This window comes from Episyrphus balteatus, chromosome 1 (assembly GCF_945859705.1).
Source record: "Episyrphus balteatus chromosome 1, idEpiBalt1.1, whole genome shotgun sequence".
NCBI lineage: Eukaryota > Metazoa > Arthropoda > Insecta > Diptera > Syrphidae > Episyrphus > Episyrphus balteatus.
The window spans coordinates 47807156-47929051 of record NC_079134.1 but is presented as its reverse complement, the minus strand read 5'-3'; the positions used below and the strand labels follow the sequence as shown (position 1 = coordinate 47929051).

The 121896-nt window shown below is 31.9% G+C and overlaps 1 protein-coding gene across 1 annotated transcript; it reads right to left on the bottom strand.

Moving 5' to 3' along the window:
• Nucleotides 1–1181: 1181 nt before the first annotated feature.
• Nucleotides 1182–70317, bottom strand: LOC129906758 (protein Wnt-10a). The gene is made up of 6 exons (XM_055982659.1): nucleotides 70240–70317; nucleotides 35264–35411; nucleotides 35057–35135; nucleotides 2001–2383; nucleotides 1573–1942; nucleotides 1182–1512 (listed from the first exon to the last, which is right to left on the bottom strand). The coding sequence occupies exons 1-6, from the start codon at nucleotides 70254–70256 to the stop codon at nucleotides 1325–1327; spliced, it is 1185 nt and encodes a 394-aa protein (XP_055838634.1). The 5' UTR covers nucleotides 70257–70317; the 3' UTR covers nucleotides 1182–1324.
• Nucleotides 70318–121896: the final 51579 nt, after the last annotated feature.

Genomic DNA, 121896 nt, shown 5'->3' with positions numbered 1-121896 from the left:
CGACTCTAACGATTTTGATTTAACTTTGCAGACGTAATATTCAAAGCAATTGCAATAAAACTGCATTTTAATTTTTTTCAAAAAAAGTCAAATAAAAAAATATTTTTTTTTCATTTACCTAACAAAATTTTTCCCCAACATCAACAAAAGTTTTTAAAAAAATTGTTTTGAACAATTATTTATTACCGGTGCCTATCATAGAACTGTTTTATTTTATTTCCAACTTTTTCTGAAATGACTTCATTCATTTTAATAAAAACAGATGCATTTGAGCAGTCAGTCACAATATTAAAATTTTTAAAAATGTTCAAAAACTCATTTTTGAATTTTTAAAAAAATATTTCCTTTTTTTTTGACAATCAATTTTCTGTGGGGTTCTAGGTCAATGATAAGAAAATAATAAAAAAAAAATATTTGTTTCATAAAAAATGTTACCCATACGCCACAGTGTCCGTTTAAAGGCTTCGCCATATATTACCGGAATGAGGTTTCGGTACCATTATTTTAACAAAACATATTAATCGCCACCTTGGAGAGCTGCAACATGTAGTTCTTAGAAATGATTAACGAAAAGTATGATAAATTCAATACGGTGTTAAAAAAGCTTGATGTTTTATTTTAAGTTGATTTTCCAGTAAAAACAAAATTTTTAAACTATAAAATATCCAATGTGCTATTTGGGAAAAGGTCAAATAATCTTCAACATTGAAAAAGAAATACAGTCCACGGTTACTAATTCTTTTATTTACATTTTATATTGTTATAAATAAATAAAGTAGATTTTCTTAAATTAATCTATACAAATATAATATTTTATTTTTTTTTTTTTATTTGATTAGTTTAATTTTTTATTCTTATTAAAGTTTTTTTTTTGTTGTTTTCATTTAATAAAAATATTAACCTATTTGCGACTAATCTGGTGGTATTTATTTTTATTGTGGAGTTATTAGGTATAAAAGAAATAAATTACAATAACCATTTTAAAAGGTTATAAAGTTAAAATACCTTTTAAATTTTAATTATTATCGAAAGATAAATCTTAATATTCTTACCAAAAATTTAACATTCTTGAATAAACCTATACATAACAAAGTATTATTATTTTTTTTAAATTTAATTTTAACTTTTGGTTCTATTTATTAATATAAAATATTTATTTTTTTTTAAATTTCGTTTTTAATTTAATTTAATTTTTTTGGAAAGTTTCTAAAAAATATTTCGGAAGGATAAATTTATTTTTTTTTATTTTGCTTGTGTGAGTTTCAACTTTATTTTTATTTACGTATAAAATTCGATGTTTCTATTGCAACGACATGTTTTTCTATTAATTGCAAACACTTATCCATTCTTCAATTTGACATTCTTCACATTCGACATTGCAGCACCAGTTGAATTTACAATGGCAGCGTTCCAAACGTTTTTCCTTAACTAAACTGTAACCTCGCCCGCAACAGAGTGACGTACAGCCATCATTGGTTGTACTATTGCGATTGCACTTACGCCCGACCGTTCCTGAAAAAAATTGAAAATTATATTTTTAGGTTTTGTTAAAAACGCCAGTATTCGACATACCTTGAATATCAGCACTAAGGTCACGTTCACAAAAATTCGGCGAACGCTGATAGTAAAACAGCGCAGTTTCTAATTTACGAAGGGACCTTACAGTGCTTTTGTCTTGTTGTAATTTCCTCTGCGATGGACGTTCACTGCGCTCATTCGATGTTCCCATATTGGATTTTTTATTACGTGATCGCTTGAGTACGACTATTGGTTCACCATTACCTAAATTCGATTGATCTACTAAAATGGCACGACGGAATTGATGTTTGAGGACTCTTCCAACAACATGGAAATCAGGTGCTGACTTCCAGCACGTCTTCAACTGGCAGCTGCCAGACATACCATGGCACTTGCAACGGAATTCCATATTATTTGAAACGGCCTTTAAAAAAAAAAATAATGATTGTTTCAGTTATCATATAAAAACGGTTCATTTTTACCATTCTTCCAGCATGATTATTATGTAAATTAATTTTCGATTGAATATCACCGGCTTTTTCTCGACAATCGAGAAATAATTTCGAAAATTCAACGCCAAAATCCATATTGTGCGAACAACCGCCCCATTTCCATCGACTGGCTATTTTCGAACGTTCGTATTTTTTCTCCTCTTCAGGTGTGAGAATTTGATTGGTCTCGAGATATTGAAGAAACATTTTCTTCTCTTTGTCCAGACTCTGACGGAGATTTTTGTTGAGGGTTTTCCTATTGACTGATGGATCACAGCCACAGGACATGAGACGTCCTTGACTGCAAGCTCTGGCAACGCTGTGTGCCACACCGGCAGCTGATATGGCAAATGCAAATGCACTTTCCCGATAACCTGCAATAAAATAATAGAAAAACTTATTATGAAAGATCCTCAGGAAATAAATTTCATTGATATTGTAAGATTGTAACACATTGAGCTATATCTACAAATATATCGGAATAATTTTCTAGTGCAAAATAATGTTTTACAATTGAGTTGAGGTAAGAATCTAAAAACCGGAAATCTAAAATTCAGAAAATCTAATATCCCTAGGGTCCAAAATACCGAAAACTCAGAACTCCTAATTTGCCGAAAACTAGAACCTCAATAACTTGGTTAACTGAAAACCGAAAATCTTAAATCCGGAAAAATGAAAACTGGAAATCGAAAATTAAAATCTTACGAGTATACAAAAAAATTGCTGTAAAATAAAACATTTACATATGGCAAAATCAAGTGTAGTTGTAGGTGGATTTTTCATTTTCCGACTGAGTTTCTAGATTGCATCCCGGCGGGATTCTTGTTGCCCTCATGAAGAACCAAGGATAAAAAGAGTCTATAAAAAAAAAATGGGTTGAAGGGTGTTCTTCGCGTTAAAGAGAGGGGGTGAAGAGTGTGTGTACACATGTACAAGCGACTGAAGTTATACTTCTCACTCAGTATATGCTACACGCAACTTACCACATTCAATTTGTCACATACAACTTGTCACATACAACTTTACGCATGCAACTTGCCACATTTTTTTTTTTTTTTTTTTTTTTTGACGGGAGGAAATCTTCAAAAGACACTTGGCAGTATTCGACACCAAGTAGTGTGGGACTCTTAACCACTAAAACCACCTCTTTATCAGGACCAATCTTGAGAGATCGACATCAGATTTTTCTTTCTTAACTTTGTAAAATCACTTTGGGGGAAGTTTAAACTTTTAATACTTTCCCATGTTTTTTTAGACCATAAGCTCATGAGGCTTGGTTCTTCTTAATCTCCGAACATGGTTTCTTGTATTCAAGACGGACACCATTTCAGAACTGGTATGACTTTGCAGTCTCTGATTATGCGATACAGCGTATTTTATAACAACTTCTGTAACCGTTTCTATTTGTAGGTCACGATGTAGATCGCTATTTCTTATGTACCAAGGTGCATTAACTATTCCACGAAGGACTTTGTTTTGGAATTTTTGGATGATTTCGGTAGGGTAAAAGCGGGTGATATGGCGCGGCGGGTGAGATGGCGCACTTTAAATATCTTTTACATTTATTGCTCTAAAAATGTACGAAAAATATTTTTAGGTTTCTTTAAATATTTTAAATCGAAGTAGCCAGTAATCGTCTCTTTACCTGTGATACAAAAAATAAAAAAAAATTTCAAAGCAAATCATGTGATGATTTTTTTCGAATTTTTTTTTCTCCCTTTTTTTTTGTTCCGATATTTTGTGAGTTGTTGGGATCTTAGATGCCCTTGATACACCAATACATACAAGAAAGTATAAGTTATGCATTGCGTGTGAAATCTGAGCTCTAGTTCTATCTGCTTTTTATGGGTGCTTACGAATATAAGTTATGCACAAAAAGGTGAGATGGCGCAGTTTTTTGAGGGTGAAATGGCGCATTCCCTACTAGAATTTTTTAATTGAGTATAGTTTTAGCATGTGCCATATCACCCTCAAAATATTTTTTTAAGTAATTAAGCCAAGTTCAAATTTTATAAAAAAGACGACTAGTTGCTATCTATTATACAGCATGCATTGGTGCTTGACTCCTTCACATCGTTCAACCATTTTTGCAATGAATTTGGCTATAGAAACCTAAAACAAACTCATGCGCCATCTCACCCACCCTATAGGGGGAGATGGTTTTTTTTAAACTTTTTTTCTATATTAATTTAAAAATATAAATTTAAAATATAAAATTCTGTAAAACAAACGATACGTTGGATATTGAATATAGAACATTTTTGCATTGTTAGAAATATGAAATGTGGTTTACTTTGAAAAATATGACAAAAACAAAAAAGGTATGCCATCTCACCCGCTTTTACCCTATTTGTTTTCTTTGTACAGCCCCATAATTGGATACCATAGGTCCAAACAGGCTTTAGTACTTGATTATACAGCATTATTTTGTTTTGGGTTGATAAATCAGAGTTGTTACCAAGTAACCAGTACATTTTTCTATATTTCAAGTTTAGTTCTTCTCTTTTCTTTTTGATGTGCTCTTTCCACTTTAGCTTTGCATCCAAAGTCATTCCAAGGTATTTGGCCGTATTGGGGTAAGGTACAGCTTGATTATTAATGAATATTGGAATATTGTTTATCTTTTTATTTGTAAAGTTTATATGTGAAGATTTTGTTTCATTGAGTTTGATACGCCATTTTTCGGTCCAATCTCTGACTGTGTCGACGGCATATTGCAGCTTTACTGCTCCCCTAGAGACACATTTGGCGGGTACCAAAATTGCGGTATCATCTGCAAAAGTAGCCATTATGGTGTGATTCCCAACTGGGATATCCCTTGTGTATAGTAAATACAGGGTAGGACCTACGACACTTCCTTGTGGTACACCGGCTTCTATTTTCTTCAATTCCGAATATTCTTGATCGTACCTTACTCTAAACAATCGGTCTGAGATGTACGATTTTAATATTTCATAGTACTGTCTGGGAAGATCCCTTTGCAGTTTGTACTCAAGTCCCTCATGCCAAACCTTGTCAAAGGCTTGAGCAACATCTAAGAAAATAGCTGAACATACTTGTTTTTCTTCTAATGCTTTTTCTATTACATCCGTTATTCTATGAACTTGGTCTATCGTGGAATGTTTATTTCTAAAGCCAAACTGATGATTTGGGATTAACCTTCTTTCTTCTATAATTTTGCTAAGTCTCTTCAGAAGCAGTTTTTCAAAAACTTTTGCCATAATTGGTATAAGCGATATTGGTCTGTAAGACGTCACTTCTGTAGGTGGCTTACCTTGCTTGGGTATGACAATAACTTCAGCAATTTTCCAATGGTGTGGGACATACCGTTGCTTAAGGCATGCATTTATTATATATTGGAGTTTTATGAAGGCTTTCAAAGGCATTTCTTTCATAACCTGAGCAGTAATTAGATCGTAACCTGGTGATTTTTTATTTGATAGTTGACGTTCAACTTGCCACATGCAACTTGCCACATGCAGCTTACCACATGCAACTTGCCACATACAACTTGCTACAACCAACTTACCGCATTCAATTTGTCACATACAACTTGTCACATGCAACTTGCCACATGCAACTTGCCACATGCCACCTGCAACATGCCACATACACTTCCACATGTTTCATACTGAATGGCACATGCCTTATGCTACTTGCCACATGCAAGATGCAACATGCACTTGCATCATGTGTCATGCCAAATGGTACTTGCCACATGCCACTCACACTTGCAACATAAAACATGCAACTTGCCACGTGATGTGTGTGTTTTTTTTTTTGCCGTACTGCGGAGTACTGCATTTTTAAATACTAAAGTACTGCCAACCCTAAAGGTGAAATGACAGCCCTGCTGCCCAGTTGCAGATAGCGTCATAATCCCTTTGACATTCTTGTCAAAAAAACAAATTTTCATACCCACCGTCCCATAAGAAGTATAACTTCAAAAATAGTTTGTGGAACATAATAATATTACACATGTTTTGAGGTTATTTTTTAATGCTGAATCTAATAACATAAAAATGAAGTCAATACGATTGCTCTAAGAAAAAATATTACCGATTAAACGTAAGGGCGCTTGTTTGTTTGACTTCAACATGTAAAATATATCCGAAACTCATTTGAAAAACATGATACACTGATGAAATTCGAGATGGACGTTTAAGATAAGGCAGGGACAAAAAATCTAAAAAGTTATTAAAAATATTTTTGGTGAAAGGGTGTTTTTTGATGGGTTGAGTTATGTGTGAGAAAGGTATCAAAACAGCTGACATACATTTTGTTAATTTTTTAATCTTGGTGAAAATATTTCTTTTTTTTTATAAGAACTAAGAATCCACAGAATCTACAAAATGTTCTTCAGTGAAAGAGTGTTTTTTTTTTAAGAAATAATGAAATTCAGAATAAGTACCATACAAACTGGGACAAAAAGTGTATCGCAATGAAAATTGAAATCCCTTAAAATTACTTTTCTAGTTACCATTTATGTTTCTTTCTTAGTTCAATTGTAGCATTTTTGCTTTTTCATTACTACAACTACTCTATAATACAATGTATTCTACCTCGTTTTTTTTAATTCAATTGTTATATGACGATAATTGAATGATATGACCATAAACAAACATATATAAAAAAACGTCATTCATAAAACTCAAATTGTGACATTATATCCAAATCAATCCAAAATCCCGTGTAGGTCAAGATTATTATCCAGCATTCAAATATCATCAACATCATCATTTAACATATCATCAAATAATGTTCATCGCGAAATGTCATCTTTGACATGGTTCGTTCGTCCGCGTCCACATCCATGGCCAAGGGAACTGGCTGACACATGGCTACACATTCGAAGACATCAGTCAATTGTCAACAGTTCGCAGTCAATCCATGATCAGTGCATTCAATCAAGTCGTAATCAAATCACCCCAAAGATCAATCGAAGGTGCAGCATGCTGCTTGCATATGTCTCTTATATAGCTAGCAAGTTGACAACTGACATGCAGACGATGACGCTATAACAAATAATGTTGTATGCAAACCTGATGGAGTGGATTTGAATTAAGCCACAACGTCTATCACTCACATTGATGTGACAGATTGCTCCAACCTCTTTCCGATTGCCAATGACGACTTGACGACGGACGACCGAAGACGATGGTTGATGGCACCGATGCGATGACGAGTGAGGGAAATGGCACAGCACATTGCTCAGGCTCACGGAACAAGAATTGTCGTCCCCCATATCAATGATATGGTGCAGCTAATGCTGGTGATGGTGGTTTGTTGGTGGCAAACCACTGAATGCTTGTTGCCATTTCGGTGATCATTGATTACGACAATGACAATTGATCACTAAACATATTGTTAAATCGCCATCAATCAAATCGATCCTCCACTCTCAAACTCCAACTCAAATCCAATTGACTATAAGTTTCGTCGACTTCAAGTCAAGTCGATTCGGAATGCCCATCGTCGTCATCATTGTCTGTCGTTTGTTTCTTCGTCTTTAAAAAAGAAGAGCAACTGCGCGCAAGCGCAACAGAAAAGTAGGTACATATTATATGCGAGATGTATGCATGTGGAACGTGGAAGGAGATGATCGTCTGCATAAATTTATGCAGCGGCAACAACACCGCTGAACATAAATTACGATCTGTGGTTCCTTTGGGACCGACATAAAAGATTCATTGCGATCGTTGTTGATCCGTGAAACTTGCATGCTGTACACATTTCGATCGAACTTGAAGTCGCCGGTCATCAATATACCGCACAGCAGTTCAGCAGCAGTCCTTCACCAACGAAGAAGAAGAAGAAGTTCTCTGGACAGTTGATATAGGTCGTGTTTTTTTTTTTATTTTTTTCCTCCCTTTGACTTTTTGACTAGCCAATCACTTACACAGACAACCTAAATCGAAAATCAAATAAAAATAATGTGCGTATTCAAGTGGAAAAAGCGTCATCAAAATTGAATGATATTTCGTTTTCGAACTTAAGGATTTCAAATACAAATCAGGGAATAAAATGATGGGATTTACTATGGTTTCTATGTGGAACTCTTAACGAAATTGTCCTGGTGTTATATAATTTCATTGATCAGGAAGCTGTGGGACCTGGGACACAAAAAACGAACGCAGTAAAGTAAAGATTGATCGACAAAACAAATTCTTTTTCGGAATCAGCATTCTTTGTATAAACTATAAACTTTTTAAGCATTTTTTAGAAGATCAATTTGGAGTTGAAAGTTTGAAATAGCTCTGCTTGCCGTAAACGAATGTAAAAATTTACCTACTTGATCAAAGAAAAGGGTTTAAAAATAGGTACAAAGTGTGAAAAGTTGGTTTATATTGATTGCGAGCGTAACTGAGATTTAATAAAAAAAAAAAATTGATCCATTCCATTAATTTTTGTTTGAGTAATGAAAGTTCTATTATTCGGGATTTTCAATTATCCGTAATGGGCTCGGTCCCGACCATCCCGGTTAATCGAGTTTCAACTTTTAACTTGAAAGTTAAACAATAGACTTTATTTTATTACTTTTCTATTTTAACTTTTTATTTTAAAACATTTTGGATGCAATTTTGATGATATAAAGCTTTAAAAAATGCCTTTTCAGTTTAGTTTGCAGTTTTGATGAAATCTTAATAATATATTCAACTCGACCTAACATACGTGAAGTCACTAGAAATAAAATGCACGACTTGGGTCGCACGTACTTGCAAAGTCCAAAGCACTTTTATGTTAGTTTACTTGTACATTTTAAGAACTGGCTCTATATAAACTAAAAAAAAATTGATAATAATTGATATTGGGGAAGAGCCGACATTTAGGCGCAAATTTTGTTATATGAAAAAAAAAAAGAAAATTTATGTGACTTTTTTGGAAAAAAATAAAAATGCAGTCTTATTGCAATGGCTTTGAATATTACGTTTGCAAATTTTAATCAAAATCGTTAGAGCCGTTTTTGAGATATTTGGTTTGAAATGGAAAATTTGTATGGGAGGTACACTTTCTAAACGAGATATAAAAAAACAAAAAAAAAACAACTTTTAGAATTCCATAAAAATCATCTGTTAAAAAATTTTAAGAAAATCCCTCCACTCGTTTAGGCTGTGGAAATGTGTACAGATGGACGTACAGACGCACAGACGCACAGACGCACGGACGGAATTGCGAGACCCACTTTTTCGGAGTTCGCCATCATCGTAAATATAGAAGCATGTGTACAAGAAAGTAGCATAAAATATAGCTCCGCAAAAAGTGATTTAATTTCTTGTTATACAGTCTTAATAAACATTTAAAGTATTACCAAAGTTTAATTAAATCAAAAATCTACTTACTTTTCATAACTTTACATTGAACATTTAATTTAAAGCATTAAAACAAGTTTGGTTAATATTTTATATTTTAATTTCTGTGAAATAAAAATACAAAACAACTTGAAATGTCAGGTGAGCAACAACGAAAGCTCAGGTCGATGGAGAAGAGTTCTTCCAGTCCAAGCTCTCATATCAGTTCCCCTGTGACAAACTCTGCTACATCAAAATTGTGGAACAAAATTGAACTTCGACTTAACAAAATTGAGACTCGACTTGAATCGATCTCTAAAACTATTGTATCACAACTAAAATCTGAAATTAACACAATGAATAAAACTCTTTCTTCGCGCATTAACAATTTAGAACGTGATGTTGATGAAAAAACGAAAACGCTTACAAAGTCATTCAATGAACAACACAACGCTTTAACTTTGAGGATTAATAATTCTGAACTTGATTTTGATGACAAAATTAAAAAACTAGAAAACACATTCAATCAGAGACTCGGATCATTTAATCACTCATTGTTTACATTGGGTAACCGACTTGACACATTGGAGCAACAGGGAAGTAGAATGGACACGCACGAAGAAGAGCTTTCTCTAGTTAAGGCACAAATGTTAGAAAAAGATAACACTATGTTGAAAATGGAAATTGATGCACTTGCACGCAATAATATTTCCGGAGATCTGGTACTACATGGAATACCAATACGAAACAATGAAAATCTTAGGAATATTTTTGATCGTTTCTGTAGTTTAATAAATTATGTACCGTCGTCACCGATTCACATTCTTCGCACTAAACCGAAAAACTCCTCAACAACAACTAGTGCAATTATTGTTAAACTTCTGCACGCACAAGATAAAGTTAACGTTTTGAAAAGTGCAACTGCTTACTATAAGCTAAACTCTAAAGCTGTAACCTTGACTGATCTTGGGTTTGAGGGAAATAAGTTTGTGCGAGTGTATGAGAGCTTAACTAGACACAACCATTCAATTTATAGAAAAGCTATTGAATTTCGAAAGAAAGGTATCTTGCATGCTGTGTTTACTAGACAAGGCAGAGTTTATATTAGACAAACTAATGATGAACAAAGACAACCTCTATGTATAACAAGTGTAAACTCTCTTGAAGTGCTTTGCTCATATAGTACTTCTACAAATACCACCGTTGATATTAACTCTGTTGATCAGATAATTGATAAGGAATCAGAGGAAATATTTTCACACGCTAATGCTACTAGTATGGTTGTTGTTGCTTCTGATGCTGCTGAAAATGAGGAAGAGTTTGTTGCTGTTGCTGTTGGCCCATCTGGACATGAAGGTGTTGTTGGGTGTTTTGATGCTGCTGTTGATTTTGGTGATGATGTTGTTTGATGATGCTGTTGTTGTTACTACGACGTTGACGTATGAGTCTATACCATATTATTTCTACTTTAACCTTTGTTTACTCTATTTCATTAATTTTGGTTATTGGTCTCATTTTAAAATTAAATTTCTTGAGCAGAGTTAATTTTTATTTTTTGCAATATGATTGTCAGAATTTTTTATTATAAGGGTTTCTTATTTGAATCATACTTTAATTTTTTTAAAATATTTACTTTTTCTAGTTGTATTTATAAATTAATGGAATTTTCTTTTTCTTATATTATTAACGAATGTCTTTTTAATTATTTTATATTAGTGCAAATTGGGTCCTCTTTAAAGTTGGTGATGGTTTTTTATAAAAATTTCTTTGTTAAAAATGGTTTTTGGTACAGATCCTGATAATGTAAGGAGTGTTTTAAATGTGATGTGTCGTGCTTTTGATGGCCTTAATATTTGCTGTTTGAATGCTGAGAGTATAAAATCTAAATATTCAGTATTTTATCAAATGTTTAGCACCTCTATGGTGGATGTCATTATGGTATCGGAATCGTGGCTGAGTGCTCATAATTCGAATGCTCTTGTGGCCTTACCTGGTTTTAAATTGTTCAGAAATGATCGTAAGGACAGGGTTGGAGGTGGTGTGTGTTTATTTGTGCGTGAGCATATTTCTGCATCTGTAGTCTACAGGTCAACTGCTGCTAATATTGAATTTATTTGTGTTGAAATCAAAAATGCAGTTGAGAAATGCTTACTTGTCTCTTTATACAGCCCTCCAAACATGTTTAGAGAAGAAAATTTATATGAACTAAAAGATACGCTGTTAAAGCTAGGTCCTAGGTACAGTGGCATTTTGATCGGGGGTGATTTTAACGTAAATATTTTACTTAACAATAGTGTAACGAGATTATTAAACCATTTTTGTGATGTTATTGGATTGTCAGTTGTAAATTCCCTTTGGCCAACTTGTTTTAAGTCTGATTCAAATCCATCCTTACTGGACATGTTTTTGACAAGTTCGAAGAAAAAAATCTTAGGAAATGATCAAATTAGGCCTACATCTGATTTCATTCATGATTTTATTTTCTGCTCTTATCAGTTTGAAGTAAGTACAACGAATTTGAGTCGCATAATTAGTTATAGGTCGTATAATGGCTTTGACCATGAAAATATACAAACGAGTTTTCTGAATTCAGAATTGAATGAGATTTATTTTTCGTCAGATGTTAATACTAAAGTTTCAATTTTTAATAATGTTGTTACCAGGCTATATGATGAATATGTTCCAATTGTTACAAAAGAATTTAAGATCAAAAAATGTCCTTGGTTTAATGAAAACATAAAGGCTATGATTCGAGAAAGAGAGCGTTTTTTCCGGAGATTTAAAGTTAACAGAACAGAATTTAATAGAAGACAATATACAGTAGCTCGTAATAAAGTTATTTCTCTTATTCGCAACTCCAAGCGAGAATTTATTTCAGCGAAACTTGACCCGTCTCTAGCTTCTAAAGACTTATGGAATAATTTAAAAAAACTTGGTCTTAAAGAAGACAAAAATGAAAACAAATGCCCTTTTAGTGCCCAATCTATGTCTCATGTCTTGATCCCGCCTTTTTCCGGTTCAAGTATTTCTCATGATTTGTTTAACATTGCTGATGATGAAAATACCTTCTCATTTGTTTGTATTAGTCATTACGAGTTATTTTGTTCCATAAAGTCAGTTAAATCAAATTCTATTGGTCCTGACGGTATATCGCCAAAGTTCTTAAAGCTTATTCTCCCTATTGTATCTAGCCATCTTCTTCATGTAATTAATTTCTCAATTTATAGTGCTCAATTCCCAGATGCGTGGAAAAATGCTAATATAATACCAGTCCCTAAAAAACCTAATCCTTCTCTTCCTTCTGATTTCAGGCCTATAAGTATATTATGTTTCTTATGTAAAGTATTTGAAAAAATTATTCACGACCAAATCCAAACCCATATAACTGAAAGTAACTTGCTCTCACAGTGGCAATCTGGGTTTCGCAGCAAACACAGCTGTGAGTCTGCTGTAGTTAAAGTTACTTCGGATTTTAGATATGCGATCGATTGTGATAAATTTGGTGTCATTGTGTTACTGGATTTTTCTAAAGCCTTCGACTGTATTGATCATTCCACCCTCCTATCTAAACTTAAGGTGAAATTTAATTTTTCTAGCACCTCTCTTAAGCTTATGAGCAACTATTTATTGAATAGAATTCAACGGATAAAAACGGATGTGGATACTTGTGATCCTATTTTGATCAACGCGGGTATACCGCAGGGCTCAGTATTGGGTCCACTTTTATTTTCATTATTCATTAATGACCTACCGTCAGTAATTAAAAATAGCCAAATTCATTTATATGCTGATGATGTTGTACTTTACATCTTTCGTTCAATTGGTTTGATGGAGGATGGTATAGAAAGGTTAAATGAAGATCTTAGTAATGTTCTCACTTGGTCGAACAACAATTCTATGAAACTTAATCCAGCAAAATCTGTCGCTATGCTATGTTCTAGGGACCAGTTAAGTTTTGAAGAATTTCCGCCGGTAATTCTTGACAATGAAAGAATAGTGTATGTAAATGATGTTAAATATCTTGGCTATAAAATAAATTGTAATTTAAGCTGTTGTGGTGCAATCTCAGATACTATCAGGAAAATTTATTTTGGTCTGCGATCTTTGAGATCTTCCTCTGAGTTACTGTCCCCTGATATGAAAAAGTACCTCATTAAATCGTTGATTTTGCCATACTTTACTTTCAATTGTACAGTATATCCGATTCTTGATTGCATATGTAAGCGTAAACTTTATGTTGCTTTTAATGATTGCGTTCGTTTTATATATGGTATTCAGAGACATAACAGTGTATCCCATTTACATCGTTTCCTGGTTGGTATGAGTTTTGAGAATTTTTTGAGATACAGACTTATTCTAAGGTTTCATAATGTCGTCCACAATAGATGTCCTTCATATTTAAGTGAATCGATTCAGTTCGCCAATTCTCCACGAGGATTGAAACTAATTTTACCGCGTTTTTCACACATCATCGCTGAACGCTCCTTCTATGTATCTGCAATTCGTTTGTGGAACTTACTTCCAAACGAATTGCAGAATATAGCCTCACCTGTCGCTTTTAAGAGGAAACTATATTTGCACTTCTCAAATCCTTAGGAACATTTGTTTATTTATAAATTTTCATGATTTTGATAACTAAATATATTAATTAAATTAATTTATTTAAATATATTAATTAATCATCTTGCTTAAAAATATTTTTTTTTTTGTATTATTACTTTTTAACTTAAACTTACTATTGTAAAATTGTAATTTGTATATATTCTAGATACTCTAAAAGATTTATATCTTAATGTGTCTTTGTTAACTCTAAATTATACTGAAATAAATTGAAATTAAATTGAAATTAAATCGTAATGTTGGTTTTGATTAAAACCTCAATTTTTTTTTCGACACGAAACCAATACTTGCCCTATTGATCAAGTAAAAATTTACACTATAAGTAAAAAACAAGATACCTTTTAAATTAAAAAAATAATGTTGAATATTAAAACAACATTTATAAATATTCTAAAAGTTCACCTAGAAATACATAATTAGTACAATGTACATGTATTTGAAGGCACAATTAACAAGTTTGTAAAATTAAAAAAAAATGTTACATCGACTGCGTTTCCTTCTACTTTATTGATCTCAGTATCGGAAGCATCATTAACATTGTTTTTAAAAGACCATTTTAAGGGTTTACATAGTCATGACAACTTCTTTCTCTATTTTTAATTGATTTTTGATGATTGTCACTCGTATAGTTAAAAGTTTTTGTTAAGTTCAGTTTTCGTCTTAGCCCTTTTGAACCCAGCGTTACTTTCATGTAGCATAATATTTAATAGTTCGTAAAAAATATTCCATTAAATAATTTTTTAGGTTTCGATGGCTTAATTGAAAGATAATAATGTCTAGTTACTGGAATAGTACAAAAATTTACTCAAATATCATATTTTAATTTTTTGTATCGAAAATGGAAATGACCATTTTTTTTTTTTTGCTAACATTTTTTTTATATGGTCGTAATTTTGAAAAAAAAAAGATATAAAAAATGTAAATCGAGAAAGTGTCATGTTTTTTAGCTTAGAAAAAGTAGTAGGTATACATTATTATTATATAAAAAATTATTTTCTCAGTTGTCCGGCTTTTTTTGGTGGTCACAGACAGTGTATGTAACTTACATGTAACATGAGAGTAACACATTAGTTTTTAAATTAACTTTTTGATATCCATATTTCTTAGTTTTAATGTTCTTGACACAATAATACTGACAAATTTTTTAAAAAAATTGATATTCATAGTTTGGGTTCCATAACCAGTGGCAACACTGCCAAAAAGCCATTAGAGATGCCGCCTCTGAAGTGCTGGGTTTCACAAGGCCACCACAATGAAACCATTGGTTTGATGATGAATGGCGGCAAGCACATGCAGCTAAACAAAAAGCATACAAAGCGGCGCTGCACAGAAGGACCAGAGCTGCCAATGAGCTCTACAAGCGGAAAAGAACAGGGGAACATCGGCTTCTCAGGAGAAAAAAGAGGCAAAACGAGAAAGAAGCGATCGTGGAAATAGAGGGATGCTATAACAGGAATGAAGTTCGTAAGTTTTACCAGAAGGTAAAAAGAACATCTCAGTAGTATAAACCTAGAACTGAAGCCTGTAAAGACCAACAGGGAAACATCGTAGTAGAGACGCAAGCGATGCTGAGAATATGAAAAGATCACTTCTGCAATCTCTACAATGGCGATGACGAAGCCAACCCCGCCCAAAGACAGATTGCACCATTCAATATCGACGATGAAGGTCAACATTTAAGTCCTCCCGACCTGGAAGAAGTCAAGGCAGTCATATCCAAGCTTAAGTCAAACAAAGCCGCTGGAGCTGACGGCCTTGCTGCCAAACTATTTAAAGCAGCAGGAGATGACCTGGTTAGGAGTATGCACCAGCTCATCTGCCGAATATGGTCGGAGTAAAGCATCCCCACAGAATGGAATCTCAGCATCGTGTCCTTAAGAAAGGAGACCCTCTAACCTGCGCCAACTACAGAGGAATCAGCCTCCTTAGCATCTCATATAACATCCTCTCTGCCGTACTATGTAAACGTCTGAAGCCGTTCGTCAACAACCTGATAGGTCCTTATCAGTGTGGCTTTAGACCAGGAAAGTCCACCATCGATCAAATATTCACATTACGGCAGATCTTGGAAAAAACCCAGGAACAACAAATCGCTACCCACCACCTGTTCATCGATTTTAAAGCCGCGTATGACAGTATATACAGAGATGAATTGTATAGAGCTATGTCTAGTTTTGGCATCCCTGCAAAGCTCGTCCGGCTGTGTAGGATGACGATGGAGAGGATGATGATGTCGAAAAAGGTTTTAGACAAGGCGACGCACTGTCATGCGATTTTTTTAACATGGTTCTTGAAAGAATTATACAGAAATAGTCCATTCAGCTGCTTGCTTATGCCGACAATATTGACATAATTGGAAGAACTCAGCGTGATGTCAATGGCGCTTTTGTAAGCATTGAAACGGAAGCGGCAAAAATGGGTTTAAGGGTCAATGAAGGCAAAACCAAAAAAGGACACTCAACACCGACGCATTGGACAAAACGTCACCATCGACAGCCATAACTTCAAGGTAGTAAAGAACTTCATCTACCTAGGCTCCGCTATAAACACGGACAACAACATCAGCGGTGAAATCAAACGGAGAATTACTCTTGCCAACCGCTGCTACTTTGGTTTGAGAAGGCAATTGACCAGCAAAGCCCTCTCTCGAGCAACTAAGGTGTCTCTATACAAGACCCTTATCATCCCAGTCCTGCTATATGGTGCAGAAGCATGAACTTAACGAAGGCGGATGAAAACATCTTGGATTGTTTTGAGAGAAAAGTTCTTCGTGCGATTTTTGGTCCCGTGTGTATTGATGTTGATTGGAGAAAAAGATGCAACAACCAGCTTTACGGGTTGTACAAGGACGCTAACCTAGCCAAGAGAGTGAAGGTGCAGCGCCTGAGATGGCTAGGTCACGTGGAGCGCATGGACAACAATGCTCCGGCCCGGAAAGTTTTCGACTCCAACCCAGAGGGACGGAGCAGTAGAGGAAGACCTCGTCTGAGGTGGCGCAACCAAGTGGAAGGGGACCTCAATCAACTTGGCCTGCGAAACTGTAAGGTAAGTTTGGGTTCCAAAGGGTTAAGAACTGTATGTGTTAAGAATGTGATGTGTGCAAAAAATTGTCAATAAAATTTTCAAAATTTCACTAAATATACATAGGTAGAAACAAAGTCACTAGAACATCAACATCTAGATTGGATGGTGCTAGCTTAAGAAAATTATAAAAAACGTCAAAATGCGTTTAAGTAGGTAGACTTTATGTAGTATCGCTATAAAAAAAAACTACATAGATGGTAGTTTATCAGCAAGTTTGTAATAAATTTTGAAGTAAACTCTCGATATTGTAAAGCTGGATATAAAGTAGATAAGCTGACACATAGATATCTACCAAACTTAAGACTAGATAACAACATGTTTAACTTACAAGTAGTAATTAGGTATTATCAGAGCCTCAACTCTCCATCAATATGCACAATCGAATCAAATCATCAAAAGAATCCCTTTGCCTTTTTCGATGAGAAAACAAAAAAATAGTTAAACTAACATGTAAGTTAGTTACATCAAAAGACACACATCAAGATCGAATGTAACTGATTTAAAAGTCTACTTTTAAATCAGTGTACAACTCTAGTTGATTCAAACCTATATAACCGTGAAGAATACTTGTATATGGACTTCTGACCTTCAGGGAATCACTCTCGACCAAAATCCAATGCATTTCGATTTCGATATCACATCCCCAAGAGATATGTCACCTTTTCTGGTTGCTTGTTTAGACGACAGATTTACGTATCGAGCAAGCGAGAGATGCTCCTCTCTAGTTGCGATGCCTCTGTAAACACTATACCGATCAAAAAAGTTTCTTCTTGAAAATATCAGATCAAAGTAAAAAAAAACAGAAAAAATACAAAAAAAAAATATAAGGACAAACCATGACGGCTTGCTGATCAAGACAGAAGTTGGTTGCGAAAAATGTTTGCATGCTGCTATGGAATTCTGGCTGATTTCGAACTCCAAGCTCAATTTAACAATACCTGGCAAGTCAGAAAAAGGACATCAACAAGTCGGTGACGACGGTGTAGTGGTGGTGGTGGCTGGAAGGGTAGGTGAGAGTCGTCGGGGGTGGACGACACACAGGAAGGTCGACAGGGCGATGGACAACTTAAAACAATGCCAATGTCACATTGAAGTAACGCAGAAGCCCTTTCGAAAATTGGAATACTGATGTTTGACTTTTGTTGTTGTTGTCTTGTCCGATCGCATTCGTTCGTTCGTTCGATGGTTCGTTCATACGTCTGTCCGTCGTCGTCATGGTTGATGCAAGGATATGTGTAAGGAGGGGGCACAGCAATTGTGCACTACATATGCACCCACCTTAAAGTTGGAAGTGATTTCATTGTTGCTACCGCTTTTTGCTTGTTGCACTGCCGATCAATTTCACATTCCACAGGGGCAATTCGGAATATGGGTAGAAAGGGCACACACAAACGGTACCAGAACAACAACGATACGTAATTTATTTGCATTCATATTATAAATTATATTGTAACCGAATCTCTTCTTTCAATTTCAATTTAAATTGTTATCTTGACAGAGTAAGGACGGGATTTGAATAAATCGTTCACTCTTCTTCTTGAGAGATCTTGGAACTGGGATCGAATCGAAGGAATGGTATTTTGCTGCTGCTTCTTACTGCTTCCATACAATGGCTGGAAAAGTATGGGAAGAAGATGGGGAGTTCAGTTGAAGAAGAGTTGTCGTCGACATGTCTTCAAAGATTTAAACGACAGACGGACAATCGAGACAGCTATCGTCGGACATCGTCTCTATTGAAGATAGAAGTCAGTATATAGCTGCAATAGCAATGACTTTTGTAGCACGAATAAAAACAAAAATAAGAAGGGAATTCAAAAAACAACGACATCTTAGCAGAAGCATCCAACAACTTCAGTAACTCGCGGCTCTTTATAAAACGTAGGCATTTTATCGATGGCAGCAATAGATTCAATTTAAATTTTCGAAAAAGAAACAAGAAGAAAATGGTGGTTTTTATATACGTATGTTCCCATAATGGTGTGTTCGTTGTGATTAACTATCAAACACATTGTTGTTTAGAATTTAAAGTTAGGTAGCTACTCGATCATTTGGTTTTATAGGGTGTCAACGTGTCAATATGATGATGGCAATTTTCGAGCAAATTTTATCTTTTGACAGCACTGAGAATTGAACATTGGTATACTACAGTCTTTCAACCTAGAATCAAAGAGTCTTTCAAAACAGTCTGCATTTACATTGTTGTTTGCAATTAAACTCATTATGTTCATTAGAGGTCGCTTACCGGTATTAATCCGGGAGAGAAGGACTTGAACGAAAAGAACTAAGAACATTGGCTTTTTAAGAGGAAACGGAGGCAATACAAGAAAGGAACAATCGAGGAAATAGATTAATGTTATATAGTATAAGAGCCAATAGCAAATTTTGGGAGTGAAGGTATAACCGAAATGTGAGTATGCAGTATGCAGAAAAGTCTCCAAAACATAGCCCCTTAAATGCTCATATCTTGAGTTCTATTGATCGCATCGTTAAGATGGAACTCCTCAAGGAACTAATTAGCCTTCTCATATTAATTGGAAAACTCAAGTTTTTTAACCTCCTAAATACAATATACAGCTGCGATTTGAAGCTGAAGACTTCTGAATTGTTCATCAATTTATGTGTGGTAATTCTATGCTCAAGCTTAAAAATCGAAAAGCTGATCGTAGATCGGATATAAATGACGGACATTCACAAAAATCTGCTCTAGCTTCACATTGTATAGATGACTAAAATGGGTTTAGAAACATTGTTTTGGACCAGTCGTGATTGTTATTCAATGTTTTAATTTTTTGGACTATATTTGTAAATTTGTTCTTTATATTTTGTTTTAAGTTGTATTATTTTGTTTACTAACAATTAACATATGCGGACATACTATGAGCGGGAGCGGTTCATAATTCTGCTTGTCAAAATTCTGTATCACAGAATTCTGTGTGGTCAAAATAATGTACATAAGATCATAATTCTGTATGTCATTATACTGTAAATACAAAATTCTGTATGTCAAAATACTGTATGAACAAAATACTGACTTGCAAAATTCTGTTTTGTAAAATTCTGTAGGTACGGCAAAATACTGTATAGCTATTATCAATACAGTATTTTTCAAGAAATTGCCTCTGATAAAAAACAAATAATACTAGCTTAAAATATAATTATTGACAATAAAGTTAACACAAACATAATTTTTTAAGTAAAAAGGTAAATCAATTCTAGGAACACATATCAAACTTTTCTTAAAAATACAAAATACATTTTACAAAAAAATGTCAAAATCAATAAAAAATTTAATTTTTTTGCAATCCGTTTTAGGTATGCAAGATGCAACGTGGTTTAATTTAGATTGTTTTTACTTGCGATATAGGTACTATATATCAAGTTATGCATTCGTACAAAAAAAAAAGTTGAGATAACATTTTTCCATGACATTACTATGATAGACAATGCCAAAAAAGTGGGTCCCGGAAGTCCGTCTGTCCGTCTGTCTGTCAGTCTGCCAGTCTGCCAGTCTGTCAGTCTGTCAGTCTGTCAGTCTGTCAGTCTGTCAGTCTGTCAGTCTGTCAGTCTGTCAGTCTGTCAGTCTGTCAGTCTGTCAGTCTGTCAGTCTGTCAGTCTGTCAGTCTGTCAGTCTGTCAGTCTGTCAGTCTGTCAGTCTGTCAGTCTGTCAGTCTGTCAGTCTGTCAGTCTGTCAGTCTGTCAGTCTGTCAGTCTGTCAGTCTGTCAGTCTGTCAGTCTGTCAGTCTGTCAGTCTGTCAGTCTGTCAGTCTGTCAGTCTGTCAGTCTGTCAGTCTGTCAGTCTGTCAGTCTGTGAGCCTGTCAGTCTGTCAGTCTGTCAGTCTGTGAGCCTGTCAGTCTGTCAGTCTGTCAGTCTGTGAGCCTGTCAGTCTGTCAGTCTGTCAGTCTGTCAGTCTGTCAGTCTGTCAGTCTGTCAGTCTGTCAGTCTGTCAGTCTGTCAGTCTGTCAGTCTGTCAGTCTGTCAGTCTGTCAGTCTGTCAGTCTGTCAGTCTGTCAGTCTGTCAGTCTATCAGTCTGTCAGTCTGTCAGTCTGTCAGTCTGTCAGTCTGTCAGTCTGTCAGTCTGTCAGTCTGTCAGTCTGTCAGTCTGTCAGTCTGTCAGTCTGTCAGTCTGTCAGTCTGTCAGTCTGTCAGTCTGTCAGTCTGTCAGTCTGTCAGTCTGTCAGTCTGTCAGTCTGTCTGTATAAGGAGCTAGAGCCTAAACGGATGGACCGATTGCCTTCAAACTTGCTATGTAGCAGTTTTTGGTGACTCTCCAGAGGGGTTTTGGAATTAATTTTTTTGGACCAAAAATAACGGTACCTGCCATATAAAAATTTCGGAAAAGTTTAATTTCTCGAAAACGGCTCCAACGATTTTGTTAAAAAAATTCAAATGTTAGTTTTTAAATAAGGTCTATCTTTTGATGAAGAAATTTTTTTTGGAAAATCATTATTAACGGTACCTGCCATAGGACCGCTTTTTTCAAATCTGATTTTCTGCCAAACTGCTTATTGTATTTCAACGAAATTTTTTATACAAAAGCATTTATATAATTTAAATATAAGCCAAAAATAAAATTTTGAAAAAAATAATTTTTGGATTTTAAAAAAAATTTTGAAAATTTTTTTTTGAAAAATCAAATTTTCGAAAACGGGACATCGAATTTTTTTGAAATTTTGTTTTTAGATGTTGATTAGTTATTTCTAAAAAATGGCATACCAATTTTATTTTTAAACTTTTTTTTCAAAAAATTATTTAAGAAAAATTAGTTTTTTAAAAAACGGCTCTAACGATTTTGAAAATTTTTTTTCTAAAAATGCACCTTAATATATCAAATAAAACTGCATACCTGTTTTGTGGGGCGATTTGATTTCAGATATTGTTTTATTTTTTTGAAAAATTAATTTTTTTTTTTTTTATATACCTACATTTCCCAAGTTTCTATATAAAAAGTCTTAAAAATTTAAGCAACTTGAACTCTAAGAGCAAGTTCGTGCGACCCAGTCGTGCATTTTATTTTTTTTTAAATTAGTGTTTTGTTTTTTCTCTCCTTATTAAGTAGCTCCTAATAAGGTACCTAGATTAATCAGCTTTAAAAGCTTGTCTCTTTATTAAGTTGATCTTTTAGAATTTAGAAATTCATAATAAAACCTCTTTTAAAAAAATCTGTATTTCAACGTTCTGTAAAAATGATGTAGAAAATATCGTTTTGATAATGTATTTATTTTTTACATCATTCTTACAGAATTTTGATTTACAGAATTTTGATGTACAGAATTTTGAAACACAGTATTTTGACCAACCAGAATTTTGACTTTCAGAATTTTGTTTGTACAGCATTTTGCACATACAGAATTTTGACATTCAGTATTTTGGCATACAATATGTATTTTGAATGCAGAATTTTGCAACAAACAGCATTTCGACTCCAACCCAGGTATGAGCCTCTGATTGTAGTTAACAACTTGTTCTAAGCTTATTAGGGTTGGGGTCGAAATTCTGTATGTTGCAAAATTCAGTATTCAAAATACTGTATGCCAAAATACTGTATGTCGAAATTCTGTATGTGCAAAATTGTACGAACAAAATTCTGTTTAGCAAAATTCTGGTTGGTCAAAATACTGTATTTCAAAATACTGTATTTCAAAATACTGTATTTCAAAATTCTGTACATCAAAATTCTGTAAATCAAAATTCTGTAAAAATGCTGCAAAAAATATGGTTTTTTTTTTGGTATTGAAAAAAAAGTATTTTGCGGTACAGAATTTTACAAAACAGAATTTAGCAAGTCAGTATTTTGTTCATACAGTATTTTGACGTACAGCATTTTGTATTTACAGTATAATGACGTACAGAATTATGGTCTTACAGTATTTTGACAACACAGAATTTTGTCGTACAGATTTTTGACAAGCTGAATTATGACCCGCTCCCAGCTTACTACAGCAAAGTATGAGTATCTTAAGTAGAAACAAATGAGGTACATACCTACATACAATTGAAAAAAAAAATATTATCAGATATACATACATACAGTGAATGGGATCATCAGTTTGTGAAGTGTTTAGCAGTATTTAGAAACATTTTGTTAAAAGGAATTTTCAAATTGAATTTCGTAATCAATTTCATAAGGTTAAATTTAATAAAATTTTTTGAATTTCTTATGAAATAATTAAATAATATTTTATATTTTGAAATTTCGAAAGTTTAAACAAAAATATTTTTTCAAGACTTTACAATTTTAATTTCGAAATATTTAAAATGAAAAAAGACGTCGGATAATAATATTGAGAAATGCGTCAAAAAACGCCTCCAAAACTCATGCGCCTAAAACGCGTCCAAAACGAGTCCGAGACGCGTCCAAGACGCGACCAAGACGCGCCCAAAACGCGTCCAAAACACGTCCAAAAGGCGTCCGAAACGCGTTCAAAAGTCATCCAAAATGCATCCAGAAAGAGTCCAAACGCGTCCAAGGCGCTAAGCGTACGAGATGCGCCCAAAATAAGTCCAAGATGCTACCAGGACCTGGTCGAGACGAGTCTAAAACGCTTTTCATTTGGTGTGATCTAAATATGCAAAAAAACTTGTGCAACACAAAATCACCCAATACATACACAAAAAACATGCATTTTACTTTTTGCATCTTTGAGTCAGGGGTTTAGCTTAGCTACCGCTGGCTGTATCAACATGTTCAGTTATTGAAGATTTAATCAACAAAATTGCTTAAAGACAAGGAAAGTAGGTACCTACATACTACTTCGATAAATTTTGGTGCAATGTTACTTATTGACCAAAGTAGTTTGTTTATTAAAAAAAGCTTTTAAGGGTGTGTCCAATTCCAGGAAGAGCCCGCAACAAAATTTGAATACAGGGAAAATTGAGAAAGTTTCAAGTTTAAACAAATTTATATGTATGCCATTTTAACATTATTTAGGAACAAAACTAGTGGCAAATTTTATATTTTATAAATCAACGAACTCCCTCTTTTTTATATTTGATTCTTAACCTCCAATCATAACACAAATCCATTACTTGCACTTGCTGTCGGTCTCTAGATGAACAAAAGCAATATAAAGACTAGTGGTCATGTAAGTCAGCTTAAAATGAAATAGTAACACAAATTGAAAATATTGAATTACATTCTTTTACAGTCTTAATACCTAACACGCGATAATTATTGCAATGTAGGTACCAACCTACCGACCAACAACAAGAGTCTGAACTTTCTTGTTGTTAGGGTATTCTATGTCAGTTGCACGAACATTAAAAGAGAAACCGTTAAAAAGTAAATTAAAGGTAGATTAAAACGCATTAGCAACAACTGTACCATGACCTAAAGATGTTCTCTAATAAAGACCATTGTCCATTTCAGCATAAAAACCACCAGTCTGAGAAAAGTCCAGATATTGTTTTCATTTAAAGACATCATAGACATTAGACATTGTGGTTAGGAATATTGTTGAATTCAAAGAAGTGTCAAATGGCAACGTGCTTTGGCTTTCAACTACGCATTATTAAATTTAATAATACGTGTATTACAGTTAAGTACACTGTTTTAATATGCTACTACCTTTGTTAGATTGTTTAAGGAAGTTTTTTATTTTGGGTTGGTGCATCGTGCATTTCAAGGCGGTAGGATTTTGTTTCAAAGAAAGATGGACATAATCTTTTAACACCTTTGTTGGTAGAACTTATGTTCGGAAAGATTCATATTTCTTTGTGTTTTATTGCTGGAAAATAATAAAAAGAGTTCATCTGAATGGATAACACAAAGAAAGAAGCAATAATAAGTGTCGCTTTGTGTCGCAATGTGTCGCATTGTGTCGCGTAATGTCGCGTTGTGTCGCGTTGTTTCGCGTTGTATCGCGTCGTTTCGCGTCGTGTCGCGTTGTTTCGCGTTGTATCGCGTCGTGTCGCTTTGTGTCGCGTCGTGTCGCATTGTATCGCGTCGTGTCGCTTTGTGTCGCGTCGTGTCGCGTCGTGTCGCGTCGTGTCGCGTCGTGTCGCATTGTGTCGCGTCGTGTTGCGTTGTGTCGCGTTGTGTCGCGTCGTGTCGCGTCGTGTCGCTTTGTGTCGCAATGTGTCGCATTGTGTCGCATTATGTCGCGTCGTGTCGCTCTGTGTCGCGTTTTTTCACTTTATGATGCGTTTTGTAGCGTTGCGTAGCGTTTGCATGTAACATAACAGTATTCGCGCTTAGTAACTTAAATATTTTTTGTCTCATTTTGTTATACCTATAGTCCAAGCGGCGACCGTCGAGTTACTTAGTTCATAAGGTTAGAGGTTAAAATTGGTGTCAAATGAAATATAAGTTGATACTGAAAATAAAAAAATAGGGTTGCCACTTCTAAAATGGGAACTTCCATGTGGCAACCCTATTTGAAAGGAAAAATTGTCACATAACTAATACATTCATATCTTTGTTATTTGGCCAGATACAAATTTTTTTTTAATGCCAAACGAAAGTCAAAATATTAAAAAAAAATATAAAGAACGTAACCCTGCAAATGTGGCAACCCCATTCAAATGAATACAACACTGACAAAAATCTTCTTTGAACAAAACAGTATAACTTTTTATGCACTAGAAAGCTAAACTATACGCCATATTTTAGATAATACTCCCTTCTATCTAAAAAATGTCGGGTGCCACCTCGCAAATGCAGACAAGTACTCGGCAACCCTACTAAAATGCTAAAAAAAAACGCAAAAATCACTTGTTTTTTGGCATTTGGATAAGGTTGCTGAGTACTTGTCTGCATTTGCGAGGTGGCACCCGACATTTTTTAGATAGAAGGGAGTATTATCTAAAATATGGCGTATAGTTTAGCTTTCTAGTGCATAAAAAGTTATACTGTTTTGTTCAAAGAAGATTTTTGTCAGTGTTGTATTCATTTGAATGGGGTTGCCACTTTTGTAGGGTTACGTTCTTTATATTTTTTGGCATTTAAAAAAAATGTGTATCTGGCCAAATAACAAAGATATGAATGTATTAGTTATGTGACAATTTTTCCTTTCAAATAGGGTTGCCACATGGAAGTTCCCATTTTAGAAGTGGCAACCCTATTTTTTTATTTTCAGTATCAACTTATCTTTCATTTAACACCAATTTTAACCTCTAACCTTATGAGCAAAGTAACTCAACGGTCGCCTCTCCGACTATTATCATGTAGATATGAATTGACTTAAAAGAAAGTAAAAAAAATCATAATTTTGGTAATAAAATAGGGGAGAATAAGGGGGAATCACCAAAAGACGTTCCCTATGGAATTCATATCCGGAATAACGTGACAGTCTTTATTTATGGAAATTAATCCATCTTGCATTAATAAAGAAGCTCTGCTCGGCTGGTCATCTACGGGAAAACACAACGTTCTTTGAGTTGTAGTAGTTTTTTTTTTTTTCGTTGAAAACTAGGTGAACCGAGTACGTTTTGTTTTTTTTTTTTCAATAATCAAATATCCCTCATCATCATGGGCTAATTTACTATCTCAGAGGTAAAGGATTGGGTTCTTTTCAAATTGTTGAAAACACCATAACACAAGACCAACACAAAAATACGTCTTTTAGTGCTTCTCATCTACTCTCCCTTAATTTAATTTTTTTAGATGATTATGATTTTTTTTACTTTTTTTAAGTCAGTACCATATCAACATGGTCAGTATAAGTAAATGAGACAAAAAAATGTGAGGTACTAAGGCAAAAACTAAAAAATTGAGCAACATAAACCAAAAAAACTGTCGACAAAATATATTTTTTATTTTTATTGATTCATTTCTTTGTAAAATGAGCTGAGCAACAAAATTGTCGGACATATTTGAAAAAAAAAAAAAAATCAGTTAAAAAAAACATTTGATATTAAAAAATATAATTTCTTGCAAAAAAAAAAGAAATCATAAACTAAAAATATTTTATAAAAAAATGTTATTGCAAAAGCAAAATTTTCTAAATTAACAAATACAAAAAAAAAATCAATGCAAAATTTATGTCCATTAAATATTCTTTTGTACATTTTTGACTATTGGCTTAACTTAGATTGAATATTATAGTTGAAATAGTGAGTGTGTGATCAATTAGTCAAAATTGTAAAAAAAAATTAACTCGAACTTTTTTCTCTCTTTTCATAAAATTTCTCTCAACTAAATGTTCTGAAAAATGAGAACAGAGTTCAAGTCAGTTGATCAACTGTTAAAAAAGATATTAATACTAAATTTAAGAAACAAAAGAGCTGACGTTGAAACTTTTATGCATTATAATATAAATCTTAATTATACTTAAATAAACTATCTGAGGAGTATTTTGTTTTAGCTAGTCAAATAAGTTTGACACTATTATTTCCTAATTTAACAAACAACAAATGAAATTCTTTCGAAAAATTGATGGAAGTTGCAATATAAATTTTCAAAAAAAAAGGCACACGTTTCATTTCTTTTGAAAATTGCTACATTACTTAAAGTAAATGAAATGAACCAAATTTAAAATTGAATGGCCTTTTTTAATGTTATTTATTTTAAGAAGACAGTTTATAACCTTGAGCTCGATCTCTAACCTAGTAATTAAAAGGAGTTTCTGGACGTTTAGGATGAAGTGTGTATGTAATAAAGTAATAAAACAAAGATACCTCCTTTATTTAATATTACACCTCTTTCAATCATCAATTCATCAAAAAAAGAACAATCAATCTTAATATGACTCATTCAAACACTCTGAGAAGACATATCAAGACAAAAATCAAACAAACACTCATCATAACGAAATGATTCAATTTATTTAATTTTTTTCTTCAAAACACAAAAGATAATATCCCACAAAGATTTGGGATATTAAAATTTCAAAAAGATCAATAAAACTCATCACCTCTTCTTAGTGGCTATCAATTAAAAAAGACTCGCTGATAGATTATACAAACGATTTAGTGTCACACGGTGCTTAAACCTTATAAGCGCCTCTCCATAGTCACATTGTCTGACAGATCGAACCGATCGAACCAATCGATCAATCATAAAACCTCGATCGTTAAAATCGATCCTCTTTGGGTTAGTCTCTTTTTCACTCTTCTAACGACACCCGATAGGCATTTTTAAATTTAAGACTTTTGGCCTGAAGGCTATTTATGCTTAAATTAAAGAGTCACACTTTGCCTAAGATCTACACGCAGAGAGTATGCGCATTGGATTGTGATTATGCAGATAGTTTATCGCCGTATTTTGCTGCCGGCCGGCTGGCGTTGATGGCAACTCGAATGTCATATGTCAATTACAACAGTAAATATTATAGTCAAGTTGGCTGTCGTTCAATATCAGTTAGCCATTATTCAACGCAATGAGGCTTACCCCCTGTGAGGCAATATTCCTAGAGCAGTTTTTGTTGTTGTTTTGGTAGGTTGGTTTTTATTGTTTGTAAGGTTGATGGAGAAGCTAGTGGAACTGTGTGTTGGTAGTAATGGTACACAACCACCGGCGGATCCAGGGGGGGGGCACGGGGGCACGTGCCCCCCCCAGAACTGGTTCATACTCAAAGCAAATCAAATTATACGAGTTGTTAAAATATATGAATAATAACAGGAAGAACTTGAGTGAAACTCTTGTCTATTTCTGGCTGAAAATGCGAATTTTATTGTTTGTTGATCCACCTCACAAATAAATAAATCACTATTTGTTGGGTAAACACGATTTTTTTTTTCGATTTAAAAAAAAAATAAATTTTCTAAGTGTTTTTTGTTTTTAACTTCAAAGTGATTTTGGTGAAAAATTTTGATATGGACACCGACAATTAAGGTATGAATTGTATTCTAAAAAAAATTAATTGTATATGCAACTCTATTTTTTCATACGGAGGGGTTGAAATTGTCTCATAAAATCAAGCACAGAAACGTCAAATATCAACATTTTCGAATAATTCTTGAAATAAAATGTACTTTATTTGTTAATTTTTCGGTATGGTTAAAAAAAAAAGTTAATAATACTTCCCAAAAATATTTTATTTAAGTTTTTGTATAAAAAAAAGTCCGATTCTCCTAAATCCGTCCTTTGTTTCCTATTTTCTGCCATCTAGTATCCCATTTCCGGCCACTGACTTTATTAGGTCAAGCTCAAATAAATTGAATGTTTTTCATTAAAATTTTTGTGTTTTAAGAATTTAGAAACAATTTTGATTGTTAATAAGTTATAACATCGAATGATTCAAAAATGTATATATTTTTGCCCATTTTTTAAACTTTTATCAATAAAAGGGGGCCGAATACAGGAAACTCTTGAATTTCAAAGCTTTTTTTGTGTTCTATCACCGGCCCCCCTTATAATTACCAAAATTCACATTTTTTCCTATTTAAAACCTATTTTATTTAAAGAATAATATATATTTAATAAGAAAAACAATATTTCAAAGCATTAGCTCTGAAATTGTTTCCACAAAACACTAATTACGATAGTAGGTTTCGGCAGTAAAATTACAAAAAAACCATACCCGATTGGATCACTTCACAAAAAGTTATTTTTTCTAAGAAAACTGAATAACAAGAATAATAAGAATAATGTAATTTTAGGAGAGACATTTCAAAGAACAGCATAAGAGCAAAAATTTGGAATAAATCCTACTAAATCACTAGTTATAACGATTTTTCTAAAAGGTGGCCGGAATTAGGCAACTTTACCCTACACACTTAAAAATTTTTTTTTACATTAGTGTTTTTAAAATAGCGCAACCCGCCACAACATTGCATAACCTATATATTATTGAACTGCTGGATATGTAAAACAATCTTGCATTTCAAGAGTTTGCCCAAGTTTGCACCCCTGAAAATAAAGACCCCTTGAAAAAAAGCGACCCTTACTTATAGACTTTTATAAATATTATGTAATTGAGAAAATTTCTCCAGGGATACCTTTATCCTTATATGTAAAAAAATAGTGTTCCAAATTTCAAAAGAATCGGTGCAGTAGTTTTGAAGTTATGAGGGGCACCGGCTTGAAAACATTAGTTGTGGGGAGAACGATTTAAAGTTTTGAACCCTGGACTAAAACGTTCGTAAGCGAAGTATTAAAATACTCATAACTTGGTCAATTTGGCTCCAATAGACCTACAATTTGAACACAATATTCTTGAGATATAAAAAAAATTTTTTGCAAATAAAAACAACAAAACTGGGTATCCCAGGAAAAAAGTACCTATGTTTCTTTTTTTTTTTACTCTTAAGAACTTTAATATTTTTTTATTAGAATGAAGTCTTTAGTATTTGACTAAAACTACGAGGTCATTAAAAAATGGTATAAACATGTCCATAATATTGCAAAATTTTATACAAAATCAATTCAAAAACGAAAACATTTTTTTTTCTACATTTCATCTTTAAAACTTAATTTCTCAAAAACTATTTAATGAAACAACTTGACTCAAAAAATAAAATAAATAACTAACTATAAGAAAAGTTAAAGCTTGTACGTGCATTTTATGATTTTTAATATTTTTTTTCTTCCGGTTAATCGGGAGGTAAATGGGTAAGCACTTAAGTGGCTTTTACTGTACCAAGAAAATGAAAATTTTTCCTTCCGAATAACTTTTTTGTCATTTGGTACCTATTTGATGTGGAAAATGTGCCCAAATATTTTTGGCCAGGTTTTAGACTAAAAAACAGCAGTGTGCGTCGTTAAAATTCGTTGCTTGTCAGTCAGTCGTATGATACTTCACTTTATTTCTAACTGTTATCGCTGATTTTTTTGCATATCCGTCCCTTGTGCCCCCCCCAGAAAAAAATCCTGGATCCGCCCTTGTACACAACGGAGCGCATTGTATCTGAATCTGTTTCGGCGTTGCCCACCCATTCGCTTTGCATGCGTTCCACAAATCGCAAATCGAGCAAAATAAATTTATCGACATCACAGATCATGTCACCAGATAAACGATCGATTGTATTCGACGATGACTTTGGTGAGGGTATCCGTAAATCCGGACTTGGTTATGCTTCAGCTTCATCCTCCAAGCCTTTATAGAATCAAGTCTCAGTCTGAGTCTGATTTTCAGTCTCAGCTTCTGTTGCAGTTGAAGAGTTGCTGATGCTAAATCTGAGGTTACATATATTTATAATATGGGAGACGTCCATCCTGTCCGTTGTCGTAGTCGTCGTTGTCTGATGCGATGACTGTGGTTATTCTACACAGTGACGTTTGGGTCGGTGCGATGCGATGATGGTGCGGTGGGGTGGCGATGGTGATGGTGAGGATCAGGCAGCACATTGTTGTGTGGTAGAATCCAAGCACTTGGTTTTGAAATAATTTTAAACACTAATTGGTCACCGTTGACAGCGAATGTCAACAATAAAGAATTGTGTAAGCGACATAAGTCATTGGCTGTCGCAATAATCAGTCCACAGAGTGCCAGGTCAGATTCGTTATAGCTGTTGTATTTCGATAGATTTTCTTCTTCCTTCTTTTTTTTTTTTTTTTTTTTTGGCAATCAAAATGGGTATGTTTTGAGTTGATTGTTTCGAGAAAGATTGAGTTCACAAAAAATCAAGATATGAATGACAGATTTTAACTATTTGTTAGGTTAGAAGTGGTTTTTTTCTGTACATTTGACTTATTTAAAAATCTCAAATAACATCTTGTTCTAAGAAAAATCTGTCACCTCTCAGAAAGGTTAACAGCTTTTCTTTGAGTCTTCATAAAGGGTTTTTTTTTTTGTTTTTTATTAAAACCACATACAATATTTTTTTAATGATAAAAAGTACCTACCTACATGTGCGTTTTTTTGCACGTGCATCAAATAAAATGCTATTGAACTACGTATGTTCTATAATGCTGATTTATTAGCTCTTGTCACTTCATGTTTATTAGATATTTGTGTCATATTTAATTTTATTTTTTACTTGGACACTGCAGAGCTGAGAGAGACTTGCATATGAATTTTATTTTTCATATAATATTCAACTTTGTGTGTGGTTCTTTATAATAATAACGACGACGGACGGACGATGTGGATGTCATGGGTTCTGTTTGTTGGATGGTGTTCAATCGAGTCAGTAAAATCGATTTTGACATATTGTGTAGAATTTTGTGTTTTTTTATTTTTCAATGATGGTATTTTACTGCGATGCGATGATGGTTTGCAGTTTAAGTGAGAATGGATAAGTGAAAGTACCTACGTTTTTTTTATGAATACAAGTTAAGTATGACAATAACAAGAAAAATAAATGTTAATGGTAAAAATGTTAAAAAATAAGTTTAGATAAATTCATAAAAGTAAATCAGTATGCACTTTATTGAAAAGAAGAAGTTGAACGGTTTAACATAATAGTGCTGCTTAGAATATGTTCTTCTCAGCTACAAAATCTAAATATGTTTTTAAAAGCCATAGATGAATTTACCACTTTTTAAACTAAGTTCTGGAAATATCGTTCCACACTCTTGGCGAAGAGGTAGTAGAAACTTTCCTTGAAGACGTCATTTAACTCTTTTGTAGGCAAATCACTCAAAAATACCCCTAAAAAATAGCTACATATTTTTCAAAAATTCATATTTTGAACAATAAAGCCTTAGAAAAAAATCCGCATCAGATGCACAATTTTTTTATTATCTTTAATGTGGTATATGAAACTCAAATTTCTGTAAAAAGTTTCCTGTACCTTTAATAACCACTTTGTAGAAAGTCAACCTTTTGCATTGTTTTCAACAAACCGTTCATTACTCATTATTATAAATTTTTTTCAGAATTTTTTCAATACATCTGCCATTTTTCTAACAAATATATCTATGGATTAAAAAAAGTTCAACTTTCTACGACCTACAGTTCAGAAAATATTTTTTTTTTTACCATGTCATTTAACTCATTTTAATGATTTAATTTTAAGAAATCCTTTCTTTGTGTTCAGATTACGGATATAACCTTTCAAATAATTTTTTAAATCTATAATACAAGTAGCTGTAGGGGAGAGTGGGGCACTTTTGAATACGGGGCACGGGGCACGTTTGAACACTGCATATACAATTTTAGTTTATCAATCTTTTTTAGAAGTTATTCGATATTTGAACCCATCAACATCACCATATCCAAAAACGTCAGTGACTTTCCTTGGTTATATCAGCTGGCTTTCAGATATTTAGGTGGAAGATGACTTTTATAGTGGTTTTGCATTATTTCAGTTGTAAGAGTTTAAACAAAATTTGCTTTGTGATTTCAAAACGCAATACAATTTTTGTTAATGGTTAATAAATTTTAAACTAAATCGCGGTGAATTTTTGAATGGTTAAATATTTATTCAACATTTTATGTTGCTGACACAGTTGGGATAGTTTTGAACAAGTGTGTTGGGGCACTTTTCAACATACCCGAGCAGTTTGTATCAGACACTTTGTGGAAACTTGAATGTGTTCCATTTAATTAATCGTAATTCTTATAAAAAGAATAGTGAAACTAGTATTTGTGGGCAAAATTAAAGAAAAAAATGGAAGTGTATACAACATTATTGAAGATTTAAACAAAAAGCATGAATTCTTCAAGTTCTATTAGCTTAAGCGGTATACAAATTAAAATCAAGCTGCCTATACCAATTAACGTTCCTGGTACATGATGAACACCCGCTTTGTTAACATTTGCATTTAATGTCTAGAAATATAGGTTTATCACAAAATAAATCTATTTTACTCTTAGAAGCATTAATGGAATGGATACAATTTTTCTAAGTTATGTTTTAAATGAATTTTTCTTGTTTTTGACGTGATAACGTCTTATAAATCGATGAACACTACACTCTCGCACTTTCGCAGTGTGGCAAAAAATTTAAATTCAGAATTAAAAATAAACTATTAGAGATACAAAAATCTTCTATAGCTTATTTGAAAGATAATAACCTATAGCTTAATCCAAATGAAGGATTTTTAAAAATTCCGTCATTTAATAGGGTAAACAGGGGTAAAACTGAAAGATGAAATTTGGGCTGAAATGTAAACGCGAAGTCGTAGAGAATTGATTTTTTTTTGCTATCGAATAATCTCATCTATTACATCGAGTTTTTTACAGGATTTTATACATGTAAAATCTCGATGTAAAAATCTTGAAAATTACATGTAAAAAACTTACTGATGTTAAAAATGGTAAAAAATGAATTATTTTATGTTTTTTTTTTAACTTTTTATAGAAAAACGCTGCAATTTTTGCTGGCTCTAATATATGTGAATTAATTTCCTCGACCTTTTAAAAATGTTAATGGACGTGCTCCAAATTTAATGTTTAAATTTAATTTTGGGTCGGTGAAGCGGGCAAATTTAATAACCTTAAAGCTAATTTGGAAAGGTTTTCGAGTTTCATTTCAGCCGTGGTCTAAAAAAAAACATCACCTTTTAAAATTTGTCCTCTCCTGACAAATTTCTTAGAAGAAAGTTAAAGTCATTTGGTAATTTGTCAAAATTTCGCTGTAGAATAATGGTTACAAATATATTGTAACATGGAGAAAGAGCATAATCGGTGTTCTGTAAAATTTGCAATAAATTTTAAATTGGGTGTGACGAGCACAAAATTCAACCCTTCGAAGTTTATTGTTTGTGGAACTGTCATTTTATAGCCTGCTTTCACTAGAGCCCAAATGATATTATTTCACAAATTGCAAATGAAATCTCTTTCAAATTGACATAATTTGCAAAATTATCTAAAATGTAAAAAACAGATTTTTAAACGAAATCGTCCATCAGCGCCTCACTCTCCCCTACAATGTACATGTACATACATCTAGAGCTTGATTACAACTGTCTGGTCTGGAGCTCCCAAAACATCGTAAGTACTTTAAGACAGAATCCAGTGCACTTATTCTATTGTTCTATAACATGGCAATACACATTTTGAAGATAAACGTTATTTCTTTCAAAATAGTAATTTCATAAATTTTTAATTTGTACGAAATTTTTCTGAAGAAAAGGATTTCAGGCTTAAACTAAAGTAAGTTATAGGTCAATTTCGGAAATTTTTTTTGGAAAATCGATGAATTTTCTTAATCCTTAGATATACCTGAAACAATTTTCTCGCAATGATTTTTTAAATTCAAATATGTTATTATCAATATTTAATCTTACCTTTTGTTAACAAACTTGATGAATGTGGATTGCCGCTTTTCGTACTTAAAGATGAGCAATTCCATCGATGCCACTGAAACTATAAAATAAAACATTTCAGAAAATTGAAAAAAGCAAAATAATACTAAACGAATAAGAATATAGGCTTAAAAAACATAAAAAAGATTTACATAATATAGGTACACGAAATTGTTATATTACACTCACTTGAACCTGGCACTCACGTATTGCTAGCTCGAGTCCTTCTAATGCCGTTAATGTAACATCACTTGCTTTATAACAAAGTTCTAATTGATCTTTTGATAGTCCAGGAACGGAACGACAAGTAGCCCTTGCATCTGGCACACAGTTTAACCTTAAAATTAATATATAAAAAAAATATTTTTCAGCAATTTTAGTTTACAAGATGGGAGTAATGATCTGGATTAAAATTTCCAAACAAAATTCTTAAGAAATAAAATCAAGTCCTATCCCGGATACAATCAATATCCGCCACCTGCTAATCTGTCAATAATAATCACCTATCTTTCATCAAATCTATCAAAATTGAAATAAATTATATTTTAATTGACTCTTTAACAACAACAAACAATCCCACCCACTCTCTATCTGTCATGTTTTTATGTAAATCGTTTGTCAAAGCAAACATCAATGCTCTTGCTCATTTCGTTTTCCTTTTCGTTTCCGACAAACAAAATCAGCATCATCAAATTGTCAGAAGCAATTTATTTTAACCAACAAGTAGGTAATCACGTTTATATTGCTCCAGCTTCAGCTCTCTTTCGAACTCAATCTAAGAATTCAGACATCAGCTTAATCAAATTAACACCCGAAGATCTGTGGTGCTGGCTGGCTTCATTTGCAAGGAAAACCAAAGCCGGCTTTATAAACCTAGGATCAGTGAGCCGTTGAAGCGGGGAAATTTCGCTAATGCATGTGCATACATTGGTAATGCAAATTAATAGCAACCACTATGCCGCATGACTCGTGCCAACTAGCTTATATAGACTCCATTATAATCTCTAGAATCCGTCAACTGCGGCGGGACTGGAGGTTTGGTGGTAGAGTGTGATGCTTTGGGTGTAGCAAGGTGTTTTGTGTTGGCGCCAGCCTCGCGAAGGCTGTACCAAACAGAACAGGTGTATTTTTACGCAGCAGCTGGTAAATATTTGTTGCATTAAATTGCATTTAATTAATATCAAAATGAAGGAGTTTCTTGTTTATATCGTAGAGGGGAGGATTTTCATCCCCTCAAGCAACTGGACCATGAAGAAAAAAAAAATTCTATAAAATTAAACTTCAATCAATCAAAGCCAATTTCTTTGCTAAACCGAAAATTCTCAAGCATTTTCCCACCACAAAACCAAAACCAACATCACAATTGAAAAATACCAAACAACCTTAAACCAACCCTTTTTATCCTTAAAAATTCCAAAGATGTTTTAGCCGGGTGGGTCAGTCAGTATTTTGATGGAATGTTTTCAAATTTCCTATACAAAATACTTTACAACGTATTCGTTGGTCGTCCGTCGTCGTCGGGTTGGATATTTTTCCTAGTTGCTTGGAAACTTTTCCTTTAATGTGGCTCTTTGGCGAAGGATGCAATAAGAATTAATTAAATTATTAACTATACGGATGAATGAATATTTAAATGTAAAATTGAACATATTTTTGCTTTCGATCTCAAAACGCAATGTCCTGTCGTCCTGGGGTCTAAAGAATTTATACCAAATGCAAATATTTCTTTCGAGTGCAAAAATATTCTTAGAAAATTTTCTTTTGATGTGTCTTCAGACGTTTGGTACTTGAGATAAAATTAGAAGAAGACGGATGGGTATCAATATAAAGAGTTAAAAAGTCATTATTTGGTTTGTCAGAATAATTTACAAATCAATATAGGTACATAATTTAATTTAAATGGCGACTATTAATGGATTGTGGTTGATCTTGAGGGAAGTGCGCCTAAGTACCCGAAGCTTTTATACTCTAGCAGATAATCTACAAGTCTATCAAAAATTGATGCAATCGTAAGGTAGGGAAAATTGGGTAAATTGGGCAGGTAGGTTAAATTGGGTAAGTTGGGCTAGAAGGGTAAATTGGGTAAGTTGGGCAGGTAGGGTATATTGGGTAAGTGAGGCAGGTAGGGTATATTAGGTAAGTGGGGTAGGTAGGGTAAATTTCTTAAAATGGACAGGTATGGTAAATTAGGTAAGTTGGCCAGGTAGGGTATTTTGAGTAAGTGGGGCAGGTAGGGTATATTAGGCAAGTGGGGGCAGTAGGGTAAATTGGATAATTTGGGCAGGTATGGTATATTGAGTAAGTGAGACAGTTAGACTATATTAGGTAAGTTGGGCCGGTAGGGTAAATTGGATAAGGGGGAGATAGGGTAAATTGGGTAATTTTTGGAGGTTGGGTAAATTAGGTAAATTGGCCAGGTAGTAAAAAAGGTTAGTTGGGCATTAAATTTAAATTTTTAAATCAATATATTATAACTAATTGTTTTTGAAATAATCGATTTCAAAGTTAAGTTAAAAATTTTTAAAAACTCATTTTATACTATTTTTGTCCAGACTGTGAATTTTAGTAAAAAATTTACTGACACAGAAAACTGCCTCAATTGATTCCTTATCGAACATTGAAAACTATATGTTTTTATGTCTTCTATTTTTTGAGAAAATTGAAAAATTATTTTATCAGATTTTTTTTTTTCAAAATATTTTTTGTTTTTATTTTTCAATTTTATCAAAAACTAGAAGACATAGAAACATATAGTTTTCACTGTTTTGAAATGTACAATTTTGCTTTTATAAAATGGTATCATTTATTACTATAAGTGTTGCTGTTGTTTTTTAATAATTTTATTTTATTTTAATAATTTTTTTTTTAGAAAACTGCCCCTCCCACCTAAACGGGGGGAGATAGACCAACCTCCCATAAAAAAAATGTTTGCATTGAACTCCTCTACAAAAACCCGTTATCAAATCCTGGCTCCCAAGTTATCCTACTACGTGCCAAAATAACATTTTTGTTCTATGCCTAAAAGTTCGAATTTTTGTAAATTTTTTTTTCTAAGCCAATTTTGAACTGATTTTCGTTTGATTTGAAAATAAATATTATCTTAGAATATATTTTTAAAACAGCATGTTGTTATGAAAACATATACTTTAAATTGATGTCGAAGTTGGGTAAATAACGAAAAAAATGGCATTTTTGAACTTTGTCAGCTTATAAATTCTAGGTAATTAGTCAAATTACATGTTTTATACATTTTTGAAAAGGGCTAAATGTCTTCTATCTAACAATAAAGAACTCTTAAATGGGTAATTTGACGAAGCTAGAATTTTTTCAATGAGTGAAGGTTAAAAAAAACCGTTTTTTGCCCCTAACTCCAGATTTTGCGGGTGTTATGATGTTTTTAAATAAAGTGCAACTACCTACAAATGGTGATAGGTCTTCGTCCGCGTATATTTTGAGTGTTACACAGTGTAATTTAAGTTTAACTACCTGAGTTTGTTACTTTTGAAAGTTTTATATTTATAAATATTTTTTTTAATTAAATATGGATAATATCCATTGGATATGAGTAACAAGGTAGTTAAAAAAAAAATTGATAGCCAAATAATTTTTATTATGACATTAACCTTGAACTTGTCTAACCATTTCAAAGATTTATAACTCTTGTTTGTAGAAAAGCAATCAACTAGATATTTTTATCTAACAATAGAAGCTCATTCATTCATACCTACATAATTCAGCTCATCAGACAAACACAAACACATTTTTGAGCAAATTAAATTTTTGCGGTTCATTATAACCATCGACCACACAACTTTCTTACATTCGAGCAAATTCGTAGACTAATTGATGGCTAAATTTTTATTGTTTGCGATCTCTATCATTAGTCGGGACACTTGTGTATGCGGATGAAATTAACACAGCTTTTTTTGGGGGCATAAATTACAAAAACGATTTGCCAAAAAAATGTCTGGATTCCGTCTCACAAAAATGATGTGTAACACACCCAAACCACAATAATGCATATTTTTTTAAAGGGGCAACTCGTCGAAGGTCAGTCCTGCTGAATTCCAAGAAAACCGCTAAAAAAGCTCACGTCAGGGAGTTGAAGAAATTATATTGCGCTTGTAAGTGCCAATGTGATCTGATGGAAGTTGGTGTTTATTTTTTTTTTTTTTCTTTGTTGGCAGTAAATGATTTTGTTTTGTATGGGGACTTGAGATTTTACAATCAGCAACGAATCGAAATAAATCATGTTGCAAGCATTAAATCAGATGAACTCTGTCCGTTTTTACATTTTCCATGCTCCGTGTGTGGCTGTATCTTCATCTTAATTCATGAATTTATGTGCCATTCATGGTAAAAACTGAAGCTGGGGGGAACAACGTTATGTCTTCCATTGTATAAAGAATATTTGTATGCATCTTTTTTGTCTTTAGTTGGTTAAGTTGTGTTGTTTCTGTGGAAAGAACAAGTCAAGGAAGGTTGATATAACAATATGCTTCCGGGCTGGAACAAGGAACGTCTTGGTTTGGTCTTCAACTAATTTCTGAGCTGAGCTTCAATTTGATTATTATGGAAGATGGAGGAAATGTTGATACGATTTAATGCTTTCGATTCACTGGTGAAGATAAAGTTGTGATTTGATGTCGGTTATTAGATGCATTTTAGATCCATATTAAAATAGTATCTATTTACTAAATATTATTTTAAATAAAATGCACGACTGGGTCGCACGTACTTGCTCTTGTAGTTCACAGTATCTTTATCTGAAATATCTATTGGAAATTTTAGTTTTTTTTAGAAAAAAAATCAAAAAAAAAAAAAAATCAAAACTTTAAAAATTACCTAAATTAAAAATTTTTTTTTCAAAAATGTTTTTAAAAATATTTTTTTTTAACATTTAATACTTAATGATCTCTGTAAATTTTAAATAAAATAACTAATGCTTTGATGAAATATATGAACATAAAAAATATGTCAATTTTTGAAAAACGGCAACGCCATATTTCCGTTCTCCGCATTTTTTGAGAAAAACTAAAAACGCAGTTTTGTTAGAATCAATAAGAGTATTCCGCACACCATTTTGATTTGATTTGATCGAAATCGTTTGAGCCGTTTTCGAGAAATTTGCAATACCTCGAAAACGTTATATGGGAGGTATGCGTTAAAATGGAGATATTAAAAAAATAAAAAAAACGGGTCTAGGGAATTACGTAGAAATCATCTGTACCAAGTTTCAAGCAAATCCATCCATCCGTTTAGGCCCTAGCTCGATGTACAGATGGACGCACAGACCGACGGACGGCATGACGAAAACCACTTTTCCATCATCGTAATGTTGGTTTTGATTAAAACCTCGATTTTTTTTCTACACGAAACCAATACTTGCCCTATAGAGCAAGTAAAATGAGGTGGAAAGGAGTATATTAACAGATAGGCTAAACTTACGAGGGTGATGGGACATTTCCTCCGCCTTCTCTGCCATTCCGCAAACTTTTTGACCTCCCCTCGTATTATGTACCTATACAAATGTAGGTAAAAATTGTACACGAAAATATAAACTTTGAGAAAACTTGTACCCTAAAGATTGTTCATGCCATTCAGTCTTCCGTTTTAATAATCATGGCTTAGCTCATACTTTTAGTGTCAGACAAAAAATTGGACGTGACAAACTTTGTGTAGCTGTTAACAGGCTCCTCCACACTGCATTAACACAGCACAACAAGAGTATTTCACATCAACAACATTGTCGTACCATCAATCATAGAAGTTGAGACAAAAAAGGCGGCAGATTTTATTACTTGTCAACGCATTGTTGCAATGATGCGACATCAGAGTATAGTAGACTGGGATATTTAAAATTTTAGAAAAAAGTGGTTTACGTGATAACGTCATAAGAAAACAGGTTGTGTGCTTTTGTTAAAAAAAATTATCTAAAAATTATTTATTTGTCAACTTTTTTGTAAAAAAAATGTATAAGATAATAAATCTATAGTAAAGTAAACTTAAGCTAATGAGTAAGACTTTATAGATTAACATTTGTATGTTCTGTAGAAAAACGGAATAACTTTTTGAATCCTATCATAGGTAGTTTACAAGAAAAAGTTAAAAAAAATACCTTTTTTTTTATTTGTCATTATATAAATTTTTTTATGAGAAAAGCTTACGCCATTAAAAAAGCCAAACTTCAACTTTTGCAATGCGTTAAATGTATAAAAATTATAAAAAAAATAATTTTTAATGAAAAAATTTAAATTTTTTTTTCATCTATCACCATTAAATCCATTTTCTTATATAAATTTTATACCATCTGAAAGCCTATTGGCTTTAGCTCAAAATATTTATATCATCCATGTCGGCACGACATCTACAAAAAGATCTAGAATATTTTGAACACAATCAATTTTTATCCAAGAAAATCAATCTTCTTTTTTTTTTTCAATTACATTAAAGTCCATTTTATTTAATCTGAAAGCTTATTATTTCACCTTTTATATGACGCTTAAATCAAATTTATACGATGCCTACAAAAGTAAGAATTTTTTAAAGCCAACCATGTCGAAATTTTGCACAAATATAGTCCCGCCTATTATATCTATCCACAGTATAAATTTCATTAATTTATCTGTTGCAAAAAAGAGATACAAATAAAAAACAGTGAAAAACGGTCAAAAAACTTTGGGCAAAAAACTTGTTTTTCAAATTATTCGGTCAAAAACCATTTAAAATACCAATTTTTTTCAAAAAAAAATTTCCTCTTCGTATAATCACTACTTTTTCAAAGGTCTACCTCATGTTATAGTTTTAGAAAGACTTGGTTTTGAAATTGTTTGGAATTTGTTCAATACCATTTTCAATCATACAATCAATTTATCTCTCGATAAAAAAAAATTCAACTTTTTAAAACGTCGCGTTTAGGAAATAGCCACTTTTTTGCAAATTTGTTTTACCCCTTTTTACCCTATAAAATGATGGAATTCTTACAAAACCTTGATTTGTATTTAACTTTAGGTTATTATTTTTTTCAAAAAAGCTATAGAAAATGTTTGTATCTCCAGTATAATCCAGTCAAATAAGGGTTTAACCTCGGAATGAATGTTAGTAGAAATTTTTTTTGCTCAATATCTTCCTTTTGCCATTCTATAACATATCTCAAAAGTCTAGAAAAATCTCATGTCCGCTTGTCGCGATTTCAAGGTCAAATCGCGAAATGGAGATTTTCAAAATTAGCAACAATAGGCTATGGTATTATATACACATATGATACATGATTTCAAGGTATTTTTTAATGCTGATTCCAAAAAATCTAAAATTAAGACAATCTGACGTCTCTGGAAAAAGTTATACCTGTTTTTCATCTGTCAACTCATATTATTATAACAGTTGCAAACTTACTGCCGAAAAACCCTTAAAAGTTATGGTAGATGAACCAAATTTTGCATGAAGATTTTAGAATCCATCATTATTAAAAATCAAAACAATCCATTACAAAAAATATATATAACTACGAAATAATGGCATTTTTTTGATGGAGGGGCAAATTTTAGGATATGCACTAAAGAAGATTCTTGTTCATCTTAGGAATAAGTGCTAATAGGCTATTTTTTTCATTTCAATCTTTGTTTGGATGTTCTTTAGCTACCCTCAAAAATCTAAAAAAATCTCATGTCCGCAAGTCCTAATTTTCTTGGTTTGAAAATAAGGTGCAGATTTAAAAAAATTGGAAAACTACACTTCAGATTTTTGTGTCAGATCAACATGAATAAGGTGCATTACTTTTCAGGGATGGTCAGGTTGACTTGTTTGTGAGTTTTGTTGGAATTAGTGTTAAAAAATACCTTTAAATCATGTCGCTTATGTTGGTATACATATAAAAATTTAAACTTTTCTTATTAATTTTTTAAAATCTGCACCTTATTTTCAAACCAAGAAAATTAGGTCTTGCGGACATGAGATTTTTTTAGATTTTTGAGGGTAATTAAAGAATATCCAAACAAAGATTAAAATGAAAAAATTAGCCTATTTGCACTTATTCCTAAGATGAACAAGAATCTTTTTAGTGCATATCCTAAAATTTGCCCCTCCATCAAAAAATACCATTATTTCGTAGGTGTATATTTTTTTTGTAAGGGATTGTTTTGATTTTTTAATAATGATGGATTCTAAAATCTTCATGCAAAATTTGGTTCGTCTATCATAACTTTTAAGGGTTTTTCGGCAGTAAGTTTGCAACTGTTATAATAATATGAGTTGACAGATGAAAAACAGGTATAACTTTTTCCAGAGACGTCAGATTGTCTTAATTTTAGATTTTTTGGAATCAGCATTAAAAAATACCTTGAAATCATGTATCATATGTGTATATAATACCATAGCCTATTTTTGCTAATTTTGAAAATCTCCATTTCGCGATTTGACCTTGAAATCGCGACAAGCGGACATGAGATTTTTCTAGACTTTTGAGATATGTTATAGAATGACAAAAGGAAGATATTGAGCAAAAAAAATTTCTACTAACATTCATTCCGAGATTAACCCCTTTTTTCTCCTTATTTGACTGTATTAGTAGTTTATTTCTAATTTTGAATTAAAACTTTTGCCGCACTGCTAAAAATTTCAGGTGGAACGGGAGAAATGGCGTCACTTTTTCGTGGATGCTGCCATGGTTCATCGATTTATAAGACGTTGTGGCGTCAAAATATGATGTTTCCGAATTTTGCCCCTCATTAAAATAAAGTTTTACCAAAAAATTAATTTACTAATAAAGTTTGTTATAAAAATGATTTTGCACTGAAAACTTGATTCTATCCCTCAGAGGACAGGTGCACTTAGTGACACTTCAGTAACCAGGATTTTCACAACAAACTGTGTATCTAATCACTGAACTTCATTTTTAATAAAACAGCATTGCAGCTTTGTATCTTTTGAGAAGAAAGGCAAAATAAAAAAAAATGTAAGAACCTTACCTAAATTAAAAATATAACAATCATTATACCAAATTTACAGTAGCATTGCCCCGCTGTTTTAACAAATATGTGACATGCTCAATGTAATGCACGCAATGTACTCACCACTTAGCCTTAAAGTGAATAATTTGTCCATGATGGTAATATTCAGAAGATAACATTTTTAACATATTCTCATGAGAGATGACAATTATTAAATCGTCGTTTTTGCATAATTTAACGATAAAATGTAAGAAGTGTTCATAAATAAATTTTAATATTTTTTTTTTCAACCCTTTGAACAATTTCGCTTTGTTTGCAATGAAACTCAGAACAAAGGAAAAAGGAAAATAAACATCAGTACCAATTATATTTGAATTGTAAGGATAAAATCATATAAAAACTAGAATGCTATTGAAAAAGTTTTTAATGTATTTCTCCTTCTTTTTGAAGCAAAACATAATTTGTTCAGTGGTCTTTTTCGTTTTAAGATATGTCTCAAGCTTTTAACAAAGTAAGACACGAAGGCCTCAATTTCAAAAAATTTTAAGTCCTGCTTGAAGGATTCTATACTATATTTTTAGAGAATATTTAGAAAAAAGAATTTTCCGAGTTTGCCACGAAAATGATTATTCATACTCTAGGACTAGGCTACCCACAAGGTTGTGCTCTATGTCCAATTTTATACCTTTTGTTTATAAGCGAACAAACAAACATACCGCAACGAATCGAACAGTAACTACTATCCACGGACAAAAAAAAAAACACTGGATGCACAAAATGCTTATAATCAAATAATTCGGTGTCAGAACCTATATTTTATGAAACAAAAAACTATGACAAAGTTTAAAGATCTTTTGAGATTTTTCTTTTAAAATCACAAGATTATCGGGAATATTTTTCGCGCACTTCCATTGAATCAATCCGAATTGAAATTTACCAGCCTTACGCCATTTTACACTTTTTACAGTCGCCTCTCTTTTATATAATTGAGATTCATCTTAAATATTCATGTGCATTGATAAATCAAGTTTGCTGTTCAACTCTTTCGTTTTCAAATTGCCTACTCGTAATTGTTAAAAGTTTTTATATGAAAATTTTATTAAATTTGATTTTTTTAATGAAACTTTAATGCAAATTAAAAGTAGCAGCAGCAAGCATTATCCATGTCATCGGAAAGATTTGAACTGTTTTAAATTTTTAATTTAAAATAAATAAATGTCTTGCCATCGTTTTCGTGCGACAATTAATGAAAGAAATAATAATTGTCATCTTCTTTTCAAATAATGTTTTTAATCTTTAAAAACTTTGACATTTTCTCTTTAATGAACCAGATACCAGAATAAACCAAAAAAAAGTACAAAAAGTTCATGGCTTCTCCAACGCATTCTGTCGAATCAATTTTTCGGATAACTACCTAATGAATTAAATAATAATAAACGATATCCAACGATTGGGGCACACAATCTCCTTACACCACTCTGCCCTCGATGAAGCTGAGCTTTTTTTTTTGTTTGCTTTTTGTCCCAAAAGGAACATCCATTTGTCACAAATCTGACCAAGTTCAGATAATGCCAAGGGGATTAATATCTGAATGGCCATCAGATTTTTATAAGGGTTATTTTTTTTTTATTTTTCTTGTCGAAGAGATTTAATTTTATAATTTTTTTTTTTTCTTATCCTAATTCTAAAGTTAGTCTGTGATGGGAGAGAATATTCTCAAATGGTCCAAGTCCAAAAGTAAAAAAATAATTTATCACAATATTGTCAGAAATCGAAGATACCTTTTTATGGAGATAAATTTCATGTGATGACATTTTGGTCTCTTGTGCGTGTTTGTATTGCTTCTTCATATTTTTTTTTTTGTTTGTTCTGTTTTTCTTATTAAAGAATGTGAATGTGATAAAACTGTCCATTTTATTACTGCTTTTGGACAGAAGAAGATCTAAAAAAGTGAAGAAAATAATAATAAAAAAAAAAGAAAAATATCATCTAAAAAAATATATATAAAACAGAGTGGGGTCTTTATAACAGGCGCCGTTTAAATTATTCTTCTGGACTTCTGAAGAAGCATTCAAGTCACAATGGGAAGCTCTGAACTTCCAGTTTTATAATTTTGTTTGCCTGGGTTTTGGGTATGGCCTGAATTTGCAAGACTGCTAGATGGCTGATGCTGTAGCTCTTTGGGAGGGTCTTAATGACTAATCCAAACGCTTCTAGGTTGATGGTTATAGTTTAAACGTGAATGGTTATGGCAGTGATGATTTTTTTGTTGTGGACTATTTGATGGGTCAGATGGATAATTTTGATATATGGTTTTTTATGTAAAGGTAGTTAAAAATTGACATTGAAATGATATGCGCGGTCAAGAAATTTGAGGCAGGTATATTAATAAGCTTATAATATTGACTTGTTGATTTATGATAAAAGATTACTGTTTGCTTTTGGGTTTTTTTGTTTTGTGTTGAAAACTTTTTCAGTATTTTCGTTTGGTTGGTAACATCGAGATAGAATAAATGTAGACACTATTTAGGTTAAAGAAATTATTAAAGTAATTTTTTAGCTTGTATAAGATCTGTAATTATAGAGCATTTTGCTACATATTCATTTCAGACATACCTATCGCTCATTTACTTGAACACTTTCATAGCTAAAAAAAACTGGTTTTCAGGTAACGAGTTGTAAATTTAGTATCGATCTATTTTTATATGTTAGAAGTTAATTTCTAAAACAAAACAGTGTTCCTTCTCCGTCAGTTTTTAAGGCTTTGACATGACTTTCAGAATTAAAGATTACTTTGTTGCAATAACTTCTGCATTAATAACTCAAAATTTATAATTTTTGAGTTATGACCAGGGCAAGGATTCTTATGTGAATACATATTTTTTTTCCGCATTAATAGAAGCATTCGAATGAGATAGTTTTTCGAATCAAGCAATTTCCTTTAAAATGGCATTTAATTGGTTAGTGCATATTTTTGCCTTTTTTTTTCTTAAAATGCATATAAACGCATATTTCGGTTTTTAATGCATATTTTAAGGATGAACACATATTTTTGTGTCATATTTTTGAAAAAAGGGAAGAATTTTTTTGTTTAAATTAATTTTTAATTTGATTCAAGGGCGTAGGTACGCACCTTATTCGTTTTAATTTCAACATTCATGAAAGAATGCATTTTGCAGCACAATTTCAACCGTCACAGATTATAGTTTTACTGCAGTGAAATACCTCGTGTGCAAATAATTTTGAAAAAGTTTTCAATGCATTGGATGACTCTGATGGAGTTTTTATTTTAAAAATAAACAAACTAAACAAAATGAAAAACAATGCTGAAAATCGTTTTGTCAAAATCTGACAATGAAGAGGTTTTGGTAAACTTTTCGGGTAGAGAGATACTTCATCAGGAAATATTTTATTTTACTTATTTACTTATTTAATGATTTGTTTGTGTTGGAGCTCAAATCATTATAAATTACTTTATTTTTGAATTATATTTTGAATAATTAACTTACTCTTAAATTGAATAAAATCTACTACTTTTAATATATGTATTTTTGAATTTTGCGCTTCATTTATACGATTCGCCATACTAACTTATTGTTGAATTCACCTTAAAAATGTTACTTAAAAATTACGTAATTTCTCTCTCTAAAAAACTGCAATAAAATGTATGTATAAATAGAATCTTTCAACTTTAATAAAATCTCTTTCTTGTTTAAAAACCCTTAGCGGAAAAATCGCTGCACTTTCATTTCGTCGTTTGCTACAAGTTTATAGCTTCGCTTTTATTTATAGTATATCGGCTATAATATAGTAATTTAAAAGTTATACTATCTAAAGTAATTTCGCTTAATTTTATCTCAACCAGGATCTTTCTATCTTTTTAATAGAAAAGACAAAATAGAGTTCCCAGGTTGACGGTCAAGGTATTTGATCTAACAGTTTGCATGTATCTTATTTAAATTTAATGTTTTGTTTGTTTTATTCTAGAAGATTTTGTGTTGCTAATCAAAAATAACTTTGAAGTATCGCTCAATGGCTTTTTAAACGTATTGCAACTTTCTAAATTTGCGAAAAAAAAATAAAAGAATGAAAGCTTTGCTTTTCATCGTCTAAACAAAATGTATAGCTACTACTACTGTTACAATGACTGAGACTATTGGCTGCGAAAACACAAGACAATGACACAGAAGAGAGACAGATAGAAACAAAGAAAGAACATTAAATAACACAAACTACGTGGCACAGAGAATTAGACATCGTTGAAAAATGTCTCAACGCACAGCACAAGCTGGCGGTTTAGAAAAAAACTTTTGAGCAGCCCGTTGGGCTCGAACCCACGATGCCGGCTCTGCATTCATCTACATATTTCTCTGTGCCATTGCCACCCTGCTATATTGAAGATGTTTTTATAGTAAACAAAGCCGAGAAACTTCTATTCTAAAACATTCAATTTTATCTCTAAGCATTTTAAGTAACATCAATGATCTCCACGTCGAAAGTCTCAATTTAAGTTTTTCCTAAAAAGGGATAAAATTCGGGTGTTTTCTACACTTAATGCTATTTAGACAGTGTTCCGTTGCAACACTTGAGTGCGAAAAATGAGGATCATTGAGGCGTAATCATAAACAAATCTACAAGATCTAAAGCACGGTCTGATATTTATGGTTACCTACTGTTTTAATGTCCCTTAAGTATTTTCGCATTTCGTATCGGTGTCGTACCGTAGTCAGAATGCTAACTCCAGATAATTATCTAGAGTCTACTTTTGTCCCGATAAAATTTTCTTGTCTAGCTTTACGACTAGGTATAGTTTATAATTTAAACGTGTTAAGTTAAAATTACCACAAAAAAGGTAAACTTTTCCAAAGCTAGGTACTAATGTTACTCCGCTAGAAACATGGGTCCAGAATTCTGAAGAAATCTGTTACAAATATTAAATAAATGTAATCTTAATTATTTTTTAACCTAAGTAATTATTGAAAACTAAATTACAAAACAAAATAATGTGTGCAATTCACACGCGGTAGAAGTGAAACCTTAAAAAATATTTTTTCTTGAAAACAAAAACCGAAAATATCATTTTTTTGTTTTATCACCATTAAAACAATTTTTTATGACAGATGATATTTTATATCATAAAGCTTATTATTTCACCTTTTATATGACGCTTCAATTATATTTCTACGATACCTACAAAAAAGTAAGAATTTTTTAAAGCCAACCACACCGAAATTTCAAACTCAGATTACGGTACTTCCTCTACTACTGTTGACTGGTCACCGGCAACAGATCTCCACAGGTGTTTTGACGAACTTTTTAAGTTTTTCAGTTTAAGATTGTGTAACTTGTAGAACACGTACCGTTATGTGTGATATATCAAATGAAAGGTAATATTATCAGCATGCGTATTAAAATCAAGTAAATTTTTATTTTTATCTAGATCAAAAGATTTAACGTGTTTAGAAAAAGAACATCTTTTCACCGTTATCTCAGAATTTTGAATATGAAGTTGATTGAAATTTTATCCAATAATAGTTCATTCTATTACCTATCTACAGTGTAAATTTCATTCATCTATCTATTAAAAAAGAGGTTGTCTGTAAAGCCGGTTTACGGACGATGATTTTACGTGATAACGTGAGTCGTAAGAAAACAGGTTGTATGCTTTTAAAATGAGCCATTTGAAGGGTTTATTTATTTCAAACAATCATAATTTACAAGAAAAAGCTAAAAAAAATACCTTTTTTCTTTTCTCATTATATTATTTTTTTTATTTTAAAAGCTCACAAAAAAAATTACACCATTAAAAAGCCAAATATTTCTTCTAAATAATAAAACCATTTTTAAATTTTTACAATGAGCAAAAAGTATTAAAATAATTTATTTAAAACTATCATTTTCATCAAAAAAAGCAAAGAAAACATTTATTTTTATGTTCTCATTAATAAATAAATTTTTTCCTACCATGTGAAAGCTTATTGTTTCACCTTTCAAATGACGTATCAATCTCATTTCAAAGACGCCTACAAGAGAAGTTAGAATTTTTTAAAGTCATTCATGTGGAATTTCCAGACTGAGATTACGGTACTTCCCATACTGGCGGCTGTTCGGGGGACAACAGATCTCCACTGGTGTTTTGAGGTTTTTCGCAAGTTTCTTGATTTAACATATTGTAGCTTGTAGTTAGTCTACCATTATGTGTGATATACCAAATGAAAGGTAATTGTATCAGAATGCTTATAAAAGTTTAATAAAATTTTTGTCTGCTCTTGGTCAAAAGTTATAACCTGTTGAATTCTAAAATTTTATTTTACTGTTATCTCAAAATTGTGTTTACAAAAATGATTGAAATTTCGAACACATATAGTCGTAGTCAGGGTCTATCATTACTCCACATATAATATTCCTCTATCTATTAAAGAAAAAAAGGTAAAAATAAAAAACGATGAAAATCGGTTAAAAACGGCCAAAAAACCTGTTTTTTAAAAACTTATTTTTTTTTACGATTCCAATTTTTTCCACATGTATGCGCATTTATCAGCCCTACATATCCCATATAACTTGAGATTTTTTGAACCCTCCAAAAAAAGCTAATAATTAAAAAATTACCCAAAATAACCCCTAAAAAACAGGTATTTTTTAAAAATTCATATTTCGAAACGCAGAGTGTTGGAAAAAAATCCGTATGAGACGCCTAATTTTTTTTCCAGTGAAAACTATATGTTTCTATGCCTTCTAGTTTTTGAGAAAATTTGAAAAATTGAAAAATTATTTTATCAGATTTTTCTTTTTTCAAAATATTTTTTGTTTTTATTTGTTTTTATTTTTCAATTTTCTCATAAACTAGAAGACATAGAAACATATAGTTTTCACTGTTCGATAAGGAATCAATTGAGGCAGTTTTCTGTGTGAGTAATTTTTTTACTAAAATTCACAGTCTGGACAGAAATAGTATAAAATGAGTTTTAAAAATTTTTTTTTCGCCTATTTTTAATTTTGAAATCGATTATTTCAAAAACTATTGGTTATATTATATTGATTTAAAAATTAGAATCAGATGTACAATTTTTCCTTTCATAAATGGTATCATTTATTACTGTAAGTGTTGCCGTTGTTTTTTAATAATTTTTTTTTATTTTGATAATTTTTTTTTAGAAGACCCCCCTCCCAAAAAAAAAAAAAATGTTTTTATTGAGCTCCTCTACAAAAACCCGTTATCAAATCCTGGCGCCAAAGTTATCCTACTACGTGTCGAAACAACATTTTTGTTCTAGGTATACCTTAAAGTTCGAATTTCTGTATCTGGGTTGAAATCGAAAAATTTTTTTTTCTAAGCCAATTTTGAAGTGATTTTCATAAAAAATACCTCGATTGATTGAAAAATACATATAGTTTTAGAATATATTTTTTAAATAGCATGTTGTTTTGAAAACATATACTTTAAATTGATGCCGAAGTTGGGCAAATGACGAAAAAAATGGAATTTTTGAACTTTGACAGCTTATAAATTCTAAGTGGTTCAACCGAGTTACATGTTTTATACATTGTTGAAAAAGTATATTTATCTCCTATCAGAAACTGTAAAAAAATCGAAAATGGGTAAAAAATTGTCGAAGCTAGAATTTTTTCAATGGGTGAAGGTCCAAAAAACCGTTTTTTGCCCGTAACTCCAGATTTTGGGGGTGTTAGGGGATTTTCAAATACCGTTTCGTATTCAGTGCGACTAGCTCTGCAAAACCTGAGAGGTCTCCGCCCGCGTATATATTGAGTGTTACACCGTGTTATTATCTTTCAAATTAGCTTTAGGAGATTTTTGTATCTTTAATAGTTTATTTTTAATTTTAAATTTAAATTTTTTGCCGCACTGCGAAAGTCCGAGAGTGTAACGCTAGAAAATGGCTTCACTTTTTTGTGGTGGCTGCCATGGTTCATCGATTTATAAGACGTTATCACGTCAAAAACAAAATTATGATCAATTGATTTTTCCTGTCGCTTTTTCGTCGCCCGAGAGTTGTTTTGTCGTAAACGCCAAAATGCACTTTTTTAAACTGGATATGTAGTAATAGGTTTTAGAACGTTCTCTTTTCATTTCTGTTATCAGATTTGTCCTATCGTTTACCGTTACTGAGATAATTAGTGTGCATTTTGTCGTATATCCACAAAATAAGCATCTGATTAGCGTTGGTTTGTCGTAAGCGCCAACTTTTGGCGTTTACTACAAAAATTCTATGTATTTTCCAGCTTTTTTTTCTTCAGTATTGGTTTGTCGTACGTCGTACAAAACAGATAGGGAACATGTTTTGTCTTACATGTATGTAGGTATATGACCCAAATAGAATATAAACAAATATAATAAACCTACTAGAAAAGTATTTATTGAAAATAAGAACTTCATGTGCTATAAGAACAACGAATTTAAAAACTAAGGGCTCCATTAAGCTTTGCGCTACTTGAGGTTTTGCACTATTCCTAGAGGTGCAAGGAAGAAAAAAGTGCATCTGAGAGACATCTCAAATGTTGTATTTAATTTTGTCATGGTTCTTGTCGTTTGTTCCTGCCGCTAGATACTTGACCTCATCCTCGGTCGCAAGTACCGCTTATAAATATGTACACTTGTTGATCTTCTATCGAACACCAGATCAAGAAGTCGACCGTCGGTCGCGGGCGCCGCTTCGTTCAAGCGCGTTGTCTTGAGCGAAGTGAAAAAAGGTCGCAGTTTTATTGTTTTATTGTTGTACAATGTACACTTATTGATCTTGTCACTTCGTTCGCGCGCGCTGTCTTCAACGAAGTAAAGTGAAAAAAAGGTTGCTGTTTTATTGCTGTATACTTATTGATCTTGTATCGAATAGGGCTGTAAAAGTAACGACAAAATGAGTACCCGCATGTATACGTTACTTTTGATACTAGTACCCGCATCAATAATATCGTTACTCGTTACTTTCGTATGTTTCGCATTTTTCGCATATTTCGTATGTTTCGGGTGTTTCGCATGTTTCGTTACTTTCGTTACTTTCGCATGCTTCGTGTGTTTCGTACATTTCGTATATTTCATGTCTTTGATGCGTTTGGTATGTTTGGTATTTTAAGTATGTTTCGTACATTGGTATAAGGGTGTTAATTTTTTTTTTTTTGAAAAAAACCAAAAACAATTTCTATAATCTAAGCTACATTTTAAGGTCATAAACATTAAAATTAGTTGCGGCATTCTCATGTAATAAGAGTTTAAAGGTAGCTATATTGAATTTTTTTCGTTTTTGTTTTTAATCAAACGTGGAAACTTTTTTGATTTTTTTTCAAATTTTTAGACAAAACTTGGGTAATTTTTTGTTTATATTCTTTCAGTAATCTTATCACAATTCTTTAGAGACCTTTATTTCAAAAGTGCAACGCGCAGATCTCGAAATATTAACACTTCAATACAACCATGTCGAACAATTTTTCATTTATTTTTTCTATTGAGAGTGATTTTCAAACCTCGTTTTCTCTGCTTTTTTTTGTGTTGAAAATTTTGCACCGAAAATAAACTAATTTTTTGAAAAACCAAAAAACTTTTGTACATTCTTAAGCTAAATATCAACTATTAACACAAAGACCATAAACAGATTGGTTGCGTCGTGGTGATGAAGTGATGATACCGATATCGAACCGATACGAGATGCGATAAATGCTGTTCAATTCAGAATGTTCTACCGAAGGGAACCGCAAACGAATACGTAAAAAGCGTACTCAGTTTTAGGGAAAATTGCGGAACGCAAATTATCCTCATTCCCGAACACGCCCATGTTTCGTTTCCTCCCGGTCCAAACTTAAAAATTGTCATTGCTGCCAACCTAAAATAAAAAACCATTCAATCATTTCATTCAGTCAAATTCATTCCATATTCTCATTCAAAGTTGTCGTCACTCATGTCAGACACCACCTCACCACACACAAGCAAGAAAGTAGTACCTACTTGAAATCAAAAGAAAAAAAAACAAAATCTTAAAACCACGAATAAGACCAAAATTGTAATTATTTGTTTGAATCAAACTAAAGAATAAAATAAATTAAACAAATCAAACAAAGGAAAAGAAAAATTCTTTTTATTAATTACAAAAGGAGAAAACAGAATACAAGTACGGCTATGCCCCAACAGATGCAGTGTACCATTTTGTTTTTGTTTCACATTTCGTATACCTATCCAAATTGGTATTCTAATTGGAATGTATCTACACTACACTCAAACACACTTTCACATATCTCACTCCCACATGTCCATAAAAAACAGGTACGAAAGAGAAAGAAACTGAATTCTTATTTACCCCTTTTGATATACATACACAAAAACAGAACAACAAAATCGTAAAATACATAAATGATGATACCGAACCGATACGAGATGCGAAATAATGCGCACACGACAAATGCAGTGTACCATTTTGTTTTCGTTTCGCATTTCGTATATCCAATCCAAATTGGTATTGGAATTGGAGTATCGTCGTTACTCGTATGTTCCGTATTTTTCGTATGTTTCGCACGTTTCGCACGTTTCGTATGTTTCGCATGTTTCGTTACTTGTTCAGTACCAGTAACGAAACATACGAGTAACGAAATTATTTGGGCAGTAACGTTTCGTTACTCGTTACTGAAGTGAATACCCGCATTTAAGTAACGAATACATACGGTTTCCTACAGCTCTAGTATCGAACACACAAGATCAACAAGTCGACTGTAGTCGTAGGCGCGGATCCCGTGGCGCCTCTTCGTTCACGCGCGTTGTCGTGAACGAAGCGAAAAAGGGTTGCTGTGAGTTTTGTTATTGCACCCGCTCGCAAAAAACACCTGCTGGTCGAAAATTATTTTTTTAAGGCGCCATTTTTCTTTACTAAATTTGCGTTTTTGTTTAGCAAATTGATGATACTGATGATACTTTTACACTATTTTATAAAGCGAGCGGTAGAAAAGTGGAATATAAAAGCTCATCAATATTTAAAACATACAAAAAGTGTACCATAGCAATTCCTGTAAATTTGTTCAGCCAATGTCTTCAAATTACTAAAAAATCTAACTCGATAACTAAGGATAAGATTATTGATATTAAAAGCCTTTTCATAATTATGCCTAAATCAGGCCAAGAATATTATGAAGCGTTATTCAAATCAAAAAATTAGAATAAATTCTTTAGTTTGATATTTATTTAATTTACTTTTATTTATGACCATATATTAATTTATTAATTTAACCAAACTTGGTTTATTTTTATTTTATTTCTTTCATATTTCATAGCCATAGGATGACTTTTATTTTTTGTTAAGACATTTTAAAATTTTTTTTTTATGTTTATGGTCATATTTTTTGATTTTTCTTTATTTTTAATCTATTTATTTTAATAATTGAGCCTCTAAGTCAAACCAATACTACTTCTATGTAATAAGAAACTATTTTTTAAATGTTTAATTAATAAATAAAAACGAACTGTGAAAATTTTTTTATTTATTTTTTAGTATTGGAATGTCGTACGTGCGCCTACTTTGTCGTACGTGTATGGGATGGAAAAAAAGTTGATTTTGGTGGCGTTTACGACAAACTGATTTTGGATAAAAACCTTGATAATTTGAAAACTAAAATAGATGTGACAATTTTGACAACATAAATATGAAGAAGATATCGCACAAAATATTCAATTAAAAATTGAAAAAAATCTATCGGCCAGTTTTTTTTTTATAAAAGTTCAAACCTTAAAATGCGATTTCCCAAAATTCCAAAATTGGCGTATACGACAAAACAATTCTCAGGCGACGTTTTCTATTCATCTTGTTTCAAATCACTACGATACTAAAGAAGTTTTCACTTCAAAAACTCTTTTTAATGAATTTGAGTTCTGGTTCCTACCTTTTTTCCATGGAAAAAATGTAAAAAAATGTAAATTCCATTTACATTTAATAATAAGATAAGCCTTTATACGATCCTTTGGTTGCTATTCCACTACGAAAAAAACATCCATTAGAAATAGGAATGTTCAATAATTTTATACTGTTTTAAGTTTTTCTGAAACGTTTTCCCCATGTCCAAAACAAGCCTCTTAAAATTTTCTTTGGAAAATAAATCCTAAAAATCTCCTTTTGTTTTTGTTTTCGAAAATTTAACAGTAGCTCTAAGATGTTTTTTCTTTTTTTTTAATATAATCCAGAAGCTGATATAAGTTATGGCAAAACCAAAATACATAGTATCAAATCTGTTCCCATACTCCGATTATGTTAGCCACAAATATTTTGGCTCCTTTTTTCCGTTGAATTCCAACCAAAATCTTGTCATCATACAAAAAGGACAACGAACGAAGGGACAACATCGAACAAATCGTTTTGTCTACTCTGGAATTTGTGACATTGGTTTCAAGAATGCCATTGGGTTGAGGAATTTTGCCAAGAAGTGAAGAATATCCACTTTTGTGCTCCATGGGAACATAGGTAAATTGAATTTCACAAATGTTTATCACAGCATACAAAAAAGTCTTTTGTGAATTTTGGTTTGTGATTCAAATTTGTTAATTTTTTTTTTTACCCATTTTCTTTTCAATGCGGAACTAATTTGGTTGTTTGAAATGAAATTGAAAAATGTGTGAGAAAATTCTAATAATCTCTATGAATACAAAAAAAAAAAAAACAGGACGAATGCAATCAAATCGTATTTATCTATAAAACAAACTCCCCAAACATTCTTCTCCGAGTGTCGCACATTTGGAGTCTTCAATTCAATCCTATCTGAAATAAGAGTCGCAAAAACGCAGAAAAAGACTCTTAGGGCACATTATAAAGGTATGAAGTGGACGCTTTCATACCAGATTCTGTACTTAATTGACACCATTCGAGATAAGATTATCAGCGAAATATTTTCAGAGAAAAACGAGAAATAATCCTGCCTCTTACCACTTACATCCTTGGCAATTAAACATTTTTTATTTTATTTTTTGTATATGTGGTGTTGTTTTGTTATTTTTATTTTTTTGCTCCCCTTGTGTGTTTATTTGTGTGTGTGTGTGTGTGTGTGTTGAAAGGATTCTTGCAAAAGTAAAGTTTTTATCTCTTTAACGCTATTGCACCACCGACATTAACAGATTCCAGTGATTTGCTGCGCTCGGAATGGATGAGAGAATTCTGGAGCGACTACTCCTGCGATAGGGTAGAAGGAAGGAAGGGTAGAAGCTGGTTCAGTAGATCCAATGCATTGGCATTTCTCATCTTAAAAGACAAAGAAGAATTTTCACACGGACTCTGCCAGAAGGAAAGGTATTTTGCATTTAATTGGAATACATTTGCAATGCAACTGTATGGAACAAGATAAGATTATGAGAAAAGGTTATTTTGTTAAAACAAAATCGGATAAAATTGTGCTGGTTTCGATTATATCATTTTTTTGCTTTTCGATATGCTTACATATTATGAGAGCAAATAATAAAGACATATACTTACTGAGAATGCAATAAATGAACGAAAAAAAAACACTGGTGTAGCAATTTTATGAAACGCAATGTTATATGATATTTTGGAATGTAAATCGAAATTCGTAAGGTATATTTGAAGACAATCCACATATGATCTTTGGAACAACTTACAAAAATAAATAAAATTAATAAAAAAAAGTTCTCTAGAGTGCAATCGGAAATAAAACAAAAAAAAATGTAACACGACAAGAAGCTTTGTCAATTCCTCATTAAAGGTACCTACTACCCCTGAAAATGAATGTTTTATTTGGTGGAGTCTAAAACTCGAAAACAGACTTCTGGTGTATTACTTCATCGCACTTTACATTGCTCTATGGGGTATTACAATCTGAAATAATATTTTTTCCTATTGTTGAAAATATTTCGTTTTCTTGAATATTTCAGGTTTTGGTATACAACTCTGCGAAACATCTGCTTTGTCTTCAGTAATAACTAAGTTCCTTTATCAATGGAACACTGAAAACCAAATTCAAATAAATGATAATTAATAAAAAAAAAATTGGCATTTTGAATACAAAGAAAAATTAAAAAATATATCTTATGATAGGGATCAATTAAGAAACGAAAGAGCTGAGAAGGAAACTTGATTTATGTATCAGAAACAATATTAAGTCAAAGTTTTCTACTCATTTATCGGTCATAATGATTGATATGATATGATATGATATTGTACCCGTAATTATGAAAAATATTGTGAGAAAAAAATAAAAAAAAACAATATGGGTAAAATGACATTTTCGGGAACGCACTTGTGCAAAGAATTAATGATTCGGTACTATACATATACTATACATAGTTATGTTTATTTTTAGTAGGTACTATTTGAGAAGATTCGCCTAAAATTGTAAGTCCAATCAAAAAGACCAAGCGTAAACTGAATAATGTGTTTAATATGAAGGTATATTTTGTTTTTTTTTTTTGTAAAAAGACGCTAAGGAATAGGTATTTTGTTAGACATATCAAAAAATATTTTTGTGTTTATTCTTTTTTTTTTGACATGGTAACGTCTTATTAATCGATGAACCTCGGCTGCTTAAACAAAAAAGCGTGACTAATCCTCATGTTCCACCTTCCCGTAAGAATGTATTAAAACCCATTTTTTTCGAAAATAACTTTTTGATTTGTAAATATACTTTGAGTTAACCGCCACGTTTTGCTACCATTTGGTTGATCTATCATACACGGTGTCCCAAAAGTTAACGTCGAAACGAAGACGGTAGATAGGTTAGGTTTTGACTGTTTTCAGAAAAATAATAAAAAAAATCGCAGCCATATATTTTGGGAGTTATGGGCATTCGAAAAAAAAAATCGAAAAAATGGTTACCCTGTGACGGTCTTTCATGTGCCGTGACTACAAATCTTAAGTTTTCTCAATTTTTTTCTTTTGCTATGGAACCGTGAATAACCCTGCTAACAAGTGCGTACAAAAATTTTAACTCAGCTGCATCAGTTTTAGAGCAAAACTAAGAAAACACAAATTTTAAATGACCCTAATTAAATGAACCGTAGTTAAATTTTTTTTTTCGAATGCCCATAACTCCCAAAATGGGTTGGGGTCAAAATTCTGCCGGGGTCAAAATTCTTTTGCCAAAATTCTGCTTTACAAAATTCTGCTTTCAAAATTCTGCTTTTCAAATTCTGTTTTTCAAAATTCTGTTTTTCAAAATTCTCCTTTTCATAATTATGTTTTTCAAAATTCTGCAAAAAATTAAAAAAGGGTTTGGAAAATGTTCAAAAGCGCGCGCTTTTTAACATTTTCCAAACCCTTTTTTAATTTTTTGCAAAATTCTGTAAAATAATCTACTTGAAAAATTATCTGTTTATTTGGTTACTTACCTACATAATTTGCATTCTTTGAACGTATAATAATTTTTGTTTTATGAATGAATAAATTTGAAAATATTCAGAAAAGGTTTTGAATACGAAACATTTCCGAAAATAATTCAAAATTTTTTAATGAAGATGAATATTCAAAAATTTGAATAAGAAAAGGAATATCTTGTATCAAACAACATCGGTTCCAATAAGTTATAGATTTTATTTGAAAGAAAGTCAGTCTATGCATTTTAAAAAATATTTGCTACACTTGAACAAAAAAATTTAGGAAAGTGCCAATGTTGAATAACATTAATGAGGTATATTTTTCTTTAGTCAGCGCATATGCTATAAAAAAAAAAACAGAATTGGCAGAATTTTTTTGTTCAAATATAATGCTGGCAGAATTTTGAAAAGCAGAATTTTAAAAAGCAGAATTTTGAAAAGCAGAATAGAAAAAAAGCAGAATTTTGAAAAACAGAATTTTCTTTAAAAAAGCAGAATTTTGAAAAGCAGAATTTTGAAGCCAGAATTTTGACCCGATCCCTCGCAAAATATATGGCTGCGATTTTTAATAACAGTCAAAACCTAACCTATCTACCGTTTTCGTTTTGACGTTGACTTTTGGGACCTGTACCCTGGACCCTGTATATGCAAATGAAAATAGAGAGAAAATTAAATTGTGCAACCCATACATTTCCTTACTACACAGAGAAAAATGTGCCCACCTAAAAACTAACAGATTGCCATATTATTTTACTACCCATTTGTTTTATAAGAAAATCTTTTTAAAAGCAACCATTAGTAAGGTTTTTTTATAAGGATTTCTTATTATTTTTATAGAGAAAATCTTATTAAAATATGAGTGAAAAGTTAATTTTTTTTGCAACTTGGCACTAGAACAAAAATCGCGATCAATATTTTCATAGCAGGTTGGTTCACGTGGTAAGGTGGGTGACTAATGTTTTGAAGTCTCCAGTTCGATTCCCGGCCGTCGCTATTTTCTTTTTCCAAACCCTACAAGTGCAGATTTTAAAACAATAAGGAAAACCCGATTGTTTTAATAAGATTTCCTTCTTGGATGAAAACCAAAGAGAAATCTTATTGTTTTTGTTCTATTTTATGTGGTCTATTTTTCTCTGTGTACAATAATGTTGTTTTACAATTTTAATAATGTCGCTTAATACATTCTTACGGGAAGGTATCGATATGCTTAAGGTGTATAACTGTTGAGGAATTTGTCTTTTGGACCAGAGGCCCGGGTGTCGAGTCAAACACTTTTTTTTATCCTTACAAATATTTTTATAATATTCTTATGATGTTATAAGGTAAAATTATCGTCCGTAAATCAACTTATCAGACAATCAAATTTTATTTTCGTTTCAAAAAAAAAAGATTTCAAATTTAAATTTGAAGTCTTTCAATTCCCTATTTTTATTTCGCCCCTTTAATTTTGCGCAAATATTTTTGACGTGATAACATCTTATAAATCGATGAACCATGGCAGCCACCACAAAAAAGTGACGCCATTTTCTAACGTTACATTCTCGCACTTTCGCAGTGCGGCAAAAAATTTCAATTAAAAATTAAAAATAAACTATTAGAGATACAAAACTCTTCTATAGCTTATTTGAGAAATAATAACTTAAAGCTTATTCCAAATGAAGGATTTTTAAAAATTCCGTCATTTAATAGGGTAAACAGGGGTAAAACGGAGAGATGAAATTTGGGCTAACATCTAAACGCGAAGATGTAAAGAATTGATTTTTTTGTTTTGTTATAGATAGATGAGACTAATTTAAGAATCTGCATTTACTGAACTGCATTTAAGAAAAAATTCTAAAAAATTCTAAAAAATTTTGAAACTAAGCTATAACGTTTTGTTTGAACGTTGTACCCGTTTTGGGGCTATGACAAAATGATGATTTTGGGTAGGGAAATTTTTTTTTACAATTCTAAAGGTGCCAAGTGAAAGATGGGGGAAAAAAAATTATTCGTCTGATACGGATTTTTTTCCAACACTTTCGAATATGAATTTTTGAAAAACACCTTGTTTTTTTAGGGGTATTTTTGGGTAATCAAAAAATCTCAAACTTATAGGACATGTAGGTTTTAGCCTTATGCATTTATGTGCAAAAACTTGGAATCGTTTAGTGAGTTTTTACTGAATAACGGAAGAAACAAGTTTTTAAAAAACACGTTTTTTGACCGTTTTTAACCGATTTTCATCGTTTTTTATTTTTATCTTTTTTTCTTTAATAGATACAGGAATAAAGTATGTGGAATAATAATAGACCATGACTACGTGCCAAGCTTCAATTATTTTCGTAAACACAACTTTGAGGTAACAGTAAAATAAAATTTTAGAATTCAACAGGTTATAACTTTTGACCAAGAGCAGAAAAAAATTATTAAACTTTTATGAGCATCCTGATACAATTACCTTTCATTTGGTATATCACACATAACGGTAGACTAACTACAAGCTACACAATGTTAAATCAAGAAACTTGCGAAAAACCTCAAAACACCAGTGGAGATCTGTTGCCCAACGAACAGATACCAGTGTTGGAAGTACCGTAATCTCAGTCTGGAAATTTGACATGGGTGACTTTAAAAAATTCTAACTTCTCTTGTAGGCATCTTTGAAATGAGATTGATACGTCATATGAAAGGTGAAATAATAAGCTTTTACATGGTATATATTTTTTATAGGTTGTCAAACAAAAAAAATGATTCCATAGCCTGAGAACGTAAAAATAAATGTTTTTTTTTTGCTTTTTTTAATGAAATTTGATCGGGTTCAAAAAATTCTAGCTCTTTTTGTAGATGTCTCAAAGACCTGATCGATAAATATATTTTGAGGTAAGACAATAAGCTTTCAGACGGTATAAAATCTTGTATGGGTTGTTAGGGGAAAAAATGGAATTAATGACGTGAGAAGATAAAAATTCATGGTTTTTTTTGCTTTTTTTGATGAAAATGATTGTCTTCAATAAATTTTTTTATACATTTTGCGCATTGTAAAAACTTAAAAATGGTTTTATTCATAAGAAGAAATACTTGGCTTTTAAATTTCATACATTTTTTTGTAAGCTTTTAAAATAAAAACATTAATATATTGAGAAAATAAAAAAGGTATTTTTTAGCTTTTTCTTGTAAATTATGTTTGTTTGAAGTAAAAAGTAAACGCTTCAATTGACTCATTTTAAACAAAAGCACACAACCTATTTTCTGACGACGTTATCACCTAAAATCATCGTCCGTAAACCGGCTTTACAGACAACCTTTTATTTTTGTTAAAAATTACGGTTTACGTAATAAAAAACAGTCACATTTTTACATGCGTGTAGGTTTTTTAATTTTAATTGACTTGTAGAGTCTTATTTTCAGGAAATTTGCATGAGATGCGGCAAAAATTGCGAGTTAAACATTTCTAAATAAAAATAATAAAAAGAAAAAATAAATTATTAAAAAGCAACGACTATAATATTATAGTATTTTTCTTTTTAGATCCAAAAATTCATTCTTTAATTTCGTTACTGAATCATGTTTTTATGATGAAAAAAAAAATATTGGGACAATTTAAAAAAATTAAATTTTTTTTAAGATAAGAGGAAATATTTTTGGTGTTTAATATAAAAGTTTTATAAAAAGAATTCACATTAATTTTTTTTTCTTTCTTTTATAGACCGAGAAATTACAGCAAATTTTGGGAGTTGATGTATAACTAAAATGTGAGTATGCAATTTTATAGCCTTATGCGTTGGCGTTCTAATAACGAATTCAAAAGTCTGGCAACTTTAAATCGCGGCTTTATATGGTTTCCGAGGGGTTCGCGAGTTTTCCAATTAATTTGAGTAGGCTAAATTATCACAAAATAACATTCTGAATATAAGGACTGATGCTCTGTCATTTCCCATAACCAATATTGACGATGCAATGAGTATAACTCAAGATATAAGCTGTTTAAACGGCTATGTTTTGCTCAAGGTAATTTCCAGCTACGTCATCTTTGCATATTATTCAGGTAGCCACAGAAAATTTAATTTATAGTAAGGTACCTTAAAAAATTTAATTAGAAATGTTTTTATTAATTCGCAACTTGCTCGATTTCTTTGCAAAAATTCAATTCAAGAAACTAGAACATGTAATGGCTTTAAAAATGTATTCTTGAATTTTGAAACCAGCTTAAAAATATTGATGGAAAATTTAAATTAACTAAAATTAATGGAGTGTGTGTGGGTATAAAAATCAAAGCTAGGAATTTTTTGCTGAGTAAAATTGAAAAAGGGGAACACAAAAATTTCCTTTTTAAAGACACTTTGATCTAGACCACAATCGATTGATCAAAGGCAAATTTATGTAAAAATTACTTTCTATATCATTCTACCCCAGAATATTCACAATACACAAGTAACATTTCGATAGTAAACATAACCTACCCCTACATTGAAAAAAAAAAAAAAACTTTCATTCTCTTGCTATGCGCTTAATTGGAAATGTCTCCATTATACATAAAATTACTTCACGAGTAGGTAGAGTTAATGAACTGAAGTAGCGTTTTCATTCATAAAATGAACGCCAGCCATCATTCTCAAAAAATTCCCTCTCATCATATCAGCAAGCATATATATCAGCCAAGCCAGGCAGGACCGCTTATTACAGCATAATGGTGTAATATGGAAACACTGTTGGAATAAGGACGGAACACTTTGTCTGTACGTTGATTTTTACATTATGGTGACACGGAAATATGTACTAAGCGTCAAACACTCTTCAGTAAAAATGAATTGAGACCACTTTTATGTGGCTAGGTTCGTTTCACTGTGCCTCATTATTATCCTTTTTTTGTGATGGCTAAAAAAATCATCGTGTTGCAGTGCAGCGTTGCATCCATATCGTCGTTATTAACCTCAACATCATCTCGCCATTGCATCCTACGCGCTATAATATGGAAACTGCAGTCAACTGCAACAGCATGTCTTCAGACTTCACATCATTGCACCAACATCCTTACACCAACTGAAAAACTACATGCACTTTCTCAAGCTCATCCAACAGCCAATCCTCGTCCTTTAGATATGGTAAAAAGGGGTTAGGTAGCTACTCGAGAGCGTGAAATGAGGGTGATGCATTTGATTTGGCATGTTTCGTTCATGATGCATTATTTTATCCTTTCCAAGTCATAACACTTATTTGCTTACATGCTTACTTGCAGCACATGTACTTGTATTTGTTAAGATGTCTTCACTCATGTTCTGGGCGCGCAAAAAAATAAAAACCCCAAAGTAAAAAAAAAAGTTGAAATTAAAAAAACATACAACGACTTTGAAGCTGCTGTAGGCTGCCACACAGCGAAAGCCACAGCACATCACACTGCAAAAACACGATAAACATAATTATATTCTCCTTACGGATACATGTCAAATGCATTATGCAGTTTTTGCATTATGTGCCCGTTCTCAAAATGCCATCATTTGCATATCAAACGAAAATTATATTCGCACAAAATTAATCAGGTTTCGATGCACGAAAAACCTTTAAGCTTACTCATAATATAACTTCTGCGAAGCATATCGCCCAAAAGGTTAACACCATATATACGAAATCTTAACTTAATGATTAGAAATCTTAAAATTAGGTTTTTTGTACAAATGAGTTGTGCAATTAAAAATTTTTGAATTTTTATTAATTAGCTTTAAGTCAACAATTTGCTTTGAACTTAAGTTTTTTTCGGATTGTGGCAACGGTTTCTCTTGATGTCATGGTTATTAAACAATTTGAAAATCCGACACTTTGATATGCAAGAATTTCAACGAAAAATGTTAATAATAGAATTAGGTAGGGGAGAGTGGGGCTAAATGTAACAGGGGTAAGAATTAACAGCTAAAAAAAGCTATGTTCTTTTCAATATTAAGAAACGCGTAAAGGAGAAAAATGCTCAATTTTTGCATATCTCCCGGCACATTTTCTTCAGATGAAGATTAGACGACAGGGTGAGAAGTTACACTAGTGGTGCCCAAAAAATGCATGTTTGTAACTTTTTTTTTTAATTTTATTTTTGGTCTACCTCTTTACCCGAAAAAGATAGAGTGCTAAGTTTTTTTTTTTTTATATGCAACTGTGTTTTGGCTCAAATTGCGTGTATATGTTATGTCTATATCAGTTTCGCTTTTGTTTTAAATTGATTTTATCTGCCAAATTTCATGCTGGGGCTAGTTGTAACATTTTTCCGGGGCAAGTTGTACCATGTAAAAACCTACCTATACTGAAAAATTGTTTACCTAATATAGTTAACAACCCTGAATATGAATGCTTGTAATTGAATTTGTATTTATTTTGAAATTGGAAACACATTTTTGAACCACCACTTGAATTCATAAAGCTTATAAAACAATTTATGAATTCGAATAACTTTTATTTAAGACTACTGTCAAATTTTCTCTGGAAATCTTGGATTTGCTCCACTTTTTACAAATTTGCACCAAAATTTCATGACTGAGGTTTGTTTTTATTGTTATTAATTAAAAATAAATAAATATAAACAAATAAAGGTATTTTTCTCTTATTTTTAGTTCTTGGTACAACCTACCCCGGTATGTGTTACACTTTACCCCGTATGTGGGGTAAGTTGAAACAACACGATTTTTTTTTTGGAAGCTTTATTTTTCAACATTACCGTTATGTTTTGCTAAATTTTTATGATGGATCTTGGAGCTAAAACATGGGTCTTTAATTTAAAAAAGGTCTGGTTGACCCACTTTCAAATTTGTAGGAGAACCATCGATTTTAGAAAAAAGTGTTACATTTGGCCCCACTCTCCCCTACTTATAATTAATTGATTTTCATGCGGTGTTTTGCAACTTGAATTTTAGTTTTCTAGTTAAAAAAGCTATATTAAATGCACTATGATGAAATGAAAATTAAAATTGTTTAACCAAAACCAACGCATTTTTAATGCATTCGCTGTACTCTAATAGGATAGAAGCTCAGAAAAAAATATATTAATACTAGCTTGTTTTTTAACCACTTTGAAATGGGGATAGGGTAGAGATGATGCTTTATAGGTACAGTTGATAAATATATTTTGATGAAATACGATCATGAATGTAACATATTTTTTCTCAAGGTATTTTTGAATGCGAAATTTAATAATATCTCAATAACACATCCCTAACAAAAGTTGTAACCATTTCGAAAAATTCACTAACCCATCTTCAAGAAATTGATTTTTCAAAAATTTTATTTTTGGAAACTAAGTAAAATTTTAATGTTGCATTTACTTAAACAATTTCTTATAATAATTTGAATTTGAATGCGCTTAAGTTAAAAACAAATGCCTCAATAGAATTGACTTTATTGTGCCCGAAATAAAAAAAAAAAAATTCACCGAAAGAAAATTATGGAATAGGCAAAATAAAATGATTTATCAATTTTTACTAATAATGCTAAATTTTTCAAATTCCATCAAATTTCTTCAGTGTACACAAATTACTAAACTATTTTCAATGAATTCAGTATATTTAAAGACAAAATGTGTCATCCCTTTGGAATCACGTTTAATAGAATTTTTGCATACATTTTACTCTAAATTATATTCTTTTATGAAGAATATATGTACTTGTTTTCATAGCTAACCAAATTGATAAATTTCCAACGGTTAGCTTATATGTGCTTTAAACAATAAGAGCAAGTTCATGCGTTCCAGTCGTGCATTTTATTTTTTTTATATTTCTACATCATCATAATGTTGATTTTAATAAAAATCTCCATGTTTACATAATTATCTCAGAAAATCCTCCCTCAAATCCATCCAAAATTTTTTTTAAATAGTTTTATTTTGTTATCTTCCCAACGGAAGTTATTGCATTTTGTGTTATTTGTGAATTTGAAAATTTTAATGGGTAGGTACATCGACACGTTTTGAGGTCCATAAAATCCAAATTGGTCGTTTTCAGTACCTATTTGCTTTCGTACACGGAAGATGAATAATATTATTCATCATCAATCATCATCATCCTTTTTATTTGTTTTCGAAGTAAAATCAAATTTTGTAAGTAATTTATAAAATTTACTTCGAAAAAAACACGAAGCGCTTCAAGTAAGTGAAGTTTTAGATTATGTTTTTATTTGAAAAAGGATGACCAAATACCAAATTGGAACAAAATAATTTTATAAGTAACACTTACCCAGAAACCACTGTTTTAAAATGGCTTCCTTTGTCGTTTATAGTTTTTTTTTTTAATTCTTTAATAGTTTGATTTAAATTGAATATTCTTGTGATAAAAAAAGAAGACGAGTATTCAATTTGAATTCTTACCAAGATAATGTTAAAATTAAGGAACCAAGTAACTAGTTTTTAGTTCAAATTTCTTGTTATTTTTGTATACAGGGTCATCCCGGAGGAATGTGTCGAAAAGCTGGAGCGTGTAATTTGGAAAAAAATTATGAAAAATTTACACCTAAAAAAATATTAAAAAGTTACACCTACAATAACGTGCTATGCCTTTTTTTAAAGCCAAAAATCTAGTTTTTTATTAAAATTTAAAAAAAATATAAAATTGAAAAATTAATTCTCAAAATCAAACAAAATTTTAAAATTAAAAAAAAAAATTGGAAAAAAATGTAAATTAATTTTTTTCAAAATTTTATGTAACTAAGTACTAATTTAGTTTTTAAAATTGAATGCTCTTATTTGTTTTTAGACAAAAACAGAACACCGGATCCGAAAATATCTTATCATTTTCGAGAAAGAAAAAGAAAAGAAACCTCTTTATCTATATTTTGTTTTGAAGCGGCCGGACTTGTTGAGACGTTTTTGGCTTTACAAAAATGTATAGCACGTTGTTGTGGATTGATTTTTTTAATTTTATTATTTTTTTAAATACCCCTCCCGGCTAAACGAGGGGGAATAGAGCCCCACCCTCCTATACGATTTTTTCTTGTCTCGACCTAACCTGCACTACACGCTCTAGCTTTTTGGCACATTTCTCCTGAATCACCATGTAAATACCGACTTTTGATTTCATATGAATGTTTTTTTATATTCAAAATATGGTTTTTATACAAAAATATTTTAAATTAATGAAAACTATTAAAATACTTTCAATTAAATTCGAAAAATTAAAAACTAATTTTTTGTATTCAGCAAACCTTATTTTGCCAACATTTTTAACCGTGTATACCTTTGTGAAACCTTTTTCTTGAATAATAGCTCAAAAACGAGTAGACATTTTGACTCCGGATACATTTTATTTACTTCTTATAATATCAAAACATACATTATAACATTTTCTAAATTATTCCATTAAGGTTTTTTTTTACTCCTCCGATTGAAAAAAAAAGTTCTAACATAACTCAAATAATAGAATAAAATGTGTTTGAAGCAAATATCGTTATTTGATCTCAAGATAAATAATAATGATTTTGACTTAAAATACATTTTATTCTACCGTTACTAAAAATTGAAAAGTGAGTTAGAAAAATTTTACCGCCATCGCCATCACATTTTATGGCTCAAAATCCTGGTAAGAACCCACTTATTGGCCATATTGGACATATAATAAATTTAAGATTAAAATAATTGTTTAATTAATCAACGAAATTGAATCAAATAAAATCAGCAAAATATTTCTGAGGCTCAAAAAAACCTTTTAAGAATTCGAAATAAGTGATACGACAATTTTTTGAATTTATTTTTTTATGACGTATGGAATTTTAACGATTGGATCTCATTTCTGACCCTTCTAGCTTTATTTAATTAATTTTGCTTGTAAAGAGAAATGATTCTTAATTTCTTATTTAATACAAAAATAGTTTTGCATCAAAATGTCAGATTTAAATTTTTTCAAGACACGATCTTGTACGGTTTTGAATTATATACAATTTTTTGGCCCCGGTTTTTTTTTAATATGTCAACGTCAACGTAGATATATTCTACCAAGGATACCAATGGCATACGAAGTTGTGGGTTGGACCCATCCGAGTTTCTATAAATGATTATCTACAGAAAGGCCTTGAAAATATTAAATGAAACCATCCCATTTTTTTTCTTTCATTTAAAAAAAAATTGAAAAAAACCGTGATTTTTATTTGAATTTGCCTAGGCTATGGTATCGAAATATTCAAAATTACTTGCATAGCATTTTAAATTACTATAGAAAAGAGTTTTTGAAGTGAAAACTTCTTTAGTATCGTAGTGATTTGAAACAAGATGAAACGAAAACGCGACACGACTTCAACTTGTTATAACTTTTTTGTTTTAATAGATAGATGAATGAAATTTGTACTGTAGATAAGTAATTAAATAAATTATAATTGTACAAAGTTTCAATTAATTTCATATTCAAAATTCTGAGATAACGGTAAAAAGATCTAGTGCACATACAAATTTGATTTAACTTTAATAAGCATGCTGATAACATAACCTTTTATTTGATATGGCGCACATAACGGTACGTGCTCTACAAGTTACACAATCTTAAATTGAAAAAATTGAAAAATACCTCAAAACACCTGTGAAGATCTGTTGCCGATGACCAGCCACCAGTATAGGAAGTACCGTAATCTCAGTTTTAAATTTCGAGATGGTTCTTACTTTTTTGTAGGCATGGTAGAAACATGATTGAAAAGTCAAATAAAAGGTGAAATAATAAGCTTTCAGATGATTTAAAATGTATTATTTTTTAATTTATAAGGTTGTCATATAAAAGATATGGATTCAAAGGTGATAGAATAAAAATAGGTAAATTTTTTCGATTTTTATTTTATGCAAGAAAAATAATTTTTAGGGTTTCACTTCTACCACGTGTGAATTGCACACATGATTTTTTTTATGTTGTAGATATATTTTGAAGTCAAGAATATTTGAAAACAGAATTTTTCTACTATGTATGCAACAAAAACTAATCACTCACCAACTAACATTCAGCATAATAATCACAATAATTGTTTTATGAAAATGCAAAGTGAGAAAATCACATTTCCACCTCAAGAGGGACATTTCGACAATACAACTACAATCACTGAAATAAATTTTTCAAATTTTTGATTTTTTCTTTGAAATTTTATTTTTTGATCCCGAAGATGATTTATTCTAATTATTATTGGTCGCGTAAAATCAAAAAATTGCGTAAACATTTTTGAGTTTGCAATAAAATTACTGACATCGATAATAAATTGCTTTATTTTTTGTATCAATAAAAAATTCAATTCCACTTTTAACATCAAGATAAAATATTTTATTAAAACTTTGTTGTTGAATTTTTTTCTTGCAAAATTTTTGCACTCTTAAGCGATTTTCGGCACAATTAATATTTCCATATAAAATTAACATAACGAAATGCGTTTTTTTTTTTCTTCTTTTTATTTTTAATTAAATTTATATTTATTCATATCTTTTTGTCTCAAAAAAAAAAAAAATTTTAAATAATTTACACCGTCGAACAAGATTAATTCGCCGCGGAAAACATGGTTACTTGTTATTTTTGTTTACCACCTTCAACGTAACGCTTGTAAGTTGTATCTTTTATTTTATTTCGAGTATGAAGAACAAGCAATTCCTACTGACACGATTGGGTGAGGTATCTGTATCCGTTCGCGCACCGTATTCAATTATTGTTTCAATTTATTATAATGTGGGGAGTTGATAAGTATATTGCTCCTGTTGGTTGGATGGTGTAGTGTAGAGTAGAGTTGATTTCTCTTCTGTGTATTGTGATCTTTTTGTGTATCTTTTAGATGCAGAAAAGGTCTCCGGATTGTATCTAAGAAAATAACCAAACATAATCGCAAAATCGCAAAGAACAACACACAGAAAAGACAAAATAAGAAACGAAACGCTGCTGCTTATTATACTGGCCGATGGAATATGGAATGAAACTGAACTGGAAGTAGCACCGCGAAATAAGTCGCTGATGACGACGAGATTAATGATCAATTTCGGTTGATTCTTTAGACAGTAACGGCAATGTGGCGCTCATATTGTTAAATCAAAAATGACAAGGCACTTATTCTTTATAAGAAAAAAAGATTCTTCTAACAAAAATTATTTTTGAAGTAATTTTGATTTACTTTTTGAATTTATTTTAAACTCTTTTAACCGACCAACAGCGATCGCGATGTTTATCCTTACGATAACACTTTCAATATGCAAGGCTATTCGGATTCTCATTCAGGAGCTTTGGTGGGTTCTTTATAACTCTCGTCATTCGAAATGAATAGATGCAGCGAAACAGGAGTCTGCGCTACGAGCGCATCCCTATAAAAAAAAAAAAACAAGAGCATCCATCCATCTATTATATCCTTTTGGAAGCAGCATTGGCTAGGAGTTCGACGAGTTGTTGTAACTCCGAAATTCATTCATCTTTCAGATACAGAATGGAGATGATTATACCTCTATGCGTTGTACTTGTGCAGCACAATGAGATTGTGATGATGTATGCAGATTTATATCGCACAGACTTTTTTTGGGATGAACAATGAGCATGTGCTGCTGCACATAGCGAGGTACTTGAAATTAAAAAAATTTAAATCCTTTCGTGATGGGATAATTCATCCTGATTTTTACATGCAACCCTTGTCTCATTAGCAGATGAATTAGATGAAGGGTTGATAGTGGATATCTTTTTTATTATTTATGCGTATGAAATAGGGCTATTTAACTATTAGATGTCATTTAGGATGGGGTAATTTAGGCGGCATTAGGTTTTGTATTTTTTTGTTTTCGGTCGCTAATCTTTTTTTGTGTGTAAAGGAACACAGGGGATTTTTGACAAGTTCTAATGTAAACAAATGTTTTGATGACAAGATGTCGAGTGTATGCTAATTTAAATGCAGGTAATAGGTAATATCATTAGCATAAACAAGCACCACTACGGCAGTAAAAACATAATTTTCTGACGTGAAACCAAATTCAAAACTAAAGCTATGAGATAAAAAGAAGGTAAATTTCTGAAAATTGACGATGATTTTACGTGATAACGTGCGTCGTAAGAAAACAGGTTGTGTGCTTTTGTTTAAAATGAGTCAATTGAACCGTTTATTTATTTCAAACAAATTATACAAGAAAAAGCTAAAAAAAAAATACTTTTTTCTTTTCTCATTTATATTAATTTTTTTTATTTTAAAAGCTTACAATAAAAATTATATCATTAAAAGCCAAATATTTCACCTAGAGAATAAAAACATTATTAAATTTTTACAAGGCGCAAAAAGTATTAAAATAATTTATTAAAAACAATTATTTCTTATGAAAAAAGTGAAAAAATCACTTCCATCACCTAAAAATCCATTTTTTTTAATACATATATGAATGAATGAATGTGTTGTGGCTTGTGGGGGAAAGTTGCACTGCGACCTTAAAGGTCTATTGTGCCCCCAAATTTGGCTGCAATTAACTACTTACAGTACAGTCTCCAGTTTGATACTTTTTAGGTATTTTATTAACTGGAGTATTTCTATCGACGGTAGATCTTTACTTGTTACCTGGTGCTGGCCCAGGTATCTGTGTCGATTGTGCATTAGTGCTTCACAGTTGCCCAGTATGTGTTCTGGTGTCTCTTCATTATTGTTGCAGAATCTACAGGTGGCACTGTCTGCCAGGCCAATGTTGTTGAGGTGTTTTCTCAGCTTGCAGTGGCCTGTAAGGATCCCTGTTATTATTCTCAGGTTGTTTCTACTCAGGTTAATGCAGGTTTTAAATCTTTTTTGGTTGTAATTCCCAAGTAGTGATTTCGCCTGTCTGAGTTTAGGAGTCTCTTTCCAAATTTTAGTTCGTTTGGCCTCCTCATCGGTTTTTATCATTTGTTTGATCGTGCTGTCTCCAATTCCGCAATATGGTTCTGGGCCCATAAGAGGTGCGGTTGCACCTGCTTTTGCTAAGGAGTCTGCTACTTCGTTCCCTTGTACTCCAACATGTCCGGGAACCCAGTACAGTGTTATTTTATTTGCCTTGCCAAGCTCGTTCAGCTTCTTCACACATTCCCATACGAGTTTGGAGTTGATGGCGTATGAGTTTATAGCTTTAAGTGCGGCTTGGCTATCAGACATGATGGCAATGTTTTGGTTTTTGTATTTTCTTTCGAGATTACGTTCTGCGCATTTATCTATAGCGTTGCTTGAAAAATGCTAGGAAACTGTCCCATTGGAATGGAAATTTTGGTTCTAGGCCCAAATATTCCTGCTCCAGTTCCATCAGCTGTTCTCGATCCATCAGTGTACCACTTGATGGCGTTTGCATTGAAAGTGTAGTTCGTGGATTCACTTACCCACTTTGCCTTGCTACTAAACTGTGTTTGAAAGTTTTTCTCAAAATTGTATTTCTTGATCATGCAATCTCTTGGGATGTCAAGGAGGTTTTTAACTGTGGTGTTCGATATTGAGTCCCTTTCTTTGAGACCAATACTCTTGCCCGTACCAGTTCCCTCTTTTGCAAATCTCAAGATTGTTCCGTTAGCAGTACTACTTATTACTTCATGGAGTGGTGTTAAGTGGAGGATGACTTCCATTGCTGCTGTAGGGCAAGTTCTCATTGAGCCAGTAATGCATAAGCAGGCCAATCTTTGAACTTTGTTTAATGTCTTTTTAGTTGTAACTAGTTCGGTTCTTTTGTGCCAAACAACCGCACCGTAGGTGATAATGGGTCTCACCATCATGGTATACATCCACCTTAGGATATTTGGTTTGCACCCCCATGATTTATTTGCCAGTCTTCGGCATATCATAAGGGCTTTTGTGGCTTTCCCGACTGTTATTTCTAAGTGTTTATTCCAGAGGAGTTTACTGTCTAGTGTGATACCTAGATATTTTACCTCTCTCTTTAGTTCAATGACCTTACCAGCTAGCTGGATAGGTCTGATATGAGGCAAAAGCCGTTTCCTTGTGAATGGTACAATTGTAGTTTTTGCTGGGTTGATATTTAGCCCCACCGTTAAACACCATTTTCTTGTAGCTGAAAGTCCTCTTTGGATGATATCGCAAAGGGTCTCCTCGAACTTCCCGTAGGCGATTATTACAATATCGTCAGCAAAACCAAGACATCGAATACCCAGGGATGTAAGATGTTCCAGTAATTCATCCACTACAAGGCTCCACAGCAAGGGTGATAAAACCCCTCCCTGTGGGCATCCTCTTGTTGTGATGATTTTCTGTGTTGTTACACCTGTAGTTGCCTCTGCCGTTCTTGTGCTCAACATTTTCTCTATCCATTTTGTAATGGTGGCCGGAACACACTTTCTTACAAGAGCCTTAGATACTGATTCATGAGAGGTGTTATCGAAGGCCCCCTCTATATCTAGGAAGGCGCATAGTGCAGTTTCTTTAACATTTAATGCTTTTTGTACGGTGTTCGTTAATTCGTATAGAGCAGTTTCAGTTGACTTACCTGCCCTGTAGGCATGTTGGCGACTATTCAGAGGCATTTTTATGAGTACTTCTGATCTTATGAAGTTGTCAATTAATTTTTCCAATGTCTTCAGTAGGAAAGATGTTAAGCTTATTGGCCTGAATGACTTTGGATGGGTTGTATCCTTCTTCCCTATTTTGGGAATGAAAATTACTTTAGCTCTTCTCCACAGACTTGGTATATACCCAAGTGCTACGCTGCTTCGCAGAATGCTAATTAGCTGTGGCATTAATTCTTCTTTACCTCTTTGTAGAAGTGCGGGAAAGATGCCATCCACTCCGGGTGACTTGAAGGGTTGAAAGGTATTTATTGCCCATTCAATCCTATTTCCTGAACAGATAGTTGAAGCTATCTTCCAGTCTTCACGATTAGGCATAGGAGGTATTCTATCTATTTGGAGGCCTATCAGTGGAGAGCTTCCCGGAAAATGAGTGTTTGGTAACAGTGTTGACTTTTGCTCTTCGTTTTCAGTAAAACTGCCGTCCGGTTTACGCAGAGCTAGCGATTTTATAGTTTTTTCTTTTGCTAGTGCTTTATGCAGTCTTGCTGCAGCAGGAGTAGAGGAGATACTCTCACAGAAGGTCCTAAAACTGTTTCTTTTGACTCTTCTTATTTCTTTGCTGTAGTTAGTCAGTTCTGTCCTGTACTGATTCCACTCTCCGTTTATACATATAACAACCTATAATAAATTTTATACCACATGAAAGCTTATTGCTTCAGCTCAAAATATATGTATATTTCGATCATGTCTATTAGACATCTACAAAAGAGCTAGAATTTTTTAAACTCGATCAATTTTCATCAAAAAAAGCAAAAAAAACATATAATTTTATCTTCTCACGCTATTGATTCAATTTTTTTCAATGACAACCTATAAAAAAATTCATATCATGTGAAAGCTCATTATTTTACCTTTCAAATGACGTTTCAGTCTTATTTCTGCAATGCCTAGAAAAAAAGTTAGAATTTTTTAAAGCCAACCATGTTGAAGGACCAAACTGAGATTACGGTACTTCCCACACTGGTTGGGGTTGCTGGTCATGGGCATCAGATCTCCACAGGTGTTTTGAGGTATTTCTGAAGTTTTTTAATTTAACATTGTGTACCTTGTAGTGAATGTTTAGTTATGTATGATATATCAAATGAAAGACAATATCATCAGGATGCTCAATAAAGTTTAATCAAATTTGTATGTGCTCTAGATCAAAAGATATTATCTATTAAAAAATAGAACGTTATCTCAAAATTGTGACTACAAAATTTATTGAAATTTTGCACAGATATAGTCCTGTCTATTATCTATCTACAATATACAATTCAATATACATTAATTTATCTGTTGAAGAAAAAAAGATAAAAATAAAAAAAATGGTAAAAAACGGTGAAAAAACTTGGGACAACAAAACTTGTCTTTCCCGTTATTCGGTCAAAAATCATTTTAAAATAACAATTTTTTGCACATACGAAAAATTTTAAAAAATAAAACTCATCCAAAAATACCCCAAATAAGTAGGTGTTTTTCAAAAATTCATATTTCGAAACGCAGAGACTTTAAAAAAATCCGTATTAGACTCCTAACTTTTTTGTTTATTATCTTTCGAATGAGTTTTTTCAAATTGTCAAAAAAAATTTCCCCTACCTATAATCACTACTTCGTCAAAGATCTACTTCATGTTTTAGTTTTAGAAAACCATTTATTACTTGGTTTTGAAATTTTTTAGAATTTTTCTAAATACCATTGTCAGTCTTGTAGTAAATTTATCTATCGATTAAAAAAAAGTTCACTTCTTTACAATGTCACGTCAAGAAAATAGCAATTTTTTTACCCCTATTTACCCTATTAAAAGATGGAATTTTTTAAAATCCTTCAAATGTAATCAACTTTAGGTTATTATCTTTCAAATAAGCTTTAGAAGATTTTTGTATCTCTAATAGTTTATTCTTAATTTTGAATTGAAATTTTTGCAAGAGTGGAACGGGAGAAAATGGCGTCACTTTTTTGTGGTGGCTGCCATGGTTCCTTGACGGTATCACGTCAAAAAATTAGAGTTAAGATATTTCCAAAATTTTGTCAATATAAGATTTTTATTTCTTAGGATTTAGGACACCCATTACTATGCATTTACCGAAAAATCAATGCCAAAAATCTGGTTTTCGGATATTTCCATTTTGATAGTATTTTTATACAATAGCAGCTTAGTTTATCTACACCAACTAAAAGAAAAAGTTTCAGCTACAAAAATGCTGAATTGAAAAATTTACATTGTTTTGCTGCTATCAAAGATCTAGGTTTTTAATATACATTTTTACAAAATTTAATCAAAATCCAACAATTTTTTTTTAAGATAAAATTAAAAAATCAAAAAATTAGTTTTTTGGTTCTTATAAATATTTTTTAGATAAAGTGAAAAAATTATCTGAATGAAAGTTATAGATATCTAGTTATATAGAATGTCCATATAACTTTTTAGATGGGTCCTTTTTGTCAGAAATTGTTAAAAACTCCGTTTATTTTTAACCTCTTGGGTTTGTTTTTCGATCCCCCACCCTACTTCCAGTCATCTTTAATAATAATTCTGTTTTCATTAGACATGTGTTTGACCAGTATGTATTGTGCATTTGAAATTTGCTGGTATTTAATCTAAAATCCCAAAGTTCATCACACATGATTTTGGTGTTTTCATACTGTGCCCAAATAATTGCTTAAAAATTTTCAAGAGATTTTCAATTACATTGAGGTCAAGGTCTTGTGCTGGATTTCCGAAGCATTATTTTACAATTTTAGAAGTTTTTGAGGGATCTTTAACTTGTTGTCAAATATTTATATACAATTAGGGCGTTCGTTATTTTTGAATCAAGTTCCTAAGTGGAAAAACTGTTTCTAAATAATAAAAAAAAAAATCCCCTAATTTTTTTCAGATTTTTATTTTGACGTTAGATGGCGCCCCAAGAGGGTTAAAGTTTTTTCTCATTTGAAATAGCTATATGTTGACTTATTAGGCCATTTTTTTAGATATAGCCTAAATGTAAAATGTATTTATGAGGTTGTATTCTATATTAAAGGTTATATTCTATATTAAACACCCTTTTCAAAAAGGTATAAACCATTTTTCTAGGACTAGGGGTTTAGTCAGGACATGTATGTCGATTATAGAGAATGCCAAAAAAGTGGGTCCCGGAAGTCCGTCTGTCAGTCTGTCTGTCTATCTGATACGAAGCTACAGCCTAACCGGATGGACCGATTAATGTCAAACTTGGTATGTAGCGTTTTTTACCGACTCTCCAAAGGAATTTTTGGAATTATTTTTTTTGGACTAAAAATAACGGTACCTGTCATATAGCAATTTTAGTATAGTTGAATTTGCTCGAAAATGGCTCCAACGATTTTGTTAAAAAAATTCAAATGAAAGTTTTTAGACAAGGTCTATCTTTTAATGAAAAAAATTTTGTTTGAAAACCATTGTTCACGGTACCTGTCATAGAACCGTTTTTTTTTTAATCCGATTTGCTCCGAAACTGCTTATTCGATTTCAACGAAACTTTTGTGAAAAAGTATTTATATAATTTTAATATAAGCCAAAACAAAAATTTTTAAAAAATTAATTTTTGGATTTTTAAAAATATTTTGAAAATATTTTTTTTTTGAAAAATCAAATATCGAAAGCGGGACATTGAATTTTTTTGAAATTTTGATTTTAGATGTTGATTAATGATTTCTACAAAATGACATACCAATTTTACTGTAAAACCTTTTTTCCAAAAAATTATTTTTACAAAATTTGTTTTTTTTTTTGTCAACGGCTCTACCTAACGATTTTGAAAATTTATTTTCTAAAAATGCATTTCAATATATCAAATAAAACTGCTTACTTGTTTTGAGGGGCAATTTAATTTCAAATGTTGTTTTATTCCTTATAAAATCGAATTTTATGGTTTTTTTTAATATTTTTTTTGTGTTTTTATATAAATTAAATTAAACTTCTAAAAAAAAAAAGTCTTAAAAATCTAAGCAACTCTAAGAGCAAGTTCGTGCGACGCAGTCGTGAATTTTATTTCATATGATGCTTGGTTACCAAAGAATCATTTCATCTCTCAGCTTAAGGTTTCTTAAGGTTGCAGAGCAATAAACAATCAAAAATTAAAAACTAGCACATTTACTCCAATATCAGCCATTTAGTTGTTTTTTGTTTGTTTTTAAACAAAAATCTCTGTTTGTGTGATGTTTTATGAAACTGCAAAATTTTGTAAATTTAATTTCGTCGTATGACACAATTACAATGACAATGAAACAATGTTTTTTTTACTGAATCCAATAGATTAAATACTTCAAAATTTCGGTCAGTCTTTATGTTGAAAGTATACAAAGGAACTTGTTTGCTAAAGCTTCTTGTTCCTCCTTCACTGTTTTATATTTACTTAAAATTATCACGCAGCTTATTGCACTTTTAATGCATAACATTGACTTTAATCTTTAAGTAACTCCCTTTCTAACGATAATAAATCTTCTTTGAATTACCTATTTGACCCTTTTTGTGAGTTCAAAAAAAATATTCCCCTTCATATAAACCATCATAAATCATATATCAAGTAAATAGCACAATATTACTTGTCTCAATTTTAAAACGTGTTATCAATTAAGTAATTAACATTTCTCAAAGGAAATATGCAAACTCACACATTTACCCACTTTTCAACAACCGTAACCCAATATTATACTTTATGCACACGTAATAAGCATGTAATTCCGTTAATCCCTTAGTAATAACAAAAGTACATAAATATGTTGTGAAGCTCAAGCTACACACTCTTTTACTACACAACAAAACATCCTTTCAACTTGAAAAGGATGCGGTCCCGGTTGATGGTGATGTCAAAGGGAAAGGGGGTTTATTATCGGCTCATCGACTGCACCTATATATGCAAGCAAGTACACTTGTTGCAATGCCACACGATGATATAATGGCAATACGTTAAAAAGCAAAAATCAACCCTAATTTATGTACCTATAGAAAAAAAAAACCTAACAGCAAGAAATCTTAAAAGAAAAAAGATATTTGCACGCATTTGGCTGGTGGCAAAATGCACTCGAACACACTTTGGCCTGTGTTGTGGGAGGATGAAGGATTTAAATTGTGCGTCAATCGTAAAGTACAAAGGCAGTTTACAATGCCCTTCATTTAATCATGATGCTCTTCCTCCATTTGAAGAGGAAGTGTTTGTCCTTTCTTTTCAGCAGTGGCGGCTTCCTTTTTTCTAACCATTTTATGTGTATTTGTGCATAATATTATGTATATTAATATGACAAATTGCATAATGCATATAAATGCAATGGCTGCAAAATGTATGTAGATGGTGGATCACAGTTTACAGTACCGGTGATAAATTGATGGACTTTAATAACTCTTTTTCTTAACAAACAGTTGCGGCATCAAAATCTGAAATAGAAACAAACAACAACTCAGTATTTTAAAAATTGCTTAGTGGTTATCATGAAAATGGAAAATTTAAAGTTTCGATGCATTGTTGTAGTTTAAAAATTCAAGCTTTGGTAGCATTTGGCATAATTGAGTAAATAAACAAATGTTAATATAATTTCTAAAGACGTAATATTATTCTTATCAAAAATAGATATTTATTGGAAAAAAAATGCAGTTTTATGCATCATTAATTCAAAACAACTTAGAACTTTCCCTGCACGAGATACAGGCTTATACCCATAAAAAAAAAAATAAAACACTTATCATAACTTTTTCCAGTGATATTACACTGATGCACAGCGAGACTAGTGTGAAAAACCGCGAAATTACAATCTGCTGTTTTAATGACTAAGACTTTATTATTTCGCATTTTTTATAAGTTATTACATTAAAAATCTATGTTGTTAATTAAAAAGTACATAGGTTACCCACAAATAAAAACCTATCTCAGCTTAACTTTAAATAAAAGAGTTCAGCAACGAACTTATTTTTGGGACGCAATTGATCTTGCAAGCAATTAAATCGGACATTTATGAAACCACTTGAGTCACATTTTTTCAAAAATATTTTCTTTGTTAAAAATACGTAACGTAAGATGCCTTTTCTGGGTTAAAAACAAGGGAGGTTAATACAAATAATGATAACTGTCCCAAATATATTTTTTTTTTGTATTCTCCTTTAATAATACAAGCTGAAAAAAGAGAACATTAAAAAAAAAAAAAAAGGTATGCTATTATGAAGAAATTATTATTTGACACATAAAAAAATAAAAAAAAATGTATCAAACAAAAAATAAATTTTGTAATCCAAAAATTAATAGCCCAGTAATTTTAGGCATTTCTTACCCCAATCTGCGGAAAAATTCCTACTGGGCTCGATTTTGGTATACACCTTCGTTATGGAGTTGTAATGAAGATGTGAAAAATCGACATTGATATCGCGCCGGCGTTAGAAGTTATAGAGGTCAAAAGGTCACGAAAATCAGTTTTTCTCATATATCTCGCGACCTGTTGCTCGGAGGTCAATAGGGGTCTTTAAAAAAAACTGTTCGTCAATAAATTATCTACAAATATTGCCTTATGCATTTTTCTGTAACATCAACCGTTTTCGGAGTAGAGGGCTGAGAAAGAGACTTTATTATAACGTCGTCATTCAAATTACATAAATTTGTTCAAAATTTCGATATGACTCTTAGAAGTAGTCTAAGATTGATTTGGGGTGTTTTGACCCTCAAATGCCTTTACCCTGAAACCAAAACGTCTCAAGGTAGGTTATTTTGACCTGTGGGTCAGTTGCAAATTTTTCGTAGCCCAATAAGATTGGGAACTCAACATAAATTCGAAAATGTACCAACATTTTTGATAAGGTTGCATTGGGCCAACGGTTTCGAAAATCTCAATATTTCTTTAAAACGAGATCATCAATAAGTCAAAATTCAGAACAAGCTGTTCCGATGGACAATTGTATGCCCATGATTAAACTGAGCAAACAAATGTTTTTTTTTTCTACTTTGCATTTAAAAAAAAGTTAAATTACATTTTTATAGCCACTATTTAACGGTTATAATATTTTTTTAATGGTAATGTATTAGAAGAATTATTGTAAAATATGACTGATCAAAAAAACTGATGGAATCCATGCATTTGTGGCAGCAATGTGAAAAAACTTAAGATTATACAATTAAAATAATTTATTAAATTAATAGGCTTTTTTTGCATTTTGGTACCAATAACTTTCTAGTAACTCTAGATTTGATAAAAACTATTACCATTCTGAAATCCCCTTTGGACGCGCATATTTTTGAAAAAGTTGGCCAACTAAGTTTCTATAGATTTTGTGTCGAAAAACAAATTTCAATATTTTTTCAAAGAAAAAGTGCAATATCTATAAACATTTTAAAATGCTCATAGTTTTAGTCAATTATTGTAGAAAATTATAAAAAAAAAGAAATTAAAAAATTCATTCATTCATGGTTGTGGTGAACGAAAAAGTAATATGATGAAATTTAAAATACACTGAACGAAAAAAAGCTAATATTTTCTAAACTGGTTGCGATAGAAATTTTTTTCTATTTGGTTTTTGTACAGTCATAAGTTTAGCTATCAGCCATTTCAGGCTTATATATTTTTTACCGGACACCCTGTATAATAGCTAGTTTTTCAAAAATCTTTGGCATTTTAATAAATTTAAATTTTATTCTTTTAATAAATTAAGCTTTTTTCAAAAAAACAAAAACAACATAATTGAAAACTAAGTTCATTATCTCTGTTTTCACTGTAACTCATAAGAACTCAAGAATAAATAAATACAGGGATGCAATTTTCGTTGCATCAAATGACAAATGCAAGTAAAGTCTATATAACCTTCAAAAGAATCCCCCCGCCAGCGAAATTTTCACAAACGCAACCTTAAAAACCTAATTTGAAAGTGAAGAGTTATTTCGTGTGCATGTTGATAGGTTGGTTGTTTAATTTTATTTTTTTTTTTTTGTTTCTGTGCACAAAATCTGGATTACATTTTCAAGGGCAATTAATATCAAGCCTTTAACGACAAACAAGAATATTAGCTAAGTTATGCGACATTGGCTCTTGAACCCATTTCTTTGATTCCTTTTAAAAGCTAATCAGCTCTTACACAAAGGATAACTCAAAGAGTTTTTTCTCTTCGCTATGCAGAGTCAGATGCCAATGTCATATAAATAGGTACTATAGATATTTCTACGCAGGTTGTCTTTAAATCAACCCCAAAAACACTTGTGTTTTTTATTTGTATGTACAAATTAAACACATGAACATCAAACAATATGACAATTGTTTTGAATTAAGCCGACCAAACGGATGTCAATGACAATCAAGGGTTGAATTTTGAATGGGTCTATTCTATTTTTATATATTATTTAAATAGAGACAAATTTATATTTTAACGACCAAATCATTGTAATTGAACTCCTAGGAATATTGTTTCTATAAGCTTTAATCATACTTTACACAAACAATTAATATACACATAACACACATCACATGCATATGTATTGTACATATTTATACTTAGTAATAAATAGTCAAAGTTCAAATTAATAGAAACTTTAAAATGTTTTGCTTAGTTAAAGAAAAATGCTCGTTTGCTTGCCTTATTAACATTAGGCCACTATATTTCTTGGCCCTGTGAAGCTTTGAAAAACTGACACAAGACTAAATTGAAAGAGTTATATCACTTTATAAAAGAGAATTATGAGGCCAAATCAGTCTAAGGTCACTTTTATTTGGTACATTTCAAACTAAGCAAAATTAATTTAGAAAAGTTTTGGAACAGGCTCCTGTTTTTCGACTGAACAAAGCAAAGAAGCGAAGTAACGACAAATTAAAGGACTTCGTACAATAGAGGGATTTTTTGTTTGAAGCTTTTCAGTGGCACGAAAAAATAATAATATTTGATTTTAGGTACATTTCAGTTAACATTGTACTTTTAAGAATTTTATGAAATAAATAAAAAATCGAATACCTACAACAATTTTTCCGAAAAAAAATCGAAGTGGAGATAACAATTGGACATTACATTAATGGCTCTGACTATTTGAATTAAAAAAAAAATACATGTAGTGTCAGTGTGGCAAATAAGATCGAGCTTTTGAAATTATAAAAAAAACCGCTATTAACGGCACTTACCATGAAACCATTTTCAAGATGTCAGACTTTCTCTTAAGTGATGCGATCGACATCTACAAAAAGAGCTAGAATTGTTTTAACCCAATTAGTTTTCATAAAAAAAGCAAAACAATAAATTTCTTTTCTTTTCTAACGCCATTAAATCCATTTTTTAAAAGACAACCTATAATAAATTTTATGTCATTATTAATTCACCTTTTATATGACGCCTCAATCATATTTCTACCATGCCTACAAAAAAAGAAAGAATTTTTTAAAGCCAATAGCCAACCATGTCGAATTTTCAAACGGTACTTCCTCTACTGCTGGCTGGTCATCGGCAACAAATCTTCACAGGTGTTTTGAGATTTGAGGTATTTTTCAATTGAAGATTAAATAACTTTTAGAGCACGTACCGTTATGTTTGATATATTAAATGAAAGGTAATATTATCAGCATGCGTATTAAAGTTAAATAAATTTGTTATGTGATCTAGATCAAAAGATATAACGTTTTTAGAAAAAGAACATCTTTTCACCGTTATCTCAGAATATGAAATTAATTGAAATTTTGCACAATTAACTACCTATCTACTGTATTAATTTCATTCATCTATCTATTAAAACAAAAAAGTTATGATCAATTGATTTTTCGTGTCGCTTTTTCGTTTCATCTTGTTTCAAATCACTACGATACTAAAGAAGTTTTCACTTCAAAAATCATTTTTGAATTTACGAAAAAAGTTTTTTTTTGAAAAATTATTTTTTTGAAAAGGGACCAGTATATTTCGATTAATTCCAATTTTGTATGTAAAAAAAAACTATTCTTGAAAAAAAAACCGCTCTAACTATTTTCAATTTTTTTTTTTCTTAAAATTCTTTGTTATACAAGACCAATGGAATAATCCGTTTGAAGGTCAAAACCATTTAAATTTTAAAGGGATGTTTTTGTTACATTAAGCCCTGATTTTTCAATCGTCAGTTAGACTATCAGAGGAATTAATGTCAATATAAAAAAAACTTTTATTCATAGGAATAAGCTCTATCTGAGGTTTATCTGACTATTGAAAAATTGGCCCTAAACCAAATTTTATAGATTTTAATTGTTAATGCTTTATGCTTTAATGTTCAAAGCAAATTTTCACATAAGAGCAAGTACGTTCGACCCAGTCGTGCATTTTGTTTTTTTTTTTCTTTGCTTTCAGAAAATATTTCACTATTGTATTTTCGTATAAATTGTACAAATTCACAATAAATGTACTTTGTGTACAATAAAAAGGAGATACTTGGAGTCAATGTTATTGCAAATTCTCATTATAGGTACCTTTTCAATCCGAAAACATTTTTTACAGTATTTGATATATTGGCGATAAAATATATTCAATTCAGCGCACATTAGTATACTTGTAAACCTGCACTGCACACATAGACATTCGTCTAAGAACGATGAACTTAAATTATGAAGATATGTATGTCAAAATTTTCAAATAACGCCAATAACACCGGACAAAAGATTCCAATAAAAATAAAAACTTCAAATTAAAAATAGCTTACATTTATTAAGAATCAAAAACCACGTTTGCGGATTTTTGAAAAAAATATAAAAATAATCGACTGAAAAATATTTTTTTTTTTAAATTGACCGATTAGTTGATTATAATTACATTTTAACTGCCAAAAAAATAAAAAAAGAATAAAGGTTGCAAAATTTAAGCATTTTGTTTTTATCTCAAATCATTGTATTTTAATTTTCGAGAGTTTCAAAAAGATCATATATCTGATCTCTTACATAAAAAAACACATGAAAAAATATATACATATTAGGGTGGATCAAAAAAATGGAAATTCGTTTTTTTGATTTGGTACTTCGAAAACTCGATTGCTAGACACCTTTAGAATATACTCACCAAATATGAGCTCTTTATCTTAATGCTTTTCAATTTTCCATTTTTACATCAAGCTTCTACAAAAAAAAATATTTTTTTTATTAATTGACTTTTTAGCCAATTTTTTTACATATTCTTGTAGAAAATTGAACGCTCTACAAAAAAGGTTAAATATACTTTTTTGAATTATCTAACCGTTTAGTAGATATTTGAGGTAAGAAAATCGAGAAAATCTTTAAAAATTCGTTTTTTGTTCTTAATTTTTAAAAAAATTGAAAAATTATAATAATCAAATGCGCATAACATATTCTTGTAAAAAACAGATTGCTTCACAAAAAAGGTCTTATTAACTTTTTTTATTAATCTAACCATTTGAAAGATATTTGAGGTCAAAGTTAAACAAAAATATAAAAACTTTTTTTAATTTTCAAAATTTTCTAATTCACTGAAAAGTCATTATTATTAAATTAGTAAGATGGATTATTGTAGAATGTTCTACAAAAAAGTCCTTGGCCTCAAATTGGTTGCTTTAACCGTTTAGAAGATATTCGCATCCAAGTCGCAATCCATAGGGACCATAAGAAAACTTTTTTACTTGTTTCGACCCCCCAGTGCCCCTCCCCAGAGTTTTGACCACCACAATATTGTCTTGTCATCCGAGCTACATATGTATAATGTATATATGTATGTAAAAAGTTTCAGTTCGATACGATAAGTCAAGAAAAGGGTCAAAATTTAGTTCCAAGATTTTATTACATTGTTTGTTAGTTAATTCGTTACAAGCGAAGCTAATAAAAGCGTATTAAAATTACCTTCTACTCTGATATTAAATTTACAAGAATTGCATTTATTCAAAAACCCTAGCAAGTTACCAAATTTTGAGCCCAGGATAGCCCTTAACATATTCCGTCTGGGCCATTACCGGTATATATTTTTGAAATATATTTTTTTTTATCTGAACATATTTTTAATTTCGCACAATTCATTCAAGTTAAAAAACGTAAAAATGTCAGACCAGATCAAGCTCGTCATCTTTCTTCGAAGCAAGTAATTAATAGTGCGAAAAGTTCCCACAATTTTAATCTCAAAAACAAAAGGAACTGATTTATGTGAACCAATATATGGCAGTGGTAGTTACCAATTTTAATTTATCACAACTCAAACATAATAAAAAAAATGTATATGTGTTATATATAAAAAATTTTTTAAACATAAAAACAAAAGATACGCAAGTATACATGCTTGGTTAATTAATTCTCATATATAATTTCCGATTATTGTAAAAGTATTACTTTAACTTACCATCTTCTTCAACTTAGTCAGGGGAGTGTGCTGGATTTATTTTAACGGGGGATATTTTTGAATTTTTATAAACTGTTCTAAATTAGATTAAGTGGTGCCTATATTGTATTGAAAAAAATTATCTCATTAAATTTACATTTAATACACGACCAGAAAACTTACCAATGTTCCTGAACTTGAAAATTTAAAGTACGAGAATGTTTATGAAATTTGAACCTCAACCATCTCGTTTGTCACTCTGAATTTTTATTATTTGTGATCGTGTTAAAATAAAATTCTACTTAGGTATTAGAAATTCCAAAACAAGGACAATTGTTACATCTTTGTTTTTAAGTTTATTTCGTTCCACCAGGTGGGGTACAAACTGCTACTAAAACCCCTCAGTGAACGTTACTTTATGTGACTCTCGCTTATGTATAATCATCTTCATATATCAACACATCATCTTCACACATATACCCATCCATGGAAAAATATTCCAAGATTCAGACATTTTAGTAGCTCTCTCACCCAATCAGAGAAGGAGATTGTCTTACAAAAAATTTAAAAAAATCTCACCAAATAATGATGGCAAGGAATTTGTATTTTCTTTTTTTTTTAACACAAATAAGCCTTTTTTTATTCCCCTTGTAGATTCCTTCTTTTTCGTACATGATCTTCCTATACAACATTCTCACTTTGAGATTTCACGGTTTTTACCTCTTTTTGTTTTGATACCTTCCGATGTTTTTTTTTTTTTTTTTTTTGTCTTGGAAACATGCATTTTGGTTATGAATTTTTCTTCATTCAGTAAATTGAAATTCCATTCACTGACATCACTGCTAATCAATCAACCGATCGTGGATATATTGCAACTTCTTCATCGGCGAATAGGGAACAGCAAAAACCAAAATGCACAAATAACTGCATGAGATATAGGATTTCGAAAGAAGAGTGGGTTTGAGCTTGAGAGGTACATGTCCGTGTTTTTTTTTTTTTGTAATTCATGTGAAACAGAAAGGCAGATGGGAGGATCACGCGGACTTCATATTATATTATGAAGTCATAAAAATATGATCGATGTCGGTGGTCGATGGTGATCCTTAAAAAATGTTGTTTACGCTGACAAAAACAATTGGGTCGCCTAATTTTTGTGGTTGAGCTTCAATGAAACATTTTTTTTTTTGTGGATTCAATGAAGCGATAATAATTAATTGAAAACTGGACACAAAAAAAATTATAAACAAACAATTTTTTTGCGTCTTGAAAATTAAATTTGGGTTAAATTGATCGAACCAAACAAAATAAACAAAAAAAAAAAATTAACGAGATCATCTGGTTATAAAATAAACAACGCGGTGCTTGAACTTGTTTCGAGTTCTCACAGTGATGGTAGCAAAACAAAAATTTAAAAAAAATTTGGTTGCAATAAATGGCAAATTTTAGCTTTTTTTTTGTTTAATAAACAAAGCGAAAAACTTAATTTATTTTATAATACTTCAGTTGTAATCCTATCCTATCCAATAATTGTTTAGTTCTGAAGAGTTCAATAAATAAAAAATTACTTTGCATTTAGTACCTATGCAAATGGTTGACAAAATGTTACAATTCCAAATTAAGTTTGAAACCTGAAGCACAATTTCTCAGGGCATTCTCAGATAATGTTTTTGAGGCTGATTTAAGAAACAAAAGAGCTGAGCACAAAACTTGATAATTTAATGAGAAAGCAAATAATTAATAGCTTATGCACTTTTGATTTATATTTTTATTTACAGTTTAATCATTTATTTTCAAAACATAATAAGTCCACTTTTTTTCAAGAACGTCTGTTTTCAAAATATGAAGTATATACTCCAACTATATCAGATTTTACAGCTACGCGAAATATTTTTTTAGTATCAAAAACAGAATAAGTGCCGGACTTATCATCTTTTGAAAATAAACAACAGCTTCTTTTTGTGTAAATGCTATATTCGACTAATGATTGAAAATCTTAAGTTTAAAGCTACTTTAAAGTTAAATAAGTAGTCCGGACATTGTATTTTAATCTGAAATACAATAATTGTTTGATAGACTGGGGATAAAAGCAAAATTGTATATCCATTTTAAAACTAATTTCACATCCGTTTATTTTCAAAGTATGATAAGTCCAAAAGCGTTTTTATTTTTTTATCTTTTGAACTATCGCTCCAAAAATTAAAAACGAAACGGTATTTTTTAGCTAGGCAAGAGTTCTACAGAATATATTTTTTATAAATTTTGCTACGCATATCAAAAGAAAATAGAACGTTTTTTTCTTCTCCTAAAAAATTAAAAATCATGGACTTATCATGTTTTGCAAATAAATGATTCAGTTATATATATGGAAAGAATTAAAGTTTTAACCCCTTGTTTATTTTATCAGATTTTTCTTTTTTCAAAATATTTTTTGTTTTTATTTGTTTTTATTTTTCAATTTTCTCAAAAACTAGAAGACATGGAAACATATATTTTTCACTGTTCGATAAGGAATCAATTGAAGCAGTTTTCTGTGTGATTAATTTTTTTTATTAAAATTCACAGTCTGGACAAAAATAGTATAAAATGAGTTTTTAAAATTTTTTTTTTCACCTCTTTTTAACTTTGAAATCGATTATTTCAAAAACTATTGGTTATAATATATTGATTTAAAAATTAGAATTAAATGTACAATTTTGCCTTTCGGAAATGGTACCATTTATTTCTGTAAGTGTTGCCGATGTTTTTTAATAATTTTTTTTTATTTTGATAATTTTTTTTAGAAAACTGCCCCTCCCACCTAAACGGGGGGAGATAGACCCCCCTTAGAAAGTAAAAAATGTTTGTATTGAACTCCTCTACAAAAACCCGTTATCAAATCTTGGCGCCCAAGTTATCCTACTACGTGCCAAAAAAACATTTTTGTTCTATACCTAAAAGTTCGAATTTCTGTATTTGGGTTGAAATCTTAAATTTTTTTTTTCTAAGCCAATTTTAAAGTGATTTTCATAAAAAATACCTCGTTTGATTTGAAAATAAATATTATTTTAGAATATATTTTTAAAACAGCATGTTGTTGTGTTTAATTTGGTGTCGAAGTTGGGTAAATGACGAAAAAAATGGAATTTTTGAACTTTGACAGCTTATAAATTCTAGGTGGTTTTACCGAGTTACATGTTTTATACATTGTTAAAAAGGTATGTTTATCTCCTATCATCAAAAATGGGTAAAAAACTTGACGAAGCTAGAATTTTTTCAAATGGGTCCAAAAAACCGTTTTTTGCCCCTAACTTCAGATTTTTGGGGTGTTTGGGACTTTTAAAATACCGTTTCGTAATCAGTGCGACTAGCTCTACAAAACGTGATAGGCCTCTCCGCCCGCGTATATTTTAAAACCTCATTTTTGTAACACCGTGTTATTGGTGATAGTTTATAGTCATCTGTTTTTTTTTTTTTTTTCAAAATCCCAAATATAAATTTTTGTATTATTATTTGTGTTTACAATAATTCAGTAATTCTGGGCTTATAGTTCAAAAAAGGCCGCAAGCAGGGGTTGCCATGCTTTTAATTTATGATTAAGAAAAATAAAAACAAAATTTATAAAAGAAAAACGGCAACTCTAACAGTTATGAATTATAACTTTTTTGAAAACCAAAATAGTTCTGCATTTAATTAAAAATTTAAAATGAAGTTATTTCAAGCAATGGTTTTTGGAGTAATTGATTTCAAAGTCAAAATTTGGAAATTAAAAAACCACATTCAAAACTATATTTTTTAACACTTCAAAATACAAAATTTACTGATTAAATGACCCCTATTTATTTCTTATTTAACACTGAAAAGCATAATGGGGGTTTGTCTTCTAGATTTTGAGAAAATCGGAAAATAGAAAAACTACTTTCCCACTATTGGGCATAATACTTCGGGCACCAAGAAATCTCCTTTTGATGTTGATCACAGTACGCAATAATAAAGTAATATCTTCCGTTGGCAAAATTTGTTTGTCAAAAAATGGGCACCAATCTGTAATTACGGACTTTAATTAATTAAAATAATCGCAGTAAACAGGAAATTTGTTTTTGTTTTTATTTATAAAATGTCATTTGAAAAAATTATAAATTGAAAAATAACAAATTTTCTTTGTCGTTCTTGTCGGAAAATGGTTAATAATCTTTAAAAAAATTAGTTGTGTGCGTGGTTTATTCGGTTTTTTGTGCGTTTTTGCTCGGTTATTTAAGAATTACGGTAGCTGACATTGGTCACCAAATTGTCATGTTTTGACAATTTGGCGACCAGTGTCTGTTTGGAAGATATTATCTTTTTATGTGTACTGTGATTGTTGAAGCAGCGCCTAAGGAACCACACCAAAGGACAGGTTCGTAAAAATACCATTTAAGAAATGTATTTGAAATTAAAAAATAAAATATTTATTGAAACAAAAAAATTAAATCAAAAATAAAACTTTTATTGCAAATAAAAATGTTTTAAATTGCAAAAAATGTTACTGCATATACAAAATTTTCTTAATGCAAAATTTGGGATCGGGTCAAAATTCTGGCTTCAAAATTCTACTTTTTTCTATTCTGCTTTTCAAAATTCTGCTTTTTAAAATTCTGCTTTTCAAAATTCTGCTAGCATTATACTTGAACAAAAAAATTCTGTTTTTTTTTTATAGCATAAGCGCTGACTAAAGAAAAATACACCTTATTAATGTAATTCAACATTGGTACTTTCCTAAATTTTTTTGTTTATAAGTGTCGCAAATATTTTTTTAAATGCATAGACTGACTTTCTTTCAAATACATAAATTCTATAACTTATTGGGACCGATGTTGTCTGATTCAAAATATTCCTTTTCTTATTAAATTATAAAATTTTGAATTATTATTTTCGGAAATATTTAGTGTTACAAACCTTTTCTCAATATTTTCAAATTTATTCATTTATAAAACAAAAATTAATATGCATTCAAAGAATGACAAGTTATGTAGGTAAGTAATCAGAATTTTGCAAAAAATTAAAAAAGGGTTTGGAAACATTTTCCAAACCCTTTTTTAATTTTTTGCAGAATTTTGAAAAACAGAATTATGAAAAGCAGAATTTTGAAAAGCAGAATTTTGAAAAACAGAATTTTGAAAAGCAGAATTTTGAAAGCAGAATTTTGTAAAGCAGAATTTTGAAAGCAGAATTTTGACAAAAGAATTTTGACCCTGGCTGAATTTTGACCCCAACCCGCAAAATGTATGCACTAAATACCTATTTTTTTTAAATTTGCTGCTTGGTCTTATGTACATAAGCTTCAATATCATATAGCTGAGAAATATTAAAAAAAGCACAAATTTTGCATTAATTTTTTTTTTCAATGCAGAAAATTTTGTGTGTGCTATAACATTTTTTAATGAAAAATATTTGTATTTGCAATTCGTTTTTTTTTTTTGTTCAGATAAATTCAAAAATCTGCAATAAAATATTATCATTATTTCTGATTAAGGCCTTTGAAAAAAAAATGTAAATAAAAAATGGACACCGTTAGATTTTGAAAAAAAAATTCAAATTCAAATATTATGCGCATACATATTTTCTAGTAAAATACAATTTAAAAAATGACACATGAAGAAAATCGTTTTTAAGGTTCTTAGAAGTGACTTTGTTTGGGTAAAGAGACAGAAGACACGTTTAGAGAATTGTATTTTAAGTATTTTCAACGAGTTTCATGATATTTGGATGATTGCATTACAAAAGCGAGTTTGCCAGTTGTTTTATACCTAAAATGTACTAATATTAGTGCATAAACAATGTTTCCATAGTTAAAATTTGGAAAATTTTGAATTTTTTTATGTTTAAAACAATTCCATTTTATCGAAAAATGTCATGAAAAAGTTGTTTTTGCGGTCAAATCTTCTTAATTTCTGATTGTACAAATTTTAAATAAATCCATTAATTTAAGCGAAAAATCATCTAATTTTTATGTGGAAACATTGTAATAAAAAAAAAAAAAACTGACAGCCACTTGGGATCGTTCCTACAACTGTTGGGTCATTAGACGAGTGCTTTACCATCAGCCAATCTCACTGTTGGAAATGAGTATTATAAACTGCAAACTAGCTAAAGCTCAAGTCTGACGATAATTTTTAAATTTGTATTTTTAGTCGGTTTTTTTCAAGATGAAAATTCATATTAACCCTCTGTAGGCACACCTCTTTTTTGCGAATTTGGTTTATACTTTTTCAAGTCGCTAGAACTTTTTTCGGTCTTACTATTTTATAAAGAATCATGTATGAAATTGATGTAGAATTTTCCGAGGAATTCGAATATTGTATTCACAATTCCACAAAAATGTATTTTCACTCTTATAAAGACACTTTTTTGTGACCACTTTTTATTTTTGTCCTGCCAAATTCGCACCCGTGTGCCGACAGAGGGTTAAAATGAAATAAAATCGACCTTAAACTTAATCTCACTTAAAACATAAAACTTTTCGTTCAAGAAAAAAAAATAAATAGCCAAAAACTATAAAAATATTTTTTGCCATTTTAAAAAATATTTTGAGCTCATATGTTAAAATAAATGCTTTCAATATAATTTTTAATTATCTGCAATTTTAACATTTTACTATTTTTTTACTTTTTTCCAATAAAAAACCTCATGTGTTCTATTGATACTTTTAAGATTTTGGCCCCCGAAAATGGTTTTGTGTGCAATCCAGTCATGCATTTTATTTTCCTCAGTGTAAATATACAACTTTTACTTATCATTAAATTTCTTGGGTCCATCAACTTATTCTTATGAAGGTAGATGCCTAAAGCCTAGGTAGTAGGTGAATATTGATTCTTATCAAAAATCAATTTAAACTCGAGCACATTATGCATTAAATGCTGTCCGCATAATTTTCCATATCGCATTTTAATATCTGGCACAGGAAAACGATGCTTTTATTTAATTATGGTGTTTTTATTTTAATCCATTCTGATTGAATATATTGATACTGCACAAAATAATGATATGCAATTTTGTTCAATGAGTAAAGCGCGGGCACACTTTTAATGGAGAATCAATCACCGCAATAATTTTTTTTTTGTTTTTAGCAAAATTTGATAAAAATCTTTTTGTTTAAGATTCAGAAGTTTGATTTTGTTGCAAATTGAAGGCCATTTTGTGGATATTTTAATACTTTCTAAAAGATAATTTTTGCAGAGGTTATTTTTTGGTATATTAAAACTAATATGTTAAAAATTGGTTAGAAAGTATAACAGATGATTTTTGGCTAGGTATTTTATTTATTTGAAAACTATCAATTTATTTGTTTGTATGGACTTTTAAGGAAAAGTGCCTTTTCATTGTCCTTCAAGAAAGATTCTATCCAGGGCTGCCAGAAATCATGATTTAGCATGATTTTCATGTTTTTTGAACTAAAATCATGTTTTAATGTTTTCGTGCATAAAATCATGTTTTTTTTAAATCCAAGATAAAAATCTTTATAATCTTTTTGTAAACTAACAATCTTTTTCACTAGATGAACTGTTATTTTTAATGGGGTTATCATGAATACAAATTTCCCTCAAAATGTTTCCCATGCTTTAAATATGGTTGCGAAAATGATCATAAAAAGTTTCCCTCGGAATTTATTGGTATCGGCAATCAATTTTCCAGGGGAATTTAGACATCATTTCTTACGATTTTTCGCTCCCTGGAAATAAATTCCGAAGGAGATTCATAATTGCACAAAAAATTCCGAGGGAAAAAAATATTCCGAGGGAAACAAAATTTCCCTTGAGATTCACGATAGGGCCCAATAAGTCATTCAATGCCTACATGAAGTATGTATATATGAAATTAACCTTAAATAAGTACAAATTATAAACTGATTTATGTTTTCAAGTTTTATTCCCACCATTTTTGTAATTTAAGTTATAATTACAATGGCCACCTTTTGAAAAAAAAGTGGATAAATTACAAAAGCAAATAATTATTTGTTCCTTCAAAAGGCAATTTTTCCCGAAAAAAAAACTATAAACGTTTTGAAGCCAAGATCTAAGAATTCTCCATCATAAAATGAGTTTGATAATTTTCACTTTAAGAATTTTTGCAAAAAGTAGTTATACCTCCGATACTTTATACTATTTTCTAAAATGAACTCGAAATAATTTGTTTTATTCCTCCCTAGTCACGATCATTTTCTTTCAAATTTTGCTTTTTTTTATAAATCATGTTTTTTGAACTGAAATCATGTTTTTTATCATGTTTTTTTAAATTTCGAAATGGCAGCACTGATTCTATCGTTCACCGAGGAATACTGCGATAATCGCGGAAAAAACGAGGAGCGCTGAGCGCTCAAAAAAACATAAAACACTACGATGGCCTCGAAGAAAACCGCAAAATTTAAGTAGATCATCGTGAATAACTGCGGAAAAAAACCATGGATCGTTGAAAATTGCAAATTCCCGCGAAAAAAACCTTGATCAACTCGAATGACAGCGGAAAAAAACTTGGGACGGAAAAAACAGTGGAAAATCGTGAATGACCGGGGAAAATCGGTGGAACATCGCGAATGACTGCGGAAAACTCAAAGGAATACCATGAATGACCGCGGAAAAAACAAAGCAAATGATCGCGGAAAAAAACAGTGGAACACTGCGAATAATCACGGAGAATATCGCGAATGACCCAGGAAAAAACCTTAGAACATCACGAATGACCGAGGAAAAAACCGTGGAACAAAGCAAATGATCGTGGAAAAATCATGGAACATTGCGAATGACAATGGAAAATATCGTGGATAATCGCGCGAAAAAAATAGAGGAACATCTCGAATGACCGCGGAAAAGACCATTTCGGAAAAAACAGTGGCACATCGCGAAAGACAGCGGAGAACCGCAAATGAGCGAGGAAAAAGCCATGGAACCGCGGAAAAAATCGTGGACTCTTGTGATTGACCTCGAAAAAAAACAGTGGAACATTTCAAATGGACCGTGGAACATCGCGAATGACTGCGGAACAGCTCGTGGAACATCGCAAATGACCATGGAAAACGCCGCGGGAAAACTGTGGAACAACGTGTTCAACGTTGTTTAATTTTCATATATGAAAATGTTCTATAAAAAAACATCTTTGCAATTCAAGATTTCAACTAGTTTTCGGCTTTAATTAAAAAGTAAAAATATTTAAAAGTTTCTGAAATATTTTGGATTCTTTATTTTTAGTTACCTTAAAAATCTTCAAATACACATCGAGGTATCCTCCCACTTAAAAACATTTTTTTCCTTCTTTCCTGACGCTATTCTTCCAAAACAACCCGTTAAATTCCATAAATTCTAAAAAACTCAATGATAGAGTTATGTTTTCTTGAAAACATTTTTCAAATTCTGACCATTTAGAAAATAATTTAGCTACAACGCTCTAGGGACAATAAATATGAAGAAAACAAAAAACCAAAAAAAAACTTGAATTTAGCTATTTTTCCCATATTAATTCTCATTCTTCTTTAGGAATTGTACTGAATGAAAAAAACAACAAGAAAAAAACAAAAACAATTTACCCTGTGAACTTCGAAAATTTCATGGAAAATATTTTCACCCTGGAATGTCCATCCAACAACGTTTCGCTCGCAATATAATGTTCAGTAAAAAAAAATAAAAAAAAAAAAAATAAACAGAAAATTCCGGTTGAAGAAACCACAATAAGGATTGTTCAGCAAACAAAGTAGAATGCAATGCTCGAAGCTTTAGCTTCAACCTCAACCATATGAAACGCACCTCATCATTGCCCCTTATATTTTATATGAACCTTGATTTTAACTGGTGGTGGCGCGGTGATGAGTGACACCCATCTGTCCATCCATCCATCCCAACCATCCATCTATCTAACCATTCATCTATCTATGGCTCATTTTATATGATGGGGCTTTATAGCATCGCAGGATAGGAATTTCTGTTATGTGGTGCAATGTACAATGAGGACGATGATGACGAAGTTTGTACACCATCATCTCTCATCAGCCAGAGAACTTTTTTAAGCCTTCAACAACAATGACTGCATCAAGGATACTCGTGACTCGTCATCATCGTCATAGACGTTGTGATGCTGTGTGAAAAGGGCGTTACTTGAGCAGAGCCAGAGATTGCATTCCTTTTCATCGTGTAGTAGGCACTAAAGAAGCCACCACAAACTCTTGGTTATCTGTTGATACTTCCTTTTGTGGCAAGTTCCCCAAAAAGTCTTGTTCCCTCATTTTTCGAGACTGGAAATGGTCACAATATATACATGCGGTATGCTGGCTGGCTGGCTTTTCCCCATTTATTTGCCCAGAAGGGAATCTTCATTCTTTATTATGTAGATATGGTGTGGATCTGAATTGCCTGTGTATTGCGCCTGCGTTAGCTCGAGAGGAGAGAAGGAGGAAACCCAGAGAGAGGAGCTGCAGTAGGTGGAGCCAATGCCAAACAACTTAGTCAATATGCACTTAAATAATACCGAGGCTATATGGCTTCAGATTTATGTAATATACTCTGATAGAATTTGTAATGAACCACAATACACAACCAGAACCAGCAGCAGCATAAGAAAGTCTCCGAAAAATCATGTCCGAAAATCCAATTTCGGAATTCTTGCGGGCGGGCCTCGAATTCTGTTGGTTGTGTGTGAGGATGCTCCACTCTTCATGATTCATTGCCTAATAGATCCTTGCGGCATATTGATGAGCCTCTTAAGTTGTTGTGTCTTCGTTGGTTTTTATTTTGTTTCTTTTTTTTTATCGTTCTTTTTCTGAGCCAAGTTGAACTTATTTGCTCACACAGTTCAGCTCACAAGAGTATATAGCTGTAGCTAGGTAGGTTTATAACCATCTTGAACCAACATCATCCACAGCCATCAGGACTGACTATGGGATTGGGAGCTTGTAGGTAGAACTGCGACTGGCTGTGCATACTTTAAGCAATGGTTATAAGAGATCTTGAGTTAAGAGCTGCTGCTGCTGCGGGTAGGTTAGGTAATTGCCCCATTCAACCCAATTAGGATAATATAGGTATTCGACAATGTTGTTGGTGCGATCGTCATGGTAATTGATGATGATGAAAACTGTCGTCTCCACTTAAAGATTGACAATAACCAGATATTTAACTTAAGGACTGCATCAGCAAGCTACGTTCTATACCTTAGCAGAGAGAGAGAGAGAGAGAGATTTTTTGCCAAGAATTAAATGTCTTTAAGATGATTTTCATTTAGAATTTTATTTATTTGTTTTGGGGACAAGTAAAATAAATTGTACGGTTTTTTTGTTTGAACAAGGTAATCTAATTGATTAAAATTGCTAAGACATATTGCATGGAGTAATCTATAAGAATCGTAAAGTGACAATTTAACAAATTTGTGTCAGTAAACTCTGAATTGAATTAAGAAAAACTTAACAAGATTTATAATTGTTCATGAATGAATTTTATCCACTTGCTTCAAGTTGTGGTGGTTGAAAACTCTTATTTAACTACAAGTTTTTTTTTAAAGAAATTCTAGAACCATCAAACTAAATTGTCATATCGAATACCTACATTTTTGGTTTTCAGTAATTTTTTCCAGTTTAAGTGATTTTAATGTTGAACACCTAAACATTTTGTACTTTAGTTCCCATCTTAAATTTAAGTTCATTTAAATATTTTTTAGTCAATGCTACTTTTGACTTCCCAAAAATGTTTGGGTGGATTAATGTTTTACTTTGATATAAAAGATACTCATACGCCATACACCTTTTTTTTTTAAATTAAAGTTATTATTGAAATTATTCTAAAACCCAGTCAATTTACTCAAAATTGTTTTCATAAAATGTGTTTGGGTACTTCTTCTTAATATAAAGAACAATTAATTTGGACCATCGCATCGGTGCCGCCGCCATCTTGAAAATGACGTTGGTTCCGTTTTCATTTTACAAAAAGTAGTAAAATTTGCACCAAAACAGTTGTACACAGTCAAATTACCTATAATATGAGTCATTAAACACTTTGGTTAATTAATTCAGACTAAAGTGAATCAAAATGCACTAATTAATAATTTTGTGGGTAAAGTGACGTTTAGTGAATGTTTTCGTTCGGTTGTGGTTTTCTCGGAAAACTCTTAGAGGGTATAGTTAGGAGAAGAATAAGTGACTCACAAACTGAGTTATTGTAGGTTGTTAGTAGAAATATATTGTATGGACTAGGGTGGTCCTTAGGAAAAAAAAGTTGGAGACGCCTCCTTGATTGGTTCCAAATCAGAAAATAAAAAATGCCCAATTTTTTCAAATTTTTATTCCTAACCCTTCCTGACCCTATTTCATTAAGAAGTTTATACGTACGAATGATCAAACATCCGCCATTTACCCAACACTGGACGCAGAATATCGCACCCTATAACGGACTAATTTAAATGTTAAAATTTAAAATAAGTAACTTAATCATTAAAGTGTTGTTTGTTATAATTACATTTAAATTAATGATTTCCATAAGATCACGGACAGAATTCAATAAATTTTCTCGATTTATGAATGTCAGTCTTATACAATAAATTCACTTTTGAAATTTGTAGAAAATCATCGAATATAATCAAACCCGTTCATAGGTTAGACCAGGAAAAAATGAAGAAAAAAAAGCTATCAAATAAATTTTCCGTTCTCTGATGAAAAGAAAGAATACTTTTGCCCAACTTGGCCACATCCCGCCCAACACGCAAAAATTATCCAGGCATTTGTTATTTATTTCCCACTAAATTGTGGGTGCTGATTCCGAAAAAAAAAATTAAAGCTCCTAGAAAGGAACCAATGTGATTTTTTAGACTTACTGATTTTTGTGGAAAACTTTTAAATACGCTTAAATTAAGCTGAAATGTGAACAGTTTATTATTCTAAGAATTAGTGATGCTAGAAAAAAACCAATATGATATATGGGTTTTGAACCCAAGTCCATAAAATTTTCTATAAATTTTTTTCAAGACAAATAACCAGCAACATTAACATTTTTAATTATTGTACCCTTTGTAACAACAAAATTTGGTAAGTTTATATTTTGAATAATAGCGATTTGCTCAATAAATTAACTACTAATTCAAATTAAAAAAAAAAGTTGTTATTCGAACACTTTTACCCACTACTTTAATGTTACACTTTTTGTGTTTCTATGTTTTCTTGTTAACAGTGCTCTTATGATGCTCTAACTTAGACGAAACGCGTTTGCTGTTCAATTAACCCTCTGTAGACACACCTCTTTTTTGTGACGTGATAGGCACACGGGTGCGAATTTGGTTTGTACTTTTTGATGTCGCTAGAACTTTTTTCAGTCTCAATATTTTATGAAGAATCATACATGAAATTGATGTAGAATTTTCCGAAGAATTCGAATATTGTATTCACAATTCTAAAAAGGTATATTTTCACCATTATAAAGAGACTTTTATGAGACCACTTTTTTGAAAAATCCTTATTTTTGTATTTTTGTCTTGCCAAATTCGCACCCGTGTGCCGACAGAGGGTTAATCATTTTAAATAAAGATTATCTTTAAAAAAAAACTATAATTAAAAAAAAAAAAAAGTGTTTTATTTAATCCTTTTCCGAAAGTGTTTAAAACGCCACATAATGGGGCAATTACCAATACCCACATAAACAAGGACTAAATTCATTTGTTGAATTATGGAAGCTAAATTATATTTTTACTTACGATATGCATAAGTATCTACTCACAGTGAGCCTGAACAAGTTTAAGGTTGACCTAAAATGACGACAAAAACTAAAGATTTAAAAATAGGAAAACTACTTTCTTTATCAGGCTCACTAATGATCGTTCTGGTTCCACACTGGTACCAAGAAATTTTATTTTTAAGATCCAATTTTAAATGGAAATAAAACCCATTCATGGAATCGAAGTAGATTAAGCACAGTACTTTTTAATTTTTGTTTTTTGATAATGGCAAAGCAAAATAGCCAAGAAAATAAAAATCTTATAAAGAAAGTAGTTTTCCTATTTTTCAATTTTCTCAAAAACTAGAAGGCATAGAAACATATGGTTTTCAGTATTTGATAAGGAATTTAATGAGGTAGTTTACTTTATCAATGTATCCCGTAATGAAACCCAAAGTCTTGACAAAAATAGTATTCAATGTATTTTTTGTAAACTTCTTTTTCAAAACAACTGATTAAAATAACTTGATTTAAAAACTATAATTAAGTTTACAATTCTAGCTTTTGAAAAAGGTATCATTTATAACTGTAAGTGTTGCCATTGTTTTTTAATAATTTCTTGTATGATATTTTAGAAAATTGCCCCTCCCGTCTAAAAAGATGGACATAGACCGTTCTTCCCATAACAAAAAATGATTGTGTTGAATACCTCTACTAATAACCATTTTCAATTCTCGGCGCCTAAGTTATCGTACTCGAGCCTTGCGTTGATATGAATTTTTCTCGAAAAAAAAAACACGTTTACGGGGGGTATCTCGAAAAAGGAAGCTGATCCGATTTTGGCAAAAACGGATTAGTATTGCTGAGGCCTTCAGGAACAAAGCCTCATCTTTAGTTTTTGTCGTCATTTTAGGTCAACCTTAAACTTGTTCAGGCTCACTGTGTACTATTAGGCAAATTTCTTGTAAACGATAAAATTTGTATACAAAAACGTTTTAGTTATAATAAAATTTAGAAATAGATTTAAAATATCATCGTTGTTGAAAGTATTTTGCGCTCCAAAAATTGCTTAATCTGGTACCTCATCAGCTAGCTATGTCCAGGGCAAATTCTCTCCAAAATATAGTTGATATAAGATTTTTGAAATATTTTTGAGCTTTAACTAAACTCGGTATGCAATTCTGCATACTAGATAGGTATCATTAACAATTTTGAGTTACATACCTCGGTTAGTTTTGTGTACGCTGGACTTCCGTGAATTTAATTTATAGATCCACGTCTGCGAACAGCTCTTTATAGTAATCCAGGTTAGTTTGTCCTGCTCTTCTGAGAAATTGTGAGAATACATTTCTGAGATCGAACAAAATTCATCCATAAAATTGGAAATGATTCCTACTAGAAATAGAAAAAAAAATCCACTTCCGTTAGTAGCCTTATTATTAAGTAAACCTTTTTAAATCAAAAAACCTAAATTCTACTTTTAAATGATTATTATTTGTCAAATCTTAAAATTCCTTCACAAAACATAAAATCAAAAATTAAAAGCAAAAAAAAAATCCCAAATTCCAACGTTAGGTGCCTTAATAAACGCCTATCTCACCCTAAATTAACGCTCTTTTCGTTTTGCGGCAAATTTCTAAAGGCAAACAGACGAGGACCATATCTCAACAAAAGCAAAGATTTATACAACACAAGACACACAAAAAAAAAATTAGTCTACTGTTGAAGCTGCATTCTTCATTTCGATCCGACAACGCTCAAAGCCTTCATACAATAAAACCAATAATAATTATATCCTTCGTTGGTGTTCTTCACGCCTCGAAATTACGCAACGGTTTCGTGTCCAACATTCATGTTCCACCGCATCGCCACTATACCATCAGCAGAGAGCATCAACCAAAAAATGACCAACATCAGCCAGGACGAACGATCACTAAACATTACGAAATATACGGACATTTCGAGTTGGTTCGATTAGTTTTCTGTTCACGCAATTTGCAGGTATGTGCGTCCCCCCGTGTTGCCTTAATATATTTCACATATAGAAGATACACTCTTGAGAGTGCAGTCGGACGACCGACCGACCAACCGGGCCGGCTCATTCGAGCTATAAAAGGGCATCAAAAATGAAGCCATTAAATTTGCTAATTTTTCCATCCCTCAATCATGTTCCTTCTATATCTTTCTCTCGTGTGGCGTGATGGTGGTATCTCCCAGGTCCCAGGGCAAAAAGGATAACCACTTGATATTTGCCATATATTTTTTTGTTCCCATCGCTGATGGAAGAACCGTGCGCGTTCTTTGCCAAAGAAGCTGTGAGGCTACGTAGTAGGTGGCCTTTTTGTATCGAAGTTATGTTTGTAAGGTCCCAGGCAGATATGTGTATTTTGTATGATGTATATTTTGGATATTCAATTAAATCGTGTTTCAGAAAACGAAAACTTTATGCCTGAAAATTAATGATAATTGATTTTGTCTTTGAGCTAAAGTTGGGTGTTTTCTTGGGACCTATATAAAAATAACTAAAGTCTCAATAATTAAAAAAGTAAAATTTTAAGCTTGAAATGCTTATATAACTTTTGAAATGCTTATATAACACGTAGATAAGCTATGCTTTTCTAAAGTCTGAAAAATGTTATTAGGTTAAGGTATGTAACATACGAGCAGTTGCTGAAATTTCGTTCAACATTTCAAATAGCGTTAAAACTTATTTAACAAACCTATTATCAATTTATTAACGTTTTTAATTCCATCACGCCCGATAAGGCTGCTCGTTGTCATAGGCAAAAAAGGAACTTAACTAGTTGCGACTCCATATGATGATTTTAACTGAACCAGGGCTTTTACTTACAGTTCTACCATTGTAAAGATAACTTCTTTAGCCATTTGTAATTTAACTCCGCCTTCACGACACCAGTTGGATAAACCTGTTTAAAAAATTATTTTCACTTTGTCTCCTTTTTTTCTATCCATTTAATAAATAGTACTTTGATTAATCATCAACTTCATCAAACTATAGCCGTGTTTTCTATAGCCGTGTTTTATTGGTACTCAGTATTTTACTGAGTAAACATTTTATGCTATAAACAACAAAAAGCGATTACTTTTATTTATTTTTAATAATCCTTTTTTTAGTCTATTTAATAGACCCGAGCTCCAGAGCAAAAATAGAACAAATTCGTTCAAGACTTTTTATTAGCGATTATGATTCCTTGGCATACAAGAATACTCCAGCCAAAAGTGCTACTAAATCCATTGGTGCATTTCTGAGAAAACGGCAACACTGGTCGGTTTTCAGTTTTTTTTGATTTAACTCGAAAATCAAGCCTGACTTTGAAATGGTTCAAAGACACTTTTTATAGCAAATTAAATTTTCTGTCAAGTTAAGATGGTTAAAAAATTTTAAAAATTATTTTTGACTAATATTCTAACCTAAAATCAAAGAAAAAAAAGTTAAAAAATTGACAATTTTATTTTTTTTTACTAAATCAAGGGGCATTTTGTGTATGTAGCCGGGACGTCCAAACTTTGTACTAATGAAATAAAGTAGAGGTAAAATCCTTTGATAATATGCAATTTTTAATTTTTTTTGTCAAGAAACAACTTAAATGTACCTATTCAAAAATTAGCACTTTTTCTAAATTTTTGACTTTTTTAATTAAAAGCAAGTTTTTAAAACTCGATAAAATCGTATTAATTGGTAACTTTTAGACTTTTAAAGTAAACATACTTCGAGGGATTGATTTAATATAAACTAAATATGACAAAAAAAAAATTTATTTGCATCCTTATGGCCTTTTGTGCAATTTTGTGTATGTGCATTTTTATAAATTCGGGTCGAATGGATGGACGGAGAGCCATTAGCTTTGGTCTATTGCATAGAAGAACATTTAATACCAACTCTTTTACTGTTTTCAATGGCCTGAAAAACAATTCTTGTAAAATCCGCGACCAACGAAAAGTTTCTCTTGAAACAAAATAGCTCAGGCAAATTAGCAAATCAAATTGCACTTTTCGCGGGACAAATTTTTTTCATGGAACGTGTTTAGGTGAATGTCCTTATCGTAAAAGTGAATTTTTTGGGATGATAAGATATCGGGAACAGCCGCCATCTTGGAAAAGAGGTCGGTGCCGTTTTTATTTTATAACTCCATTTTTACTCATTTAAACCAAAAATGTCCGAGGATAAACTTATTATCAATTAAATTATCTAAAAAATGGTATACAAATGAATTCCGTGAGTTAGTTAAATTCAATTTTATAGTCGGTCAAAGTCCGGGTTCTTCTCGCAAGGTTAAGACAATATGACATTTTTTAAAATATCTGAAGAACTTTCGATTTGTTTGGGATTTTCTTAAAGAATGAATTATAGCACTTTTAATTATCTATGAAATGAACCCTTTATTGTTTTTGTAACCATCACATTGTAGAAGCAACAAACGTCGAAGTCATGATATACGATTTTAAACTGAACATATTTGGGATTTCAATAGTTCAAATAAACAATCAAAAATTAAACACAATAGTCTCGAAAACATAACGGCTTACACACCTCATATCTTGAGTTATACTTATCGTAATGCTGAGATTGAGGTGCTCATGTTTAGGAAAAATGACAGGGCATCAGTTCTTATATTTAGAATTTTAAATAGTGTCACTTTAGCTTATTCACATTAATTGGAAAATTCACTTCATTTAAAACCTCGAAAACCATATAAAGGTTAACATTAAAGACTTCAAACTTTGAATTCAATATTTAGACGAATATAGTTAAAAAACTGTTTACTTATATTTTGGTTATACCTCCACTTCAAAAATTTGCTCGGTCTAATAGAAGAAAACTTGATATTTTCTCACTTTTGACTGGTAGAATGTGAACTTCGACGTTAGATAACTTATACATTATGTTGGTTACAGTAACGATAAAGGGCTCATTTCATAGATAATTAAAAGTGCTATATTTCATTCCTTTAGAAAATCCCAAACAAATCAAAAGTTCTTCAGATATTTTAAAAAATGTCATATTGTCTTAACCTTGAGAGAAGAACCCGGACTTTGACCGACTATAAAATTGAATTTAACTAGCTCACGGAATTCATTTGTATATCATTTTTTAGATAATTTAATTGATAATAAGTCTATCCTCGGACATTTTTGGTTTAAATGAGTAAAAATGGAGTTATAAAATAAAAACGGCACCGACCTCTTTTCCAAGCTGGCGGCTGTTTTCGATATCTTATCATCCCAAAAAATTCACTTTTACGATAAGGACATTCACCTAAACACGTTCCATGAAAAAAATTTGTCCCGCGAAAAGTGCAATTTGATTTGCTAATTTGCCTGAGCTATTTTGTTTCAAGAGAAACTTTTCGTTGGTCGCGGATTTTACAAGAATTGTTTTTCAGGCCATTGAAAACAGTAAAAGAGTTGGTATTAAATGTTCTTCTATGCAATAGACCAAAGCTAATGGCTCTGCGTCCATCCATTCGACCCGAATTTATAAAAATGCACATACACAAAATTGCACAAAAGGCCATAAGGATGCAAATAAATTTTTTTGTTTGTCATATTTAGTTTATATTAAATCAATCCCTCGAAGTATGTTTACTTTAAAAGTCTAAAAGTTACCAATTAATACGATTTTATCGAGTTTTAAAAACTTGCTTTTAATTAAAAAAGTCAAAAATTTAGAAAAAGTGCTAATTTTTGAATAGGTACATTTAAGTTGTTTCTTGACAAAAAAAATTAAAAATTGCATATTATCAAAGGATTTTACCTCTACTTTATTTCATTAGTACAAAGTTTGGACGTCCCGGCTACATACACAAAATGCCCCTTGATTTAGTAAAAAAAAATAAAATTGTCAATTTTTTAACTTTTTTTTCTTTGATTTTAGGTTAGAATATTAGTCAAAAATAATTTTTAACATTTTTTAACCATCTTAACTTGACAGAAAATTTAATTTGCTATAAAAAGTGTCTTTGAACCATTTCAAAGTCAGGCTTGATTTTCGAGTTAAATCAAAAAAACTGAAAACCGACCAGTGTTGCCGTTTTCTCAGAAATGCACCAATGGATTTAGTAGCACTTTTGGCTGGAGTATTCTTGTATGCCAAGGAATCATAATCGCCAATAAAAACTCTTGAACGAATTTGTTCCATCCAAATGGGTCTATTCAATAGACTATTTGTTGAAGGGTCAAAAATGTGTAAGTTTAGAAAAAAATTGTCTCTGTAAATCAACAAATAAAAAACTTTTGTTTATCCTTAGCAATCATTTGTTGTTGTTTATCGAGTAAAATTTTACTGAGGTAAGTACTGAGTTACCAATAAAACACGGCTTATGTATATGTTTACTTTCACTAATATTAAGTATATTTTTTTATCACTATTTTTCAATATACAGAATTTTGGAATAAAGTAATACGACCCGCTCCAGCGTGCGTTATCTTAGACGAGGTCTTCTTCTACCGCCCATGGAGTCGAAAACTTTCCGAATGGTAGCATGCGTTTTGTTTGACCTAGACATAGCTCCATGCATTACTCGTTTGGTTAGGTTAAGGTCCTTGTAAAATCCGTACAGTTTATTGCTGAACCTTCTTCTCCAATCACAATCAATGCAAACCAAAACTCACGCGAAGAATTTTCCTCTCACAACAATCCAAAGAGTTTTCATTCATTTATTCAACTACCATACGAAAAACGTAGATAATTGAATTTCTAGTTTTTTATGTTAAGAACAATTTTTTGATATTCTGAATATGAAAAAATTTACAAGCCAAAAAAATAAAAGAAAAAAAAAAAAACGAAAAAAAAGAAAATTTTTAAGTTTTGAACAATTTTTATCAGAACTATGAAAAAACCTTCCGAGAAAATGTTCACCTTAAAATTCTTTACAACTCGGCCCTACAACTTTTTTTGTATTATACAGGGTGATTCAGGAGTAATAAGCCAAAAAGCTAGAGCGTTTAGGTTAGGTTGAGACAAGAAAAAAATCGTATGGGAGGGGGGGGGGTCTATTCCCTCTCGTTTAGCGGGGAGGTGCAATTTAAAAAAAAAATTGACTTATTTTGGAAAATTAATTATTAAAAATCAACGGTTATACTCACAATAACGACAACGTGCTGTACCTTTTTGTAAAGCCAACACCCTAGTCTTTTACAATAATTCTAAACAAAGCCATTTTATGGCATAGTTTTTGACAAATTAATTCCTAAAATCAAAATTTTGAAAAAAAAAATAAACTATTTTTTTTCAAAATTTTATGTAATTAAGTAGATACTTATTTAGTATCTAATCTAATTTTCTTGGTTTGAAAATAAGGTGCAGATTTTAAAAAATTGGAAAACTACACTTCAGATATTTGTGTCAGATCAACATGAATAAGGTGCATTACTTTTCATGGATGGTCAGGTTGACTTGTTTGTGAGTTTTGTTGGAATAAGTGTTAAAAAAATACCTTTAAATCATGTCGCTTATGTTGGTATACATATAAAAATTTAAACTTTTCTTATTAATTTTTTAAAATCTGCACCTTATTTTCAAACCAAGAAAATTAGGACTTGCGGACATGAGATTTTTTTAGATTTTTGAGGGTAGTTAAAGAACATCCAAACAAAGATTAAAATGAAAAAATTAGCCTATTAGCACTTATTCCTAAGATGAACAAGAATCTTCTTTAGTGCATATCCTAAAATTTGCCCCTCCATCAAAAAATACCATTATTTCGTAGGTATGTATATATATTTTTTGTAATGGATTGTTTTGATTTTTTATAATGATGGATTCTAAAATATTCATGCAAAATTTGGTTCATCTACCATAACTTTTAAGGGTTTTTCGGCAGTAAGTTTGCAACTGTTATAATAATATGAGTTGACAGATGAAAAACAGGTATAACTTATTCCAGAGACGTCAGATTATCTTGATTTTAGATTTTTTGGAATCAGCATTAAAAAATACCTTGAAATCACGTATCATATGTGTATATACTACCATAGCCTATTTTTGCTAATTTTGAAAATCTCCATTTCGCGATATGACCTTGAAATCGCGACAAGCGGACATGAGATTTTTCTAGACTTTTGAGATATGTTATAGAACGGCAAAAGGAAGATATTGAGCAAAAAAAATTTCTACTAACATTCATTCCGAGGTTAAACCCTTATTTGACTGGATTATTAATTTTTAAACAAAAACAGAAAACCAAAAGAAAACCAGATTTAAAAATATCTTGTCATTTTCGAGAAATTAACAAAAAACCAAAACTACTTTTTTCTAAAAAAAACCTCATTATTTTTTGTTTTTACGTGGCTGGACTTGTTGATAAATTTATTTATGAAACATTTACCATTCGTCAATTATTTTTTTAACATTCAGACTTAAATAAGGATACAATAAAGTGATACCGTATTGGATTAACCCTGAATTGATCAACTTTTTTCATTGATAACACCTGAAAACTTATCTGAGAATTTTTCTTACGCAGAGGTCGGTAAATTAAGCCTGAGCTGCTAAATAATTCTTCCCTAGAAACATTGCCTGGTGGAGTGGATAGAAATTGTCGTTAAAGTCTTCTGAATAAATAAGATTTTCCCTCACATTGGTTCTATTTTTTGTCCGGAAAACGCATTTTGAATGCGTTTTTCATAAAAAAAAATGATCACAGGCCATTACTTGATATTCTTGTCGCAACTTTTTTTTCATCCGCATCCGCAATGAAAACCCGCAGGCGGATGCTCCGCATTTGCGGGTGCGAGTACAGATGCTTGTACTTTGTTCGGGCCGTCTTTTTACTTACGTAAAGATCATAAATTTTGATGTATGCAGGAAGCAGGAGTACCTGCCATATTCCTTTCTTGTGAAGACAGTTGATGCATGCCTTCGTTTGGTTGCTTGTCTGTCATGGCGTTTGGCTGCAAGCTTCTGGTTGCTGCTCTTTTTTTGTTCGAGTGAACTTTTTGATGTGATCGGTGGAGGTGCGACTTATGAATGAATGCTAAACTAATATCGGATTTTCATAGTCGTCACTCAAGTAAAAATTACCTGTTTCATTCAGCAATCCGAACCGAAAACAACAAACAACTTTTTTGAAAATTTCGAAAGCCTCGTCAACTTTCCACCCACATCCATTTTCCACCTATGTATAGCTTATAGGTATTTATAACGTTAACAGTGAATAAAAACAGCAATATCCATACCATAGTTAATAAAAATCCATTAAAATGCCAGAAATATTTGTTAATATGCCTCATAGGCTATAAAAAATGGGCTTGTTAGATGATCTGCATACTTTATATTGCTTGCTTTATATTTAATCAAAACCGCAAAATGCAATCAACTTCTGCTTCTGTAGCCTTTAGCTGTAAGTTAATATTATTTAAGTCATTAGATAACAAAATTTCAATTTTTAACACAGATCACTTATTAAAAATCCTTAGATCTCACAAATATTTGATTATAAGTGATGTATATAAAAAGCGACTGAATGTCAGCAGTAACAAACGTTCTAGCACCCCCAAGAGAGCAAAACCACATATCAAAACCAAACACAAACTGTCCCACCACGACCCACTCGACAATGACTGAAAGCGACATTTGACGCTCAATTCACCGCAAAATGGCACCGGCCGGCATCAAGCATCAGCTATAGCATCGCGGGATCACGATTCGAATTTATTCCACTTCAAAAAATCTAGAACGCGCAAATTATTATTATAAAATGAGAAACGTGGTAACAACAAAAGAAAAACCCAGGGGTACCATCTATATAGATAGCTCTACCATCGACCTCAGACTTGTATAAGTAAACCATCTCAAACCCCAAGTCAGGGCCAATATGATGTTATAGCATAACAAATGCTCCCCAGAAAATGAATTACTGGCCAAGAGTTGTTAATAACATGTTAAGTGAAAATATTTTGGAACAATTTGCGAGGGTGGCTCTCTGGCTCTCTTCGTTCGGTTATGCGCCACAATTCAGACCTCGGGATATATTTGGGCGCATGTATATCAAATAAAAAATCACACGGGTCATCACGGGCATTGAAATGAAAACCAAACTCTTGGCTCATGGTTGTGCGCTGGCCTTCGTCATGGTCGAAAATGATGATGCAGTATCAAAAAGTTTTAACTGCGCGAGCATGAGTCCGCTGTGCCATATTTCATTCGTGTTGATATAAACATTTTCATCTTTTGTCGAATGTATATAGATATGTGTGCAGTGAACTGCACGTTCAAGAGTCGAAGATGACCATGCCCATGAAAAGGAAGAATCTTTTTGGCCATGGCGTTCTGCTGTTCTGCATGGGAGTGCAAAATTGGTGTCCTTCATAAAAATTCATAATTCAGTGCAGAACTTTTTAAAGGATTGTTGTGTTTATCTGCTATTTCAATTGTACAGCAGGGTGCTGGTATATTGTTCGAAGTCCGATATAAATGTTTTTATTATTTCTTTTGGTAAGTGTCCGAGTTACAGTGACATCTATGTGTTTTAGAACGATTTTCGGTTTAGATTCTGGGTATTTAAAAATATCTGAAATTTTACATCCGCCAGAGTTTTTTTTACTTTTGGAGTAATGCGTTACACACTACACAAAGAAAAAATGGGACCTTAATATAAGATTATGTCCACCTTAAATCCCATCACCTTAAAACAATACCTACGATTCCCGCTTAAAATAAGTGGACTAAACTCAAATTTAAGGTGAACTTCATTTCAACTTAATATTTCATAATTTTCATCTTTAAAAAACCGACGAAAAATACAAATTTTAAAATTATAGTTAGACTTAAGCTTTTGTTGCAGTTTATCATACTTATTTCCAACAGCATAAGCACGATGGTAAGCACGATGGTAAGGCACTCGCCTAGTGACCCAAAAAGTGTAGGTTCGATCCCCAGTGGCTGCCACTTCTTTTTTTTTTTAATGTTGGCACATACAAATAAGAGGGTTTCCTACTTAAATTAAGTGGACTTCTTTTGCGAGTTCAAGAAATTTAGGTAATTTGTCCGCTTATTTTTAGGTGGTCTTTTTTCTCCGTGTAGGTGCAGGTCTCGTTCCAGTTCTGTTCATTGGCTACCATCTTTCCGACAATTCTCTGTAGTGGTAATGCCGATGTTTCTTGCCAATTCTTCTCTTTCGGTTTCCCATCTGTTGCAGACGAATATGGTATGTTGCGCGTTATCTTCTTGTGACTGCCCGTTCCTGCAATCTGGACTAGTCGTTTTGCTGATCCGTGTTTCGGTCCTTCTATTGAGACACATTCCTGATCAGCTTCGTCGTCCCTTGTCCTCTGTTACCCGAGTTCCAATGCTCTTGTCATTTCTGTTTCGTTGGCTGCTTAGCCACTTCGGTTGTTTCTTCCATCCATATTTACGCCTTTTTGTGGTGGCCGTACTTCCTTTCCGTCGGAAGTCAGCGTTTGGTAATAACTGGCCGCAAGAAGAGGTCCACATTCTTGCACTGCCACCATATGTTGCCAGTCCTTCTATTATTGAGTGCGTCCGTCCAGATGCGCTGGTCCCTCCACGTTCGCCATCAGTCTGCTCAGTGATGCAGTTGTTTTTGAGGCTCTTTCCGTTTCTACCTTTATTTGATGTAAAAGAAAGTACCTATGCCGAAACTCTTTCTGAGTTTCACGGTCAAACTCGAGCTGCTTTGGACTGAAATGCTCATCATGGCGAAAAATGAAGCCTTTGGCCCATTTCACACATAGCCGGGGACCGGCTAACTGGCCCGGGTAGCCGGTTTTTCTTTATATGTTTTCAATTTATTCATATGAAGGCGCCCATAAGAAGGTGTGCCTAGCAACCGGCTATCCGGGCCGTTTACCCGGTTCTCGTCCATGTGTGAAATGGGCGTTTGCCTGAAGCTGTTGAATTCTTGTAAAATTTCCTTGACTTTTCTTATATTAAAAAGAGCTTTGTTCTGAAGCACAGTTCGTTTGCATTCTCAGATTTTCTAAAAATATTAATGAAGAACTCAAAAAATTTTATGATTGATTTTGTAATTATTTTTATTAAATAAAAAATATATGTACATTTGACATTTAGATAGTTTTTTAGCTGTTTCGCATTTTCAATGCATCTGTAGAAGAATTATGAGACCCCGAAATCCTGCAAGTTGTAAGTGGTGAAGTAGAAGTTTTTTCTTTTTCTAATAACCTGATATTACCCAAGACGCATGAGATATAGCCCAGTCATTTTAGTCATTTTTAAGCCCAATCTGCGGAAAAATTCCTACTGGGCTGAATTTTGGTATACAGCTTAATGACGGCTTTGTTATGAAGATGTGAAAAATCGACATTGATATCGTGTCCGCGTTAAGAGTTATAGGGGTCAAAAGGTCACAAAAATTGATTTTTTCACGATTTTCAGCAAAACGGTAAGTCTTATCAAAAAATATTCAATGCAAGAATTGTAGACCAGATTATTATATATAAAAAGTGTCATGACACTTTTTTTCCTAAGACCCACCGTTTCTTAGGTATAACGATTCAAAAGTTGAAGTTTAGTTGTAATCGTCATAATCCTATTCCTGAAAAAAAACTCCTAACTGAAAAGTTCCTGAAATTTCATTATTTTTTTAGCTTGAATTTCGTTCCTCAACTGTTAAGAACATGGGGAAACCAAAAAAAAATGGAAATTTTCGCCATTTTTCCGATTGGGGCCCTTCTCCCGAAACCATTTCCCTGGGAATTTTTGTTTAGAATATGTCTGAAAATATACAGGGTGTGCAATAGAGAATGGACAACCCTAAAACGGCTTATAGCTACACTTATGATTGTTCTAAAAACAGATAGAAAAAAGTTTTATCGCAACCAGTTCATAAAATATGGACTTTCTTTCGTTCAGTGTATTTTAAATTTTATCATCTTATGTTTTCGTTCACTACAACCACGAATTAATGAATTTTATTTATTTCTTTTTTTTTTATAATTTTCTACAATAATTGGATGAGTACATAAACACTTTAAAAATTTCATAGCTATTGCACATTTTCGTAAAAAAAATTTTGAAATCTGTTTTTTGATGCAAAATGTAAAAAAAGTATTTTATGAAAAATTTTAAACACCTGTGCTATAAAATAAATCTATAGAAACCTAGGTGGCCAACTTTCTTAAAAATATTCTGGTATAAATAGAATATTTTTAAGAAAGATGGCCACCTAGGTTTCTATAGATTTATTTTATACCACAGGTGTTTAAAATTTTTCATAAAATACTTTTTTTACATTTTGCATCAAAAAACAGATTTCAAAATTTTTTTTACGAAAATGTGCAATAGCTATGAAATTTTTAAAGTGTTTATGTACTCATCCAATTATTGTAGAAAATTATAAAAAAAAAAGAAATAAATAAAATTCATTAATTCGTGGTTGTAGTGAACGAAAACATAAGATGATAAAATTTAAAATACACTGAACGAAAAAAAGTCCATATTTTATGAACTGGTTGCGATAAAACTTTTTTCTATCTGTTTTTAGAACAATCATAAGTGTAGCTATAAGCCGTTTTAGGGTTGTCCATTCTCTATTGCACACCCTGTATATTTTCAGACATATTCTAAACAAAAATTCCCAGGGAAATGGTTTCGGGAGAAGGGCCCCAATCGGAAAAATGGCGAAAATTTCCATTTTTTTTTGGTTTCCCCATGTTCTTAACAGTTGAGGAACGAAATTCAAGCTAAAAAAATAATGAAATTTCAGGAACTTTTCAGTTAGGAGTTTTTTTTTCAGGAATAGGATTATGACGATTACAACTAAACTTCAACTTTTGAATCGTTATACCTAAGAAACGGTGGGTCTTAGGAAAAAAAGTGTCATGACACTTTTTATATATAATAATCTGGTCTACAATTCTTGCATTGAATATTTTTTGATAAGACTTACCGTTTTGCTGAAAAAATCAATTTTTGTGACCTTTTGACCCCTATAACTCTTAACGCGGACACGATATCAATGTCGATTTTTCACATCTTCATAACAAAGCCGTCATTAAGCTGTATACCAAAATTCAGCCCAGTAGGAATTTTTCCGCAGATAAAACCTAAAATTACTGGACTAATAGGGTTTTAGGGAAAACACTTCATCACCAACCAAATAGTGGTTTCAATGGTAATTGGAATTTTAAAGAAGTTTTTGAGGAGAAAAGTTAAGCCCTCCAGAAATAACTCTTCTTCCAAACGATGATTCCAAAAACATTCTACATGCGTCGCTTTGGGTTCCTTAAGAACTGATATAAGGAATTGAATGTTTATGTGCTTGCCATTGATAGCCCCAATATAATGTGGAAGATTGTACTTTGTATAAAAACTATCGGCAATTTTTCGTCTGTCTCCGTAAAATATTGCGCACCTCGTTAATGATAGTTCGAAACATCAATGCCAACACTTAGGTTTTTATTTACTGCATAACTAATAATGGAATAGTGAAATATATTTTAGGATATTCACTTACATAAGGACTAAGAACAACAACTTGGTTCGCATGACAGCCTAATCATTTAAAAAATTTTCTTTGGATCTTTTTTTTTAATGTGTTCAAATTTACTGAAAAATCCATCAAAATCGCTTCGTAAATTAAGCTCCCTCACCCACCAACGTGCGTCGCGCTGGTTCTTCCTCGTCCCCTTCTTGAACTTAGCAGCAGCATACGTATTCTACTTTAGAACTTCAGCAACAAAACTAATAGTTGCTAGCTATCGTTATTCATTTTTATTTTTAATGGCAAACAAAGCCCTTTAAAAAATTTCCGTTTTGCGTACGCAATTTTTTTTTTTCGTTTCGCGTTAGTGGAGTTATAATACAAACATATCCTTGCTGGTGCGTGTTGGCAAGATTAGATTTTATCAAATATGCTGTCTTTTTTCCATTTAGGGTATGTAAAGTCTCCAGGCAGGTGCCAATGTCAGCAGTTTTTTTTTTTCTAAAATCTACAACCCTGCCTTGCATGGGAGCATAGCCTGATTTACTAAAGTGTATTTCGTGCCCACTGAGTGAGAAACAAGTCCCTCAGTTGGACTCATCAATGCATGAGCCCTTAAGCCCGATGTCAACCATCCTTTTCCAAAACACTGAGGGTATTTCGACTTGCCCTAAAACGTATTCCTTTGAGGAGTATTTATCCGCCTCACTAACTTCTTCGCCGGATAATTTTACATTTAAAAGTTCTTCACGTTAAAATTTTGTCACCATAATGTGACAAATTTCATATCTTCCACAAGAAGCTGGTTTTGAACATAAGATATTTATGAATTAATAAATTAATGAAGAGGATTTGAAAATGGTTTCGCCCTTATTCATGGTTTTACGGGAAGACATCCAAACCCCGTTAGCTCTGATCCAATCAGTTTTAATCAGTTCGTCAGTAGCATGAATAACTGTATCAACACAGTAAAATCATTGAAAAAAGTGCATTTTTTTTAAACCACACTGTATACAACATTGCGTCGACGTTTTAATGGCATCATTAGCTTGACTCCTCTGGGGTACGTGGTTACATTATTGCTATAGCGCTTGTAGTGATCGATGTATAAATATTGTAGTGGTGAAGGAGGTGCGTGCATGTAAATGCCAAATTACGATGCTTTCTGCACGAAACGCTATTTATGTCTTAATAAAATAAATTGATGTTAATCTTTGTTATTTTTTTCATTAGACATACAAAACAGAGTCCGGACCGGCCGGCAGTCTAGGGCAGACGCTGAAACAATCATTGTCTTTGATTTTTTTTTTTTTTCATTTCTGTCTTTTTTTCAATTCTCGCACACGTCCGACCTTTTTGTAAAGAACTTTTTAAAGACAATCTTTTAATAGGTCATGTCATTTATAAAAAAAAAACATGGTGGTTTTTAACATAACTCGTGTGTGTTAATACAACAAATTAACCACAATCCCATTAACATACCTTTGGTTGACTTAATTAACATCATTTTTGTAAATTGGTTCAGTCTGTGTGAGATGAAAAACCAAAAGAAAAAAAAAAAAAAGATTTACCTGTAAACTAATTTGAGTCCCAGCAGGTGTTAATGTTATTCAACACAAATACACACTTCATCATGTTACACATACAGACATAAATGTGAATTTAAAATCGGCGTCTTCTTTGCTCTGTTATGCTTCTTAAGTGTGAAACAATAACGTCAATGACGACATCCGACTACCACGGAGGTCTTCATTGAAAAATGATGACCCTCTCGAACGCCAGAAGTGAAGAATCTTTCACATCGCACACGCATCCAATATGTGTACCTCTCCAGAGATGAGAACTATGGGTGGATACAAAATTTTTAATGCACCATCCTCTCCAGGTATTAATACACATAGCAGACACACACAATCTCTGTCAAGGTCCACACCACCTCCTATATCATCATCATCCTTGGCCTATCTGTCTTTCGGAATGCTATATAACAACAAAAATAAAAAGTTATGAATATGTTTCATCTTTTGGCCTTCGTTTCCTTAGGGTCACACCTTTGCGTAATAAAAATGATTGCATGTCAGATTTGCAGATGATAGGTGTGCTCTGCTGTGCATCGGTATCAGAAACTCTATGAGGGGATGCATTTTAAAGACTAAGTAGAATTTAAAGAAGACTTAAAAAAGACTATTTTGATGTTGAATAATAAATTTTGGGTCTTAGATTGACTTTTTCCTTCTAACCTGTTACGGTGCTAAGGAAGGATACCTACATATCTCCGACTTCTTTTTCAACAGCTGTAGGCTCAGTAGATTCCGGATTAATAAGCAAACTGCCAGAGACGTCAGAAATCCACAGCCCACACTAGCTCATGGGCGATTATCTAAGATTCCATGGACAACAAGGACCCACAATGGAGAAGCCCTTATTTCAAAGTATCACGTAAAACAAGGACAAACAGATTGTCATTTCTGCCGACGAATCTGGAAGAATCGCTCAGCAAAGAAGCCTAGACTTAGACTTTTTCTCTTTTCAGGAGAATTTGACATCTGATATCTCTGCTGTGAGCATATCGCGAACACTCCGCCAGCAGAAACCTCCAATTCTCTCTCGCATCTCCACATGCACATGTTTGCATGGTTGGCTGGAAATATCTCAGGAAACAGACCCCTAAGAAGCTTTTGGTTTTCAACTATGAATAGAGTTTAAAGAGACCTTTCTTTTGTTGTCTAACTCGACAGATTTCAAGGATTATTTTCGAAAATCCAAAAAAAAAAAATAGACTTGTAATATTTGTACCTGAATCCTGTTGGTTTTGAACTCATAACTTTAATTCAAAACAAATTTAGAGACTTTGGTTATAAGATATCGGCTTCGGAATGTAAGAAAAAGAAAAAAAATGTGTGTGGTTGGATATATCTCAGTACCCAGACCTCTTAGAAACTCTTGGTTTTCAACTATGAAAAAGCTGAAAGAGACCTTTCTTTTGATGTCGATATACATTTGGAATAAAATTTTTGAAAATTAATTTTTTTTAGGCTTGGATTTGGATTTTTTTCGAAAATCCAGTACAAGTTTGTAGTTTTTTTTTATATGAATGCATAGGCCTCTTGATTATGAACTTATATCCTTAATTCGAAACCAATTGGGAGACTTTGGTGTTTGGTCACAAAATATCGACTTCGGAATGTAACAAAAAAAAATATTTGGTTGGAATGTAATGAATGTAAACGGAATGTAACAAAAAAAAATATTTGGTTGGAACCTGACCGCTAAGAAACTTTTGGTTTACAGTTATTATGATGAGTAGCAAGTTGTTATTGCTACTTTCCAATACCTGTTACTGAATACATGTTACTTAAATATCGGCCCATCCCTAGTAGTTATGAATAGAGCTTTAAGAAACCTTTCTCTTATCTCTTCTCTTATAAGTTTGAAGGAATCTCATTTTAAAATGCAATATTTGGATTTATAATACTGAATCAACCATCTCTCATTTCAAAAATGAAAATTTTTAGAGTCCAATGACGACATTAATATTCGAAACCGACAATCTTTTCCCTCAGAAGCTTTTCGTTAGCACGACATGGATATCATTATTATTGGCAACTTAAATAAATGTTCTTATTCAAGTTCCCACTATTTGACATCCATGTCTGTCTGATCTAGTTTTTAAGTCAATATTTAAGGTTCTTTATCCAAAAGGTTTAAAATTTATGATAGCAACATTATCATATCAAATTAATTCCCAGGGCTCATCTCATCACAAAAGAGAGGCATTATGAACCAAATTCTATACATATAACATGTCCAATCGTGATACCTATCAAAAATTCTCACAATTAGCTAATCTAAGCCCCGTCCAAATTGACTTGAAATACCTACCTACATTTTTCTTAAATAAATTATCTCAGAATTTTATTGATATCTCACCAAAAAAAGAACCAAACAAAAAAATATGATCACAAAGAAATCGAAGACACTCCACTAGACATCATCAGTTTCAGCTTGAGTTTCCAGAGTTCTCTCCAAAAGACCATTCAGCATCGCCATCATCATCATCATCTCATTCGTATCGAATATGTTTATAGCTAAATTTGTGTGGCTTGGATAATCATATGCACAAGAGACATGCGGCAGCTTCAACTTTAATCGATGGCGAAACAGTCCAGACACCTTAATGAGATTTGCTTGTTCGGTTAGCCATTTGGAAGATGCGTATCTCATCTTCTTTCGATGCTACCATTAGTATGAACCAGATAGGTTATACTCTTTTAAATCTCTATATATCTGTTTTCTCCCTTATATGATGTTCGAAAAGATTCCCCACTTTCAACTGGATGCTGCTGATGGTGAGGGTGCTGGCCGAGTGTGATCGAGGTAGCAGCCATCAGTGGCAGTTGTTGGTAGAGCTCAGAGATTACCTCGATTACTCATCAATCTGGGAGACACATCATTTCATAAAAATGTGGATAACACTTAGTTTCTATCTTAATAGGTTAGATCACTTTTAATTCATAGTTTGAATCGTTGAGGAATTAATGGATTCAGTAAAGAATATAGTCACAGCTTACTTATATGATTGTTTGAGGCTTGGGTGGTTTAGTTTGATGATACACACATTTTGAAATTGATGAAACCTTTTTTGGATAAAAATCATCATCAAATGATTATTTTATCAAGATTTAAGGTATAGACTCTTATAAAATTCAATGCAATGCTATGTGATTCAGAATTGATTCCTGTATGGAATTTCTTAGCAATGACGCATGGGAAAATATTTGATTGTGCTCGTAATTTCTTCGAAGAAATTGAAATGATAATGCCTTCATTCAGCTAAAGATTTTCTAAGAATCTGAAATGATAATGCTTTTACTCAGTTATTCAGTTTAACAATTGTGGCTAAGTATCAGTTAATAAACAGGGCATTTTTAAAAGTAGACTTGACAAAATGCACACGCAAGTGCCCCGGATATGAAAAAACAATAAGCTGATAAATAAATTGATTCAACGTCAAAAAGAGTCTGGTAGGTCTGGATCCTTAGGCGAGAGGATGATTACCGTAGCATCCACTCCACGTCTTCCAACGCTCTCAACAGAAATATGGACCTTACTGACAATGAGAACCCAGTGCAGAAACAAGAAATACCAAGACTGGAAACTTTCGTACGTCTTTAACCCCAAAACCCTTTTGTGTACAGTGTTGTCTGTGAATATATGTGAAAGCCACCACGTTGGTAAATGACGTTAACACGCACACATTTATAGATTCACGACATTCACCACACCTCGCAGCTTGTAGGCAAACGTCAGTTGACCACCGAGTTTCCAGTCTTGGTATTTTTTGTTTATGTCCCAGTCCCCAGTGGAAGACCGACAAGTCTTGAAATTTCTAATTTATTTTTAGGGAAAAAGTAATAAAAAATATCATTTTAATTCAAGTAGAGCTCTTAAAACCCGGGTACCCGAAGACCCGCCCTGGTACCCAGGTACTCTAATACTCGGGTATTAGCAGGGTAGCACCCGGGTACCCGAGTATTCAAAATACCCGGGTACCCGAAACTCGTTTTAGTAAGTAGATACGCAAACATTATTTTTTAATTTTACCTGATAGCAGTAGAAGGCGAAAGCTGTTGGCAAACTGTAAGAGTCTTGGGATCTAGATGACCAACCGTCAGTTGTAAGGGCTAAGTCAGGAATGGAACTAATCTCATTAAAAAATTTTTCGCGAGTCGTGTTGAAGTCGGGAAAGAATGGTTGAAGCTTGAAGCAATAGGGACTTTATAATTAGGTTCAACAACAGACATGAAATACAACACAAGAAAAAACAAATAAAAAAATTAGAAATAAACACACCATTAATATTTAGTTGCATATCCCTTATTGTCTACAACACCTGCCAAACGTCTTGGCATATTTGCAACAATTTTTTGTAGGGGTATTCTGGTGTTATTTTGTCCCATTCCTCTTGCAATCTTGATTTTAATGCGCTTAGGGAAGTTTCAGGCTTCTCCCGCACACGCCGGTCAAGTTCAACCCACAGATTTTCGATGGGGTTGAGGTCAGGAGACTGTGCAGGGGTTGCAACAACTTTGGGGCAGTTGTATAACAGCCATTCACTGATAATATGGGCTTTATGTTTGGGATCATTATCTTGGTAAAATTTAAAGGATCGCGAAATTCCCAATTTCTCAGCACTTTGCTTGGGATTTTCTCTAAGGATCCTTAAATAATACTCTTTATTCATGATCCCATCAATAATGACCAAATTGCCCACACCTTTGGCTGATATGCAACCCCACACCATAACATGACCTCCCCCATGTTTTACCGTTGGCTTCAAATTTTTGCTTTCAGCTCTTCATTCTTTTTACGCCACACCATGACTCTGCCATCAGACCCAAAAAGATTAAATTTGCTTTTATCTGCGAAAATAACATCCTCCCACCAGACTGGATCCTTTTTTTGGTACTCTTTTGCAAATTTTTGACGAATAAGGCGATTGCGCAAATTTATAAAAGGGTTCTTCCTGGCTACCCGACCGTTGAAACCTTTGGCCTTAATGGTGCGACGAACGGTAGATTCCGACACAAACACATGCTTCCCGCATTCAATGAAAACTTCGCTCACAATTTTTGGTGCACTCAAACGGGGGTTAACTTTTATTTTTCTCACAACTAATCGTTCTTCGTGAGCTATTAACTTTTTCGGTTGGCCCCCCTGCTTGATAAAGTCGACACGTCCCTCATCCCGATACCTTCTAACAATATCACCAACAGTACTAGCCTTCATGTTCAGCACTTCGGCAATTTTTTTGTAGGTTGCACCTTCA

Coding starts and splice junctions, on each gene's coding strand:
- LOC129906758 (XM_055982659.1), bottom strand. Junction 1,943..2,000: donor ATAATCATGCTGGAAGAATG/GTAAAAATGAAC, acceptor TTTTTTTTAAAG/GCCGTTTCAAATAATATGGA. Junction 1,513..1,572: donor CCTTAGTGCTGATATTCAAG/GTATGTCGAATA, acceptor AATTTTTTTCAG/GAACGGTCGGGCGTAAGTGC.